Source organism: Ruditapes philippinarum, unplaced genomic scaffold, assembly GCF_026571515.1.
Source record: "Ruditapes philippinarum isolate M1 unplaced genomic scaffold, ASM2657151v2 ctg3176_1_1_1_1, whole genome shotgun sequence".
NCBI lineage: Eukaryota > Metazoa > Mollusca > Bivalvia > Venerida > Veneridae > Ruditapes > Ruditapes philippinarum.
In genome coordinates this window covers 60,537-193,667 of record NW_026859820.1, presented here as the reverse complement: position 1 = coordinate 193,667, position 133,131 = coordinate 60,537, and the positions used below count along the sequence as shown (strand labels likewise).

Sequence of the window (133,131 nt, the reverse complement as noted above, 5' to 3'; positions counted from 1 at the left end):
AAAGCTTGCTTAAGCTTCCACTTTTTCTGCTTCTAGCAAAACAATTGAAAATACGAAAATGAAGTATGACATAATATTAGGTCATCTTATTATAGATTTTATGATATCTTAATTTGGGTTTTTACATTTAAATAAACTGGCCTGTTTTTTCTGGTTAACTTATTTCAAAATATGAATCATCAAATCATTATACACAAAAGTTTAGGGTAAATTTAAAACCATACTAACTGGGTCGTAAGGTAAAAAAAAACCATATGATATCTAAATTTAGATTTAAACCAGTGTGTTTGAAATAGAATTTGATAGAACTTGTGTAAACAGATCATGTTTATTGATTTGAATTATATACATTTGATTTGATAATTATTTGTTGAAACAGATGAAATTTACGATTTATAGTATTTGAATAAATGTTCACATTTATTATTTTTCATCGGATATGTACGGCAAAGATGAAAGTTTTTTCAGGAAGCTGGTTATTTGTGTATGTAGGTCAGCGTGTGATATTAATTGTGAAATCAAAATGCACCATTCTGTCTGCCTGTATGTATGGTCGATTCATTTTTTACAAATATTACGTTTTAGTTATCAGTAAATTCAAGGCCAAAGCTAACACATCACTTACTACATATTCTATAATTTGATAGTTTCGAACCTTGAATAATTTTGACGTCAAAGGTGACAATTTGATGTAAGATTTTAATTGATATCATGAATTTCTTAGTATATGTTAGTGTTCATCTGTGCTGTTCTACAGAAATTAGAAACTAGCGACGGGAATGATCCTAGTTTTTGTAGAACAGCTACGGATGAATACTTACATATTTAGTGTCAAAGTTAATTTGGTCTCATTAATATTCATTTTATTACGTCACTACCAGGCCGTTTGATTAATTAATTACCTGAATGGTCGGTTTAAATTTGACCTTATAAATATGCATGATTTTCGTCACTTTACGCGCGAAGACGCATGTACCCCTTGTTATATGAAGGGCGGCATATGGTTGATGCGAGTTTCCGTTTGCCCGATATTGAAACCTTTATTTTCGGAAAACATTTTTGACGAGTTTGATAATTATTACCTGGTATCATTTATACACTTTGATTAGTTGGACAACTGATAGTCAGTAGCTAATATCTTATATGATGTATACATGTATACACTAAATAGCACGTGTTAGTACGAGGTAACGTAATATATTTTCAAAAAACATAATGTCTACGTTCACTTTCTGTCTACCGGAAAAAATGAATAGACACATGTAAGTCACATATTAATTAAGACCTTTTTCTACATTTGTAATAAAAATATTGATTGACATATTGTATTGGTTTTTACTTTTACATATGCAGTATCTTTTTCGCCAAGACGTGGATTTAAATCTGAACTGCATGTAGATCTATATCCTTAATCAATAAATCCAAAATTTATGTAGGTTGACCTTTGACGTCATTTTTACTTTATAATATTCAAAAGCGTCCCACGAAAGCGGCTGCGCATGTGCAAATTTATGCAAATGACTTTTTGTACAAACGCGGTTCTATGAACCACTATGGAAAATAGAAGGCGACTATGAACAGAATTTGATATAGTATCGACTTTTGTTCTTCTATGAAAATTAACACTCATTATTTTGAAGAAATACAGCGTTTCCATTGGATGACAAATAAAGTTGGACACTAACTCCTAATAAGGTGACAAGTATGAAAGTCTGGCCCTACACTTTGATAGTGTTTATCCGTGTTGTTCTACAGAAATTAGAAACTTCGACGGGAGCGATAACGACAGGAGAATGTTTCTAATTTCTGTAGAACAGCTACGGATAAATACTAACATACTAAGTGTCAAGCTTTATTTAGCCTCATTGTTATTCACATAATTACGTCACTACGCGGTTCTATGAAGTACTATGAAAAATAGAAGGCGACTATGACGGAATTCGATATAGTATCGACTTTTGTTTTTCTATGAAAATTACCACACACAATTTTTAAGAAATACAGCGTTTTCATTGGATGACAAATAAAGTTGGACACTAAACTCTTTTGGTTATATCGGACGGTCCAATAAGCGGGAGACTCTGTGATGGATATTTATTTGACTAAAGCGGCTCCATTTTCGTCATATGTCTTGTCTCATCTTGTCTTTGTCGGTCATTTTCAGGTCGATCTCTTTCGTTAATTTCCAATGCAAAAATTAGAATCAAGTAGTTCAAGTGTGTAACGATGTTACTGCTGATATAGATATTCGTAATTCAAAATGAAATAAATAATAATGCAATCTGATTTTGTAAAGAAAGGAAAAAAAACTCTTTGAAAGCAGCCACTATAAACTACATATTTTGATTGTTTTCACTGTTTTACAGTATATCATTTTCTTTTAATTTTGTTCATGGAATTGAGTTTCTGGCTTAACAACGCAATTCTGGTTTAACCTTTTACCTAATGCATACGCTAAACAACGCACTTGGGATCCCCAATCCCTTTTTGCCTCAAATAGTGAAGATATACCCTATTTAGGCCCAAAACACTTCTTTTCATTTGAAAAACGCTGTTAAAAAAGTTACCACTTTTTCGGCGGCCCCCTTTCAGAAAGATCAGAGGGTGCTAGGGGGCAATGCCCCATTTTGCTAAGCGGTTTGAAGGGGGTACCAGCCCCCCCCCCCCACTCTTTCATCGCCAAGAAGATTTTGGACTTGTGAGAGGCTAAATTTGGTCTCAGGTCGTTCAGAATGTATCCAAAGCTGAAAAGCCTCTGTCTCATGCAGCACTTTGAAATCAGTTTGGATGGGAAAGATCAACGCAAAATACTGATTTTTTGGGGCAATTTTGAGATGTTCCCTCGTTGACATGGTAACAGGAAAATTAAGATTGAGCATGCTGTAACAAAGGATATGGTCTTGACAATATTTGTGTTAAGTTCGATGAATATGGAATCATCTTTTATAGATTCACAGCATTTTGAACTTGTAACAGGGGGCTTTTCAATGAAAACAGCCATTTTTCACAAAATGCTCATGCAGTAATTGGTTAAGCAGTGTAAACAATTTTAGAAGGTTTCAAGAAAGATCGGATTTATCCTATCGAGTAACCTACGGTAAATGATTATTAACTTTATATGTTCGGCTACCAAACAGCAGTTTACATTTGTTGTGGTATATGTGAAAAATAAAGAATACAGTCGAAACATATCTTATTTTTAATAAAATCCAATGATGATACAGTGCAACTTTTTATGCATAGTAATGAAAAATGTTTAAGGGCCCCAAAAAAAATGCTCTCTTCAAAAAAAAAAATTTTTAAATTTAAAAAACCTTTTGTTTAAACTTTCTTATCTTATTTTATACTTGTTTTCATTTACATTTATTTTTACAACGTTATAAATAAAAAAATTTTAAAATAAATTTAATTTGTATTAAAAAAAAAATAAAAAAGGAAATTTAAATTTTTTGCCCCTAAAAAAGTGCACAAATGAATTTAGGGTTAAAAGATACAAGCTAAGACTTTTTCATGAAAAACATGACATTGCATGTGGAATTATGATCAAATTTGCACACTCAATCTCAGATTTTAAAACAATTCACTTGGATTATCTAACACAAATTATTCATTATATAACGTATACAGTTTCCTTCTATAATGAAAAACATATTTATTTCTATATATATTTATCTTTATCATGTCTGCTAGAGTGAATTATGAAGATAATGTTTTACATTGAAAATAAGAATTGTTCATTTTTCTTTTAGGACAATTTAGTATTTTAATGATCAATGAAGTGATACCACAGGTGACATGTCTGAAATCACTTCTTCTAAAATTGCATCATTGATCGTGACAACGCTCCTTTTCCTGCTAATCGCGTTACAAAGTACATCCATTGTTGCCCTTTCTCCTAATTTTCTCTGCCAAAGTCGGAGCATCCCAAGAACCTTCTGTAAGGTAGTACTGAAAATTTCCTTTTTATCCCGTCTAATTTCCACTTCTGTTTTATCCCTAGCTCAATCGCGAGAAGTTCATAGTTCCACCAATAGTTTCAGCGATCGATTTAAATTGGGTTCTCTTTTAACTTTTTCGCTGGAGCGTCGTTTTGGGGCCCTAAAAAAACAGAAATTTTAATATTTTAGCATAAAAAATACTTTTTAAATTCTTCTTTTTAAGAAGTATATTGTTTAAGAAAAAAAACAAACTGTCAAAAAACCCCCATTTTTTTGGGTTTTATTTTTGTCCCGTTTTCAAAAATTTTTGTTTTTGTGTACTTTTTTTCTTAAATAAAAGTAACAAAAATTTTTTGATGGTATTTAATTCCAATTTAAAATTTTTAAGCTAGTTCTCGATTGTTAAAATCATTTTTGGTTACAATATATCATTTAATTATTTTTAAAAAATAATTTGCCCCCAAAGATGTAAAAATGTTTTAAATTTTTTTTAAAAACCCATTTAATTATGTTTTAAAAACTGACCTTTCTATAACTTTTGTTTGACATTGGCCATGGGGAAATTCGAAATGGTTTTGTTTTTAAACCCTAAAGTAAAAAAACGAGAAAATTTAAAAAAAAAACAGTTTTTCATTTAAAAGATTTTTTTAAGTGTTTGTTTTAAGCTTAGCATATTAGAAAACGATAAATTTCTTAAAAATTGAAACGATAATTCAGAAAAAAGCTGGAAAAAAGTTGTTTTTTTTGTTGTTGTTGTTTTATTTAATTTTCCCTAAAATTCAGATTTTGAAAAATTTTGGGCTTTGTGTGTGAATCTTTAAAAAGTATGTTTAAAAAACCCAGTTTTTAGCGTCACAAATTTGTTTTTTCCAAGAATTTAAATTTTGAATAAAGGCTTTTGAAACCCAAATAAAATTTTTATGTTTTGCCCCCAAAATTTTTTTTACTTACAAATGTTAAATTTTGGGTTTAAATTTTTGTAGGCAATTTTTTTCCCGTTAAACCCTTACTGTATTCTCAATTCTTCACAAAATAATTATGGTTTCATTCTTCTGTATTGTTATTCCAATAAGCTGATTACAATGTAAATGTATATTTACCACTTCCCTAATAACATCATTTTTTTAAAAATATCATATGCAAGACTTTTTTTATAAACCTTTTGGGAAAAACCCTCCAAATTTCATTAGCTCCATTTTCAAAAACTATTTAATTTTTTAAAAAAGCTCCCAAATTTATGCCCAAACGGGAATTAAAAGGTTTTCCTTTTAAACATGATTTGTGTATTTTTTTAAAACTCTTTCTTGAAAAAAAAAAAAAGGGAATGTTTTAAATTTCATTAAAAAACCCCTCCCCTTTAAAAGGGAAAAAAATCTGAAAAAAGTTTTTTTCCTGAAAATACCATCTTTTTTTCCCCTTTTTGGGTGGTTTAAATTTAAAAGGGTTTTTTTAAAACCCAAAAAAAGGACAGGGTTTCTCCCATGGTCTTCATTTATATCACACATTATACTTTAAAAAAGAAAAAAATAAAAAAAAACTTATTAAAAATTAAATAATGGCATAAATCATTTAAATAAAAAATTTTCCCGATTTTTAAAATAAATTTAAAAATTAAAAACTCTCTTCCCCGGCTTTTAATTTTTTGATTAGTTTTGGAATTTAAAAAAAATTTTTTAAAAATTTTTTATAAAATTTAGGTTTATAAATAAAAAAAAGTTAAAATTTAAAGATAAACATTTCATATAATCCAAAATTTAAATAAACATGTAGTCGTTTATCCATTTAAAACTTTTAAACGATAAGAAAACCCAAAAATTAGTGCCAGATTTTGGTTGAAATTAAAGGAAAAATTTCCCGTAATTCATTATCAAGAGTATTGGAGAGATAGGAAAAATGTTTAATTCTAATTATAGAATTACTAAAGGTATTTATTGGCTAAATAATTATAAATGTGATAACAAATATGGTACCTGATATTCTAACAATCGAATACAATAAAATTCCACAGTAAAAGTATAAAATATTTAAGAAGATCAACTAAAAAACTTGCAAACTATGAAAAAATAGGGAAACTTTGAAAGTATTACCCTGTGTGAGTGAATGTAAAGGATATTTTGAATCATGAATATATTCTGAGCGCCAAAATGGTAAAATAAGGGTTTGAAATGGATGGGGTAGGGTTACACTTTTATACATATTTCAAATATATAATCGGTAGAAACAATTATTTTTTCTTAAACTAATTAATAGGATAACATGTTTTTATAAGGATGATATTATAAATGATTTAGAGGTTATTAAAGAGAGTCCATCTAATGTCCAAACTATAGTTTAGAAAAGTGCCCATAGTTTATAAACCGTACGGTAAATTTAGTTTACTTTTTGCATTCAGGTGCCTTTCTTTGTAAATTTTACAGCTCCTTATAGCGCTTATTAGCGTGGTTATACCTTAAAATAAGAAATCTGATATGATATATTGGTGAGATATATAAAACTTTTATACGTATTTGATATAAAAGACGTATCTGAAATGTTGCTACTATTATATCTATCCTGTCAAGCTTATTTAATTTACTTTTTAATAAATTAATGCTATTCTATTGAAAAACACGATGTTTCCTTGATAAACGAATAAGTGTCGTGATAATTGCAGGGTCAATAATGTGTTCTAGTTTCCATTATAAAGTGGGGCGAATTGATTTGGGAGCGAATGGTGATCAGCTGAATCAATATGGATCAAAAATAAGAATCAATCGCAATGTACAGCTAGTACGTCAATTAGGATAATATAATAATTTTAAAAATGTGAGCTGCGCTTTAACCAATATACAAACAAGTGTCAAAATATAAGAACTTTCGGTTTTGGTTTAAACAGAAATTATTTAATCTCGATTGTGAAGGAATCTATAAGCTTATAGACACGCTTTCGAATCCGTTCCTGGAACCAACCAGTACTGAGCAATGAGTGTAAAGTTTCTTGCACAAGGAAATAACGACTTGTCCCTGACTGGGTTTGAACCCATGGGGCTAGCGATCATTAGACTACTTGTCCGACGCTTTAACCACTTTCGGTTCCAATTACTAACAATAATTCAAAGTACTTAAATGGATGAATATGTTATAAAAATCTTCCTTACCAAGCAACGAATCAAATACGCAAAAAAAAATTTTCTTTAAGCTTCCACTCTTTCCGCTTCCAACAAAACAATTGAAAATACGAAAAGGAAGTATGACATAATATTAGGTCATCTTGTTATAGATTTTATGATATTTTTAACTTGGGTTTTTTACATTTTGATAAACTTACCTGTTTTTACTGGTTAACTTATTTTTAAATATGAATAATCAAATCATTAAACAAAACGTTTAGCGTAAATATAAGATAATACTGACTGGGTCGTAAGGTACAAAAAGATCATATCATATTGAAATTGTGATGATAGACACTGTGTAAACAGATCTTCAGCAGTTCAAATGTTTATTGATTTGAATTATACACATTTGATTTGTTGATACAGATGAAAGATACGATTTATCATATTGGGATAAATTTTCACATTAATTATTTTACATCGAATATGTACGGCAAAAATGATAGTTTTTTCAGGAAGCTGGTTATTTGTGTATGTAGGTCAGCGTGTGCTATTAATTGTGAAATCAAAATGCACCATTCTGTCTGCCTGTATGTATGGTCGTTTTATCCTTTTAAAAATGTTACGTTTTAGTTCTCAGTAAATTCAAGGCAAAGCTAACACATCACTTACTACATGTGTTATCAACTGTTCGAACCTTGAATAATTTTGACGTCCCTGGTGACAATTTGATGCAATATTTTAATTGATTTTATAAAATTTCTTACTCCTGATAAGTTGACAAGTATTAAAGTCTGGCCCTACACTTTACTCTTTTGGTTATATCAGACAGTCTAATAAGCGGGAGACTCCATGATGGATATCTATTTGACTAAAGCTGCTCCATTTTCGTCACATGAATGTCTTGTTTCATCTTGTCTTTGTCGGTCATTTTAAGGTCGCTCTACATTTTTCAAAGACATTAAAAACCCTTTATTATTGTCTTTGTGTTATCCTATCATAAGTATTTAATGAGACTTAAGTGTTTTTAGTTATTTGGAACTTTACAACCCTTAACAATTGTTATAATTTCGTTTGGAGGAGAATCCATATTTTTTTTATTAAGGCTGTCTCGTTTGTTCTGAATATGATGGCACTAAGACTGCAGGGTAAATGTCTAACGTGAAATTTTTTTCTACTGCTCTAAACCTACAAATACTGATTTACCTAATGTTTTGTTTTTAATTAGTTTTTTTTTAATATTTTAATTTAAATGTTTTAATTTACATATCAATAATTTTAAAAAAGACTGTTAGATGAGCTTCGACAATAAAACAAACAGCCCTTGCTTCGCAAAAAAAAAAAAAAATTGGAAATACATTGTACATACTGATCAGGCGGGGCCTTTACTCAACTTGTTTAATTAATTTCATCATTTTCATATGTAAAATGCCTTGTGGGCATTTACATAACAATCAATTACCTGCTGATTGCTTAATCTCAAAATTTGTCAAATAAATCGGCATGTGACAGTAGTTTTATACCAATATATACTAAATAATAAGGATAGAAAAAAGAAAGTGAGTTTGAGTTCTTTAAAGTTCCTCTTTCTCTATGTTTTTCTCTGTTAATGTTATTGAAAAACATGTGTGTAAGACTGTTTGGCCGATATTCTAAGTTTTAACCTAGATGTCTTTTCATGCCCATTCACTGCCCAATCACCTTTGATGCATCAAATATTGTCAAAATGCCCTATTTAGACCCCAAACACTTGTTTTTGTTCGCAAAATGGTGTAAACAAACTTTTTTGGCGCCATCCCATTTCAAAAAGATTCATCAAGGGGTTGCCAAAGGGGGATGGTTCCTTTCTGCTTGGGGTCTTGAAGGGGTCAGAAGATTCCTCATTTCCAAGTAAATGTTGGACTTGTGAGAGCCTAAAATGGATTCTGATCGACCTTAAGGTAACCTGTTACAAACGCTTAAGGTTACAGGTTACCTTAAGGAATTTATCTACTCTATCTTTATTCATTCAGAAGTTTAAGCACTTTAAAATCAGTTTTGATGGAAAAATCAACGCAAAATCGTGATTTTTGGCAAAGTTGAGAAGTCCTTTCGTTGTAACAGGAAATTTAAGTTTGAGTAAGCTGTTATAAAGGCTATTGTCCAGTCAACATGTCTGCCAAGTTTGAACGGTATTGAAGCCTTCTTTACAGTGTCATAGCAGTTTGAACTTGTAGCAGGAGGCTTTCCAATGAAATTTTTTTCATTTTTCACAAAATGCTTGCTCATGGGTAAGCGGAACATTATGCCAATTTAAAAACATATATGTTTATACAACAAATGCTGTAGAATGATTTAGAAAAGGTTGCGCAGTGGTGTCAACTTAAATGATATAGCGTAAAATCTAAACAAAAAAATGAAAATGTTTATTAAATTCAGTTTTTATCAAAAACAGTAAACAATTGTTTTGTGAAAAATAAAAACGTTCCTTTTTTTATTGGAAACAAAAAATATTTTGGTTGCTTTGTTTTATTCCCCCAACTGAGCGAGGAAAAAAACAATTCAAAAAGGACATAAAAAACGACATAATTGAAATATTACGGCTGGTTTATTGAGATAAAAAAATTGCTAGTACGACCAAATTCACAAAAAGGTCTGATTTAAAAAATAAAAAAATACCTAATTTTGTGTCAAGAACTTAAACTTATCATAAAATTTGCATGCTTACCCAAATATTTGATAAAGTTTGCTTACTTTGGGTGTCTTTTGGATGCAAATATTAAACGTGTAGAAAAAAGTATCTTTTGTTAAATTTCCAATTCAAAAATTAAAATCAAGTAGTTCAAGTGTGTAACGATGTACTTGCTGATAAAGATATTCGCGTTTTCTAAATAATATAAATAATAATGCAATTTTGATACATTTGTAAAGAAAGAATAAAAAGCAGCCACTATGAAGCTACATATTATGATTAAAATGTTCCTAAAACGTTATATCATTTTATTTTAATGTTGTACAATTTCTGTCTTAAATACGCAATTCTGTTTCAAACTATTTATGAGGGCCGCAAGAAAGATCGGATTCATCCTATCGAGTTACCTTCGGTAATTTATTTTTTATTTATTAATTAATTAATTTTATATTTTTTCAGCTACCAAACAGTAGTGTAGTTTACATTTATTGTGGTATGTGTGCAAAATAAAGAATACAATCGCAGCATGTCTTATTTCTGATAACGTGATCCAATAACACAAAAACATCTGTGGTCAAATGATTTGTTTAACGCTAGAAAGCAATTTAATAGACAAAATAAGAATCACTAAAGAAAGTCCAAGACTGCAATATTGAAAATGTTGCGGGCTCGGTTTGATTGAGCCTGTTCATATTTGGTGCTGTCAAGTGCAAACTACCGACCACGCCCCTAGCACCGGCTTAAGCAAAATTCAACATGGATATGGTGAAATTTTTAACACACATTTTTAGCAACATTTATTTTATAAAGCATCAAATTTAATAATAAACAAATAGAAACAATGACATTCTGAGGAAACAGAAAATGTACCGCAGTTTAATAATCAGGGAATGGTGATCATGATGATAAATTAACATATATCAAGATTATCTTATCAAAGATACAATAGACAAAACAGTATATCATTGAACTGATACGATAACATTTTTTGTTATAGTAACTACAATTTTCCAACATGTACATCTCTCGAGGATGCTTTTATCCCATATTTTCAGGATAAAGATTAGAAAAAAAAACGCTCTCTTTTTATAGCTTTATGCAGACAATACTACGACTATTTAAGTTGAACATGTTATTTTATACTTGTTAGAAATTGTTTCAAATAATCTCATTTTGTTGTGAAATGACATACAAGTTATGTTATATAAATGATATATAAAAGATAGCAAAAAAAAGATACGACTGTATAATTTTAAAATAAAGTAATAAAATATATCTTTTTATAAAATAAATCAACAAAATAAAAACAAATAAAAAACAAGCAAGCACAATTTTTATACAATCATGATTAATCGTATGAAATTACGAAATCCACTCTAACACATCATTTATCTTTTGTCGTTCAGTCCGCAGTAAGTAGTGTTCAGATAAGTGTAACAAATAAAGAAATTACCGAAATTCAAAAATTTTGATACTATATAAAGACGGGGTCAGAGCAATATGTTGTCGAAATTCGCCAGCAATGCGAAAACAAAGACATCTGATCATTATATTAAGTTATATAAATTAACGCACTTGTACAAAAAAGGCAATTAATAATGTCTCGTAATGGTCATGCAAAATGCTACTTAGCCCACTTTATATCGCAGATTTTTAACATTATCATAATTGATGTAGTTCTTGTAATTTGTTTTTTTTATAGTGGCATTTATGCGTCACTGCTTCAACCCCAATTTTCCCTAAAAAAAGTTTGGAAAACCTTTCAAGTGTCTTTTTTAAAAAACAACAGACGGTCTTGTGCGTTGGCGTCGAAGTTGTAGTCTAGATTTGGATTTTAAATTATAGTTGAAGTAAACTTGTGTTAATACTTTCTGTTCTATCACCGCTTCTTTTCTCTCCTTCGAAACGTCATTTTTGCTTTTCAATGAAAACTTTTTACGGAGAACACTAAATCGAGCAAACGACTCCACATTTTGCATCAACGATGTTATTGGATTTTTATCGGAAGATTTATTTACCTTACTTTTCTTTGAAACTTTTGGAATACTTTTAACTAAGTTCATTGAAAAATTTAAATACTTTTGTTTTTCTGCCCTTTCTATCATTTCCTGTTCTTTCTTTCTTTTTTCCATGAATTCAGCATACTCGTTGTCCTCATCATTTGAACACATAAAGAAATTTTCATCAGCTGACTTTGGACTAGTTACCGGTAACACGTCTACAGGTGTAGGAGGTTCTTCAGGTTTTTCAATAAATGCTTCTTTAATTTCTACAATTGGCTTCTCACTTTCATCATTCTGAATTTTATCGGGTACTTTATCTGTAATATCTTCTATTGTACATTCCGGACAAACATGAATATCTTTTACAGTTTTTTCTTCAGAAATTTCCTTTGGCTTTCCAATAATGTCTTCTTTTGTTATCTTATCAAGCTTTATGCTTGTTGCCGATTTTATTGATTTTTTCTTCTTAATTTTTCCTTTTAGTTTAATTTTCTTTCTGTATATCACATTTCTGTCTTTATAAACAGCTTTAGCATGTTTAACGTAGCTATTCTTATCGCTTTGGAGCGACTTAACTGTCAAGCCAATATTCTTCTGTGAAGACCTTGCACTGTTTGGTTCTTTCTTTCCATTTCGACTCTTAATGCTTTGCCTTGAATTTAGTTTCCTGGCGCTATTTTGTATTATACTAGACTGTCTACTCTTTGATGGGCGTTTTATGCTCTTTATTGAAAGGTTTGGTTTTTCTTTTTGAAGAGTGAATTCGATTTTATCTTCAAATGCTGTGCTACATCTAGATTGTCCTGTAAATGTGTCTTCTCGTGCGAGAGCTAATTGTAAATCAGGTGGTGCAGTGTCGACAATTGGTGCATTATCGCGATTATCATCAGGTTGCTGATCAGGTTGTTTATTACCTACATCTGACTGTTTTCTTGTAGGTGGTCGGATATCTCTTGGGGTGATTAAGGATTTTGAGGCAAAGTTTCTACGATATCTTGATTTTATTTTGACAGGGGGAAGAGGTACTGCAGGGCCGTCGACTTTCTTGATACCAATGCGCTTGTGTCGGCGTTTCCCTACAGTATGTGGTGAAAGTTTAATTGCAGGGTATTTCTACCAGAGAAGATGGCTATCGTGCTATAAGAAATAAGTAGCAACACTCGTCAAACTTTGTACGAAGTGTAATAATGCTAACAAAATGCCTACGGGCGTAAATTAACATACATGTATAACATATTCATTTATTTCATAATCAAAAGCAAGGGCTTGAATAGTAATTTGGAAAATAGAAAAACAATGCTTAAAAAATCAAAAAGCTTTAAATGTCTTCATGGTCGTAGGATATAAGAGCATTTTAGAAGCAACAACAAATTGTTCCTACTTAATAAGAATAAATGACAATTGACTGAGAAAATATGTATGCACTTTTAGCTCTGCATTAATAATTTATTTTCGCCGATATAGTCCAAGTGTTGCATTTCTTTATCGCTCTTTTTTCTATTACATTTTGTTGTTTCAATTTTTTTGCTTACTTAAAGTGGCTTGTTCAAATGGTTCGAGGACGTTCTGAATGGTTATGGTCTTATCTAAATGGACTGTGATGTTCAGTTGCTAATTTCAAAATTGAATAGATAATATGTTTGATAATGTATATTATATGCTTCTCCTTTTACTTCGACATTTTTGAAATGATAAATGGATTGCCTAAAACGAATGTCTATTAAACTGCTATTAGGTTACAGATTTTGTCTTAAACATCAGAACTGATTGGTTTCAGTCTTTGAGATTCACCGTAATTTATACTCGTTTACTTTATCATCCGAAAAATCATTGGAACATATGTGCAAAATACTGAATCTCCGTTGGCCTAGCTAATTCATAAAAGAAGGAACCTTGTTTATCACAAATGTTCAACTAAATTTTCAAAAAGAAAATTACATAGATAACGTTTGAATAATGATAATACATTAACATGGTAAGTAGATTGTATAATATTCTGTTATTCTTCACAAGTTTCTGTTACTCAATTAAACATTTATGGAAATGGCAAAGCGTCACTAATGGACAAACAGTTTTAACTTTTCTAAGAGTGTCCATAAATAAAAGAGATAATGCCTTTTTGTTTTGATATTTGTTTGTTTAAATGTTTCATATCAAAGTTTAAACTTTAGACATACAATCAGTATATATCAGAGACTTTGCAAAGGCGTTTTGTAGCAACATTGTAAGGGGGTAAAACACACAAGAGACGTTATTTGGTGTTGGTATAGGTTTATTTATCAAAAGACAAAGTTAGAACAGTGTTACGTAGAAAACAAATAAATCATCAAAACAATCAAATAATTAACATTCAAACATTGATATATCGCTATCACATAACAGTCATTCCATTCACTTACATTATAAGAAATATAAATAACGAACCATGTTTAAGTAATTAATTTTGTAGCTCTAGTATGTTTTTATTTTTATTCATTTGTTTGAGTTGGTCCACAATGGAAGGTCTATTAAACCATAAAAAAATTAAGTTGATATTATTTAGTACAAGCAAGAAAAGTTATGGAAGGTTTTTTGTAAGACACATGCTCCTACATATTGCAGATTATCAATTGTTTAAAAAAGATATGAGCCGTGTCATGACAAAACCAACATATTGCGTTTGCGACCAGCATGGATCCAGACCAGCCTACGCATCTGCGCAGTCTGACCAGGATCCATGCTGTTCGCTTACCAACTCTATTACAAGTAGAGAAACTGATAGCGAACAGCATGGATCCTGATCAGACTGTGCGGATGCGCAGACTGGTCTGGATCCATACTGGTCGCAAACCCATTATGTTGGTTTTGTCGTGACGCGGCTCAAATATTATTATTCATCATATAAATGTTCATACTCAATCATTTAAAGTGCCTTCAATTTTTTTTTACAGAAATATTTTATAAATATATGCAAATGATACGTCAATATCTGCAATACTTATTGAATATAATTATGCTAATTGTAGACCAATCTGTTATAAATATACGAGCGTTTTATCAAAGAAAGTTTATTCTTTCCGTAAATCAATAAAAAAGAAAGAAAAATGTGTACCTTTGGTAAAAGAGTGCATTATTATAACAACACACATAGACGTAACTGGTACAAACAGATAATGGATAAATGGTATTCAAATGCAACAAATACACAATAGACCTTAATTGAATTATTTCCGTTTGGCTTAATGTCTAATACAAAAACATACCCAATACAAAGGTTTTGTCGGATATGTAAAAAGGCATCTGTAATCAAAGTAATCCGACTTGTGCAAAAAAGATTTGCAATTTGTTAACACTAAAATATATTGGAGGAAAACGTTTAGAGCATTTCCATTTCTATTACTTTCTACTTTGCAATTATATGATATACTTAAAGACAAAAAAGATCAGGTCAACGAATAATAGAACAAAACTGTGAACATATAACATGTGCTTCATTAAAGTGAAAGACATACTAAAAACCTTTGCAATGTCTCCTTTTATACTGAAACATACATTTCTGCAAAAACTCAACACCCAGAATTATGGAATTGGAGGTAATTGTGGCTTTTTCAGCTGAGTATCTAAGGGAGACAATGCTTCCCTTGGTGTATTTCCGGTGGATATTGCGGGTAGTTTCCGGGGACTTCCCTGATCATCAACATCCGTTAGTTCACCTTCTGCTTTCGCATCATCACACGCGTTTGTCATTGTATACTCAGGTCCTAATACTTGAGATATCTTACCATGTGAGCCGCCATTTCTAGGCGACGTCATATCCGTTTTTACGACGCTTGGCGTCACAGTATCGAGTGCACGAGAATCTTTGCTGTCCATGGTTTTCTCTTTATCAATCACTTGCTTCTCCGGATCGATCTTTTTAAACTTCTTGGTATATATGTAGTAACCAATCGCGGCCCCGCCCGCCCCAAGTAGGATGATAAATAAGACTACCAGCCCAGCTATTAGACCAGCTTGAGAAACACTGGTATCCGAGGTAGGAACTGAAACATTAGCAATTGTGACTTAACAATTATTAGATCATAAGAGATACCCTATATAGCCCATATATCAGTAACAGAACATAAAGCACTGTTCGACACTTCTTTGTGCTAGCTGATAAAAGTACATTCGTTATTAATATTTGCTAGCATGGATTTTTCATACACATTTACTTGAAATATCAACATTGACGTATATGTACGTTCTTTGATTGTGAGTACACGAACTTTATCTATAAAGAGTTGAATCTAAAAAGAAATATGTCATTTCCATTGTTACTGACGTGGATTGAATTGTGTCATATTGAATGTCAATTAGAAAGTTCTTTTATAACTTCGACACATATTCTATGAGTCATATTTCTGTAACGTAATACGTTATATAAATACTTTATAAAATGAAACGGCATTATATTTCTTTCCTGGTATGAATTCAATTTACTTTTATAAAATAAAATATACTATGTTTCTAATATAGACAATTTCATTTAAAACAAAAACATGTTATTGTACATCATAGTATTCCTAAAATATATAATGGGCTTACTTACCACAGGTTACTGTAAATATATATAAAACAAAACACCCCATGAGAAAATGGTCTTTGTGTAAAGATTATAACATATCACAATACATAAAACCGTACAAAATGACAATATCACAGGAAGACTTTAACATATACAGATCACAGAAAATATCACCAAGAGTTTAATCTAAGCAGAAGAAATAAAGAATCAGGGTAATTTTAAAACAGCTTGCATATGTCATATGCGATAGTATGAATTTTTTTTGTGTTGTTTATTTGATTGGGATTTACGTTGCATCAACATTGTATGATCATATGGCGACTTTCCAGCTTAAATTGTGGTTTAGGGCCTAAGGTGCTATTCTGTGCTCATAATGTGTATAAGAGAAAATGTCTACTGGTAGTTACTGACAGTTGAACATGCACCTGCCTATTCCTATTGCTCCATTCCTTCTGAACTGTTCTTCATTTTATCACTTTGAATTAATTCAATACAATTTAAATAATTTTATGTAAGTGAAGTAAATGTAAAAATGAATTTTTACCATTGGCAGAGAGGACGTTTGAATGTCCAGAGCTTACGACATATGTAGATGTCTGGTTACTAAGACAGTCTCTTGGATACTGTGTGACGTACACAAGTCCGTCGCTGCTGTCCTTCTTCACTATCTGTAGATAAAGAAAACAAATGAATTTGAATTAAAGTTATTAACTATGACCCATATCAACATTAGTAAGGTCACATGTTGACTTCCCGACTTAACCATTAATGCAGGACATCACGTGCACCATTTTGCATGTCAAAATCAGTTCACAGTACTTAGAACCATTGACGTTTCGAACGGTAATTGGATAGCTGTTTCCTGTGTCTCTGGTGAGATTTTTACCAGAAGAGGTTAGGTTAAGTGGTTCAAGTTTTACGACTTTCAACTGTCGGAAGAGAAAGCCTAGCTTAATATAAAAATATAACTGTGTTTTATGAATAGTGACATTTTATGTACATAAAAAGCCTATCATAGAAAAATTGTATAATGTGCAACCAGAGCAACCAGATTTGAAAGCTTATCTGCAGATAACCGAACAGAGAATATAGCACGAACAGAAGGTAAGATTCAACGAAAGGAAGATTTCAACGGAAAAAGCAAACACTTTCCAAAAGGGTCCTTTCAAATACAAATTGTCAATTAGTTATAACATATATGGAATTGTAAGATTTATAATGTTCTGAATTTCGTATTTACCATGCATGAATACTGATAGGTGGCGCTGTTATCAACAGTCGAATCTTCATTATATATATACGTCACTGTGTCGTCATTATCTTCAACGTTGTACAGACAACGAACAACACCTCCCGCTGAAAGGTCATATAAAGTTCAAATAAAATTTGACGTTTGAAATCAAATGTGATGATATACATTAATTCACTGTTGACGTATCTGAACAAAAGAAATTATGTGTTTTAAGTGAAGTTGATTATCACTGGAAACGAAACCTGTGGTAACTAGAAAGTATGTCAATATAGTTTTTTGAATGGCATCATTACCTATGTAAAATTAAATCAATGCTTTAAAAAGAAATAAAACAAAATATTATCCTATCTGATACACAGTTTCTTTCAGATGTAATACAGATGCTTATATGGTCATGATTTCGAAGTTGAATAATCGTTAATTTTTCGTCGTGAAAATGTTCATCTTAAAGTATGAAATTGCACAAACGTTTCCCGTTCAAATATAAACAAAACCGATGCATTAACAGCACAAAAAGCACACAGACATAGATTAATTAAGTCTAAAAGCAACACGAAATCATAGATTTTTTTTATATTTATTTTTTTACCGGAGAAAAACTGCTTTTCTGAGCACATCGTATAATTAAACGTCATCTGTGACGTCACTGAGCATACGTCCCAATAACTCTCGGTGCAAGTTGTATGATTATAGTACCAATAAGTTCCTAGTATATCGTTCGGACATCTGACAGCCTCATTTACTGCTTCCCCTTTAAAATCAAAATGAAAACATTAAAGTGAATTGGTCTATATAAAATGAAAGGTCTGTTATACAATGAATAATTACGTTGAACATATCTAGCATTACATAATAACAACGAACCACGAAAGGATTATACATGGATGTTGTTGGCGCTTGTGTGCTACATAATAATCCGATATTACATATATTTATATAACAGATGATAAAATGTTCTAGAACAAAATATTCTATTCATCACATAGATATTTATGGTAAATCGCTTAAAACTTTATCAACGTTTTATTTTCGAGCAACATATTAAACGAATATCCAATTAATGCATTTCTATAATTTAATGATCTTTGAAATACTAATGGAAAATGTGTCCATTGTAGACTGCACTAATTTAAATATTCCTATTAAAGTGTTTAGTCACAAACACTTTGTGATCAGACACTGTCTTACGTCTTGATCCGCCCTGTGAACTGACAATCAAAAACATTATTTTTTTAATTGGGCATCTGTCTTTAGCAATAAAGTTTGTTTTCAAACCATTTCCAAAAGAATAAAAAATCATATCTACAGTGAGTCTCATTTAAGTAAAAATTCTGTTAAGATGTTAAAAAAAGTTTATTACATTTGTATTATCATCATCATCATCATTATTATTATTTGTTGTTGTTGTTATTATTATTATTATTATTATTATCTTATTATTATTATTATTATTATTATTATTATTGTTGTTGTTATTATTATTATTATTATTATTATTATTATTATTATTATTATTATTATTATTATTATTATTATTATTATTATTATTGACAGTTAACAGGGGCAGACTAAGCCGTGCAACAGGGTAAGACCCACAATATGTTTGTGTGTTAACAAATACATGCTTGACTATTTGTAAGACGCCGATAATGAAAAAGAAGTGAAAAACATTTATAAGAAAAAGTAAGCAACGTATTTGCAATGGTATATTGGAATACTACCAAACAGTGTGTAATTGAAACATTATAAATGCTAATAAAAGATTGCTTTATATATGTAGAAAAAGTATTGTTGAAAGATTTTACGGACTTACCGAATTTCACTAGAAGCTTTGTCTCTTGTGGAACGTTGACGGTTGACGTATCGTTGCAAACGTCATTTACTGACGAGATTACGTCAGATGACTGCAGAAACATTACACGTTCATAATTGGCATCGGCAAGCTGCGCTGCAGGACATAAAATATAATATAAATATCAACAGAAGCAGTAAGTTATTTGAAATTAAAGTTATATCATTAGAATAATAAGTTTAATATTACACGAAAGTTCCATATAAACCATATATGGTAGAATAAGGAGAGAAATAACAACTCCATTGGCAAAAGATTTATCTTATTTTCCTTAAACGGATCGTCTTTAATGATATTACCTTTACGAATATGAAAATTTGTAAGTCAAAGCAAAACATTGAATTCCTCGAAGAAGAAAACAGAAATAGTGTTTAGTAACGCCGATGAATGTCCCTATACAATATACTTGAAAAAAGGGACATTGCTTATAGTGGTAAAAGAAGGAAAATTCACTTTAACGTTACAGACCTGACCGTGAACATATGGTCTAAAGGTAAAGATATGTAAATGCCTATTTCTATTTCACGTATGTGTATGTTCTCCAAGGGTAAGAAACCCAATACAAACAACGAACGGTTTTTGTGTAGTATTTTCTTTCTGAACCTTTATACTATATCATTGTTTTATATGAGAAAACGCGTACAATCGGCTTATTCTAATAAGTAAACATCAATACTTCTTACGTAAAGTGAAACTCCATGAATTTCAATATATTCAAACACGTGTTTCAATTTATGAAAAGAATATTAAATTATGTCCTAGAAAACATTCCCATGTATTGATTACTCACTTGAATGAGTCGGCTGTATACTTAATCCCATAAAAACAATGATATATTTAAGAAAATGATATTTGTACAGTATTTTGTATTGTTTTTCTGCCCCGAGAAGATCTCAAAAAGTGACATTTTAGGCGTGATATTGATGGTTCATAAGACAAGTGTCACGTTTTTACTATCAGCATGCAAACCGACGTCATAATAACTGTTCGAAATTGTATACATGTATAAAAAAAAATAGGTCCATACCAAAAAAAAACAACAACTTATACGTGTCTGTAAAAAGATTTGAAGATATACTTACATGTTTGAATAAAGTACGTGTACTTGTTACTTGATTGTTTCGTCAAGGAGATACAAAACGCAGCGTTCACAACGTTGGACAGGCCAAGTAACGTAAAATCGGATGATCTGAAATCACAAATTGTAAGCGTTTTCTTCATTAGCTCTAGACAATGCTGTCGCCTGCATGGAATCATTTTCTCCAATGTTTGTAAGTTTAACATCTAGACATTGATATTACATTATAAGAATCACTATGTTGTTTGGTGATATTGTATTGAAAGAAATTCTACAGAAACTCAAGTTACTTAACTTAAAGGCTCATTAAATGATAAACATGATCAACAAGGAAAGGAGGCGTTCAATGAACGCAACCCTCACACGATCCAGCAACAAGAACTGGCGGCAAGGAGCTTTGGCGGACCTAAAATGCTATTAATGTTATTGTTAGCTGGTATAGTATGACGAAAACAAGTAACAGATACAATTTCAAAAACGTCATTCATTCTCCATATAGCTGAGACCTTATTTCCTCTGGGTTTTTTTTGCAATTTATTCAGTTAAGAAATACAAGGAATAAGTACTTTGAACGGAAGTTGAAATACCACTTTATCTACATATTTTGCCGTCGGCATGTTTTATTAAGCTCAAATTAACTTGAACGTGCATGTATAATATACAGTTGGAAAGAAAATTGATTTTTTAAACCAGCAGTCTATTTTCGCACGATTTGCACGTGCGTTGTTAACATAGCTGAGTTGCATTGTGATCTGAGAGAGGAGCAATTTTTTTATTGCAAAATGCGTGGCTTATTTGGAAAATGCGCGTCAGAACATATTAAAAAACGGATGTAGATTTAGTTGATATAGAAAATGTCTTTCCATAACATATAAATGCCAGGTTGGTGTTAATGTTAAAGGAAGGTAGAACTAATGTTAAGGACAATCCCGCCCTGGGCGGAAAATTCATGCTACCTCTGAAAAAACATAAGCACTGCCAAAGCCATAGTTGATGAAGATGCAAGATATACCGCGGAGGAAATAAGTGACATATCAGGCCTAAGTATATATGTATCATATGTGTTTTCCTCCATGTTCTCACTGCTTTAGTAAATCAATTTGATAATTCATCTGCGCACCAGTCAGCCTTGGTTCAAGCTTATTTAGATAAGCAGAGAATAAAATCCATAGATAAAAGTTTGCCTTCTCGATCGCAGGTTCGACACCCGTAGTGCTATCGGAAGCGCTCTTTACCAGTGCATAAGCAGTATATTCAAAGAATATTTCGAAAAAACTTTTTCGGAATGGATTTTGAGAATGGAAAAGTGTGTATAGGTCAATGGTGAATATTTTGAAGGACTCTTTTTATAATTAATATTTTGTAAATGTAAAATTGTATGCTATCTTATATTCGAAAAGTGTAACATCCCACACGCCCCCTAGCACCGGCTTATGCAGTATTAAATCTTCAACACTAAATTTGCCAGAATCAATGATCCCGGAGGACTAGGAAAAAACATAACAACACTGAAACAAAATCAAAAAAGAGTGATTTCAAACAATTGCTGATCGGATATAGATATTCTATTAGATATGAGCCACGTCAAGACAAAACCAACATAATGGGTTTGCGACCAGCATGGATCCAGACCAGCCGTTGCATCCGCGCAGTCTGATCAGGATCCATGCTGTTCGCAAACCAAGTCTATTACAAGTAGAGAAACTGATAGCAAACAGCATGGATCATGATCAGACTATGCGGATGCTCAGTCTGGTCTGGATCCATGCTGGTCGCAAACCCATTATGTTGGTTTTGTCGTGACTCGGCTCATTATATTTGTTATGTTTACTAATGTGCATTGTACTTGTATAATTATAGTGACTTGTATAATTATGGTGTTTTAAGTACATATAGATACAAAATACTGGTATGATATCAAATTTAAGAGCGACAAAATATATTATCGAGCATGGTAAAATCATTAGCAAATTAGATATTTACTTGAACTTCTAAAGTACGAAGACAGTTCGTTACAAAACACATTTTATGATTCAGAATAAAAATTAATAATAAAAATACTGCATGACAAAATAGTTAGCGACTTGTTTACTGGTGGTAGTAAACAAAATCAATCCGCACAAACTGTAAATTGTTTACCACCAATACCGGTATCAGTAATTTTAGAAATATTAGATCTGAATGTAAAGATTGTGGCTAGACCATGACAAAACAATTAAATATTTCAGTTGTTTGTCTCGAAACTGTAAATGAAAACTTCTCAGTTTTGTCGAGCTGTGAGAAAGTTGGAAAGTTAATGAACTTTTTTCTTCTTTTCTTCCAATTTCAATAACATTAATCATATCGAGTATACATGAATAATAAGCGAATTTTGTTGTTTATTGAAAAACGATATGTAGTCAGAAAATAATTTCAGCATAGCTGTTTTGATGGAAACAACAAGTGACTAATCGGGCCAGGAGGGGTGTTGTGTAAGATAGATCTACATTTAACCAAAAGAAAAGCTCCACAAAAAATGTACCGAAACAATATATGCGCAAAATTAAAACAAACATCGAGGATTTCAAGAATGTGAATTGTACAAACATAAATGTACCGTACATACATAAATTTATCATATATTTACTTGCGTTATTTATAGTGTATAGGTAGTACGTTGGTTTGTTATATTATTTATTAAGCCGATTTTAACACAATGTTTTGGCATATTCCTGCGATTGGATCACCTGACCGCCTAGGCTGGATAACTAACCAGTAATTACAAAATTATCCCCAACTAACCGATTTCTTCTCCCAAAACATTTCTTAATCAGCGTCGGCAGACTATTGAACGCTTTTGTGAGTCGTATTGGCGCTAGCGACATCACGACAAAGCGTTGTCTGACTTTGGTCTTGTCGTCCTGTCGTTAACGATGCACGTCAAGTTGTCGTGTGGCGTGTTATTGCAATGTAACATTGTCGCTCGGTTCAAATCGAAGGATTTATTTTAAATCCAGGCGACAGGGCAACAATGCGCCGCAGGACAACGCGCCGTTTGGCCTGCTTCGCTAGAGACAGGACGACAAGACGACACAGCGACAACGCGCCGTTTGGCGCTTTGTCGTGTTGTCGCTAGCGACAAAACGAAAAGACGATAACGATATAGGTTTTGTTGTCGCTATCGACAACGCAACGCGTAGTGTACCAAATCAGTCACTATATGATGGACAGATGCTGTGTGTTGAAAATGCCTCAGCCAACTTACCTTAAAACATATTTGTCGTCTGCAAACAAATGACATTCTAGCGTCAGATCTGTGTAACTGTCTACGTCATATCCTGTCATATGTGTTTCATTGAAGGTCAAATTGCCTTGACCTGGGTTTTCCCATATCCCAGTAAGGTCGGTTGGAAACGTACATGTTGCAGATGCTAAACGAGAAGAGAAGTCCAAACATAGATTAAAAGACATTAAATATACATGTATAAGAGTAATATAAGCATGCCTTGGTTTTCTTTTACACATTCAAAAGGCTTTGTGCAACAAGAAACGAGACATATTGATTCACCGCTTAGTGGAATGGTGATTGCCAACAAATGATTAGCATAAGATTTTACCTACTTTATATATGGAAGGTGACGCAGTTTGCCGACTTCATACGAACCATTTTTATTTTCCGCATAAATTAACAACCATAATAAGCGTCAAAACGACTTGGAGCAGCTGTATCATTTACTTGCATCAAATTTATAAAAGTTTTCATTCTTTCATACTTAAGTTTTGATGATCGTTCAAAATATTTTAAGGCATGTCAATAGCAATTAAGTATGGTTAGTGTTTATAAGTAAGCAATTACAAATGTAAATTGGTCAAGACCCATTTAATATGGTAAATAGTTACTTATGAACACTTGCCAATTTAGTGTTAAAAATTATTTCTTATAAATAAGAAATTATTTATTATAAATAGTTGATTTAAATGTGTTACGATTCATTCGAAATACTGCAATCCTACTGGACAGAAAAATAATTTCAAACAATAAAAATGAAAGAAGTGAGATAAAAGAAACATACAAGATGAAGAAAAAAAAGATCTAAGAAACACTTTAATAACCTGATGAAAATAATGTTGATAAAAAGACGATACAAATTAAATATTGCATTTTATTATCCTTTTATTTAAAGTGAACACTCCATCAGTTATTTTCATATAAACACAAACTGCTTTAATAGAATTGTCTACAAATTGTTTTAATTATTTCATTTTGATTTATCAGCTACACAGTTTAATTTCCACCACCATAGTTTGGTCTTTGGTTTCTCTTAGTTTCATCTAATCTTGCTAATACTCATGTATATAGGTTTTGTACAGATTAAGGGGTTAATCCTTTACCAAGAGTAGTTCGTTGGAACGGATTAAAACAAAATATTACAATATCTTTTATAGTCTGACAGTAAAATACGTCAAAACTTAAGTGCAGAGATTTTTAATCCATAACGTTAAAAATATAAATTATTCTTACATTGAGCTTATAGGCAGTTATTTAAATCAAAGTCTCTAGCTAAGTTATGTTTAAAAGTTACAAGATTTATACTCTCAGATGACTTGTACAGCCATAACAACACATAAGCATAATATGAAATTGTGTACCTTATCGTAGCGTACCTAGAGGCATTGATTTAAATAACTCCGTTGGTCATTTTTATTTGATAGATAGTAATACTTTAATAATCAATATTATAAATTAAAATCACTGGAAATTAGAAAAAAAATCCTATTGCATGACGCCGTACTTTGTGATTGATTGATTGATTGATTGATTGATTGATTGATTCACCACATGATATTTCATCTGAAATCAATATTGATTTTTATTGAAGTTATTAATAAACCCTCCTTGTCATTTCCAGTGTCCAAAATGTCCGTATATTAATAATATCATATTCCATCTGACCTCGTTTTAATTTTGAGAATCCAAACGTCCATATCCTTATTGAAGTTGAAGTAACCAAGTTTTTGAAAAATGTCAAAAAATGTTGGTGTAATGGGAACTCTATAATGGCGAGTACACAACTGTCAAAGCTATATTGGACGAGGCGCTGATCGAGTCTCAGTTACTTTTTGCAGCCGTGTACGAGTCAAAAAGAATCTGTATTGTTCTCAGTAATGTATGATGACCATCATCTTTTAACATTTTGAAAGAACTTTGTTACTTTATCATAGTAACGACATGATATGGATTTTAGGACTCTCACTGATTTAAAAGGCTATTTGGAGTATGGTATGATTTGATATGCATTTGATATATATATTTTTGGACGATGCAATATGATATGGGGTATAATATGGATAAAATATGGACTCTGGGTAAATTGATAAATTGGTCACATGGTGCAAACGCTGTAAATACATTGGTTATATATTCTTATGTGTGAAATAAAGATGTCTTATACATTTTTGAATATTATACTGTTTCTATTTGACTCGTACAAGGCTACTACTGGGTCAAATGTTTTAAATAAATCATTTAAGCTCAAACTCAGATTCCAGGTACTTGATTGGTCATAATCAACTACAGAGTGTACACTGGCCAATGAAAATCCTGAGATTTGCCAAAAGTTTTATAACCTCAAGCCCATGTCTAGGCTAAAGCCTCGACCATGTATGATAGCCCTGAACTTGTGGAGCTGTACTAAGAAATGTATATAAACCTAATGAAACAAGACCCAAGTCTTTTGTAGATGAGACCCTACCACAAATATGGGTCCGACACCAAATACTGTCTTGCAAACATTGGCGGCTCTTCCCTGAAAGGTTTCGTACATATAAAGCGAATACTCCAAGGTAATTTGCTCTGGTTATATGCAGTGTTCGTTAGCAAAAAACAAACAAACGTGCTTCTACAATTTCACGTTACCTTTTGACTGAATGTATTTCAATATGTCGCCTCTTGCAGAGGAAATAAGTTTTCAATTAAGGCCAATGTTGAATTATTCCTCATAATTGAGCGGTTAATTGTTTGCATTTTAGTGAATGGAACGATGTACAATGCAAAACAAAGAAACAGTGATGTATTAATTTTATAACACACGTATTTGTCAATGTTCATGTAAATGATTCTGTATTGTGTCAACCGAAATCAGCCGGAAGATGCCGAAAATATGCAAAAAGAAATGACTGACTAATTGGGTGGATCCGCTAATCTCCGGTATGCATCATCTTGTTAAACCAAAGTAGAAAGCTGGTTTTAATTGTTACCATCCCGGGGTTAACGTCGTCATTTTTCTAAATTAATCAGCTAGATGTGGTTTTAAACTTTATTTGTTATGGCATAACCACACCGCAATATTATAATTATTAAAGACCAGTGGATTAACGGTATTTAAACTCTTGACTGATCAAACCTTATACTAAACCGGTGAAATAATCGGTTTCCTCTTGTTTAATTGTACAATAAAAGTTTAAAATTTAGATGATTTGTGATTGAAACATTACTTTGACGGAAATTATATTTAGCCATTTAAACACATTATTTAGAATAAATAACATATGTTTTTGATGTCATGGGTGTCGAGTAGGAAGATACAAAATACAACTGGAAAGAATTCATTAAATCAAATCCAAAATATATTTTGGCAATTACAATGTACCTAACGTTGTTGCCTCCCCTGGACTATATATGATCATTTATGGCTAATTGCTAATTTCATTATCATTTGTATGGAAAGCCGTGTCTAAGTATTCATGTTTATGTAATGACATCTTTATCATGCGTAGTTGCTATATTTCATTACATTTTGGCAATATATTCTGCAGATCTTAATTAATTAATTGTCAGTTTAAAAGTGAAGTTCATTTGTAAAATAAAGTATACGTAATATTGAATAACTTAATAAAATATTTATTTTTTCAAATATTCTTTTCTATTCCCAAATATGTAATGTATAGCATTGTATCAAAAACAAAAGAAAAGTTTCTATGTAGAACGTAGAAGAATAATGAACATGTATATAAATATAAAATATAGATTTCTAATATAATTATATGAATTTAAAGATATACTATGCTCATCTTTGTGTAAGATATTTTTATCTTAGAAATGTTTTGAAATCAATGAAATTCTTACTGAATATGTTTAATTTGAATTAAATAATGAAGAAACTATGTATGGGAAGCAGTATTCCTTATTACATGTCAATTAAAGTTGGTATTTTCTTTAAAAAAAATGCCAGTTTTTTTAATGACACTATATATTCATATTGTGACCACCTGTAGTATGTAAAGTTCAAAACATAACATATCTACTTTAAATTAAGTCGAAACCTGTTTATTTTATACATACAAAGAGACTTTGTATAGCAATTATCAATATTTTTAAAAATCAAATTTGAGCATAGTATGTCTTTAAAAGCATATAAAAAGTGAACGATATTTATTATCTGCATGTCTTATATATTAGATCCATACTTCTTCTTTTCTAAAATCGAAGATATGTTAAACTTTATAAATCTGTAAAATGCTTATGTGCTTGAATTGTAAATTATTTGAAACTTGTATTTTCACGAAAGTGCAAATAAAATACTCTTAACGTTGCATAGCATCCCATTATATAATTTTAATCCTTAAATACATTCAGTTTAAGTGAAAAGAGACATTTTTTCATTGGCGCACATTATAAGTAGCCCTAACTCTTTCGCGCACTTTTACTATGTAAATTTATATAGCGCAAAATATATACACGGCTGTGCAACACCATTTTAACGGAGTCGCAAAAGCGGCACGGGTATGTGATAAACCAAAATAGATCTATGTACTATACCTATATACAACAACAACAAGAAGAAAAATATAACGCTGTATTTCATAAAGACATACATTTTATATATACGTTATCTAATGATAAACTACGTTATTATAAATTCTAAGACGCTGTATATTTCCCCCTTTCAAAACGATAGGACATTCGATTACATAATTACACGATATATGACGAAACAAATGACGTCAATAAACCAATTGACGTCAGGGAAATTACTTCTACGCTTGAACGTAAGTGTATTAATTCTCTATTTATCGATCTAATTAAAATCAGCCCCTAAATAACCCTACGCATTAGGATCTGACGGACACCAAAAGGATGTCACCTTCTCGTGACCTTTCAAATGCCAATCATCAGTGAGCTTTCACAGCGGTTTCTAATTTTAACCGCTGTTCACTAAATATCAGTTCAGATTAACGTGTACGAGTCATTCAAAGAAATATCCACTCCCTTTAAGAAGTTGTTCGTGTGATATTACTAGGCAACCTCCATGAAACTCAAGTGAGTAAGGATATTCAAGACACTGCATGTACATATTATACAACAAACTTTACATAATATTAACTTAATGTTCTTAGTTTAGAAAACAGCAATGGCTTGGCATGCATAATAATTACTCAAAAGTGTAACCACTGTCGATTGGTTTTTTAGTCTCTGTGTCCACCAATGAAAAACAAAAACGAAAGTGATAGGTATTTAATTTTTCCGGTAACAGTGGAACGTAATATATACTGTAGGTTGCGACGATGAAGTCCATGTAAGAATGAAATTAATGCCTATAAACAAATTAATTTTTGAAATATAGAAAATGAAATATTCACTATTTGTCGGTTCTCTTAACGTAAAGTTCCATCCCCACATTGTCGTAGATTTGTGTGCTATATCTGTTAATTCCTTTAGCTAAGTCATCAGTTAGTCTACGTTTTCTTCTCATCTTTTCACTACATTGAAAATGCCATACAATATATGTAATTAATATGATTCCTAACAGAGCACCGGCAGATATTGCACCAACGATCGCGTTCCTCCGCTGCTGTTCATAAAACTCGTGCATCGGAGGCCCGTCTATGTTTATTGTGTGTTTATTTGCCACAACACTCGAGTCGTTCAATATCTGAACACACCAATACACTCCAAAGTCTATGTCATCAATTCGGTTTACATGTAATACAGATGTTTCATTTATAATTGACGAATAGACATTTGTCTGTTTATCCGAATGTTGACCTGTCCGAACAATATCACCATTTGGTAACAACCATATACTTTTTGCAGCAAACTTGTTTTCTTCCTTATTGTCAGAGACATTCCGAAACGAACTTTCATGACAGCTGATTGAAACGTCAGAGAAGTATTTCTGGCTAATGTCCATACTGTATACGTCACAGCAAAAATATAGTGATGCTATCAAATATGTCTGTACGGTCTGAAAGAGATGTGTATTACAAAGTAAAATTTAATGTGTTTAAATGTGCTTTAAGTATTAATGAGTATAAAGGGATATTCATGTTCTTTTATAAATACATGTTTATTTTCATCGAGTGGTATGAAAATAAATATTACATGGGTGGCACTAGCCACGGGTGAAATAGAATATGTTCATACCACAAGATGAAAATAAATCCTGTTTTAATAGAAAAAAACTTGAACTTTCTGTTTATTATATACTTTTTCTTTTTTAATCGTATGCTATGGAAGAATCCTTTTTTAAATTTTCTATTTTGTCTGAATTTGGGAAAAAGTAGTCCGCAAGACACCAGTGACAAAATGGAAAATATGTTTCACTGCAGTAAAAAGTAATTTTTTACAGTGAAAATACGTAAAAATAAAAATACGTATTTTATTTCATCAATCTTTCTCAATATTTCAATTATAAGTATATAAAAATATCTTTTGTATTAAGTCATACAAGTTTAAATTATCGTAGATATAATATATTTTGCATAATTCATCTGACATCACAATAAAAGTACACAATGATTGTCTTCTACTGATATACCTGAAAATAGCGAAACATTACTAATGAAATAATGTATAAAGGTTGGTGACATGGTCGTTAAGTATTAGGACTATTTATCTAAGGATCTATTGCCGCACTGGTTTAAACCCCGTCAATGGCCTTCAGCTGTTGCCTTGTTGAGTAAGAAACTACACTTATTGCTAATTACTGTTTGATTCCAGGAACGGATTCAAAAGTGTTTCTTTAAGCGTGTAGCTTCCTTCACAAGTTATATACAAAAATGTAATTCATCTCCATGTTTAAAAACGTGCAAAAAATGCAATTTTGAAGGGCACCTAGGATAAGAAAATACATACATGTCTTTATGTAAATTATGTAATGAAAACAAAAATCAGACATACCTCCATAACATCCTTTTTCGTTGAACAAGTGAAATTTGTAAAAAAACAAAAATGAACAAATACGCGTTGAATTTAACGGAGCGAATCACTAAATTTATTGTTTTGCTTGGGTCGTGTTTTTGAATAAATTATTCCATGACAAGTGAATATTACATTGTGCTGATTATACTTTATATCGTCAAGGATTTCAAAATATTTAACACTATTCGACGTCTATGATAAAACGCCTGTCACATTATACCGCGTTTTAATGTCTTGTTTTGTTTTATTTATTGTTTCATAACATTTGCAAGGCCTCTTTAGCTATTAATTAAGAAAAGTTTTGTTTTTTAGTTATTGTTGCATTGTTTTAATTAACAGGTCAAAATCAACAATAATCGCGCTATTTATTTATAACGAGAACGGTGAATGAATCATTTTAACGGTGTTTAAAGATTCCAAACTAGTGAAATCAGAAAAATGAAATTTTCTTCGTAAATAAATAAATACTGCTCCATTATTCAATTGTATACTTTGTTTTAATTATAATTTTGATAACTAGTATAATGACGATGATTGTGATGCTTGTGATGATGATGATTACGATGAATATGAAGCGATGATGATGGTGCTTATGATGATGATGATGATGACCAAGATGAGACGAGATAATGATTTTATCATTATTATTATTATTATTATTATTATTATTATTATTATTATTATTATTATTATTATTATTATTTTATCTTATTTTCAATATATCATTCAAACGCGTTACATTTACGGTGTTATGTAATTGACTGATAATACACTTTAAAAAAAATGCTTATATAGTACACAGATTCTAAAAGGAGTTTTAAAATGTGAAACAATACATGCATAAGAATAAATAAAATCGAACGTTTTGGTTTCAATAACTCATGTAATTATCATGTAAACTGCTTTTATAATCTTTGTTTTATGATTTATACTAGGGTAAAAAAGGTACATAGATATTTCATTCCTATAATAAATCATTGACATACAATATTTTTGTATAACTAGGAATTTCGGGGAAAAAAACGAAGAAAAAAATGGCATAAGTGTCGAAGAGGGAACATAATTTGTTACATTGATCGATTTATTTGTTTACAAACCCTCGTGTAGGTTGTTAAAATTGTAAAAACTTTGTTCTAACTTAAGAAAACAAGAGAGTAAATTTACATGCACTCTGGGTACAAGTAACTTGTTTAAACAAATCCGTATTTGCGAAAGGTAACATTTTTATAGAGGTATTATATTAATATAAACTGTGATGACTTTGTTCTTAAGCGATTGAGAATTTCTCATATTTGTGATAAAACCTTTGTACGAAAACATAAAAATTTAATGAGATTTTAAGAATCTTTATTCGGCCATTTATTTGTCAGGTAAGCCATTTTTGTTTTCATTTTAAAATCAGGTAATATGACTCCGGGAGAACCTTCGTATATTATATAAAGATAAACATCGAACGATTTACAATGCATTGTATTTAAAGAAAAAAGGCTGTTTGAATTTATAACATCTTACATGCATTTTTGGCTAAATAGACAAAGTTTGAGCGATGTAAGATTGTCTTATGATACTATTTGGGAAAACACCAATTCAGATTAATCAAATTTAAGTATAAAATTTACGATTTGACGCCGCATTTATTAAAAAAAAACATTTTATTTACTTACACTGTCCAGTCTTTTCGTAACTATCATATGTAAATGATACGGTATATACCGTACATTCTTAAAAAGAAAAAAAAAACTCTATTGAAATAATCGGAATCATACATTTTCTTGAAAGGCATTAATATGTGTCAGACTTAGATAAAAAAAAAACAGAGGCTAGTCTGTGGATTTCTGGCGAGCCTTCCTGTCTTGCGAGACCGAATAAAAAAGAAAATACGAAAACGCATCTATAATACGCTTAAAATTAACCTTTAGAGCTTCATTACGATATAACGTTTTATTCTATTTTGATTCCTTCCTCATATTTCTTGTAGTTGACTGAAATATATTTTCATTTCAGTGACATGCCTCCATTGCAAAATTTAGTTGCCCTGATTTTATCATCCATCGTGCTGCGTTTCGTATCGTCTGTTGAAGTTGAATTCAAGGCGGAATACTTCTCCAATTTTACGCTCACTTGTGACGACAAACTTTTAGCACTTCCGTATACAACCTTTAAAAAATATTGGATTTTACCAAATGGATCGGTAATTCAATGGTGGCATGAATCCGGCAATAACAGCAGATACTTTGTCGGGGAGTCTCCGGATTTCAATCTTACAATTACTAACGTAGACGAAGAAGATTTTGGATGGTACTATTGTGTGATTCTTTGGGACAACTACATCTACTTAGTCCATACGCTAAAAATTGGACTGAATGTTAATGGAGCATTATATAAAGACTTGTTGGACCAGTACCGGAAGAGTGCCATAATAGGTCTAATTGCTGGGGGAGTAACAGCAGCATTGCTAAGTCTCTTCTGCCTCTTATACTGGTGTAGATATAGCGAAGTTAATACAAAAAATGATGTCAAAAAGGAAAAGGCAAAAGTAAAAACCAAGTCTAACAAAAACGATGATAGTTCAAGTGATTCAAATAGTAAAGCTAATACGGATTCTACAAAAGAAAATGAAGCAATATATGAGTTAGATAAAGCTGTCAAAGGTTATGATGACGATGGCGCAACTGTGGTCGGTGACGGTGAAATAGCTGTTAGTATAAGGAAAGAAGAGGATGACAGTGAAGATGGAGGAAGACCGATACAAATATTTGAACCAGTTTCCGGGACAACTGAAATATCGCAACCGGAAGTACCGAGGTGCTCTGATGACGATGGAGATTGTAATAATGTCATTGTCCCGCCTCCTCCGCCGCCACCACCTCTTTTACATTCCCTCAATGATTCATTCGACGAACAAGACGACCTAAAGGCCGAGAACGCTGCGCAGAGACTCGTGTTTATAAATCACGCGTATGATGCGGGAAATGATCAATGTCACAAAAGTCCTTCCTTTGATCCAGACCAGAAATATGTGTTCGAGGACGACACCAGATATCCCGGAAAAGGACATTACGATGCTGTGAAATTTTAGTATAAAAACAAGAATCAGACCTTTTATTATCCCTGTAATTTATTTCCCTGAAAGTTTATTTCATCACTACACAGTCCTTTACAAAAGACTCGTCTATTTTCCTCTTTTGATCAATTATGTTTTGAAACTGTTCGTCAAATTTATTTTTACATATTGATTTATAATCATGTACTTGAAATTCAACATTCATTGCTGCTTTTATATGTTGATTAAAATATATGCATTATATATCATTTAGTCATTTCTTATTGTTCAATTGATCCGATTTCATTTTTATTCATATAATTTATTAATTAAAGTCTTGCATAAAAAAGTACATGCAGGTATACATTTATAGAGAAGAAAACATGCATTAACTGATGATATCACACGGGCACGGGTCTTTATTATACGTTTTTATTATGCAAGAATAGCGCTGATGAATCTTCGGGCTCATCACATTTCAGCATAATTATATCTTAAATATATAAAATATAAAATATATATGCATTAACTTTCTACTGTCACATTTTCGCTTTAAGTCGCATTTCAAAAAGACTCAATTGAGGTTTAAGGACATGACGGAACTAGAAATATTTTCCCGAGATTTGTATACAATTTGATGTAGGTCCGTGCCAATAACTTGTGTGTAAATTTTCAGATAATTTCCTCATCCCGTTTTTCAAGAATCAAAATTTCTGTTGTTCAAAAAACCTTTCAGCTCCCTTCACTCAAGAGTCACAAAAATCGATTTTCAATTTAATTCTTAATTCTGACCAAATTTCTGTCTAACCCTCTGCAGATTTCTTGGAAGTCAAGATGATATTTATATGTCAAAACCTATAATTATTATTATCAATATAATTAAAGAATGTGTAATCCTTAAATAACGTTTTAGTACTTTTGATTCAAGTTTATACTTTAAAGTATACGTAAAAGACCAGTTATTAAACGAGAGAACGACCAGTTTACATGTACTTTAAAATGTACTTTGCGTAAGGTTCGTCATTTACCGTACGTGTTTTGACACATTGTCATTCAAGTTAAATAAAATAAACAAACAAGAAGAAGATTCGAATTCACAAAGGGTACAAATTTCGTATCAGAACCAAAAATTCTTTTGAAATTAGTTATTCTGATTTTTGTTGCGAACATAAAAGAATTTCACATATTTACTGTATATTTTTCAAGTGTTTATTATCAAATATGTATATAAAGCTATTGTTTAAATATTTTTAAGCAAACAGTTTAGAGTGAAAGTCTTGTATCTTTCCATTAAATACACAAGAGTGTAAATAGGTGGGACATTTACATTGTAACCACAGATCTACCATATGAAGTCATACTTTACTGATACAATAGTCGGACAGTCGAGATATTTCGGATAGAATTATGGAAAACGAGGTAAACTAGCTATTTGACTTTTTCTTTATTAATATTGTGTTTAGTATTATAGCAATAAAGAATTTTCCTTTTAAATTTAAAGATTTTTTTACTTATTGTTTTCTTTATTGAATCATTACAATCGGTTTTTAGTCGGAAAAAATATCACACAGCCTTATTTCTCAAATTAATAAGTTGGAACGGCCAGATATAAGCATAAAAATTTTAAAACCTTAAATGGTATATGTACACTCTCAGGTTCTGTTTTAAGGTGCTCTGCTCACTAAATATTTCTTTTTTTTTACCGGAAATTGATATAATTAGTACAATTTTCTTAACATATACATGAAATTGTTAATTTGCGAAGAAGGCACGGTTACAGCATTACGATTTTTGCGTTCATAGTGTACGTATTAAGAATAGCTTGCAATATGAATATGTAAATAGTTCTATGCGAATTTAAATAAACATAAAATGGAAGAGGCATCTAGTAACCGGTTTACAGAAAGCTGTTTTCATTGCCTGCACAAAAATTATGTTTCATTCTTTTATTTTTTTATTTTTTTTGCTTTTATATCAAAAACTTTCTTTTAAGACGAATTTTCATAATTTTTTCTCTCTCTTTGTCTCGATGTTTACAGACATATGTTATGGGGGTTACATTCCTTGATAATGCGTAGATATTATATTGCTTTTTCAGCTGGTCTTGAGGACCTTCATCTTTAGCCGGACTATTTACGTTCTCTTGACAGTTGTGTCCGTATTTTCATACGAGGCTGCAGGTGCACGGGAAAGTTACGAAGCAGAATACTTCACAAACGCCTCACTACCGTGTAATTTTACACTTCATAACCTGACCTACCCTGGCATAACTATTCCCTTCAAGAAATACTGGATTCTTCCGAATACTTCCGTTTTAGCTGACAACTTTCCCGGAAGTGAGCGATATCATATCGAGGCACCAGATCCGTACATATTTAACCTACGTATTGACAGTATCGATGACCCAGATTTTGGTGTATATCACTGTGTATTGTTATGGGAGAATATCTTTTACACCACAAGTGTGATCCGGGTGGCTTTAAACGAGGATGGGCCGTTATATAAAAGACAACTTGAAACGTTTCAAAGAAACCTTTTGATTGGCTGCATCAGCGCAGGCGCGGCTGTGATTATTGTAATAATTGTATGTGTTGCTTGCAGATGTCGTAAAAAGAAGTCCAAAAATGAAGACACGCTGTCAAATCTTGATTATTACACCCACAACATGAAATCTCGTCACGCGGAGCATGAGTATGCAATAAGCAACCGTAGCGTTCATCACTCAGAACCGCGACAGCCGAACGCGGAGGAAATGTATGCAAAAGTGAACAAAACCGGAAGTCCGACTCATGGAGAAAGTGTTACTATTAGCTCTGCACATCTATAAATTTCCGGTCAGTTCTTGCTACAGAGAAAAATATATAGATTTAAGATATTTTAAAAATCATAAACAGTGTAGTTTGTAATCTGTACATAGCAAACGATAAGAATAGCAGTTTGAATAACGGAAATAACTGTTTTTGTGTTACAAAAAAGTAAAGGTGTCCGTTTTCTTATAAGGCCTTATGAACTTTATAACTAAAACTAAATATGATAATTTAGCCATTTGCAGATTTATATTCTAATGATTTTTTAAAGAAATACAATTATAGGAGTTTTAAAAAATCATTTATAAATCAGGATAATAAATCCATTAAAAGTAAAACTCCCCGTTATTCTTTGGCATCCACGCACGCAGTGACCTTCCATCCGTGCAGTGACCTCCCCTTCATTATTCGGCATCGCTGCAGTTATCTCCCTTATGTTTAGCATCCACGTCGTTATTTTTCCTGTACTGATCAAGGGAACACCGTAGCTGGTATAATTGATGCCAAACTATAATGTTTTTACCTTTATTCAGAATGTTAATTATAAAAGGGAATTTTAGAGGAGATATTTAAGGTTTTATATCTTTGTCAGTTAGAATGTTTATAAAGATGACCACTACGCATCTCTATTTTAGTAGTTGTCCATTATAAGCTGCAGAAAACGTTGTTATAGTTTGATTTGGTAACGTTACAAGATTTTTAATTATTTTAATAATTATGCTAAAGTGATAATCGACACTGTTTAAAACAATCATAAGACATGACGGAAATATACGAACTATTTCGTAGTTTCTACTGCTTTTATATATATCGAAGAGAGACAACTCGTGATGCTTCAACAGACCTTCAGATTGTTTCCCTTCTTCTGCTCATCGTCGCTTATTTTGTTTACAGTCAAGGTACAATTTCAAAATGGCCGCTACCTTGAGAGGCTGAAATAAGGTCTCCGTTGGGCACCAGCCAGTAGCGCTTGTAGATTTGACCAGAATTTTTCTAACTTTTTATTTTTTGCGAGAGAAAGCAACTGAAATACGGTGTCTTATTTTCTATTTCTTAAATAGCCAAACGAACAAACTCGTTCTACAAGGACATGGTACAAGTATATTTGAAATTTACATTTAGTCTTATTATAGAATAGAAAACATGCAATGTTTTATGCTTAGTAAATAAAGAATCACTGTTGGATTCAAGATCATCTTAGTAATAAAAACCACATACTAAGTAAATAATTATATTGTTCTCTTTTTATTTGTTTCCAAGAAAGTTTTAAATATAACTTAGGTTTGTTTATGCCAAGAAGAACCTGTCACTATTTTTTACGCACAATAATGCCGGTAATTTAAACGCTTAAATAGTTTGTTCTAATATAATTCCACTGCTATAAAACAATTATGAAAATACGAGTACATTTTGTAAGTAAATATTCTGTATACACTGTTTTCTGTTTTCTATCATAGAATATCATTGAACTTTGAAATGCACAATTAGAACCATTGGCTTCTTGTGATGCTAACGTAATGTTTCAGACACAACAGTTAAAACGCTTGAACACTGGAGCTGCTACATTTTCTTTTCATCATAAAATTTCCCAACAATTTTTGCTCCCCCCTTGCTTTTCCTTTAATTTTTACGTTTTCTAAACCCAAAGTTAAAAGCTCTGAATCATATCCTCAAATCCTTTAAACAGCTCGTCTACGGCCCTTGTTCCTTTTTACTTTTTTCCTTGATACCCCAATTGCCAAAAAATATAAAAAGCTTCCGGGGCCCCTACTAGAAAAGGGAAAACCCGCCGCGATTTACCAATCTAGCATTGTGCCTGTACTTCTTTAACAGATCTCAAAAAAGGACCATGGTTTTACACCCTGCATAATTTGTCCCGATTTTTCCAGAACCACTAAGATACGAAAAAGTCCAAAGTCACATCGCTTATTTTTTTTTACATCAAGGTAAAAAATTTTGGGTTTCAATTTTAAAAAAGGCCGCTACCTGAGAGGGGGGAAAAAAGGTCCTTTTTGGGGACCCCCAGTAGCGCTTGTTGATTTGACCAGAATTTGTAAAGTTATATTTAGTGTCATCGCATTCCAGTGTCACAGTTGAGTAATACTCTAAATGGAAATCCTCAGCAATAGTGCCGAGTAAAACAATCAGGAAACAGGCAAACGTTAGCCACTTCATCTGAAATATAACAAAAACAAAATGTTAAAATGTGTACTTTTCGATCACAGACTTTTAAAGACCGTTTTATTAAACCTAACTCAAACTTGGTTATCCGAATTAGATCTGTCCGAAAATCGAACTGATTTCAATGAAAGAATCATACTCTTAAAATTCAGTCACATTCAGCCACTTTTGAGGGCAATTTATAAAATTTACTTAACTGAAAATAAGGTTCAGGGACACAGTTTGATAAATTTAGAAACTCAGACTCGGGCTATCTACGTAAACGTGGCTTACATTCCCATAAATGAGGGGGTGAGGAAACTTGTAAGAAGGCTTACGCCATTGTACATAACATTTTTCAAAATTTTATAAATTATTTAAGTCCGTTCTAAGACTAACTAGTTTATGATATGGTTAAAACATGGCAGACACCCTTAACTCAATTTAAAGGGACCCAACTGCGTTCTTGCTGGGACATACGATAAGTTATCGTATATCCCAGGTTCTTGTTACTTGATGGGACTAGACTTTATTTTCAAGGCTAATATTCTATTTGATGTTTATCTAAACCAACAACGTATATGTGCAAAATTGTAGATCTTCTAATTGTAAAAATGATGCAAATTGAAAAGCGTTAAATTGGACAAAAATACGATTTTCAATATATTTTTGAGATGCATTTTCTCTGTCATCTTTTGGGTATCTGTTTGTTTTAAGCGCCCCTAATGATCTATAGATGTGCATGTGATATTCAAGTTTCATGTTTTTGAGATTTTAGACCTCAGTGGAGTGCCTTTAAAAGAGTGGTACCCAAATTAGCTACATGTTGAAATTCAAGGTAGGCATGTGTGCCATTTTTAGATTTTTGCTGAAATGCACAAAATAGTCTAAGTGTCCTTTTCAAACGAACACATCGGTAGAATTATCGACCTTTCGGATACATGCGATCAACGTCCCGGACTGGATTCGATCTTCGAAATAGTACGGGGAATATTATTCAAGATACGCCTAAAATCGGTCGCGAAGGCATTTAAATATTAAGAATTAATAGTGAAATGTGGCACTCAAGTACACCACTTTAAAAAATGCTATTGACATATCAATATTAAATTTACTTACCTTCTCAGCTTTAAATCATCAACTTGGACACTTCCTATAACCTCTGCATTTTCAGAGCCTTTGGTATTTATCCAAATTTCGAAATTAAATCTGTACCCCTTACATGTACTCCTTTTTTTAATTGAATGGTGTATTTGAATTATATCAGCTTCCCTTATCTAATAACTTTGATTTCATTTATAAACATGTTTGTATTTATTAATACTACCGTAAATATACAAATAAATTCACAAATTTATTTCAAACGATTTTCGCTCATTCGTTCGTTTGTTTCAAATCAAGATACTTTTATCATAAATGTGCATTCTGTATCTATGATAACATGAACATAATTAGTAACTGACTATTTCTATACTATAAACATATGAACACTTGCTTTACAATTTAAAAACATTTTAAAGTTTATCGTGACAAACGCAAAAAGAAATGCCCAGTTATAAATTGACCTAGTATTAAGGATATGGTTTATTTGGTCCTAAAATTGATTCTTTTATCGGAACAGTCTTATATTTTCTATTCTTATTCATCAGTTTAAGTTTTGCTTCTTTACAAATCAGAAATTTGACATAATGTTTAAGTACCATATAATTTTAGCCCAATATGATCAATGTTAGTTTAAAACAAGATATGTTTGTAAAACATGTATGCCCCCCATCAGCAGCCAATTAGTCATGTGATAAGGTTATTATGCATGATGTCTGACCCAGTGATCAAACAATTAATAAGGGTTATAAAGTATCTACTGGTCATGACCTTGACCTTTGACCCCTTGACCCAAAACTCAATAGGGGTCATCTGCTGGTCACGACCAATCATCATACAAAGTTTGAAGTTCCTAGGCCTAGGCGTTTTTAGTAAATTGATCAGAAACCTTTTTAACCTACAAGGTCAATGTGACCTTGACCTTTGACCCCAAAATCAATAGGGGTCATCTGCTGGTCATGACCAATCAGCATGCCAAGTTTGAAGTTCTTAGGCCTAAGGGTTCTCTTATTATTGATCGGAAACCGTTTTAACATACAAGGTCAATGTGACCTTGACCTTTGACCCCAAAATCAAAAGGGGTCATCTGCTGGTCATGACCAATCACCATGCCAAGTTTGAAGTTTCTAGGCCGAAGCGTTCTTTAGTTATTGATCAGAAACCGTTTTTACTTACAAGGTCATTGTGACCTTGACCTTTGACCCCTTGATCCCAAAATCAATAGGAGTAATCTGCTGGTCATGACAAATCACCATACCAAGTTTGAAGTTCCTAGGCCTAAGCGTTCTTGAGTTATTGATCAGAAACCGTTTTTACCTACAAGGTCAATGTGACCTTGACCTTTGACCCCTTGACCCCAAAATCAATAGGGGTCATCTACTGATCATGACCAATCACAATACCAAGTTTAATGTTCCTAAGCCTTAAGGTTCTTTAGGTATTGATCGGAAACCGTTTTTACCTACAATGTCAATGTGACCTTGACCTTTGACCCCTTGACCCCAAAATCAATAGGGGTCATCTACTGATCATGACCAATCACCATACCAAGTTTAAAGTTGCTAGGCCTTAAGGTTCTTTAGTTATTGATCGGAAACCGTTTTTGCTTTTAAGGTCAATGTGACCTTGACCTTTGACCCCTTGACCCCCAAAATCAATAGGGGTCATCTACTGGTCATGACTAATCACCATACCAAGTTTGAAGTTCCTAGGCCTTAAGGTTCTTTAGTTATTGATCGGAAAACTGTTTTTGCTTTCAAGGTCAATGTGACCTTGACCTTTGACCCCTTGACTCCAAAATCAATAGGGGCATCTACTGATCATGACCAATCACCATACCAAGTTTGAAGTTCCTAGGCCTTAAGGTTCTTTAGTTATTGATCGGAAAACCGTTTTTGCTTTCAAGGTCAATGTGACCTTGACCTTTGACCCCTTGACCCCAAAATCAATAGGGGTCATCTACTGGTCATGACCAATCACCATACCAAGTTTGAAGTTCCTAGGCCTTAAGGTTCTTTAGTTATTGATCGGAAACCGTTTTTGCTTTCAAGGTCAATGTGACCTTGACCTTTGACCCCTTGACCCCAAAATCAATAGGGGTCATCTACTGGTCATGACCAATCACCATACCAAGTTTGAAGTTCCTAGGCCTAAGGGTTCTTTAGTTATCACTCGGAAACCATTTGGTCTACGGACCGACGGACCGACGGACCGACAGACCGACGGACCGACAAGTGCAAAGCAATATACCCCCTTTTTTTCAAAATGGGGGCATAAAAAGCAATTAAAATAAAATCAAGATCGTTTGACATTGGTCCTGGTCCTTTTGTTGTGAATAGGGGAATAGGGGGGGGGGGGGCTAGTCTTGTCTCCTGACATGTAGACTTACGATTAAAACTGCTATAATATGCCATAAAAATGGCCTTTCAGGTGGTACGAGCTTTCAAAGATATTAAATTATTGTTTAAAGTGAATTGGTCTACAGTTTGCCCATTTTCCATAAAGTTATTGATAAAAACAATATTCATATAAAATGCTCATTGAAAACAAAATTCTGATAGTTTCTAAGTGTTTTACAACATTTATAAATATTGAATATTGAATAATAATATTTTCCTTTAGAACAAATTATTATCGACTATATTTGGATATGTCATACCGGATCATGTATCTTACACGTACATACACCATCTTCCTGTTTTGTTGTCCCCTTGATATTTTACACAATAAACATAATTAATCATGGTATAACAGACCTTCCTTTATAGACCAGTTCACTTTAAAGCGAACTAGCTATTACTGAACATTCCAAATGAGAGCAGTTTAAATAGTATAATACGGTATTTCAACAGTTAAGATAAAGATAACATAAAGTGATCATGTGTAAACATTATTTTGAAGGTATTTAAATAATTTATCATTCAAATGTATGCATTGTCGTGAATATAACTTCAAATGCGGATTGATAAAGTAGTCAGGTTTTACCGACATTTACAACTGTAATTAAAAATATTCCACCGCGTTTCTCGTACAAGCATGCATAGATCTGCCGCTTGTTTTATAGGGAGTATGGGAACACATTTTATAAGGGCACGGTTTTGGAAATGATTAAAATCAGAAGAAGAAAGAAGAAATATCCAAGAGGTTAACAAAGGGAGAAAGGGTGGGACGCCATACGGTCGAACAACTGGACCTGTGAACCGGTCATACCCAACCCTTTCAAAGACGCGACTTCAATTGATAAAAACGGTGTTTTCATCATCGGATACCCACGAATGATTAACATGTAACATAACATGTTATCAGATAAATGTTAATGGATTGGCCGTGGGTATCCGACGATGTTTTTTATGTTGTTGTTGTTGTTGCTTTATAATCAATTTTAAGAGAGTGTATAAAGTAATAAGGTTGTCGGGCACATTAGATTGATAAAAAATTGAAAGTTATGTACAAATATAATTTAAATCATGTACACTGAATATGTACACTGTACATGTAAATTGTGTACAAACATGTAAAGTTCGTGTTTTATTATCATAACAGAGTCATCATGGGTTTTTATTATGTTTATCTAGAAAAGATTTACTATCATAAATATCTTAGTATAAACGAAGCCTTCACATTGTATACTATTCTTTACTTTAAAGGTGCTTATCAAATATTTACAATATAAATAATCGGCCGAAACGCTTTCATCAGACCTCATTTAAATACAATAAAGGTTATCCAAAATATAAAACAAGAAGAATAAATAAGAAACTTCTATGTATTTATCTTTGAAATCCAGTTAAAATAGGATTTAATAACATGTTATGTGAATTTTAAATGGTTATTATATATGTCATAGATGGTCATTGACGTTTTTCCAATATCAAACCTTCCAGTCAAAGGTGTAAAAATTAAGCATAAAATATAATCTGAAGGCCTAGATGACGGTCCCTTTCGTGGAATACATGAACAGTTTTATTGATGATTTGAGCCGCGTCACGACAAAATCAACATAATTGGTTTGCGACCAGCATGGATCCAGACCAGCCTGCGCATCCGCACAGTCTGATCAGGATCCATGATGTTCGCTATCAGTTTCTCTACTTGTTATAGAGTTTTTAAGCGAACAGCATGGATCCTGATCAGACTGCGCGGATGCGCAGGCTGGTCTGGATCCATGCTGGTCGCAAATCCATTATGTTGGTTTTGTCATGGCGCGGCTCATTTCAATTCAAAGGTTGTTAAATATGAAATCTGTAACGGCATTTCAACACGGTATGTATCCAGTCCTCCAGAGTTCGATGATACTGCCAGGTCATGGTGATAATAACAGACTGGAAGACTAGTAAATTGTTTCTACTTTGACCTGTCACTAAATGTGCCAATTTTCAATCCCATCTATGTGATAAAAATGCTATGGTTTTTTAAAAAAAGCATCTGGGTCATGGTGAAAATCACCAAAGATTTCGACCCATCGCTTTTCACCGTTCGTGAAAAAAAATCTAATCTTTATTGTTTAAATCATATTTTAAATCAAACTTTTACTTGAGATACCAAAGCGAGATAAGTAGCTACATTGACATAGCCTAGCTTAGACGAGCTAGCTGACAAGTTTATCTTCCTTGAAGTATCCATTTATGGATGCATGGATACATACCGTGTTCAAAAGTAAAGAACATTCATTTATTATTATCTTTCTTTATCTCGATTGCGTGGTTTTTTATCTTTACGATTTATTTATTTATTTAATATTTAATTATTTTTATTTTTATTTTTGATATCTCTCCGACAGGTTCCCACTCGCGCCTGAAATAATCTGGTAAAGTTGAAAAGGTACGGTATTCAGTTTAAACAAGCCCTAATTAAAATGTGTCGTTTTTTTCTATCTCTCGTGATAATTGTTAGTTTTCCTCTTAATAAATACCTAATATGGTACTGCATGTAGAAGTATTATATAAAATAATGTTATGTGTTAATTTAAGGGGAAAAACCACTGTTTTTATGTATACTCATGCGTGTGTTGCTTGATATGTAATTTAAGCTAATAATTTAAAAGATAATTATGCTCTGTTCTGTTCCAGAGTTTATGAATTTTATAAAACAACCATTATACAAAGAGAAACTACAAAGACCTCTTCAAAACTCATGCCGAGTAGTACGGAGTTCACTGTTTTTGTAATGACAAAATTATTTTTATGAAGCGCTTGAAATTTAACCTTCACGTTCTTTACACACTTAGCAAATATTTTGGTATCTATAAAGAACTTCCTTCTTGCTAATGTTTACGTACATATCTTGATAACATTACAGTGTTGTTGTCATGTTCTGTGTTTTACGGGTGAACCTATGATAACGGTGAAGAATATGTTTTACCCTTATACCACTGTTACTCTCATTTAACAGAAAGGACTTGTAAGTTAAGGTAAGAACGTTAAATTTTCTTTTGGTCTTGGTGCTCTTATTGTTAATTATATTATAAAATGGCTCAAATAGGTTATGCAACCACAGCGTCTGATTGACAAGGTAGTAAGGAATATATCTTAACTTTTTTCAATAGTCTTGTAGTTGATTGGTTGAATACTTAGGTTCAAATATATAAAAGAGTTTTGTCAAGATCGATTGTACAAAGGTATAAGTTGGCAATAATTTATTCCAAAAATCGAAAACAATTTCCCCCTTTCTAGTATCACAGCTATGGTTATTTCAATTTCATTAACGTTTCGCTAATCAAGATTTTTGTTTTCTTTATAGATATTCTGTGACGTCACATGACGTTGTAAAAACGATCGTTCGTTGAGAATACGGCAAAGCATTGCCTGCACACATCTGTACGCTTTAAAAGGCAGAGGAAAATTTAGTTCGTCTGATAGCGGACATAACCAAAAACAAAAATGGTTTTGTTTCAAATTTCATTCCTGTTGTTCCTTGCATTACCCGAGTTGCCACTGTCACTCGTGCGTGGCGAAAATGATGCATGGAACCAGAACGTTGAATATTTTGAGAAAGTAGATTTAGACTGTGCTAAATTCTATAAACATAGTGCCGTCATTCATTCTGTAAAAGCTTGGATAATGCCGTCTAGTGACGTTTGGTTGACTGGATCGGATACAGATGTTAAAGATGGCCAAATCGCTGTCAGAAACAATGGATTCCTTTTGTCCATTGCCAGGCTTGACGATGAAGACTTCGGGGTATATTATTGCATTGTAGATACAGGGGTAAACGGAACGCAGGTTGTAAAAATAGGGATCAATGTAGATGGACCTTATTATGGACCGGAACTGACGAAAGAGTTAAAACATGACGCAATGGTTGGTGGAATTGCTGCAGGCTGTGCACTTGTCCTGTTCATTATACTGTGGTTACTCTGCGCATATTGTACGGAAACACCGCCCCCACCCAGTATCGTATTCATCAAAGATAATCAAAACATTCCAGAAAAGGAGACTAAAACAGAAAATATGCAAATGACGAAGATTGGAGACAGCGTCTATTACAACGCAGATGAAGTGACGTCACAGCAAGAACCAATCGTAAAGGAAGAGCCCAAATCCGAGACGCTATCGTCTACAAATTCTGGATATTATCATTCAATCGATAGTATCGATCGGAAGACAAATCAACAAAATATCGACCCAGCTGATGTTTACATGTAATTACAAATAAAATGTACTATAAAACTGTCTTGTAGATCTATTTGTTTGTTCTGCGAACATTGGCACATCAATCATTTCAAATTTTTACTCAAAGCGTTGTGTCGATCTACTAGTAGCATGAACGCAAACTTAAATTTTATCAATATGATGGAGATAAGCATTATAATTTCCTAGTATTATTTCCTACAGGAAAGAACTGTTTTGTGTAAGATTATGGTCTTTGCTGTAATACGTCCATGCACAACTTTTACATCAATCCATGAATGAAAATGAACCAATGGTTTTCCTTGTTACAAACACGGTGTTTACATAGTCGGGTAACTGGCGGTGCTCGCTATTCCACATTGGTTGTTTTTGTTACGTACCATCTTTATATAGCCTTGATCACCCCATGATGTTCCCCAACTGAAAAAAATGAAGGACTTTCATTGAATATTCTATTAAGTTCAGATACTAATCATTTCCTGAAAAGGTGTTTTATGTAAGTTGAGTTTTGTCCGAACATAGTTACATACCTCATCATTAGAAATGAGGTTAACGATGCAAAGCGTAAATAATATAGAAAGAAATAGGCCAACATCAATATTTGACTTCTTTAACGTCACTTTCTTGTTTTGTTGTTTAATAGAATATGTTCCTTTTCTAGAAATTTTAGCTTTAGAAATCTGCCCGGTTTTTTAGTTTTGCTAAACAGCGAAAAAAAAATTTAAATTCTTGTTTCCTTGAATCGGATATTCTTCAACAATTAAGAAATTAAGAAACACATGTACATGTATATAATGTTTACGTCATACCTATTTTTACAGTTATAAAATTCCTTTCCATTTTCAACACCATAACCAACAACAACAAGACTGTGATCCACTATAGTAGACGAACAATGCTGGTCGTCATATACACCGGATTTGTACATCTGAAATCCTAAAATTAAAAAAAACCACATCAAATGAGCCGCGCCATGACAAAACCAACATAATGGGTTTGCGACCAGCATGGATCCAGACCAGCCTGCGCATCCGCGCAGTCTGATCAGGATCCATGCTGTTCGCTGTCAGTTTCTCTACTTGTTATAGTGTTTGTAAACGAACAGCATGGATCCCTGATGAGACTGCGCGGATGCGCAGGCTGGTCTTGATCCATGCTGGTCGCAAACGTATTATGTTGGTTTTGTCATGGCGCGGCTCAAATAAAGGTTATTAAGTTAGAGGAAAAGACAAAAGTCGCTCTACCTCTTCATTCACACTGATAATTGAATAACACTCGACAAGAGCAGGCATGTGAGCAAAACCACTGACGTTCTGTAAGCTATCTGGATAGCCTCCTGGAATGAAAGAGGTATTCGAACACACGGCGGTTAAGGGTACGTGATTTGGAGTGTCAGTCATCTCAACATATCGACCGTCATATGACGACTTCTATGTTTGCTACGCTATAAAGCACATGCAATGCTTAATGTAGTACACGAATATATGACACAAACATAACTTTTTCTAAAGTATTAGACCCGATCGTATAAGCATGTAGCATTAAACATTTAAATTGCCTTATATGTTTTGAATTATATATAAAACATAGACGAAATCTCTTCAAAATGCACAAAAACGTTAAAACTGAAAATGTTGCACGTTCGGATTGAATGAGCCTGTGCATTGACGTTAGTGTTAATTGCAAGCTACCGCCCATGCACGCCCCCTGGCACCGGCTTCTAAAAATAAATAATATCCATAGAAGGGCACATTTGGCATTTACATGTATCATGGAACGCTCAATGTGACACGTTTCTGCCATTCTATGAAAATCGGGGTTTGGTCCACAAGTAAAGAATGCGTGTATCCTAAACGAGAAAAGACTACTGAAACCGCCCAAATAGAAAAAAAGGAAATTATTATGGTCGCAAACCTATATGACTCGCATCAACAGCTCCGGAAATAGGTCCAATGAATGCCACGGCTTCTTGCAAAGATTTTTCATTGCCTTTAGGTAGGTCGACGTAGCCAGTACAAGTCGCTCCACTGTCGGACTTCCGGTACCGGCACGTGTAAGTCTATCAACAGATAAAGATAATATATAAATAAATAATTATAATCTAGATGCAGTAGCGTAAACGACTTATATTTCATCCTTTAATTTAGTACAGCCATTTTATCATTAAGAATATATTCATAATACTGGTTTAGTAAAAAAAAAACTTACGATTTATGATCACAATATAATTCAAAATAATAAAATAAAATATAACAAAAAGACTGATGATTAATATTATTTAGAGATCACATATTAACAGATACCAGAGCTCTCATTTTAAAGCACGGACCCTGGGAGGGTTTCATGCTATGTTTTATCTGTTATATTATAAGCTTTTCCAAATGAGTGTCAAGAGAAGCCCCTGCAGTGCCCCTCAATGCAATATTTTAGTAACAAGCGGACGCCTGTGTAGTGTAACCGTCATTCTGGAAGCCAGTTCCTCACGTGTAAGAATAAATAGTTCCCGGCAGAATTCGTTCCTTCAGTAGCCATGGAGGTACCACATACTTTTTTATTTAAACTTACCCCTGGGTTGGTAAGGTTATATGGATAAGACTGTTCTGTGTCAATTCCGCCATTTTGCTTCACGTATTTAAATGCGTAATCCATAAAACCGCCTTCACATCCTTGATTTCCTGGAAAAAAAACCATATGAAAGAAAATTAATCTAACGCATCCCTAGTTGAGTTAACTTGGAGAAGATTTCCGTATCAAAGCCGCAATTTTCTTTTTGTTTTGTTTTGTTTTGGGTTTTACGTCACATCGACACAGTATAGGCCATATCGCGACGACAGCTTTACTGGTGGAGGAAGACCTCAGGTGCCCTTCCGTGCATTATTTCAGGTACGAACAGGCACCTGAGTAGAACCACCGACGTTCCGTTAGCTACCTGGATAGCTTCGTCACATGAAAAATCTAAAGTCCCTGTCGGGATTCGAAGCCACAGCGGTGAGAGGCAAGTGGTTTGAAGTGAACGACATTAACCACTCGCCCACGGACTGGCGGAAAGTTTTAATGAAAGATACATCATGCAGCCTGATCATAAAATGTATTTACTTCTGAGGTTTGATAAAAGTTGTTACAGCTAATACAATTCAAAGGAATTGTATGGAAGTCATATGTCTGGCAAATTTGGCGGATTTTTTTTTTAAATCCTTATGAGTTTCTATAATCTCCATGAGGCGGCTTTAGTAAGTACCGGTCTGTATCTTTCTTTGACTTACCCAGTTTTTGACTACAATCCATAAGGTTTTGTTCTGATAGATCCACAAGAACGCCGGTTTTCTTTTTATGTTGTCCTTCAAGGGCGCCAGTAGCGGTGTACGCCCAACAACTTCCACACTGACCCTAGTAGAAATAGGTAACGTGAATAAACGAAATATAAATGAAGAGTATTACCGTTAAATACATATGCATTTCATATATTTAAAAATACATACCGGGGTATACATTTCATATATTAAAGTCATACTGATCCTCAGAAATAAATAGAATTTTCATCCCGTTGAAAGGGAAAATATGTTATTTAAAATGTTGTAATTATGAATCTAATACAGGTGAAATACATTTGTACTTAACACCTGGACAAATAATGCTGAATTTAGAATAATTTTTCAAAAAGATAGCAAAAATAAAACAACAGAATGTGATACTTTTTTTTCTTTCATACAATATACTAGATCTCTATTATATTACCAATCGATAAAACGTTAAAGATGCAAAAGATGGCCCATCTTTATGAAGAATTAGTAACTCTTTTACAAACTGTAACCGGACACTAAATATAAATACGTTTGATATTTAATGGGCCTTTAAGATAACGGATGTATATAAATATTAAGTCAGATTTATATTTTATGGCATCAAGTGCTGGTCTTATCATTATAAATAGAGAAACATGGGTTGAAATGTCGGGATAGGAAAGGTTTAATCCCGGTGAGCCGGAGAAAGGTGTGTCTTTGGCGAGAAAATTTAGCGAAGCCAAGAATCCAACTTTCCGCAGCGAAACGAATAATCAAATCCCGGACATTAAAACCATTATTTCATTCAACCCAAATGTATTGTGAATTTATTCCTGCTTTTAATCATGTTTTTAGAATAATTAATTGGTTTCATTCTTACTTTTCCCCGATGAAATAGCATCTATATGCTGGAAAACATTTGACGTCATCATATGACTTAATGACTGGATATAGATAAGTTTCTCCGGCAAGGTTTTATCCAGCTGATGATATAACCAGTAGCAGCTTTTGAAATATACAGTCACTTCAGATGAGCTGGACAATGTCATTTTCAAGAGCATAATCCCTATTAGACTAGATATAAAAAAATAACCTAGAAGCTCAAGTGTCAAAAATCCCAAATTACAAACAAATCTTTACCTGGTTACCAACTTCCGTTACGTATCCTTCCGCCTTCCAGTCAACAGATTTAGGTAACGGTTTTGAAAATACTGGAAATTCACTTGCTCCTGTGGTACCTGTGTTCGGTTTATATGTAAGCATCAATTTCCGGTACTCATCGTTAGTCTGAAATCAATTTTACAATGATTGTGATTGAAAATTTCTACGCCCGGGTTTAAAGAACTACTTTTTTTGTTGCACGCTTATATGGTTTTTATGCATTGACTAAGAAATGTACTTTACTTAAAAATGATACACTACGAAATTAGGAATTAGTAATGCTTTTCAATCATCGGAATAAATAGTTGTTAAAATTCTGCACAGATTTTCAAAGAATTATTTTTAGTTACACGCACAGAGTTGATATTCACAAAAGTGTTGGAACGATCTTGAAGGTTTTAACTATATAAAGATAAATACCATGTCGGTAAACTGGTTCAGCCCCATTGTGTACGAGTGAAGACCTAGCGAGAACTCTTTATTGTGATTATTAATCAAGTCAACATTGTTTTGCCAAATCTGGAATCTGTTGAAAAGAACAAATGTTTAAACAACGCTTTATTTTTATCTTTCTGGAATGGTTCAGTATAAATGGGCTACCGTAGGAAAACCTAGTAGCCTTTTAATATTCTGTTTATATACATTGTAATTGTACTATTTGATTCCAGTCTAACTGTAATAGGTCTTGAATATGTTTCCCATTGGTAAAATGTCTCTTGAAATTCTTGTATTGAATGGTTGTATGCAGGCTTAATGTGAATAATTGTATAATTATACATGTACATGTATGTACAAAAATGTATGTACACGAATGAGACAAAAATAAAGTATGATTTATATATATCATATATAAAGTAGCCTGATTACATCGACCCCGGAAGGAAGCAGACAAAGAAAATCGTGAGCTTTCTTTCTTTTCTTTCTTTCTTTCTATTCTTTCTTTCTTTCTTTCCTTCTTTTTTTTCTCTTAATTTACATTTGCATAATGAGAACTTAATTCAAACAGATGATACCTTTTCTCATACTCCTTCCGATGATATTCTTTATTGTAGCTTTTCGTGTAATTATTGTAGCTGTCACTGGAAAAAAAGGAATATAAAAACATTCTAGTAAAATGAAGAATACTTGATTATAATTTAATTTAGGCAGATTTAACTTAACGTCACTTAAATTATTATTTGAACTTTTGTTCCATGTAAAGATCACTTAAATTTTGCGAACAGAGATTGTGAAATAATGGCTCTGATATATATTTAAAAAAATACTTACAAACTGTTTTCACAAAGTCAGACAGAATGATTATTAGTAACTTTATTACATGACAGGAGTCTTTTTCCTGCAAATATTTACTAGGTCCGAAATTCGAAAACATGTAAATATATCGGTCGAGATATAACTAAAATTACTTTTTATTGAATTTTTTTTTTAATTATGCAGAGGAAAAGTACTGCTGCGCTTTCAAGATCCTAAATTATTTTTTATGGTTTTATATCATAAATATGATGCTCAATACCAATATTTATCAATATTGTAAGTTCCAAAAAGCATTGTTTTGTAAAGATATTACCGAATTTTCATTTCATGTTAATAAAGGGAGGTAATTGAAAATTTATTTTCTATAAAGTCTAAGTCAAATGTTTCAATAACAACTGAATGCATATAGTTTAATGATTACATATACATTGTAATGTGAGGTATATGAAGTTGGCTTGCACATTGTACATCGTAGTTCAGCTTGTAATTCGCCAATTACAAGCTTGTAGTTTGGTATTCAGCTTGTAGTTCGGCTTGTATATTGTACATAGTAATTCAATTTTTAGTTCGCCGATTACAAGCTTGAATTCAGCTTGAAGATCGACTTGTACATTGTACATCGTAATTTAACTTGTAGTTTGCCAATTACAAGCTTGAATACTGGTATTCAGCTTGTAATTCACAATAACAGCACCAGCATTCATAATATTTGAATTACAAGCTAGAAGTTAGGTATTCAGCATGTAGTTCGGCCAAGATACACCAGCATACATAATATTTGAATAACAAGCTTAGAGTTGGGTATACAACTTGTAGTATTTCGGACCAAATACACCAGCATACACAATATTTGAATTACAGGCTAGTAGTTGGGTATTCAGCTTTTAGTTCAGCCAAGATACACCAGCATACCGGTACGTAATATTTGAATTACAAGCTTGTAGTTGGGTATTCAGCTTGTAGTTCGGACCAAAAACACTTGCAAACATAATATTTGAATTTAAAAGTTTGTAATTTGGTATTCAGCTTGAAGTTCGGACCAAATACACAATTATACATAATATTTGAATTACAAGCTAGTAGTTGGGTATTCAGCTTGTAGTTCAGCCAAGATATACCAGCCTACCGGTACCTTATATTTAAATTACAAGCTAGTAGTTGGGTATTCAGCTTGTAGTTCAACCAAGATACACCAGCATACGTAATATTTGAATTACAAACTTGAAGTTGGGTATCCAGCTGGTAGTTCGGACCAAATGCACCAACTTACATAATATTTGAATTACAAGCTTGTAGTTTTGTATTCAGCTTGTAGTTCGGACCAAATGCACCAGCATGCATAAATATTTGAATAACAGTTGGGTATTCAGCTTGTTGTTTGGACCAAATGCACCAACAAACATAATATTTGAATTACAAGCGGACCAAATACACCAACATACGTTATATTTGAATTACAAGATTTGAATCTTATCTGTTGCAAACACAATTATCCTTTTAAGGTAGTTTCATTATGTCATATTTTTAAAAAAAAGATATGGGGTCCATTTGATGTTTTGCTTTAAAAAATTGTCATGTAATAAAAAAGTATGTGTTAGGGAAATGCAAAACACATGTTAGATTCGTGAGAGTTCGGTTTGTATCGTAAGTTTCCGTATATAAAATATCATATAAACGTCAACAAGACATTGAATGTCATGCCTCCTAGTTCTGTTTTTTTTTCTTTTTGGCTTGCAGCCACGGCTGCAAGCCTTTGTTTTGGAAAAGTTGTTCCGGTTAGGTGGTTTCCTGCTTACATTTGTTAGTGCTTGATTGAACGGGAAACCAGCTGCAATCGTGCCAATCGCAATTTTTCGGCCCTTTCCGTCACTCTTCGGATTAATGCTAATAGCCGAGGTAGTTCCGATTGAAATCGTGACAATTCGGGCGATTCCGTCATACTGCGGAATCAGACGAAGTAATATTACGGAAATCTAAGCTATTTTAGTTACTTCGGTAATCCCAGTTTGTTTATATAAATAGGATTTCTATTTTTCCTTGATTCCGTTTCAATTCTTTTTCAAGACGCAAAAGTTTGTTTCTTTTATAATTGTTTTTTTGTCTTTATTAGTTTTATACAATAGAAAATGGTTACTGTAGTAGTATTCCGTCTCCAAAGGGCGGTCCTGCTTACCAAAAGATCGTGACCGAATCACGCAGAATATTAGTGCATGATCGAGTTATATATTTAGATCTACTGAGAGAGTTTAAACGTCTTGGTGGGGTAATCTAAAAATAGCCCATGCATATAACACGTGCTGATCTGTGTTGTCGGTATATCTGTGATCATATATATTTAAGGTGTAACATAGTTGATACATGCTTATTAATTGGTACCACGTAACGAAGTCTTTTAGCGCATTTACTTGTCTCTAAAGCTGCTATATAAATGAAATTAGCAACTGCCAAAACGAATGACTCTCTCTGAGAAAAAAAGTGGAAATGAAATGTGCACAGTTGTTTCAGTATGATAAATTGATCTCCACGTGAGAGCCAATGATAGTATTTTTACGATTGATTATTTTCTTTATTAGTTCTATACAGTAGAGAATAGATTTCGATTCGTTTTTGACAAAAAATATTCGTTTATACAGTGGACTTCTGGTCCCTATTTGGTCTAAATTTGCACGCATAACACTGGTGCTCAAACAAATGGGCACAGGTGCTCGTCAAGTCTTGGGCTTACCCTACCTATCCCTTCAAAAGTGAAACTTTTTTTTTTCGAGAAAAAAAAACTGAATAAACCCTTTATGATATACAAATACCTTAATTAAAAAAAAATGTGATAATAAATTGAAACAAAAAAAAACGATTTTAAAGGGAAGGGATGATGGCACAACTGAGCAAGCCTTTCCTTTTAAAAGGAAACTTTATTTTTTTTGTTGTTGTTGTTGTTGTTGTTTTGTTTTCTTTCGTTGTTTGGGTTTTTAAGGAAAGTTGTTATCTTTTTGTTTGCAAAACAATGTTTGATACTGAAAATTTCGAATTTTGACGATTTTATATAGATAAAAAGCGTACTTTTAAGAAAATTTCACTTATATTGTATGTTTCAAATATGATAAGTAGGAGTTTCGCGAATCTTATAGGTTTCAGATAAAAGTTAATATTCATTTTCACCCATCCTTAACATTGAAATAGGTCAACGTATGTGTTAATGTTACAAATTATATGTAATGTAATAAATGCTTTAAACAAATGTACAAATATTCTGGCACGTATGTTAAATTAGCAGGTTATACTGCGTAGGTTCGTCGATTGGAAGGTCAATATTATTTTAGAGTTATTTCATGTATTCTGGCACGTATGTTCAATTAGCATGTTATACGTACTGCGTTGATCGGAATGTCAACCATGTCTTTCAAAGAATTTCAAGCGGTTACATTATGATATTTTTCAAATCATAAAGAATTACTTTGCTAATTTTTCAGTAAAATAGTTTAATCGCAGAAATCATACAAATCTATGAAACTCTTACTGAATAAGTCTGATTTGGATTAAAAATTTTTACAAACTATCTATTGGAAGCTGCATTCCCTTTGATAGGTCAAATACTGTTGGTCCTTTTAAAAGTTCTGCGTTTTTAATGGCACTATACATTATTATTTATATTGTGGCCTCCTCTAGTGTGTAGAATTTAAAACATAACATATTTACCTTGTGTGAATTTGAAACATGTTGATTCCATATTAACAAATAGACAGTGTAACAATTTTCAAATATCAAATTTGTGCATAATATATCTTTAACAGTAAATAACAGAAAATGATACGTACGAGAACATAAAAAACTAAAGCTTTACATTCATTTGAAACTTAGTTATCAGTTCCCTCAAAAAGAAATTTTACAATTGGAATTGACGGTCTACGAACAGGTGGACGAACGTACAGACTGACAACAAAGAACGCCGCTTGTCATTTATAAAGCCACAGGATTTTTTTTTATCTCTAAACGAAAACAATTCTTACTTAAATATGTTGAAAGATGTTTGAAAAGGGAAATACGCAATACAAGTGTACAAGTAATTATGTTTTGATATCAAATGTTGATATTTTAAAATGCAATCAAATTTTGTTCGCAAAACTTATGGTCGCACAAATATATATATGTACATAAACGCGTTACCGAATGATATACGCGTTCAAGGTAAATTGCAAAATTGTACAATCCCTTGGTTTTATTATTTTATAATGGTAAAAATAGATAAATATGAGTTGTCGATCGAACAAAAAGTATAAAACTTATAAAATATATTAGGAAAATGTATACTGTTTGCTTATAATGGTTCATTGCCTATATATCTAACAAGGTAATGATTCTCCCGCCGAACAACATGTAATAAGTCTTGTTACATAAATTTCCGTTATATAAACGCGTTCTTGTGCGAATACATGTAAAATGTTTGTTTACGTTTCGGAAAATGGCTTTTTTTATCTATAAATTATATGTACATTATATTAAGGCTGCTGGCAAAACTTTAATGTAAAAATCTACCCCGACCAATCAGATTCTTAATTCGAACCCGTAATCAAATATTTGAAATGTTCCTCGTATACGATTGTGTCTGTCGAAATAGCGACAGCCTTTGTTTATTTAACATAGAATCTAAAAAAACTAAAAATAGGCCGGCAAGATATTAGTATAATACATATAGAACGGCATTTATTTTTAATCGCCAGGCCATTCGTGCATGCATATTTGTTCTAAATATATATGATAACATTTTACATTTACCTATCAGCTAATATTGTTTCTGATAAGGCATGTTGAACCATGACCCCGAACAAACAGACCATTAACATCTGAAAAAGGATAGACATAAACAAATAAAATATAACGTTTGAAAGGATAGATGATTTTTCAACCTGGCAATCGTTGGTCCTGGTGACACTCTGTGATTGCATGTTATCCATGCGTCAATAACTTCGTGTCAGCACACTTGCAGTTTTTTGTTGTTGTTTTTTATTTGACCTGAACTTGCACAGAATCTGAACATTCAGTAGATTACGTTTCCCTTCTTGAACCGGCATGATTCCATAATGTCTTGCAAGTGATAAACTTACCGGCAGGTAAACTGGCAAAACAATTAATCTCGCCCATTAAAAAATGAGTCTATTTTTTCAAATTTATTTATTTCAAATTAATTCAAACAACTTTTTTATGACAAAAAAAACAAAACAAATCAACAATGTGTTATACTTCCACGGATAGCGATATTCATACCTATATGTAAAGAACGGTTTGATTGTATGGCTAAAAATAGCTTTCTCGGGAAATCCGAATCAAAAAGAGGGCAAAACTAATATGTGGCAATCAGATCTACATGGAAGAAATAACGTAAGTATATCTAAACTTTAGTTAGATTGTGCAAGTGAGACCCTCTGGAAGGGTCAAATACGGTAAATTTCAAATTCTTTGCACAACAGGAGCTTCTTAAGTTAATTTTTTATGGAAAATGTGCCCATTGAAGACCAGTCCATTTTAAATCTGAATCTCTTATAAAAAGAAAAGTATCAGCCATTTGTAATTTGAAATACAATGTATACCAATAAAAAGACAAATTCTCCAAAGTGAGTAAACATAATTATACTAAGGTGATTCAAGTTCAAATAACACTTTATTCTTTCAGCATAAGAGGTTGGGAAATTAAAATAAATGTGATTACCTTTACACATGGAACGGTCATTTTGTCCTTCTTATTTTATTAAAACACACGAAAGTTAAATAACAAAACTTTTATGCCGGTTTATGTTCTTTGATCAACAAGAAATAAATGAATAATTCAGCACCATTGATGTAACCAATGTTTATAATGTCATAAGATAATGTGATAATCTCTCATATGAGTAAACAGAACACTGTTATCTTCTCAATGTGATAACTGTTATCTTGGACACATACTAATAGATAAAATAGATAATTGTCCACGAGGTTGTATGATTGCATTGTATCGCATGCATTTCTTTTTCCGCATTATGAATGAACCGATGACAGCGTGATTTTAAGTTCAACAACAACAACAACAGAACTCTGTAACCCCAATCCTGCTTAAACCGAAAGTAAATAGCCATTTCAACCAGTATAGAGCTAGGCCAGTCAGCACATATGTGCTAACTAACCAGACTCTATACTGTAGGCTGACAAACTTTAAATTTTCATCTTGATTTTTTTCCCACAATTTATAATTGACAAACAGGAAAAGTCTATTTCAGAAATTCAGCAAGTTCTTGGTTAATAAAGTTGTTTGGAATGAGTCGTATTTCAAAACTACATTTGAGCCGCGTCATGACAAAACCAACATAATGGGTTTGCGACCAGCATAGATCCAGACCAGCCTGCGCACCCGCGCAGTCTGATCAGGATCCATGCTGTTCGCTAACAGTTTCTCTACTTGATATAGGGTTTGTAAGCGAACAGCATGGATCCTGATCAGACTGCGCGGATGCGCAGGCTGGTCTGGATCCATGCTGGTCGCAAACCCATTATGTTGGCTTTGTCATGACACGGCTCATTTATATACATGTAATAACATAATAGCATAATAAAATCCAGTAGTTGAGTTGATGTTAGGATACATTTTTATACACTGTTTTTAATATTTTGACCAAGGAATGGCCCAAGATATGATCTTGATGCGTTGCTAAGGGGCCCCTTAACTGTCACAATTTACTAGTATATTAGGTTTGTTCCCCTCTTTTTTAGTTGTATATATTTTGTTTTATGTTTCTTAACGAGTTATTTTTCGTTTAAACGAATTAATATTTCGTTTTAACAAAAATAAATTAAATACAAAATATATTAAAGTGAAATAAAGGAGAACAAAATTTTATGTAAATGATGTCAGAAAGAGGGTCCCAGGACAACGCATCAATACAAAATGTGTATAGAATGTCAATATATACATGTCCAAATAAGTTCACAAAATTAAGACGAAAGCAAGAAAATATGGCGGAATGATATGAATAAAAACAGGACGAAGTGTTTTTTTTGTAATAATCATTTATTCATAGTTTGATTTTGTTACAATATAAAATCAAAGCACAGAAGGCGCTGAATTTGTTTGGGTCTCAGAATGTCTGAAAGGTGAAGGTTGTGAGATTATAAACCAATTTGTTTTTGTATAGTGCCGCCAATGCTTTCCAGCGTTTTAATTGTAGTAAATTGGCTATAAGACTAATTGAAACAATGATATTCAATTCACTGTTTATTTGACTGAAACAATTTGAAAAATTGAGTTGTCTTAACTGGGATTTGAACTCAAGACCTCTCGCTTGGTAAGCGAGCGCGCAAACCCCTCGGCCAAGACGAAGTTAACGGCCTGATGAAAATCATATCATTCTAAATCAGGGTTTGTAACGACGCTAACTGTTGTTTAACACAGATGTAAATAATCATGGAGCTTACTATAAGCATGTATATCTATAAAGAATAAAACAATATAAGAAATCTTCGACCATTCGGGAACTATTTTGCTTGAAATTTAATGCGCCTGTCATTTGACCATCTTTACGCAGTGATCTCCCCTGAATTTTTTGGCGTTAGTGTACATATAAAGGGAAGTAACCGCTTCAAAAAAGCGGACTACTTTCGGCATTTGCAATTAACAGCATCAGAGTCTGAAATTTCGCTACCATTATTTGTTTGGTCTGACGACCCAAACAAATAAAAACAATCTACTGATTTTGTTACAATATATAAAAACACTCTACTAATTAACTATTTATCTGAAAAAATTAATCTGTACGTGGAGATTTTTACGTTTTCTATCTAATGTTTATATACATGTTTTTTACAAAACGCATTTTGTTTCATTTTTATTCAAGAATTGTCCCGTAAAAAGCGTGATGCACCTAGCATGCAAGTTTTGTAAATATTTTGAAATGGGCCTGATTAATAGATGCCTTCACGTGCTCAAACATTGGCATGTCTGCCTTCACATTCTTCATACCCTCGTTACAAACGAAATATAAGTTGGCGGAGTTGTACGAAAGGTGGTCAATTGCTGTGCCGTGGTACATTTTCAAGTTCACACCTATAACAAAAACAGAAAAAGAAATTATTTTGCATCAGAAACGAATAAATAAACGTGCAAATAATGAATTTTTATACGTTCAGATAAACGTTAAAGAGCATGTTAGATGCTTATTATCTGTAGTATTGAATGTGAAATTATTGGTCATAAAAGAAAAAAAAATAGCAAAGTTGTATTTAGACTTCCATAAAAACAGCTAAATCATTATTGACCTGTACTTAACGCCAAAAAGCAAAAGGAGAAAAAGATGTTTCAAGTAATAGGTCAATAAGTTACTTTTTTAAATTATAAATGGACTTTAAAAAATAAGATTTTGATAAAACAGCACTTAAATAAGGGGTCATCTAAGAGAATGCGTCAATGCAATTATCAACAAGCGTTGTTAATATTATATGTAAATGTAATTTACAGAAATGTATGCAAGATTTTCGAGTTAGGTCAATTACCTTCAACCTCCTCGGACACCAGTCATTCAACTTATTTACAGAAAATATGCTGGTGTAAGTATTATATTGAACTTATTGAACTGTTTGTGTAAACTACGTAAATATGATTTACACCCTCGGACAAAAGACTAATTTACAGAACATTCTATCTCCCGTAAAATTTATCGTTATTTTTTCACAAAGAATTTAAACATAATGCCTCTGTTATTCTTAGAATAACACACATAAGTGTATGATATGATTCTTTTACCAATAGATTTGCAGTATTTCAAATGCATCATACCACACTTACTTATTAATCGGCTAAATTAATCGGTTTATTAAATCAACAGTTTGACTAAATTATTTTCAAACACCGTGCTTTATCAAATTAATTTTTAGTACATGCTTACTTTTAAACACTAGCCAATATTAAATCTTTAAAACAAAGTCTAAAAAAGTTCCAGAACAAAATAGCAGTCACTTTCGTCGGCTTTCTAAGTATACGTTAAAGTTTATTAGTATGTACATGTGTATTTATAAAATTTAATTGATCAGGCTTTGATTATGCGCCACCACTCGCTTTCACGAATATTTACAAACATCGTTTATTTATAATTGAGCCGCGTCACGACAAAACCAACATAATGCGTTTGCGACCAGCATGGATCCAATTTGATAACATATATTATACGTTTCATTGGAATATTTTAAATTTAGAATAAAGGCGTTCTTTTGGATTTCTTTTTTTTTCGTCTAATTTTGTAAAGGACTTATTATTAAGAAGTTTCAGGGGAAGTAACTCGACACGTGTCATTAATGAAGAAAACCATGGTTGCTTGCCTTGCCTGCACTTTGAGTTTCATTATTTGTTGCAAGTATTTTTAGCAATATAGCTTTAAACTAAACATACCATCCTGATACGGGTTTGGGTCGAAAATTGCTACATTGACATCGCCCCAAGACTGACATTTTCCATCGGGCGTTACCTGAAAAAACGCAAAATTGATATAGGTTTTTATTAAGTTGATCAAATAAAATCTTCTCAATATTTTTAAATGGACCTGTTAAAGAGTTAAAGATATAGCTGTCATGTTTAAGATACATCACAGACAGAGAAGATATTACATATAAAGAGTCTAAAAGTTAAGAAAAGGTCATCCGTGGCGTTGTTTAAGAATACATGTAAACAAGATCTCAACCCACAATTAAAATAAAAATGAATAAATAAAAGACTGTTTATATTTTATCTATGTCGATATATTTTAATAAACGACTGTAACTGTTTCGATTTTATCCTGTTTCTTTAACTTACCGTGTAAATGGCGCCAACGTCGGTACATCCGGTGGGAGGGTTTCGAATGTTCCGGCATACCTGCAGGTAGAAGGTTACATTCACCTGTGTATCAGCCACGAGGGAATCTAGACTGTATCCATTAACGCTCCATATTACATTGCTAAATGCATAGAACCCTGCCCTGAATAGAAATGTGTACGTACTAGTTTACTTCCGCTCTACTAAACAGGACACTCATAAATAAATGAATGAATGAATGAATGAATGAATGAATGAATGAATGAATGAATGAATGAATGAATGAATAAATAAATAAATAAATCAAGATCTCTACTGCGAGATGCCTTCATTTATATCGTTTCTTTTGCAATTTTCCATGTCCAATCAACGTTTATCTCAGAATTCTTGACAAAAGACATTGTTCAAAGTATTCTGATATTTCCTAGTACGCTTTAATTGCTGCGTACATGTATACGCATTTACACTTTGCACATTGTAAGTACTTAGTGCACAGCTTATAAACAATTCATTAGTATTTTTCTGATAAAAAAGAAATATAAGTACATGTAGCTCAATACTCACGGGTTCACGAGAGAAGAAAAGTCGTACGATTTTCCAGTTTTAGCGTCAGTAAACGTGCATGACATAACATCCGCGTGCGCGTTAGCTACAAACACGAACGCTATTGCAGCGAGCGTCCACAGTTTCATCATTTTTGCACAGAGTTTCTAGGACTGAACAAATTGAAAAGGTGCTTTATTAAGTGAGAACGTCAGGTGTTTATAGATACGGACATCTGTATCATGTGATGAGTTTGATAAAACAATGGCTTAATATTAAGTAAAAATACTGATGACTGAACATTAACTGTCATACAGGTCACATTACAATGTTTACTTAAATTATATGAGCCGTGTCACGACAAAACCAACATAATGGGTTTGCGACCAGCATGGATCCAGACCAGCCTGCGCATCCGCGCAGTCTGATCAGGATCCATGCTGTTCGCTTACAAACCCTATAACAAGTAGAGAAACTGATAGCGAACAGCATGGATCCTGATCGGACTGCGCGGATGCGCAGGCTGGTCTGGATCCATGCTGGTCGTAAACCCATTATGTTGGTTTTGTCGTGACGCGGCTCATATCTATTTGACTTTAATTGATATAGAATATATCACACCGACTAGTGAAAATATTTCAAGTTTCACGAAAAAAAAAAAATAAGTAAGCAAGACCTTTGTTTTATTTTATTATCAACTTGTGATTTTTATTTTTAATTTAGTTGTTTACAACTAATTATTTATCTTTTGTCTTATTTCGTAGCAATAAGTGTTTACCGATAATGATGGCCACTTGAGATAAGATATAACAGATAGTGGTGGTTCCCCGAGATAAGTGATAAATAATATAGGCGACTCCCTGAGAAGAGTTTTTACCAATAGAGGCTACCAATAGAAATGAATGTTTACAATTATCTTTTTTTGACACCTTGAGATGATTGTTCATCGATATCGGTGACAACTAGAGATGAGCGTTTTTTTTCTCCATAAGATAAGTGTTTACCGATATTGGTGACTACTACAGATGCAATTTTACAGATACCGATTTCTCCATGAGATGAGTGTTTACTGATATCGGTATCTCCTAGAGATAAGTGTTTAACGATATTGGTGTATCCTAGAGATAAGTGTTTACCGATATTGGTGTGTCCTAGAGATGAATATTTACCGATATTGGTGACTCCTAGTGATGAGTGTTTAACGATATTGGTGTCTCCTAGTGATGAGTGTTTAACGATATTGGTGTATCCTAGAGATAAGTGTTTACCGATATTGGTGTGTCCTAAGGATGCATGTTTTCTCCTTGAGATGAGTGTTTACCGATATCGGTATCTCCTAGAGATGAGTGTTTACCGATATTGGTGTATCCTAGAGATAAGTGTTTACCGATATTGGTGTGTTCTAGAGATGCATGTTTACCGATATTGTTTTCTACTTGAGATGAGTGTTTACCGATATTGGTGACTCCTAGAGATAAGTGTTTACCGATATTGGTTTGTCCTAGAGATGAATATTTACCGATATTGGTGACTCCTAGTGATGAGTGTTTAACGATATTGGTGTCTCCTAGTGATGAGTGTTTAACGATATTGGTGTATCCTAGAGATAAGTGTTTACCGATATTGGTGTGTCCTAAGGATGCATGTTTTCTCCTTGAGATGAGTGTTTACCGATATCGGTATCTCCTAGAGATGAGTGTTTACCGATATTGGTGTATCCTAGAGATAAGTGTTTACCGATATTGGTGTGTTCTAGAGATGCATGTTTACCGATATTGTTTTCTACTTGAGATGAGTGTTTACCGATATTGGTGACTCCTAGAGATAAGTGTTTACCGATGTTGGTGTCTTCCAGGCACAAAGATTTAAGGATAAGGACCAAGATCATGATCAAATTTTAAAAAAATCATATATTCTCCATTGTTTAGTTCAGAGATTAAATATTTAATATTAACTTGATAAAACTGGACTTGAATAACATGTTTATGAAATTTTAGAATAAATTTATTGCTATTTTGCAAGATCACGGCATTTTACAGTTGATGCAAATATTGATCTTGATCCTAAAATTGATCCTTAATTTGATCCGGTTATTTTTGTATTTGTTTTGTTATTCGTTGATTTTATCCTAGAATAAGTTGTTTTCTTTGTAAATCAGCATTTTTGTACATTTTGAATATGTACCATTTAATTCTAGCAAAAGACGATAAATTTTAGTAACATAAAACAATAAAAATAAAATCTGGATCAAGTGATCCTGATCTTTTCTTTGTGAACACGGGGCCCGAATTGGGTATTTACCGATATTGGTGACTTCAAGAGATGTGTGTTTACCAATATTCTGACTCCTAGATTGGAGTGTTTACCGATATTGCTGACTTCTTGAGATGCAATTTTACCGATATTTATTTCTCATTGAGATGAGTGTTTGCCGATATTGGTGATTCCTAGAAGTGAGTGCTTATCGATATTGGTGTCGCCTATCGATGAGTGTTTACCGATATTGGTGTCGCCTAGCTATAAGTGTTTAACGATATTGTTGTCTCCTAGAGATGCATGTTTAACGAGTTTGGTTTCTCCTTGAGATGAGTGTTTATCGATATTGGCGACTCATAGAGATGAGTGTTTACCGATATTATTGACTCTTAAAGATGAGTGTTTAACGATTTTGGTGTCTCCTAGAGATGCATGCTTATCAATATTAACTTCTCCATGAGATGAGTGTTTACCGACATTGGTGACTCATAGAGATGCAATTTTACCGATATCGATTTATCCGTGAGATGAGTGTTTATCGATATCGATATCTCCTAGAGATAAGTGTTTAACGATATTGGTGTATCCTAGAGATGAGTGTTTACCGATATTGGTGTGTCCTAGAGATGCATGTTTACCGATATTGTATTATGCTTGAGATGAGTATTTACCGATATTGGTGACTCCTAGAGATGCGATTATACCGATATCGATTTCTCCATGAGATGAGTGTTAACCGATATCGGCATCTCCTTAAGATAAGTGTTCACCGATATTGGTGTGTCCTAGAGATAAGTGTTAACCGATATTGGTATCTCCAAGAGATGAGTGTTTACCGATATTGGTGTATTCAAGAGATGAGTGTTTACCGTTATTGGTACCTGCTTGGGATGCAATTTTACCGATATGATTTCTCATTGAGATGAGTGTTTGCCGATATTGGTGACTCCTACAGATGACTGTTTTCCGATATTGGTGTCGCCTAGCTATAATTGTTCAACGATATTGGTTAGTTCTAGAGATGCATATTTACCAATATTGTTTTCTCCTTGATATGAGAGTTTACCAATATTGTTTTCTCCTTGAGATGAGTGTTTACCGATATTGGTGATTCCTAGAGATAAGTGTTTACCGATGTTGGTGTCGCCTGGCGATAAATCTTAAACACTATTGGTGTGTCCTAGAGATGCATGTTTACCTATATTGTTTTCCTATTTGAGATGAGTGTTAACCGATATTGGTGACTCCTAGAGATGAGTGTTTACCGATATTGGTGACTTCAAGAGATGTGTGTTTACCGATATTGGTGACTTCTTGAGCTCAAATTTTACCGATATTTTTTTCTCATTGAGATTAGTGTTTGCCGATATTGGTGATTCCTAGAGATGAGTGTTTACCGATATTGGTGTCGCCTAGCGATGAGTGTTTACCGATATTGGTGTCGCCTCGCGATAAGTGTTTAACGATATTCTTGTCTCCTAGAGATGCATGTTAAACGATTTTGATTTCTCCTTGAGTTGAGTGTTTACCGATATTGGCGACTTTTAGAGTTGAGTGTTTACCGATATTATTGACTCTTAGAGATGAGTGTTTAACGATTTTGGTGTCTCCTAGAGATGCATGTTGATCAATATTTATTTTTCCATGAGATGAGTGTTTACTGACATTGGTGACTCATAGAGATGCTATTTTACCGATATCGATTTATCCATGAGATGAGTGTTTATCTATATCGATATCTCCTAGAGATAAGTGTTTAGCGATATTGGTGTATCCTAGAGATAAGTGTTTAACGATATTGGTGTATCCTAGAGATGCATGTTTACCGATATTGTATTATGCTTGAGATGAGTATTTACCGATATTGGTGACTCCTAGAGATGCGATTATACCGATATCGATTTCTCCATGAGATGTGTGTTAACCGATATCGGTATCTCCTTGAGATAAGTGTTTACCAATATTGGTGTGTTCTAGAGATAAGTGTTAACCGATATTGGTGTCTCCTAGAAATGAGTGTTTACCGATATTGGTGTCTTCAAGAGATGAGTGTTTACCGTTATTGGTGACTGCTTGAGATGAGTGTTTAACGATTTTGATTTCTCCTATAGATGAGTGTTTACCGATTTTGATTTCTCCTATAGATGAGTGTTTACCGATATTTGTGACTCCTAGAGTTGAGTGTTTACCGATATTTGTGACTGTTAGAGATGAGTGTTTAACGTTTTTGGTGTCTCCTAGAGGTTCATGTTTATCGATATTAATTTCTCCACGAGAAGAGTGTTTACTTAAGTGACTTTGATACATCAAAAGTACAGCGATGTAACCGTTACATACAACATATTATTAATATTACAAGTCTTACGCATTTTTACTTTTAAAACGGTACATTTTGCTCAACACTGGTTGAACGTCGTCGGCTGGCTGTGCTATATAATCGGAATGATATATTCAAGTATTTTACAGTAGATGTATTTTAATTCCCCTTTAAACTTACATATGGTAACATTCACAGTGAAAAACATGATTATTAGTTTTTTAAATGAAATTTATACCGATGTTAAAAACTTGCATACTAATTTTTTTAAATTCTATTTAGTATACTCTCCTCTTGCGTATTCACATAATCCCGTATGACAATATACGTAAACTACTTGTGTACTGTCTATTAAAATCATTTGAATCACTTTCTTTTAATAATAAATTGCATTTGTTATTGGCAATGTGTGCAAATAAACCCGAGTAAATAATACAGTTCAATGAAATAAACTACATTGAAAAATCTGTTCAGGTTTATTTATGTAGCAAACAAGACACTTCGGGTAGATATATTAATGTTACATAGGAATGAATGCATTGTTCGGACCAAATTATGAAACCTCCAAATTTCACAAAAATCCTTGGGTAACTATTCAACGGTTAACATTTAACAATGCGCGGTGTTTTTATCTCATCAATATAAAGAAAGGGATACGGCTAAGTACTTCGGATAGGGACAGTAAGAAAATTACAACAATTTATCAAAAGTTTGAAATAATTTAGAAAGAATTATCTCGCCGTTCGGATAGTGTACCTATCGTATATTGTTTAAATTATTGGCTAATTTAAAATGCGAAAAAGGACAGTTTTACGATAATTATCTATAATTACATTATTTTTTTCGTGAGCGGTACAAAAAAATCGAAGTAGTAATCCGCGTTTCTGCTTTAAATGGCTAATGCCTTATAAGTTAAATACGCTATTGTTTTACCTAAAAATGGGGAAAACTATTTTAAAATGAATAACTTTTTCTATCACATGCACAGTTTCGCCAAAATAGTTTAAAATACACCGGTACATTCCTTCAACACTCGTATATTGTATCGTTTCACTACTGAACAAAACAAAATCTTACAAAAATGAAAGTTTACAAAAAAATGAAGTTTCCCTTCGAAGTTACCAAGGGTAAGGCAGAAGATTTATACCGACTTCGATTCATGAGGAAAAGTGAACTAGAGCCGTTAGTGCAACATAATTTAAGACACAACGTCGGCCAAATGGGACGCCAATTAGACCTCTGGTTTAAAGAGCAATTATTCACGATCGGATCTTTAAATAAAGAACAAGAGAAATTATACCAATCACGTAAAAAACTTAAGACTGAAATACGGCGATCTAAAAAGAGAGAATATGCGAGACATCAAGAAGAGATACGAGTGAAATTGAAGGATATTAAGACAAGAATGTTGATGATGAAAGTAGTACAAAAGTTTAAAGAGAACGTAGCTATTGCCAGATCGTACAGGAGCGGTGAAAACAACCTGAAAGGGAACGTAGATGTTCTCCGTGTGTCGGGAAATAAACAACTTATTCATGGCTCTGAGGAGAAAGAAAAATCGAACCAGGAAATCGAGAAAGTCGATAAAGACAATAAATTAAATGATTCCGAGGAAAACATTTTGGATGAAACTAATGGATTACATTCTACAAGAGAGGATAAATATTTAAGAAACGGTAGAACAAAGTCAACCGAAGATTCGCCTAGAACGGGTAATGTAAAACATAAAGACAAAGATAACACCGAAGATCTTGATGAAGACGTGACGGATACTGACAGTGATGGGAACGTGGATAGTGACGATGCGTTTGAATCTCCAGACATCGCTGATGCCGGTTTGCGACTTTCGTCATCACACGGACCTAAAATGGAAACTATTCCTGAAGAAACAGAAGAAGTTGAGGTAGAGATTGATGATCTAAGAAGTAAGTCCATCTTTTATATAAATAAATTATAACCGAAAATTATACAATTAATAAACATAGCAGATTTCTTTTACAAGAAAAAGTCAAACTCCTTAGGTGATTTAAGAAGTACGGTGGATTTTCCTCTAGAATTAGTCAAAGAATACGCCTTAATACGTTTGTCTCTAAAGTAGGAATAATAGATTTGTTGTAGAATTTTCTACATATGTATTAGTATTGGTAAAAAAAAATAAAAAAAAGGAAAGAAACTAAGGCTATTTTTTCTTACTGAATGAAGTCACATCACTTTGAAAACTGTATGTTTTTAAAACTATTTAAAAGTGTTAACCTGAATATGCAAATGAATCATATCAAATCTTTCATTATTGTCAATCATACTTTAGTTCTTTCTTTTTATCTAAATAAATAGATTTGTTAGCCTGGTTGACTTATGTTTTACACATCAGTCTGTTTGTTTTGTTTTTATCATTTTCCCTTGACTTTTGCGTTCAAACCTAGCGTTAGATTTTAAAACTCAGTGGGAAAACATCCGTCCTATTTATTATTCAAAACATTTGTTATTAAACAGTATTTCCTTTGTTAAAAAAGAAGTGATTTGACACAGAATTTCCAAATTATGACCAAAAATGCTATAGCATGTTCTCGACTCGCTATCTATGTAAATCATTTCAGTTTTTTTTTAATGTGAGTTTTAAATTTTTTCTGACGGGTGAAGAAATCAGGATCAGTGGATAAGATACTTTTTACCGTGAACTTGTAACTTAAAGTACTGTCAAAAAACATCCAAATGATTATATATCCGACATTAATTCCTTAATAATTGTATGCCATACTTAAGTAAAAATAAAGTAGATAAATGAGGCATTTATATACGAGGGTTGTCCAAAAAATTCGTGCACTGCAGTTTTTGTCGTGAGAGTTATTGATAGAAAACATGAATTATATATCACTTAAAGGGGAGATATATCTCAAATAAGAAAACAAAAGAAAAAAAACGTGTAACCGGCATGTCGTGAAAACGAATCGTCATACAGTTACCTTGGTAACGTAATACCGGCGCACGACAAAAAATTTGGTTACTTAAGTTCATTATTTTAATGCATCACGGTATTCTTTAAACACTACATATTAACGTTAAAATTCAGGGAAAAGTGTGTGTACGTATTCCTAACGTCACTAGAAAATATGACGTCATTTGCCATATTGAAACAGTCGTAAACAAACATTTGTGTGTGGTCGTCAATTCTGTAATTACGTGGAAATGTCAGTCACTAAATGTCTGGAAATACGTTCATTAAATATTGGTAAAACACCAACAGATACCTACAAAGAACTTAAAAGGGCAAGCGGGACAAGTTCAGTGTCACGAAGGCTGGTTTTTTAAATGGCACAAACGCTTTGTAGAAGAAAGAGAGAGAGAGAGAGTGAAGGAGAGAGAGAGAGAGAGAGAGAGAGAGAGGGGGGGGGAGAGGGAGACAGACAGACAGACAGACAGACAGAGAGACAGAGAGTCGGTAGACAATGAAAACCGGTCAGCGTAATGCCGCCGCATATGACGAGGGTTGTCCAATATATTCCTGCACTGGTGGAATATTTTACATGTACGTTGCATAAACACAATAAAAAAACTATACAATACTTTGCATAAATCATTCCTCTATTGACAGTAAAACAAATTGTAACATAAAAATCAAATACCACTTTACAATAATACAATTACATTAATAAACTAACCCAATTTTTCGTCGCGCGCTGGTATATCGTTACTTAGGTAACTTAATGACCATTCTTTTACACGACACGCCGCTTACTCGGCTTTTTCTTATGTTTTCTTATTTGAGACAGATTTCTCCTTCAAGTGATTTATAATTCATGTTGTTTTTATTAATAACTCTCACGACAATAACTGCAGTGCACGAATGTTTTGGACAACCCTCGTATTTGAGCAAGGTGGGTGATATTTAGATACTATTGTGGTAATGAAATGAACAACTTTGATAATGAATTGTTTTAAGTAATTTTTAGAACAACTTTTGCGTCGATATTCAAGCTTATTCTGTTAACAAATATTTCAAAAGTCCCTCATTACATTTTTTTTTTCATGAATTAGACGCGCATCCATATAAAAAATTTATATTTTCTTTTAAGAAAAATGTGCCGAATACGTAATTTTTTTTGAGCTATGGTTGATATGTAATATGTGGACTAAAAATGAAACTGTTGCTGTAGTCACAGAGAGGAAAATCGGGATCGTTGGTAACTGTTACGAGAAAATTGTCAAAGCATCGTTACCGCCTTAAACAGTTACCCTCGAGCCAGATATTCCGCTCTGTACTGGCAGCCAAGGTGAGATTCTTGCTGCCTATACCGCCCTGTTAGTCTCAGAACAGTAGCACTGCCTCACACAGTATGAGACAATCGTTTAAAGACTTTCCAATATATCATCATACAGACATACCAATAGTTTATCCAATTTTCGTCCAGAATTTCTCATTCCTTTCATTTTGTCAGTTATAACAATGTCAAATGCATTTCTGTATATGTAATTAAAGGGAGATAATTGAGATTATGTACGATAACATTTTGAACATAGATTTTCTAAAATGAACACACTTCCATTTTCTACACAATTATAAAAATTTCCCGTCCTTTCTGTCAAATGTGAATAAATTCAATATACCCCATGAAAAAATTATATTCGATAGAAAAATCTTTTCAGGGGCATACTGGGGATAAAGCACGAAGGGGGGTCTGGGGTCTTTCCTTTACCCGAAAAACTAAAAACGCTATATGACATTAACAGTGTCGGCATGACTCAAAAACCCTGCAAAAATATTCAACATGTTTTATTAGATCAAAAGAAATGTTTTAAAAGTCATAACATTAGGTTAGAAATCGAGCCATTGTAACATAAAGCTATTAATACGTGCATGTCAAACTATTGTATACATTCACTTAACAATCAAAACAGCGGACTTATCCCTGTATTTCTGGTAATAAAAAGTTAATATTTGCAGTATTACAACAGCTAAACGATTTACAAAACGCTTCAATTTCATCCAAGATATTCAAGTTTAACAATGATCATGTAAAAGGCCATTGTGATTGAGTATTTAAACAGTTAAAATAATGTTTTCCTACTTAGACAAAAATCTTAAGCAAACTGTATAAAATTCGAATCATATTGAGAGTAATGTTTGGATCAATGTTGACTTATGTTCAATTCAAGTATGCACAGATCGGATAAATGGTAAAATTAGGCATTCATGTCATTTATTTTACAAAATATAAATTTTCCTTTAATTGATAATTTTATGAACACATGCAATACTCTGTATTTTGTAAGAGGTAAGAAGATCTAAAGGTTTTAACGTGGATGCATTATTATTATTTATCTAAGCGTTCATAGTTTAATATCGGATACAGTTTACAGATTGAAGAATCCACTCAAGTTTCCAAAATAATCTTGTAGTGTTTACACGCAATCTTAAAGCTGGTTTAATCACAACAAATCCACTTCATAGATTAATTATTATCGAATAAAAAAGGGATAAATATTGAAGTGCATAAATAAGATAAATGTTAAAAGTTGAGTCGCTCTATTGCATTAAATTCACCGCTGCAGTAATACAATTAAAGGATATGTTTCTTTTACAGGTTTTCCAAAACTTACAAAGAAACGCTTGAGTTTATTGAATAGAAGTCATTCGAGAAGAAACGTATTTGACGTAAGCGACAGTGTTCCACTTTTACCGGAAGTGATCGAAAATAACGCACAGACGCATGCGAATGTTGCAGGGCGCCACCTGCCGGACATGGCCGATAAAGAGACTCAAACATCAGTAAGTTTGATTGCTTGTCGGTTGTTTTTAATTTTTGTTATTCTTTTCTTAAAATAAAACTGGATCACTCGACTTCTTCAAAATTAAATCTGAATTTTTAGGTGTTGCGTTTTATGAAAAAGGACCCTAAAATTTGAAAAAAAAGCAATTTTCCACATAATTCAGTTCATAAAGTCCTAGGGGTTTATAGTTATAACAAACAAACTTTTGCAAGCTGATATATCATAGCGGTCTCACACTGGTTGAACCAGCGGTAGTTATGAACGTGTAACTAGAAAAGACGCCTCGCCCCTCCACCCCCCCATCTTCCGGAGGGATCAACTTCTTTGTTTTATTTTTATATCGCAGAGTGTTAAGGTTATCATGATTATTTGTTTGTTTTTTTCCTCATAAATATTATCAGCTTAGGAGCAATATATAAATTGTATGGATATCTGTGGATATCTGTGGCTATTTGCAAGTTAAGATAACCAATGATTGTAACCATAACTTACTAAACAGTTTTAATAAAAAAATACAAATAATAGATAATGCTTTACATATTGTAAACCAATTTCATCCAAGACTCACTATATATTATATTCAAAACGATATCTACGCTCCCTTCAAGTCAAGTTTAGTTTTACTCCCTTCTTGATATTGTTGGAAATCAAAAGAAGAAAGAAAACATTTAAAAACGTCAGTTTTAAATTTCGCATAGTATATTTTGACATATTTCAAATTCTGCATTAAAAGTACATAGTCTTGGGCAAAATACAGTGCGTGTACTTACATGTAAAACAAAATATGTTTGTTATAAATTATAAGTGTTATCAAAGAACATAATCTAAAAGCATTTTTATTAAAAACTCTTAGTCTTAAATAAACATTTGTTATCTATATATTGTTTTAAGAGATTTGTTATTTTTTCCACTCAAATTTTTTGTTTACGTTTCGGCTTTGGCTAGACTAAGTATCAAAACGTAAATTATTGCTAAAACTCTATTCATTCAATTTATCATAATTCACCTTCAATGGCAGTTCATAAACTAAACGAACATGCAGTGTGTAGTGTTATATCAATATTTCATAATTTTAATAAGCCAATGTAAAAAAAACAATAAGAAAGAAAGAAAGAAAGAAACAAAGAAAGAAAGAAAGAAACAAAGAAAGTAAGGAAGGATGGATGGAAGAAAGAAAGAAAGAAAGAAAGAATGAATGAAAAAGGACGGATGAACGAACGAACGAACGAACGAATGAACGAACGAACGAACGAACGAACGAACGAACGAATGAATGAATGAATGAATGAATGTAGCGTCAGTCTTCTGCATCGTCCAAGAACATTAGTGGACATTCACTTGAATCAAAAACATACGCAAAATTATTTTTAAAAGCATGTTTTGCAAATTTATACTTGTGTACTCGGCACAGATAAACTTGGTTATCTCTCAATTGAGAGAATATCATGAAATGTTTGAGTTTATTAAACTAAATGAAATGTTTTGTAAGACTGAAATGTTATTATCTAATTGACTATGTTTGATTGTCTAACATGTGGGTTGCGCAAAATCTAACTTCGCCTTCCATCAGTACCTTAAGTACTTTGATTAACCACTGCATGTTTTACATCTATAAATAGAAACCATATAGCACAATAGCGCAATCGCACTATCGTATTGTTGACTGTCATATAAGCACGATAGCCCTAACGGTACTCCGTACAATATAGCATATCGTATATTTTACATTACTTTGAGATATTAGTTAATTACAGTGTCTAATTGCATATGTTTTATTGTTTTGTTTTGTATTGTTCGGATCGCAAAACATCTTTAGATAAAATGTCACAATATCTGTGCTGGTATTTTACCAAAGCAAACTATTCCTATGCATATTAATTATTTAAAACCTATGAATAAAATACTACTTTTTATAATTTCATATTTAAATACATGAACAATAACTTGTAGCCTAGTAACTAACAATAACAGGCATAAACTTTACAACAAAAAGTATGACAATACTTTTGTGTATGACAAAACTTTTGTGCACTAAAAAAATGGGAATGTTTATAACGCATTGATAGTTTTTTTTAAATATATATATTTGAAAGAAAAATCTGGTTTAATTTGTAGTCACGATTCAGTATTTACACGGTTTGTTAAGATCACGTTTTTATTTTTATCCGTTTATATTTCAGGATAAATCCAAATCAGACAGAGAAAAACGCAAAAAGCCCTCACATCTCCGAAGGTCTGCAAATGCATCCGATGGACATGTCAAAAGAACCATTGTCGTAAAATTGCCTCGGTCAAAAATCCCTACGCCAAGAGCGAGGGAATCAGCAAACTCCAGAAATGGACAATACTGTTCGGATGAATCCGACGAAGAAAATAGTACTGACTTTGCATATGGTTTTGAATCAGATTTAATAACAACGGAAACTGATAACAGTGACGACAGCGATGCGGAAAATGTGTCGTCCGTAAGCCAGTCCATACCTGGAGATGTTTCTTTTAGTTTATATAAAACAACACTGCCTCGAAAAGGTGACAGTAAGTCCGCATCAAAAAGTCTTCCTTCAGTAAACATTGAAGCGAATTTTCCTAACGTTACAGCGTTTAGTATTCAAAATCCATTTTCAGTTAGGTACAAAGAACGAAGTTTTGTTCTTAAAACAAGTGATCACGAAAGGACAACCGGAAGTGCAAAATTCCATAGAAAGTCTCGTGAGATGTGTTCTGAAGAAAATAGTAGTCCAAGGATAGGAATACAAGAAAAGATAAAAGAATTAAGAAAGAAGCGAAGTGAAGAAATAAGAAAACTGTTAATGCAGGAAAACCGTGTTATCAAACAGGAAAACCCGAACATGGCTATTTTTGGCAAAAGGCCAGAAGGTATCCAAGGGCAGCATTTTCCGTCGCCCCCAACTTCACCGGAACCAGCTCAAAGCCGACAAGGTTTTAGTCCGAGACGTTCGGCTACTCTTTCGCATCAAAAGAAACTTTTGTTTACTCAAACGCGTGCTAAAGCAGAAGAACAAGAAAGAATACATGAGGCTGTTGCGAGTGAACCTGTTCAAAAATATGAACGAACGCGCAGCGGTAAAATCCGGCCATTCGGAACACCCCGGATTATTAGTCATGAAATACCATCCCTGAGGGATCAGTATTACAGGGATAAGCTATTAAAAGCGGAAAGAGACAGTATGTTGAAACAAAACATGAAAATGAAGAGGTTCATTGATACTTTTGAAAAAGGTTAGTGTTTTCTTTTCTTTCATTTTATTTTCAAAATTTTAAAATTGTTAACGCTTTATGAATAAGATTTTAAAGTTCATAATCTGCATAATGTAATAAGGATGTTTTTTTCTATTAGATTCAGAAAAATATATCATGAAAATTAATGTCACTCACGTCAAGTAAAGACCAAAACTCTTTCTCGAAAAGTTACAAACTATTCATGAGAGATTGTATTTATTTACAGACTGTGCATTTCAAAATATTGATTACATACTGTACATGGGAAACATGACATGTCAAAATATCGCTTACAAACTGAAACTATCAAAATAGCTGTTACAAACTGCGCATGCCAAAATATCGCTTACTTACGATACGTGGCAAAATATCAACTACATACAGTACATATTAAAACATCGGTTACATATTGTACATATAAAGATATCGGTTACATATTGTACATATAAAGATATCGGTTACATACTGTACATATAAAGATATCGGTTACATATTGTACATATAAAGATATCGGTTACATACTGTACATATAAAGATATCGGTTAAATACTGTACATGTACATATAAAGGTATCGGTTACATATAGTACATGTCAAAATATTGGTTACATACTGTACATATAACGATGTCAATTAAATACTGTACATATAAAGGTATCGGTTACATACTGTACATATAAAGATATCAGTTACATACTGTACATATAAAGATATCGGTTACATAGTGTACCTATAAAGATGTCAGTTACATACTGTACATATAAAGATATCGGTTACATAGTGTACCTATAAAGATATCGGTTCTCACTATACATATAAAGATATCGGTTACATATAGTACATATCAAAATATTGGTTACATACAGTACATATAAAGATATCGGTTACTCACTGTACATATAAAGTAATCGGTTTCATACTGTACATATAAAGATATCGGTTTCATACTGTACATTCAAATATATTAGTTACATACTGTACATATGAAGATATCGGTTACATACTGTATATATAAAGATATCAGGTACACACTGTTTTTATCAAAATATCGGTAACATATTGTTTATATTAAGATATCGGTTCATACTTTACATTCGAAGATTTTGGATATCGGTTACGTGATGTATATATAAAGATATTGGTTACAAACTATACATATTAAGATATCGGTAACATACTGTACATATAAAAATATCAGTTGCAAGCTATGCGTCTTATAACTTGTGTATAAAGATTTCGGCAACATACTGTACGTATCCAAATACCGTACATTTATTGTGCTTTTGGGGGTTGGGGTGTGAAATAAAAGTTCCATACACACCTGTCAAGCTATTTTTGTTGAAATAACTATTAGGTAATGCACGCTTAAAACACCATTTGCTTCTATGTTTAAGAAAATATTAGTCATATTTTGTACATATCAGAATTTATATTATTTTCATGTCAAAATATCGGTTTTGATATATACAGTATCGATTTTAGGGGAAACGTATTTGTGTCAATCTTTTAATTGCAGGATCAAACCTTGTTTTATATTGTTGTTAAACTGATTAAGATCTTAACCATCTTGTCGAGGAAGATAGTGTCTTTTACGTTCCATAAATTTTCATTTTATAATTCTGTTTTTCTTAAGACGCCTTTATCGAAGAGCAATTTGCTAGATTAGATCGCGGACAAGTATTTTATCTTATTATTTTTTTTTATCAAACTATTTTGTAGATTATTGAAACATATTTGTAGTTATGAGGGTATCTGGATTTTTGGAGGAATGTTTATGGGAAAGTAAAGGCAGAGTAGGAACTTTTTTCTGACCTTTAAGAAGTTGTTTTCCTTCTTTGGTGAATGTGTACCTAAGCTTAAAACTGACACAGCTGTGTTTAAAGGATTTATCTGTAAAATACCTGGCTTTGTTCTTCTATACTTATTCTGTTAATAAATTTCTACTTTCAATTGCTTTTACTACTGTTTATATCCTTTGAAGTGTCTTATCATCCCGTGGTATCAAATAACCTGCGTATTTTTTTCACCCCGTGACATTAGGAGCCCAAGAGATGACCATGAATATAAAATTCATTCATTTTCAAAAGATATATTTGTCATTATAGGGGGAGATTATATCCCTACGAGAGACCGGTGGGGGCATTTTAACTTGATGAATTCCCGATTTCATGTTCGTAAATTCACAATTTTAACTTTGTGAAGTCATGAACTCCTGATTTCATATTTGTAAATTCACAATTTCAACATCGCAAATCTAAGATTTCAAAATCACGAGTTAACGATTTCAACTTATCGAATTCACGAAGATAACATCAGGAATTCATCAAGTTAAAATGTCCCCGTCGGTCTTTCGTATGTCCCGGTATAACATTGCTCACTTATAAGGAAGATATTATGTAAGCAGCCGGGGAGCTTAGTCGGTTAATGCTGCGAAACGGCATTCAAGGGGTTCCGGATACAATATTTGCCAAGGTTATGCCTTAATGTACCCCTGTAGAATTAATCTACATACGTTTTGTTTTTCTTCACGATGACTTATTGTCTTATCATATTGAATCAGGATATAAAGTATTTTTCAATATTTACAAATGTCAGAACTATTCACTAGTTAAGTGGAGAAAATATGAAAGCGACCGGTAGAGGTTCCCGGGTTCGAGTGCCGGTCAGGCTGCACATTTTTCGCACTACCTGGACACAAATATGTGAACATCACGAAACATGCACTGCATAGTTATTTAAGTGATTTCAAGAAGAACTTTAATTTTCTCTCGGAATAAGTTAATCACTCTAACAATCTAAGCTTTCTACTTCCATTTAATTACGTTTCATAATTAACAGAATTAAACACAGGGACGGTGAGATTTCATCAGGTGTACGGATTTATCAAGAAAAGAAATTTTCTAATCCTTTATTTATATTATGCCGGTGATGGTTAAGAATTTATGAAACACTTTTCTTAAAACAAAACATTTACACACACTGTTTTGTTCAAAGTTTTCCGAACAATTTCTTTAAAAGGAACAAATATGCTATATGATAAAAATAATAAAAGTTAAAAATAGTAACTTGCATAATAAACTAGGGAACCGACATGTAATTATTCAGTTAACATTTTTATAGTGACACAAGATTTACGTTGTATGATTGTTGTATTAATTGACTCATTTAAAATCATATAACTTTATCTATACACATTTAACCTATGTGAGAATTTTGATAAATATGAGCATTGACTTCTTTAATATTCTGGGGATGATTGTGCCAAATTCCAAACCTTTTCCCAGTAGCCCCGGGCCCTGGAGCCAAAACCCCCCCCGGTACAAACGTCAACAAAACTGGGAAAAAACCGGGTTTAAATGTTTAAAACATTTATATTGTTTATCTGTTTCAAACAGTTCTCTTTTCCAAACCCAAAATTTAAAAACCCAAAAAATTTTTAATAAAAAGGGGTGAAAAGGGTTCGTTTACGGTTTTAAATTGAAAATATAGAGGAGGGGTTTTATTTTTACGTCTTATTCCCAATATCAAAAGAATGTTCTTATTTTACGGATTACTGCAATATAAGAGGATGGTCTTATTTAACGCGTTATTGCAATATCAGAAAATGGCCTTATTTTACGGCTTATTGCAATATTAGAGAATGGTCTTTTTTTAAGGCTTATTGATAAATTAGACACTGGTTTTACCTTCGTTTTTAGGGGCAATATAAAGGGGAAATGGTCTTTTAAAAACGCCCTAATTGCATTTTTAAAAGGAAAGGGTCTTATTTACAGCTTATTCAATATAATAGAACGGGGGTTTACTTAGGGCATTATTGAAAATTTTTAAGAAGATGGTTTTTAAAAAAGCCTTTTGAAATTTATCAAAGGGGGGGCCTTAATTTTACGATTTAAAATTGCAAAATTAGCAGGATGGTCTTATATTAGATGCTAATTGCAATATTAGAGAATGGTCTATATTTTAGCATTTTATAATAATGTTAGAGAAGATGGTTTTATCTATTGCCTTATTGCAATATTAGAGAATAGGTCTTATTTAAAACGAATTATTGCAATATTTAGAGAATGGTCTTATCTAACGGATTTTTTGCAATATTTAGAGGATGTTTTTTTAAGCCTTATTGCAATATAAGAGAATTTGTCTTATCTTACGGATTTTATTGGGCACTATTAGAGGATGGTCTTTATTTTACGGCTTAATTGCAATACTTAGAGGCTGGTTTTTTTTTTACGGCCTTTTTGCAATATCAGAGGATGACCTTATGTTACTGCTTATTGGCAATATTAGAGGATGGTCTTAATTTTACGGCTTATTGCCAATATCAGAAAAAGGTCTTATTCTTACGGCTTATTGCAATGTTAGAGGATATTCTTTTTTACGCCTTATTGCAATATCAGAGGATGGCCTTATCTTACTGTGTATCGCAATTTTAGAGGATGGTCTTATATAACACCTTATTGCAATATAAGAGGACAGTCTTATGTAACTGCTTTTTGCAATATTAGAGGATGGTCTTATCCAACTTTTTATTGCAATATCAGAAGACGGTCTTATGTTACTGATTATTGCAATATTAGAGGACAGTCTTATGTAACTGCTTTTTGCAATATTAGAGGATGGTCTTATCAAACTTCTTATTGCAATATCAGAAGATGGCCTTATGTTACTGATTATTGCAATATTAGAGGATGGTTTTATTTTACGGCTTATGGCAATATAAGAGGATGGTTTGATTTTATCAAAATTAAATGTTATATAGCCTTATTCGTGCGGTGCAAATCTGCCATGTTAGCTGAGTAGCTTGTTTGTTTGACCGATCTCGGATTTGCGAGTGAAAGACCTGGAAAAAGTTAGATGACGACATTATTCCTAAAACTTTTAATTCTTAAAGCATTCGTTCTAAAACCATTCGTACCCTAACCTATTTCAAATGCAAATTAATCATTCGGAAAAGTTTGCACTTTTATCTTTAAACCATGCAAAACTGATCAGTTTTGTTGTTGGATGGGAGGCAACTTATGGTTTTTCAAATTGAAAATCATTTCAGAGTTTTATCCCCTGATATGACTTGTGATTCACATAACTTCTGCACTCTCAATAATCTACTAACACAGTTAGGGATAGTTTTGCATATTCTGGACTATTTTGGGGTAATTTCGTGGATTTTCAGTGCTGTTTGCAATTACTTTTTGTTCACTTTACAATATTTGACCTATTAATATATTTTTGAAAAATTATGAAAAATAGCATGAATCTAGAGGCATACCTCTTTTAACTATTTCTTTATTAGTTAAAACAATTTAAAGAACAAAACAAAAAAATACAATGTCATTTATAAATACATGTCTGCGTCATTGTTTTTCTTTCAGCAATTTCCTATTTAAAGTTTATCAACCGGAGCAGAACGTGGAATTCGAAAGGAAAGTAGTTCCCGGCGTTTCAACGACTTCATTGCGTCTTTTGAAAAACTGTAGATACTTACGCGAGTATCGACCAATGGAAGACTTAGAGAGGGATGATGTCATTATATCTGAAAAGAAAACGAGCTGGGACACTGCAAAAACAAGACCGGACTATAGCAATGCGTATTTAGCAAACGTGCGGGTTAAATCTAAACCGTATAGATATTGATCATAACTCATAATTTCACCCCTTTTTCGCGCTTTTAAAAAGTAATCGATTGGAAAAAATCGTCTTTTTTGGGTGTTTAAAATTTACGATATTGATAAATTTTATTTAATTAAAATAAACTTTTCAACTTTAGTTTTCCATCTTTTAAAAAAATAATTTCCTATTTTAGTAAATTGTTTAAACCATCAATGAAAAAACAATGCAATTATTTTTCATTTTAATAAAAAAGTTTTTCTTGCCTTTACCCCTAACCCTTTTTTTTAATTTTAAAAACAAAGTTACAATTCCATTTTTTTTCACGAATGTTTTCAAAAAAATTAATAAGGGGAATTTTCCTTTTTCTGAAAAAAAATAAAAAGAAATAAACTAGGGAAAGGTTTTAACGAACAAAATTTAAAAAGTTTTTGTTTTAATAAATATTTAAAAAAATTTTTAAAAATTTAAAAATTTTTTTAATTTAATTATTGTTTAAAAAATAAATTAATTTTTTTTAGAATTTAAAAAGAATTTTAAAAAGATTAATGCAGTAAAGTCCTTTTTTTTAAAAAAAATGCAGACAAATATACAAAATTTTTAAGAAATTATACATTAAAAAATTGAAAATACTGGTTCTCTTCCAAACCCCAAAAGAAAACCTAAAATTTTTTTTAACGCTAATTTTGGGTAAAAATCAATTGGTTTTTGAAATTTTAAAACCAAAAAAAGAAAAAAACAAAATTTTTAAAAACTTTTATTAAAAAAGTTAAAAAGAAAATTTGTTTTTATAAATTGGTTTTTACTACAATCTAAACAAAAATTAAGGGGGAAAATTTAAAAACAGTTTAATTTTTTTCAAGGGGGGTAAAAAAATTTTAAAAAAAGACGTAAAATTTAAACAGACAAATTATACTGGGGGAATAAAAAATTTGAAAAATAACCATAGATCACAAAAGGAAAAAAACCGTATTTTTAGGGGTTTTTTATTTTTAATCCTAATTTTACCCAAATAAGATTATGCTTTTTAAAATTTAAAAAAATTTAATTTTTTTAAACCAGAATTACATTTTAAAATTTTAAGAGTAATTTGAAATTTTATTTTTAATCGCCAGTCAATTCTTAAATTTGGTGCCAATATAATATTCAATAAACCCCAAATTTGGGCCCAATTCCCAAGAATTTTTACATACCTTTTGAAAATTTTTCCGAAATAAATAAATTCTAAGTTTTGTTTAATTTTTAAAAAAAACTTAATTTTTTCCTCAATCTATATAAACCAGGGACCCCCGGGGCGGGGGAAAATAGGGACAAGAAATTATAAAAAAACCCTCTGGGGATCACAGGGGGATTCTATATGGAACAATCAAATTTTGACATTTTTTCTTCGGGAAAAATTTTAAAAAGACATTTTTCTAAACTATTCATGTAAAGATAAATTGTTTACTGAATTCCAGGGAAAGGGTTTTCGGGTATATTTTTTCTTTTAAAAAATGACACTGTTTACAGAGGATTCTTGTTTATTATATAATATATCTATATTCAAAAAGAATTTGGATTTTTTTTTTTAAAAACCAAAACGGAATTTTTATAAAGTAAATTTCTTCAAACCCGGCTTTCCTTTTTGCTAAAAACCTTTTAAAGGGGTTAAAAGGGAAACCCAAAAATTCAAAATTTTAATTTTAAATTTTTTATTGCAATAGAAATATTATCAAAGAAAAATTACTGAATTCCAGTTTTTAAAATTTAGAGAAAAAAAAATAAGATTCAAAAAATCACAATTTTTTAAACAGAAATCGTAAAACCCTTCTTTTTTTATAGATTAACTTTTATTCTTTTAACGGTCCCAAATTTTTGCCTTTCTTGTAAAGGGGATATTACGACAATAGGGATATTACACCAGTGTTTAAAAACCAAAATCCGGCCAAAAATTAAAGTTTCCTTCAGCAGTCCGATTTAGAGCTATGCCGGGACCACACAAAAAAGGGCAAACTGACGACCACCCAGGGAATTTTTTAAACGTGTTTTCCTGAAAATATTTCCAGTGATTAAAGTATATTTTCCCACATTATTCTTTTGAAAGCTTTTTTTTTGTAAACAGCGTAGGGAAACCCAGTGGATTATGCTCATTTCTCAACCAACTCAATTCAAGAAAAATAGCTTTTTTTTTCCTGATTTTTTTTCACTGTCGTACTCCGGCTTTCCGAGAGGGAATGCTTTGTTTAACGCCACCCGCTGTCTAGAATTCTTATCACATAGTGACACAATGACTGAGATAACTGCGCTTACAACCACGCCCGAAAGTAGTCCCGTCAACAGACTGTAGTCTTGGGCAGTGTTTTTAAAGAAATCGGATAATCCACCTTCGTAAGTAGAACCGTAACCTAGCATACCGGACACAGAGCATATAAGACCAATTATACCGCCTGAAATTAAATGATGTTTACTTACTTTTTATGCAAGAAAAACCGAGACATGGCACAGTATGCATTGACAAAAATATCTTAAAACGAAAGTTTACATATGCTTGAAATATAAAAAAACCTAACATATTGGATATAATTCAAGATGTGCCATTGAAACGTAACAAAATTCAAGACTACACACTTGATAAAAATATTCATTTAAAGACCAAAGTCGCCAGGATTATAAATCTTTGAATTTCCTTAGCAGGAATAGCAAATATGAACGGTGGAAGAAATATCAACAAAGACAAAAAACTGTTATACCTTCTCACAATCGTTTTCTTGTTTTTTTTTATGAAATTTTGCCTTACCTGATATCAGCCCTTTTAGATGTAAACCCCCGCCCATCCGATAGGAAGTAAAAGGGGTAAAAAAAAGGGACGATAAAAAACCTGGGGGCCAAAAGGGGCCATTTTGGGGTTTTTCATCCCCGAATAAAAATCAAATCCGAAGGAAAATCCATGTTTACCAAATCATCACCGGGATTGTTGAATAGCGGGTCCCAAGGACGTCAAAACAATATTGTAACCAGTTACCAAAAACAATTACAGCCCATCAAAATTACAGCGAAATAAAAATATGAGTGAAAAGAAAATCAAATATTATAGAATTTTCTCTCAAGATGAATTAAGCCTTATATGAAATATATCGGAGATATCTCACATTTCTACATATTTAAAAAATGCAAAGATGAACAAATTAAGCTTTAACTCCCTTTTAATTTCCTTTTTTATCCTAAAATAAGAAAACAAAAGAAAAAATTACGTATGTGAAGTAGGGGAAAAAAGGGAAAGAGGGAAAGGAAGCAGTGGGCCACCGGAAAAAAAAAAAATAAAAAAAAAAAAAAAACAAAAAAAAACCAAGAAGTACTTAAAGGTAAAATTTTAAAATGAAATTTAAACTTACTTCTCTGCCGGGGCAAAGGAAATCCAGGTTTGGGCGTTCCCGCTAACTATTTTAATTCGCCCCAAATTTCTAAATCACCACGATGGCCAATGGGAAAGGGTCTCTCGGTACATCATCCATCGCAATAGGTATCTTTGATTTACCACAAAGAACACAGTCTGTTGGCTGAGCACCAGGCCTTTAAAAACAGTGTGAATTTCGCTATCTTTTTTATAAAGTCCGAAAAATGTAATTTCATTCAACTACATGTAATTGTCAGTTTATCATTGTTTTAATTACACATCAACAATTGTAATAAAATAAAGAAAAAATGAAAGAAATATCACGCAATAATGTGCTTGGAGAAAGTAAGGCCCCTCTAAATTATTAAATTTATATTATTGTACGAATATATAATTCGGGTCAGTTATCAGGTAAATTTTGGAAAATCTCCTTATTTCACGTGTATTGGCTTAAGAAGTAGAATATACAGTTAGATCAATGATCAAAATATATACAAGTATTGTATGATTATTCAGAAACACGCATGCAATAAAGTGCAGCAGACGAACGTACCTGAATGGATCTATGTGTGTTTTAATGATATCGTAGACTAAAACAGACGACACTGACATTACTTCACCAGAACCAGTCGACATTAACGTCATAGTCATTAAAGTGAGCAGAACAAAGCACCCTTCCTTGCCTAGCAACGATTGTACGACAAAAGGTGTAATATAACCTAAAATTAAAATTTGAAATGTAATAATCAATTAAAGGGAGTGACCTTTACAGCTTTCCTCCTAAATATTGCGATTTTGCTTGGAATCAATAAATGAATGTTCTTTACAAATTGTTCAACAAAAAGGCAAAAACAAAAAACGCTTTCATTTATCATTTTGAATTGTCAATCAAAATATAGAATTGTACATACACATACATGTACCTTAGACTTTTTAAATGAGAAGAAGATGTCTAAGTCTAACATTAAACGGGGCGTCCTTGGCCGAGAAGATAAGGTCGTTGGCTTCAAACCACATGCTCCTTCCCTCTGTGGTTTCGAATGCCTGTTCGTGCCACAAATAATGTAAGGAAGGGCACATGAGGTCTCTGAGGTAAAACTGCAAAGTCTCCATATGACATATGCTGTGTTGTTGCAAGGCAACTCCACCCCCCCCACCCCGCAAAAAAAAGTAATAATAATAATAATATAAAATAAAAAATAGATAGATTTACGTGTATTATGAGAGCTAATGCTAGTAAAATGCCTAAAGTGATGGGTTTTTGTTGTTATTTTATTGTTGTATTTATCTCCAACTTCTGTACAAGCCTCGCCCTTTTCTAGCCCATATCAGCCTCCCCTGATAACAATGATATCAAACGACAGTAGCATGTTATTCTCTATTAAGGAAACGATTTAATAGACCGAAAGCTGATGTTTACCTTCGTCAATTTCTTCATCAGTCAGAAGGTTTGTTCCATTCTTGAAACTCATGGTCTTATACGTCATCGATGACACGAATGAAATTGACGTCGGAATGGCGTACCATAGAAACGCTGCTATCAGGAACCCTAACATTCCTTCACGAGGTTTCGCTGCAATACGGCTCTGCCAGTTGGCTTGGTCACAGAAAACAATTGCGATGGTCATGAATAATGTCACGATGCCGTAAATTATTCCGGATTCGCTTCGAAAAGTAAGGAAGGAATTCTCGTAATTCCCATCAGGCCCTTTTAAGCATGACATTGCAGTATGAAGAGCTTTATGTGATGTCACTTCTTCTACCTCCGGTTCAACCAAGTATGTGAATTTCAGGATGAAAAGTGACGTTGTAATAAAGATCAATGCGGTGTTGAAATAGGAAATGTAAAAAGTAGTTCCAAGACCTCCAATCATGCAGTATGAACCGAATAGCACGGCCAGAATCATTAGAGTAAACTCGTTCGAAGAATCCTTGCTGAGTACTTCAATGGCAGCTTTACCTAAAATTTTAATAGAAGCTGCAATATTAGCATAACTGTGTAAAACATCAATTAAAGGTCCATTTAGCGCCCATATTTATTTTTTGTACTTTTTGGTATCGTGATATAGTTTTCAAAAAGTTACTCATTGGCCTTAAAGTTTATAACTTTTGTTTCTTTTTCTCTTTGGCAATTGGTATAATTATAGTGATTCAGTAAATAACTTGGAAGTCAAAAAATACTTTGTTAAATTTTCCTACCTTTAACCACCCATAACGCGCAGTTCAGTAAGGTTCAGCCTTACTTTCTTAGTTTTGTTTCTTAATTTAACATGCTGTAAATCCATTATTAAAAATATTTAAACTCATATTTGACCTTTCTAAAGAACTAGAACAATTGGTTTCTTAGGCAAAATGTGTTTCTAATGCTTTGAAAGAGGCACCAAGAAGTTTATTCTTTTGCCTTTTTCAGGTATCTTAAATATGTTCTGCGACGTTATGCGTCTTTTGAGCAAAGAACAGTGTCGAGTTCTTTTAATAATGGCTTTACTTCGTTTGAACAGTCTTTTTTTTAAATATGCATTTCATATATGGATAATACTCTTATAAAACATAATTTGTTATAATTCAGAAAATTGTTTCAGGTAAATAAAAATGGTGTACACTTTTAACTAAAATAACGACCATTTCATAAACAAAATAAAGCATAAATGTAAAATTAAGCAAGACAAAAGGCTTCTAAAGAACTAACCTGCCAGAATAAGATTAGCAACGATTACCATATTTGTAAAGAGAGCAACAACACAAAACAAAATATGTGTGTTTTTACCAAAACGGGCGTATGCGATCTGAAATAAAAATTAGAAAAGATACACGTTATTTTTGTTAACAATAGATTATGAAATACGAAAAGTCGTTGATGTCACACTTACCAATAAAGTTGTACTCGCCGTTCATTGACACAGTTGCCATTATAGTTGCATCTGCCGTTCAATGACACACTGCCTCTAAAGATGGCACTTGTCGTTAAATGAAACTCTTAACAATAAAGTTGCACTCGACGTTCATTAACACATTTACCGCTAAATTTGGCACTATAGTCTGTCCCATCAAATTTGAACATTCCATTTTTTATTTAATATAATAGTAAAATCATTTAAATTAATGTCATCTTAACCCTGACGTCAATATCTCTAGGCATGTTTTTCATTTTTTTCATAAAGTCAGTAATATGGTCAAAATGTTAAAATTATATTTTTCCCCGTTGACTTACGTTGTAACCTGACGTGACGTCCATTTCAAAATGGCGGCGCCCATATAGACGTCATTTAGGGTTCGTCTCACAATTACGGTGAAATTTACTCATTAATTATAAAAATTTGATTATATTTATTTACTTACTGATCAATAGCTAAATGTTATCATTAAAATGAAAAATGAGAACAAAGTTGGTGTCAAAAAGGCAATTTTACTAGCAAACTATTATTAAAATAATCAAAATCATTTAAAGCTAAAATATCGCTAACCGCTTTATAAATTCTTACACACAAAGATTAAATTAATAACCATGATAAACTGTCGTATTTTTTAAGATAAAAAAGAACAATAAAGTGATTTGATTTGATTAGATAGCTTTCCAATAAAGTGCGTATCTTACCGCAGCATGTCGTAGGGAGCGGGAACACTAGCTAGAATATGATAAACAATATCAACAAGGAAAGGCGGCGTTCAATGAACGTAACCCCCACATGACCCAGCTAGAAGACTATAAAAAATGGTTCTTTGCTTATTAATGTTTAATTTACACAATACTTTAGTTGTCTGAACTCTGTCCATTAGTATGTATCACTTCTATTCAAAAATAATTTAAATTGACCAGGTTCGATGGGATTACAAGAATATGTTACCCTTCTTATTTCGGTGGGCGATGTCCGTGCGCTAAAATTTTTCCGTAGGTTTCAACTTTCACAAAAAATCGCCAACAAAATACTACTCTATCATGCAAATCTGACAAGAAATATATAGAAAGGAAAACTGATTCACTATACGTTCAGAATTGGTTTGCTTGTTACCACAGTGTCTACTTTAACTAACTCCCTGGCTAATGAGAGAACACAGACTCGCGTTCGAGGAAAATGTTAAATTATAAGAATATATATAATATCATATGCTTTCTAGTTTGAGCAATCAAACGTAGGCCTATACACTTTAAGTTTGTAAATACAAATTTAACTTCCCGTCTCACAATTCACAATTCAACAAAATGTAAGTGATTTCACTGATTTGATATTATTAAGAATAAGTTTGAATAAATTGAATTGTAGTGTTCAATAAGCGACAATAAGTGTGTTTTTTTAGACTCAAAGTGTTACATATAATAATTATGTTAATGAGAAGGGGAGATCGAGTCAAAGAGAAACATCGAGTGACTTTCTCAATAATTTTAGCCTTCCTAAAATTTAAAAATATTCAGTGAAAATACAATAGATCTAGCATATTTTTCGCGGGAGAAAAATACGGCATATTGTATATTTTGTAGCTAAAATAGTAGGATTTACAGAAGTCATGAAAAACGAGATTATATGTAGGGAAATTATTTCTGAGAAATATGTAAAATAGTTTAAAACATAAAATCAAAACGAATGTAATATGTAATTAATGGAGGAAGTATTGTACTGTCGTAGATTCATGTCATTAAGTGTGTTTAAAATTATCTAGATGATCTAAATGTTATCAAAAGTTTTATTATTCATATATGAATTGAATGTGTATTTTTACAGTTTAGTTGCAAAATCTGGGTATACAAAAATTATTTTAAATTCCATCAAGACAAATTCATCTCAACGCTTAAAATTATCTGTTTGAGGTTACATAATGCCTAGCCGCTCTCTGTCAATGCCGCAACTGGAATCGCGAGGCATTTTTGTTACGTCATATATTTCGTAAATTGTTGTTGACGTAATTTAAAGTTTCGTCTGGAATCCATTTTCAAGAGTTATAAGCATTGTGATGTTGACAACTAAAATTGATGGGCCGTTCTTGAATTATGGATTTGGAACATAATGAATTATGATGTGTTTCATTTACATATTTCATTTGCTAACCCAGATAACTCCACAAATTGAACAATGTTTTAATAATGAGACGGATTAACAGTTTAAAAAATCTGGATCATCATAGGTGAGTGTAGGAGTCATGTCATTTCTAGGATTTTCGAAGTAGAAAAAATCGGATCTACGGAACTGGATAGATACTGGCAATGAAGGAATCTTCAGAAGGGACGTTTATAAATATCTATTCCGAAATTGATAGGAATTCTATTCAGCTTAAAAGTAAGTGTAATTTCTAGATATTTTATCCATTTGACTAGGTGTTCTTGTTGCTTTTTTTTTCATTTTTTAAAGTTTTTCATCATGCATTGCAACTAAACTGTTACATCTTGTAGATCCAGCTTTGTAAAATAATCATGAAACGACCCTGAGAACCTCATGTATATTTTAGAAACATGACACGTGCTTTCTCCCGTTCATCTTAAAATGAAGAGTACTTCGGCAATGGCTACGGAAAATAAACAACAGAGATTTTCCATAGAGAAATCAAAATTTGCTTTCACAAGAAAAGTAGACATTTTAGAGTAAAATCCTGAAAAATCTCGAGGGTGACTTTTTTTTAGTTTACAAAAATAGTTAAATTTTTATTCAACCTCGTTTTGTTTATTCACACCGGGCAAAAGTTCATTTCCATTTTTAATGGGACAGACTATAGTCGTTCAATGACACACTTGCTGCAAAAGTTGGCACTTGTCGTTAGCAATGTTACTCTTACCAATTCAGTTGCACTTGCCGTTCTTTGACACATGTGTCGCTAAAGATGGCACTTATCGTTAAATGTCACACTTACCAATAAAGTTGCACTTGCCGTTCATTGACATATTTGTCGCTTTAGTTGGCACTTGTCGTTCAATGACACATTTGCCGCTAAAGTCGGCACTTGTTGTTAAATTTTACACTTACCAATAAAGTTACATTTGCATTTCATTGACACACTTGCCGTATAAGTTGGCATTTGTCGTTAGCAGCAGTGTCATCTAACAAATTATGTTGCACTTGCCGTTCATTGACACATTGCCACTAAAGTTGGCACTTGTCGTTCATTGACACATTTGCCTCTAAAATTGGCACTTGTCGTTGAATGTCTCACTTACCAATAAAGTTACACTTGCCGTTCATTGACACACTTGCCGCTAAAATTGGCACTCGTCGTTAAAAGTAACGCTTACTTATAAAGTTGCACTTGCCGTTTAATGGCACACTTGCCGCTAAAGTCGGAACTTGCCATTAAATGTCGCACTTACCGCAAAAACGTCCACTTATAAATGACATACCGTCTTTGGTTAACGTTTGCACTTGGTCGCTTTTACTTGTCGTCAAATGTCACACAGTAAATTTTTCGCTTTTCGCTAAGTGTCACACTTAAAGTTTTCACTTGTCTCTAAATGTCACACTTACTACTGAACTATGAACTTGTCGATCATCATAACACTAACCATTAAAAGGTCACAACATTGCAGTTGTGTGAACTCGTCTCTTTGTCATGACAGCACATATATTTTAACCTGATGAAATGACAATAACTACTTTCATTGACACTACATGTTTATGATAACAAACTCTAAGTTATTTTCATAGATGCCTGTACTATTATCAAAACATATAATCTAATTTTTATAGTTGATATTTTTTGTTCACTCATTTATACATAAGTCATTGAAAGGCTTGTAATTGCATGTGATCTTCCTTATTAGGTTAACAATATAGTGCACGAATATAAACACGTTAATTATCTTATAAAATGGGGCCGTTACACCATGACATTCTAATAAGCAGTCTAGTAGGTTCTAGTAGCAGTCACCAATGGTTGTTTGGATACCACGAATCGGCGGAATACGCCGGTCCGGAAAAAAAGTTTTAAACATGCACACATGTTCTTACCAAGACCAGCATTCTACAACGTTTAATTTTAAACGCTAAAGAATGTTCAAAAACGTTCGTTAAGCATTTTACTTACGTTCGCCGAGCAATGCATGCGTTCAGCTCTTGTTAGTTAGTTGTTTTTTTTGTTTCCTTGTTTCATTTTCCCCTTTTCCCAACAGTATTTCAGTCATGTAGGCGAGTAGTTTCCTAACCATCGTTCCTGGGGAGTTACACCAGTACATGACTACCTTCCTCCGCGCTAAACTACCAAAGCATCTCCCGGGGATCAAACCACGCCAGAGAGGTAACTGGATTAGAAGTCATTGACGCTAAACCCTCGACCACGGAGGCGGTTCTTACTCTAGCGTTTGTTGGTTGTAACTCGTCGCTTGCTTTGCAGTGAATAACTCACTGGCGACCTTACAACGACTGCTGAACGGTCACCTTACGCACGCAGCGTGTGACAGACGTGAAATGAACGCCTTTTTGGCGTCCATTGAACGTCATTCGAAAGTTTAGCGAGTGTCCGTGCATCCAATGCTTTGTAAGCAAGTTCCGTTTGATTTTTGGCTACCATAGATAGCACCTACTCTGGGAGATCCAGAAAGACTTGGTGGCTATATTTTTTTTTGTAATAGCCCAACTTGATGTAGATATACTGAACTTAGATATAGCTGACACATTGAAGGAACATCGCCCGCAGAACAAAGACAGTGATAAAGGCAACAGTGCTGGATTGAATAAAGAATATCAAGATTCCAAGAATTCGATCTGTACGACCAACCCATGTTTTTCTCAGATGTACTCGTACCATGGTATTCTTCTTCATCCAAATACATTGGTATTAGAAAAAAGGCTTTGCGTTTCTCGTCTCGGCGGCATTAAAACTCACAAGAACAACTGAATTCACTATGGAATTTTAGCGTTTTGTACCCGCTCGACCGTAAAAATAACGCGCTAGCAATGCGCTATTCGGTCGTTAATCACACGTTACTGTGACGTTAGTGACACGCTTGTCTAACGTTGACAAATCGTTCTTTGCGCGCCAGTAGCACGTTAGCACAGTCTAATGGTTTTTAGGGGTATCTATCTTAGTCGCTGTTATTCGCTTCCCGTATGTTAGACAGACGCAAATCATGCTTTATTTACACGTTCATTACGGGAAACGGACAAAAGCCCTCCCAGACAAAGCCCTCCCGTGAAAATGACAGGGCGGACAAAAGCCCTCCCGTGAAAATAACAGGGCGGACAAAAGCCCTCCAATGAAAATGACTTGGCGAACAAAAGCCCTCCCGTGAAATTTACAAGGCGGACAAAAGCCCTCCCGTGAAATTAACAAGGCGGAATACCTGTGTTTTTTCAATGCACTCAACATATTAAAATTGTTACATTATATTTCTTGTTGTTTTCAATTTGCCTTAGTATGTGTATGAGCTAGAACCACTTTTTATTCTGAATATACCTTCCTGAAATATCTAATGAGGTAACTTTTTACACGAATGTCGTTAAAAACAAAGTCACTTTTAAAAGGGCTTTTGTCCGCCTTGTCACTTTTTGACGGGAGGGCTTTTGTCCTGCAGGGGTTTTGTCCTACACTAATTCATAACACATAACACGCCGGGTGCGTCATCCTCATTCCAGAATGCTCGAAAACCGAACGAATGAAATTTTTGGGAAATGTTGGCCAGAGCGTCATGGCGTCACGACCTATTGGTTATCTGTAGGATCGACGAATAGTAGTTCAGCGGATCCATTTAACTCTTACCTTCCTGCCGTTGAATGAACTTACCTATATATGACCAACTTATGGTTTGAACTCTTTGTGGCTATTCAGTCAGTATTAATTTTGAAATTTTCCCAAAATGTGATGAATGGCTTATACAAGATTAAAATATGCACAAGTCAATTTAAGTGTGGTCTGATATTTATTTATACAATACGATTCCACTTCAAGTCAATTGAACATAGGGATTGTTTTGTGTGCAAAGAAATGGGATGTCGTCAGTATATTACCATTGCTAAAACACGTTATTTGAAAAGACGCCGACAAAATACACGTCAATTAAAGTGTGTGCAAAATCAAACGTCGTTATGCTTGTTTGTTTTGTTTTTGTTTGTTTCTTTTATTCTTCGTTTATTTAACAACGGTGTATTGGCGTCTTTTCGCTTAACGCATCGGAAATATATAATTTATTATATATACGGAAGGATATCATACTTGCGGAAATGTTTTGGCGCCTGGAGCACGGGTTTTTAGCTGTATACAGAGCACGGCAAAAACAAGCACTGACAGTACAATTGCTAACGTGTAATACAACGACCCTGATATGCCAACCTGAAATTATATATAAGCAATTGGAAAATTGAAATACCAATTAAAATAATAATAATAATAATATGACGGGATTTTGGTCGCTATTATTCTATATTAATGCATTGCAAAAATTAAATCTTAAACCCGTTTATTGATGTGAAACAAAAAGAGAGGGTGCAACAAAGAAAACATTTAATGGAAAACAAGATTAAAGTAATTTTAAACTTATGAGTGAAGCGCTAGTTAGAATGACAAATTCCGCATGCTCACCAAGAAAATGAAGTTAATTGCTTTTAAATATGTCTATAAATAGTGAAATAATGTCATTTGTGCATATTAAAGTGTATTTATTTGCACATTATGTTATGAAAATATGGAAACCAGAAAACTTTCAAACCTAGCAATGTATGTAGCCCAAAAGTAAAGTTATGAACCTACAACCCGCATTTCCTAAAATAACAACGGAACAGTTATCAAATTCATTCTCTCAAGTAACAAAAATATTCTGAAATAAGTAAGTATACGAGAACTGTCAAAATAAAGGCGACAGCGATTTGGGTTTTTTATGAAAGCAACCGAAATAAGTCGTTATCTGCCTATTGTATCATAGTTTGGAGACCTTTCTGTTGAAAATGTGTCAGGGTTAAATCGTATACATATACATGCACAGTGCGTTAACTGGAGTGCGGGTATTAGTTACCCGCACTCAAGAGCATGCCCATTGATTGGCTCATTTTTGCTGGGGTTTACATATTTTGACGGAAGAGAAAGGGAAAGCGACAGAAATATCATATTCAGATGTTCGTTCATTGGTTCATTTTTGCCGGGGTTTCATATTGTGACAACAAGGAACGTGCTTTTATGTTTGACTATGAAACAAAAGAGAAAGAACACCAAAACACTCGGAAATCTGATTAATACTCGGGGGCCACGCCCCCTCGTACAAATCAGATACCCTCGTGTTTCGGTGCTCTTTCTATTGCAAGAACACCAAAACGCTCGGCAACCTAATTTAAACTCGGGGGGCTACGCCCCCTCGTCCAAATCAGATAGACTCGTGTTTCGGTGCTCTTTCTATTACTTGTACATGACATAAATTGATATCTGCAGATTTTACCTGAAATAAGTCGATATCTGCAAACTCGTTTTCTTTCTTTCACATGAGTAAAGTGGTCAAGCTGACATTTTGTATCATAGTTCGGGGACCTTTCTGTTGAAAATGTGTAAGATTTAAATCGTTTACATATACATGCACCGTGCGTTAACTGGAGTGCAGGTATTAGTTACCCGCACTCCAGAGCATGCCCATTGATTGGCTCATTTTTTGCTGGGGTTTACTTATTGTAACGGTAGTGAAAGGGAATGCAACAGAGCTATCATATTCAGATGCTCGTTTGTTGGTTACCTTTTCCCGGGGTTTCATATTGTGACAACAGGGAACGTGTTTTTATGTTTGACTATGATACAAACATCGAATCACGAGGCTATCTGATTTGTATGAGGGGGCGTAGCTCTTTCTATTATATGAAGATGCAAACCGTCAATCTAAATGTGTGAGTTTTGCATTAAGCTTCGTTCTTTTTTATAACAAAGACTGGTGATGACATTTAGACTTTACGAACTCACACTTTCATCTTCACCAATATATTATTACGATTTTAACTTCACGGATTCATGGTTTTACCTAAATGCACTCACAATTTTAAACTTAATGAATGCTTATGAGTTTACATTTTATACTTAACCCATTCCCAATTTCACAAACAAGAATTAGTTTTGCTGAATAATTTAAATCGTAAATTAATAGTGTGAACTACAGTAGTTTAGTTGAATTTGTGAAATAAGAATTCATGAAGTTGAAATTGTGAATTAATAAATTCGAAATCGTAAACATCAAGAATTCATGGTAAAGAAATGTAAATGTTATTATGATGTTGAAATTGTGAAGTTGAATTGAAAAACTTACGTTTTTTAAAATGTCCTTATCTGTCTTTCATTATTTTAGGTTTTCGGCTTGGATTCTCAGATTTTTTTTGTTTCAATTATATTATAATAACAATTCTACCTTTTTGAACGGCATGATAATAAAACATAACGTATTAAAAATTAACCTTGCTTGCCATTGTGGGACTTTGTAGAAAATCCGCAGGCCATAAAAGCTGTGACGTCACGGTCACCGCAGTGAGGCTCAAGCTCACACGCCCACCGGCGTCAAAAATAACATCAAGACTGTGAAAATCTTTGAACACATAACGTCTGTAAATAATACAATAGAATAAACATTTAAACAATAACTTACAAAAACAAAGACCAGTAATAAATAAATAAATAAAATTAATAAATATAAAAATAAATAAAGATTGAAAATAGAATTGACAAATTTAACTTTAAACCGTGACCTTCGAAAAATCGAAAATCTGAAAATCTGTGTATTTAAAAAAAATAAGCTAAATTCGAATACAAAGTTCTTTATTAATTGTCATAAATATAATACTTTCTTTTCATTTATTTAAACAAATAAGTTTCTTTGATTCTATGAGTAACCTGCACTTGTAAGTCACGTACCGGATGCTGTTGTACGCAATTCCTATAAGAGCAGAGAAGCCTGCAAACCCAAGTAACATCAGCAGTGCGAGTTCATACTTTTCTATCACAGGGTTAAATCTGAAATACAGAACGAGAAAATGGAAGCTTATTTCACATCGGAGCAGACGAACAATAGACGATATTAGTAGCAGACGACAACAACATGAAATATTGTTAATTCTGATAGTTAAAAATAATCCTACAATAATTGAAGAGAAAAAAGGTCTTCTATAATACATAATAGCGGTTTGGTAACTCAGCGTGAAATTGCAATTGAAGTCAAACCACATTTGTAATGAGTTCTTTTGGAATACATGGTACATATTGACATGGATGATCCAAAAATAAAATACGAAAAAAAAATCAATATACGTTTTAGCTTGTTCTGAAGTTACTGAAGTATTTCATTCATCAGTGAGTCAGAAACAAACTAGGGGCAATTTAAAAATGCTCTTATAGCGTTCGTTATAGTTTCAGTAGCTGTTTTTGAGGTACTATACACTGTATTGGCACATCTGTCAATGACTGCATATATATCTTGTATTAGCTTTAGTTTAAACTAGTATTCATTATTATATCAATTTAAAATTAGATGCATATGATTTTCGTTTCTAAATCAAATCACACTTTGTGACTATAACATGGCGTGTTATTTTCCAATCTGGCTGGATCTCCAATTGCACAGGTTGTTTAACTGTACAAACTAATTTTGGAGGAAAGATGGGACAAAACTAAAATTCTGCATACATGACTGAAGAACCATACAGTATAACATGCAAGGTTTAAGTCCAAGAGTTATCACTCTATCTTCCAGAGATTTCACATAAGTTTTCCTTTATCCTGGTCTAGCCTCAGTTACGTTACAAAATGCGTTCTTGTTGTATCTGACCCACAATACTTGGGTCTCAGATATCCATTACTTCTGTGTCACTTCCGTTATCTGCGGATAGAAGGTCTGATATCACCGGTGCTAGTGCCCCGACGCCGTTACTGGAATCTCGGCTCGCCATTGCTTGCCTCTTGAAGGTTCAATATTGTGGCTTTTTATCACCGTAACTCGAACCTCCTTTATGTTTCTGAATTTCATCATAAGTACCTTTGACTTCGGTTACCCGTTACGCCTAGTACGTTGTTCCACATGTCTCTGGGCTGTAGCCGGCAATCATAACCCCTTTAACTCGAGTACTTGACCTGAGTACCTGAGTATATAATCTTCTAGAACCCTCAATACTTGTGTTTTGACTCCTTTTCTCGCTTCGAAGTCGTCTAATATCATTGTTTCTTAACTATATTCCTCGCTGTTTTCAAACTTGCACGATGTGCGCCTCGGATCATCATTTTAGCGGATAGTACTCCTGTAACTCACGTCTCAGACCTCCGGTTTTAACCTCTCACAAGTCTACTACCTTTTATCAGGTAAAATTCAAATTGCATCCCGATCTCTGACATTCAATTCCGTTTATTGCATGTCGGACATTCGTCATCTTATACAGTTCACAACAATGAAGCTTCTTAGGCAACAAATATTCTTTTTTAATAAATCCATAAAGAGCTAGTAACACACCTTGAGGTCGAATTAGTAGCTGGTAATTCAGTTTTACACTCCATTTTTTAATTCTGTTGCCAATTTTGACGCCTGATATTTAAAATGCACTGATCTATCAATCTATGCGGAAGTTTACTCTTCAAATGAACAGAATTGTCTCACATTTATCTGCAGAAGCAATCGGACATAACCAGTGAAATAAAAGATATGTGTGTCATATAAAAGCATGACGTTTCATAAATTAACAGGATTATTCATTGTCAATTTAGTCTGGTTGACTAGTTCATTGGTAGTTTTTATGCCAATTCTAACGCATGTTTTGGTCATATCTCGACGAATGTTCCAACCAACCAGCTTTCTTGAATTACATACAAGAAATAACCAATGTCTTTGGAAGTGAACGACAACAAATGAGCCGCGTCATGACAAAACCAACATAATGGGTTTGCGACCAGCATGGGTCCAGACCAGCCCGCGCCTCCGCACAGTCTGATCAGGATCCATGCTGTTCGCTCACAACCCCTATTACAAGTAGAGAAACTGATAGCGAATAGCATGGACCCTGATCAGACTGCGCTGAGGCTGGTCTGGATCCATGCTGGTCGCAAACCCACTAAGTTGGTTTTGTCATGACGCGGCTCAAATGCTTTTTTTAATCAGAGAAAATAAGACTCGGTGTTCGAGATCAATTGTCACGTGCAAATATCATCTCGCCCGAGGATCGAATCGGTCATCCCTAGATTCAAATTAAAGGGCTGTATGATCATGTGAGATGTGTTTAAGGTAACATTGGGTTACCGTTTTCTTTGTTGTTGTTGCTGCTGCTTTTGTTATTTTTGTTTTTGTTAGTTTTTTGTTATATCTTTCAATGTTTGAATAATAAACATATACTAGGTAAAAGAATTTCCATTGACGCATAGAAAGAGTTTAGTTAAAATTACGGGACATTAAATGGATTCAATAAAGTTTATGTTCAATTTCAAAATGAAAGTGATACTAGTAATACTATTAAGCGATTATGAAAAAGTTTCTCAATTAACCATATTATCAGTATTTTAAGGCCGATATGTTTATGAAATCATCATTACAGACGAATTAAATATGCAAACACATATATAATGTCTTCAATTGAGGTAACATAATTATACAGTGATTTAGTCCGTATATATAATATGTATCTATTATCAAGTTTATATTTTGTCTTCAAATTTAGGTATTTAAATTTCCCGTGATTTGCCCTTTTATAATATGTTTTTTATAAAAAGTTTTTTGGGGGGGAGATTTTAAACTATTAAAGTTCATTTCTGGTAAAAACATTGTTTCATATTTGCTTATATTTTTTCTGCCCCATAAGGTTTAAACCCGGGCCGCTTAGCTCCCAAAAAAAAAGAGCGTTTGGCCCGTTAAAACCCGGGGAGCCCGGACGGAAACAAATTACCTTTCCCATGTAATTGAAACATGAAATCCTTTTTTTACCGTTCCCTTCCCTTTTAATTGTTTGATATGTACCCGAAGGGTTCCCCAAAACCTTTTTGGAAATTTAAGGAACCGTTATAGATCTTTATAAAGTGTTACAGCTTTAAACCCAAAAATAAAGCCTTTTAATTTTATAGAATAAAGACCCTTTATTTACTTTCTTTAATTTTAAAAATTTTTAAAAAATATTTAATGTATTGCATATTTTTTCTTTTAAAATAAGTTTAATTTGCCCAAAAATAAATAAAGGAATGGGAAATGTATTATTAAAATCTTGATACTAGATTTCTTTTAAAAAAAATACAAGATTTTTAAATTTTCATTATTGAAAGAAATATTATAAAAAAGATGGGGCAAAAACCAATATGTAAAAAAAAGAATGGAATCCCAAAATTCAGATGTTTAAATTTAAAAAAAAGTCATAAGATACTTTTTACCTTTTTTGGGGTTTAATTAGATTAATAAAAGTATTTTTTAGGCCTAAATGAATTTTGTTAAAGGGAAAAGATATATTGTAACAAAAATTTATTTAAAATTTTTAACTTTTAATTTCCCGAAAATTTAATTTTAAAGCCCGTATAAAAAGGAATAGAAAATTTAAGGATTATATTTTGATTAAAAATTAATGGGGAATTTTAAAATGACGATATTTTTTGTTTTTAATTTAAATGTTTAATTCCCGTGTTAAATATAAAAATATAGTTGATTTGTGACCCAATTAAAATGACCTTGGTGGTGTGTTATTGGGGAATTTTTTTAAATTTTTATAGTTAATAGGATATTTTTTATGGGGGGAACAAAAAAATTTATTGTATTTATTTTACTAGAGAGAAAATTGGGTACTAAAAATTTATATATAGTAAACTATAATGTTAATAACCCGACAAATATAATAAAGGGGTTAATCCCTTTAAATTTTTTAAAAAAAATTGGGGGTTAAAAAAATTTAAAATTAAAAACTACCCCTTTTTAAAATTTCACGTTTGGGCATGTTTAAACCCTCTGTTTGGTTTGGATGAGATAAAATTGGGGGACGCCGGTAGGTTTTAAGAATTAAATGAAGGGACATTTGGTATACTGGTATATGCATATTTTTAGAAATTTAAAGAAAGGGAAAAGGGTTTGTAAAAAAATTAAGGTTTTAAACCCGTTTATTCAGATAGTTATTGGACATTATTTAAAACTTCATGGTTTAATTAAAAAATTAAAATTTTATAATTTCATGTTTGTTTGTTTAATTTTTCATGTTTTTAAAAAATGAGTAAAAATAGTGCGTTTTGAAGGAGTAAAAAGTGCGCCCTTGGCAGTTTGATAGGATCCCTCCCGTGCTTAAAAATTTCAAGTGGAGAAAACCTTTATAGGGAACAGCATGGATTGATAGGGTGGGGATGGAAAGGTGGTTGGGATCCCTGCTGTCGAAAAAACTATGTTTGGGTTTGCATGAAGGGTAAATATGTCGCATAGCCCCAGGGTATAAATAAGAGTCAGTGCAAATATAACTGAACTTCATACACTCAATTTTAATGTTCAAATCATGCTTTTGTATTACGAATTTATATATTTGTATAAAATGATATATGTATAAACTTCATTAAAAATTCATTTGAAAATTTACGCTTAATTACCTTTATACGTAAAAAAAAAGAAGCGTTCCTAGGCCATGTAGGCGAAGTCATTACTTTTGATGGAAAGAAATCTCGTTTCATTTTAAAGCAGCACGCCTCCATATTAATGATATTTTGAGGGAAATTGAAAAAGACAATAAATATTCACAGACATTACCTATCACGTCTCAAAATATGTTTTAAGACCCATTACGATAATATAACTGTGTAGAAACTGATAATCACAAGAGCCATCGCCAGGCGGTGGCAACGCTCGACATTTTTTTTTCTAAAGGCAAAAAGAAAAAAAAAAAGCGGTTAAACAAATCTTAACAAAGAAAGTTAAAGAACGGCAGCGACAACGTTTACATGACTGTAGCACTGCACTACCTCTATTCTTTTCTCTTTTTTTCAAACAAGAAAAGTCGAGCTAAAATGTTGTTTTTTTTTCATAAACTGTTTAAAACGTTAAGTTTAAAAAACATTGTAAATATTAAAGGCCAATTATGCCAAATAAATGATTGTATTGTCATTTATCAAAAGCTTTAAATTGTTAATATCCTGTTATAATTTTCGTAAAAATTTACTCATTGACTTATTACCTACAATATCTTTTACATCTGTTGCTGTTTGGCAATTAGTACAGAATATAGTGATTTAGTATTGTACATGGAAGTCAAAATACTACTTCACGGTGTCAAGGGTATACGCATCATTTTTCCGCGTACCGTCGAAAATTTATCATCCTGCGCGCAGCACCGTATCATTTTAGACAAAACAAACACGTAAACATAACATGCATGATGGAAAATGGCCTGAAAGTCACATTTTTGAAGTAAGTGTATTCATAAAAGTGTGTCTACGGAATATTATGATTATTGAAGCTTATGTCTTTAGCTAGTTTTTATCAAAGACTTTTACGATTTCTTTGTTTTAATGAAAACAGCTAGAGCTGGCTTGGGGAAAATGAGCATTTGAAAAACTTCTAAAAGAGATAATTATGTTGTCACTCAAAGTATTTATTTAATATAACTGATAGCGTCAAAGATATATATACACAGACTCTTGCATACAAATTTAAGCTGTTTAATTTCTTAAAAAAGTCATAAAAGTGTGACAACTGACCGAGTTCTTGGTACCGTTTCATGGGTCCGCACCGAAAATTGTGGCACCGTATACATTAGCGCTAGACTTGCACCGCATCATGATGATTAACCTTATGGTGAAAATTCTTATTTGTATTTATTTATTGTTGCCCATCCGGGCGAGGCCTGTAGATGTATATTTATTATTTTTGAACCAGTAAAAGCAAACCTGGTTCTTTTGTGTGCCCGGCGTAAACACGTGCGTTTATTATAGTGGCAAATTGTTAATGGCATATATTTTTTTAAAGTCATTTTGTAATTTTCTTTGTTTTTTTTTTAGGTTAAGCGATTCTTTTTTACCAAGTTAAAATACATGAAATTAATATCGCTTATCATATAAATAAATATCTCAGAATTTCTAAAAACCACATTTACTTACTATGTTACCATTAAGCCAACAAGATAGACCTTCAGGGGAGGACCCTAGATAATGTTGGTATAACTTTTGGTCCAACCCTTTTGTATGTACATTATATTTTAATATGCTTAAGATAATGATGTTAGATTGTGTAAATTAATCATGTACAAAATATGCAATAAAATATTATGAAACTAAAACACGTGGGACCACGGTCATATTCGAAAGAATTTGAGTCGATACTTTATTATTAAGATCGGTTCGATTAACACAACCAGAGTGCAAATTGCTTGCATTTTTGTACATGTAAAGAAGCAAGTTTTTAGTGAAAATGTTATGTATATTTACCACAAATATAGATATTTAATTGTCACCATTTCATACATACTCTTTGAGATAGTCCTTACGGTGAGAGTTTCTAAAAAACAAGATTTTCAAGCTTTCTACTCAATCCGTGCAATTTAATATTTGTCAGTTATCATGTAAATGAAATGTTCGTAAATAAAATATTGTTTAAATAAAAGAATTTTAGTAAATACATTGGAAGAGTAAGGAATCGAACCCGTGACTTTTAGACTGAAACGTCGGACTTGGAATTCTGGCATCGCTTGTCAAGGCGTGAGCTCGAACCCTCAAGCATGCCGACAAAGATGTGTAATGGATACAGTACGAGTTTTCCTTCAAAAGTGTCTTCTTACAGACATAAGAAGACAATTTGAAGAAAATACGAGTAACTGTATCTGAATTATACGACATTAAATTGTAAAGAACCGATAAATTAATAACACATTTAATTATAGATAGAAAATACATTTGATTACAAATAGATCTATGGAAAATATTTGCAAGGCCTTTAAGCTTTGGGTAGTGACTGGTGTAGGTAAATTGTATTCACACGGAACTTTCGTGCACTTAGTAAATCGGACATAATTCACTTTCATTCATGTTAAACAATGTTAAAATGTTATATGGATTACGTTTTGGACCCTAAATTTAGTAAGTTTTCTTATTCACATGATTACCTTAACGCTAACGCAATGCTCGCCGTTTAGTGCAGCTGTTTTTTATGTGTGTGGGGCGGTGGGTACAGTACATTGTAAATGTCACTTTAAAGGGACTCCACTGAGGTTTGACTGATTTTTTTTCCATGTAAATGTACCATTTGGTGTAGGTTTAGACCTCTTATCTTTGTGCAAAATTTCAGATCATTCGCGCACTTCATTTTTCCAGAATAATTATTCACTTTGTAAATAAATGACAAAAAATGAAAAGCGTTTAAACGCTTTTCACTCAAATCGGACTAAGAAAAGCAATTTAATACAATTTTCAATTATTTCATATTTCTTAACTATATTTCTTAACTATATTTGCATATATTTCTGTCTAAAGTGCCCCAGCTCATTTATGTAAGAAATTCAAATGTTATGATTTTAGGCTTTTAAACCTCAGTGAAGTCCTCTTAATGTTTTTTTTTTATAGAATGTCAGACGATATAAAAAAACCAACTAAGTGGTGTACCATCTTCCAACGAACAACTGTTAGTTTCGTCAATGCTAAAATCAACAGTTACTTTGTTCCTGGAAATGGCCATCCAATTTCACGATAAACTGGACTTTCTCATGAGATGCGCACTACTTTCCATCGGTTTCTATAGTGTCCTGTTTGAGACAGTTAAAATATCGCCTGTTAAGATTGACTTAATCTTCTTGATTTAGCTCAACTATTCGAAAAAATAGGGAGAGCTATTGTAATTGTGAATTTTGACAGAACTATCGCCCTTATTGAAAAATCTTAAGGCTTTTGTTTTACTATCAAGCAGCGCACTGGGTCTTCTTAATAGATAAGAAGCGAGATTTAACATTCTCTTTCGTGGACTTTCTCTACAGTCACTGGTACTGTAAATAAGTTACAGTTCTCGAATAAAACATGCGAAAATTAAGTTTAATCGGGAAGATTTTTATATTTCGATTCGCAAGAGGATTTAAGTAACGGTTATTTAAAAGTGTCTTCTTACTATAATGGCTGATTTGGAATTCTTTTGTGCGTTAACACCCTAGCGCTAACACGACAAAGCGCCAAACGGCGCATTGTTGGGCTTTCGTCTTGTCGTCATGTCGCTAACGATGTACGCCAAACGGTGCGTTGTCGTGCGGCGTGTTGTCGCAATGTCACATTGTCGCTCGGTTCAAATCGAAGGATTTGCTTATAAGCCAAGCGACAGGGCGACATCACGCCACATGTCCACGCGCCGTTTGGCGTGCTTCACTAGAGACAGGACGACAAGACGAGAGCGCGACAATGCGCTGTTTGGCGCTATGTAGTGTTGTCGTTAGCGACACGACGAAAAGGCGATAACGATACCGACAACGCAACGCGCAATGTACCAAATCAGCCACCATATCTTACAGACGTAAGAAGACACTTTTTGAATAGCTCTGCTGAGGGTATGGTTTTATAATAAATAATTCAGGAGCACATAGTTGCCACCTTTCTTAAATTCAGTAACATGCGTAAGTTACGTTGCCCAGTCAATTAGTAAGGTAACTAAAATTCAAATGTAAAAAATAAATACTATTTTAGGCTTGCCTGTGTGTTGTATTAACAAATTTGAGAGTAAAAGTTCAATTACTGATATCAGCAAATATTATGCAATTCCCGAGTCCAAAGAAAAGTTGAACTCCACAACAGACATAAAATGCAACTGCTACGAAAGCATAGAATTTTTATAAGAAATTATCTCTAAAAAAAAACAATAGAGGTCTAGATTGCTTTCAGGCCGAGGTAATCAACTGCCCCGCTTACCCTAACCGATAACCAAACATTTACCTTTTCTTGTCAATCCTACAATAAAAAGGAACAATACCCCCCTCCAAAAAAAAAAAAAAAAAAAAAAAACAACAGTTAAACATATTTTTATGTACATGTATGCAGTATTACCGCGCAAAAAGAAGCGGTGCCATGATTCTGCACGATGCGGTACCATGTTTATCAAAGTTTTCTTGATTTTACAACATTATTTTGCATTATTTGTATAAAATTGGTATGTTATCAGCTCGTATCAATGCTTTTTGTGATCATTTGACATATGATACTTCTTCCGACAACTTTACTTTCGGAAAAGGATGAAAAATGTTCGCATCAAGAACACAAATGTTTTACATGTATAAAAGTGTTTTCATTAGTTTTAGGTTATGATAGACAAATAGTGTTGCAAAATATTTTGCACACATAGATGAATCATTCAAAACTTCCGTGGTGTATACAAACTCTCTCAATAAAATCAATTTTAGTAAGAAATTTTCGCATTTTTGAAGTTACCTCTTGAACTTTTCAGAAGATTACGTAAGAATGATACGGTGCTGCGCGCAGGATGATAGATTATCGGCGGTACGCGGAAAAATGATGCGTATACCCTTGACACCGTGTACTTTGCTTACTTTTTGCTCTTTCAAAAATGGTTTCACATTCAGCGCTACTTTAATTACGTAATAAGCATCTAACATGCTTTAAAATCATTACTTTAACCTTGGACTTTAGTTGTAATTAAAATCCGTGTTTTAACAAGCTCTATACATTTCAAGCTTGCCCTTTCAAAAGAAGGAACAATTTATTTATTTCTGAGGCTGATTGTGCCTGTAACGCATTTCTTTGCGCCTTTAACGCAATACTTTAACTTTAATAACATCATATTTATTATCATATATGTACTTTGTAAATTAATCTACAACCTTGCCGGTTTTAAGTCTTGAATGTGCCAAAACGTATATCTGGTAAGATATTCTATAAAAATTTATACACATTAAAATTATGTCGTTGTCATTATATTATAGCCATCTATTTAATGTTTTGTAGCATAAAATGCCTTAACATTACAGAATTAACATATTTTTCCGCTGCTACTTTAGTAGGTTTGGTGAGAATTTCACGCATGCCAAAAAAGCTTTTAATAAAAAAAAACTGACAAATTTCTTTCAATCTGGGTCTTTCTGTATCTTTTAATCAAAACATAAAACCCTACTTTTACAACCAAACTACAGCAAATATATTACATGTATTATGAGTTATAAAAATTTCTGACAGGTCATATGGCCCTATTTAAACGGTTGTTCGTAAATATAATCCGAACCGCTAGAATTAGATTATAAATCTAATACCAATCGAAATCGTCCTGCGCAATTTTATTGCAATGTTTGACAAAACCTCTTCTATGCGGTCCTGCTATATCCAATATGATTTTAGCCTGGAAGCAAAGTCAACCTCGCACATACACATATGTCAGGACGTGAAACAGAGCCGCCCTACAGCTATGGGCAGAAAGGGCTCAGCATGAGTCGACCCGTATATCCCATATCTGCCACTAGTGAAATTAGTACCAAAAGACAGTATCATTTAGATATCTATTTGCATGGTGTCAAAATGAATATGTTTAACGCGGTAAGTTTTCTTTAAAAGAAATTAATATGTAAAGTAAGATGTGAGAACGCTAGATGTGAGATAAAAGCCTTCTTCAATGTTGTAAAACATGTTTAAATTTGTAAAATTATTAACATTTTAACAAACATGCTAATAAAATATGACACATGTTTATTAGACAGATCGTTGATTAGTAAATGGATGGTAGGTAACCATTTTTCTAGGACAATTCGTAACACATTTTTATTTATACTGTATATAACTTTTGTAATGACTTGCTACTATACGAAAGCTTTCTGTGCATTTTTATTGCTATTTTTACTGACTTTCTTCTTAAATCATGCTCTGCACCTAAATTGAAGGCAGCAAATTCGACTGCGAGGATTTTTTGTCTGTTTACTTCTATGCTGTATTTGGTCATAACTTGACCTTGGAGTCACTAAACCGACTTTTTGGATTACTAACCATTCAGAACTAATTTCTTCGCAAGTGACCGTATACTTATCCGTTATGAGTTTTGAATCAGCGGGTAGAGACGAATGTCTATTAGACTGAATGTCCGAGATTACATACCATGTAGAAACTTCGCCCCGCTTGTGTGTCGAACACATGATTAATTGATTACTTATCCGAAGCTCCCCTTATTCAGTTAAAAGACCGCGAAGAAATGTCATGTTATTTATCTACATATTTGGTAACATATTAGTTATGATATAAAGGTAAAGTTATAACTATTAAACTATACGCTACGGGCCTGAACATTCGTTTACATTTCCTTTTTTGTCACATTTCTTTTTTTTAACCGTCGATAAATTAGAATATCACATGACTCCACTGCACTCATTCAAAATTGCTGTGTAATATATACCATTACATTTGTTTTTTGGTATCTTATAAGAAGTCTTAATGACTATAGAGTGAATAAGTTTTTCATTTTTAAAGAGGTAATATAAATTAAGATAGCTTTTCAGGCAAAGAGTTATCAAGACGAGGGTTGGTAAAGAGCAATTTATGTCCTCGTATGTAAAAGTTACGTATTTGTTTGTCAACCGTGGCTGAGCTGTGCCATGTCGTATTATAGCTCCGGTTCTATGACCTATATAAGCGGTTGTTAGTATATATCAAGTTACCCGAGCCATTTGGCGATATTTCTTGAATATACATTAATATGTCCGCAATGACTTGTTTTTTTTAATTTATGGTCATTTTGCGACGCCATCTTGAGACTAAGCGTTAGCTTGAGAATTACTTAATTCAAATAAAGAAATATTACAGATTATTTAGGGATTATTGTAAGGTGTTACCTATTGTAACTGTTTTATGCATCAACAAAAACGCTGCCATTTTGAAATGGCCGCCATTATCAGCAGAGGTGAGTTTTTCATACTTTTAAAAAAATACTTAATACGAAAATTTAAATAAATTTTCCTGCCGTAAATTGACGTGTGTTCTATCTAAATATGCACTTTTTATCTGATCTTTCATGCACTTATAACCTTGATCAATATTCATGCATGACAAACATGCGCTCGGTGTTTTTGAAAAACAAGCAAACGGCATTTCCGAAATAAAGTGGAAGACCGATTTAAAAGGCTAATTTTGAGTACTGTTTATGTTTTTGTCTTGTAATTCAAGTCCGAGGTTATTATTGATAATGGCCGGGATGTTCCGATTAATATTCTCATACTTTAATCTGAACACAAACATAGAAAGCAGAGCTTTGTTGGCTTAATAAAAGTAGAACTATCTCTTTTGTAAATAAGGTGAATGGCTGTGTGGTTAATGCTGTTACTAATGTAAAGGGGTAAATAAAAAGAAATTAATGTAACAATAGCATTTTGATTTCTGATTATTTTTCAGCTTATCTTTGTGCTTTTGAATTTCTAGTGAAATAACATTTGTACATTTCTTCAATTTTTCATCATTTAAAAACATAATTGTTTTCAGTCAGTATATATTAATTTACAAAGTCACTCTTCTTCCCTCCCTTAGCATAATAAAATATATAAGTATCTCTTAGTTTTTCTTGTGACAAGAACATAATTACTTTGCAAGTATCAAAATAGATCTTAACGAAAAAATTGATAAAATACAATTGTAATCATAAATTTATGGATTTAAATATGTCTGTCTTAAGTGTAACAAATAGGTTTCGCCTCTAATTTAAATATTATTTGTGATTGTTTCAATTTTTTTATTCGTTAGAACATATTTGCATTCCGGCGTATTTTGCCCTGTCTATGTGTTGCTTATTAATTTTGTTGTACTTTGCAGTTGCAGAAAAGCTATTATTGCCATCTTTTTTGCTCCTTCTGTGTTTTTTTTCCCATTTCTAACAATTAAACCGGTTCAATATTTTGTATAGAAGTCAAAATGCCGATTTGTTTTTGTTTTGCTACCTTTCACAGTTAATTGAGCCACGAGCGAATTCAGCCATAAACATTTAACATGCCTAAAACAATTACAAAACATTACTAAACACGTTCTTGCACTAACTAATGAAGAAGAAATATTCATTTCGGAGGCATAATGTGTTTAGGAATAAGTAATAAGATTTAAAACTTTTCATTTACATATTTTAATAAGATTTATTACATGTTTATGATATATCTTGTACCTTGTTTTAAGACATCAACGTTCAGTACTTTGGGGTCAAATGTACTTTGGGGTGTTCTTGTGGCCTTGATCTTATTTATGCGATAACTCAACTTACACTTGAGAAAATTTGTTTTAACTTATATTAAAATCCATTCATGTATATAGCATTTATTCTCATAAATGAGTGTTTAAAAAATATATTTGACCTTTGCCCCTGAAATAAGACCTTGACCTTTACCATAGACATCTATGCGACAATCAGCCTCACTATGGAGAACATTTGTCCAAAGTTAAATTAAAATTCCGCCACCCATGTAGAAGTTACGCTCTCGACACTGATTTCAAACCGACCCACCAAGTGTGACCTTGATTTTTGAGCGGTGGAACTGGGCTTTGCGTGTGGCACACCATCCCATCATGTGATCATTTGTATTAAACTTTATTTGTTTTATGATCCTTCATCCTTCAAAGAATTAGCAAGATATAGACCAGACAAATATAGACGGACGCACGAACTGACGGACACACATCAACCAAGCCGCAAAAAGTGATTTTTTAAAATCAAACAAATCATCTGACAACTTACCAATATACAGCGCCATCAAACAGATTTTGACATTTTTATTTGACCTTTGCCTTGACCTTCATTTTTAGCAAGACAACTAAACCCATAAACTTAGCATGGAGATATTTGTCCTAAGTTATACTTTAATTCAACCATCTATATAAAGATTATGTTCGAAAATTAATGTTTCATTTTGCAATTTAAATTTTGAGCTCTTAATGTGACCTTGATCTTAGCCACAGACACCTGAATATTTCACACGACACTCCGCTTTACTATGGAGAACGTTTGTCCTGAGTTATATTAGAATCTCTCGATGTATGTTGGCGTTACGCTCCAGACACGGGACTCCCAAGTGAGACATTGACTTTTGAGCAGTTGACCTTGGTTTGTGTACAACACACCATTTAATCATGGTTAAATTTTGTACTAAATTAGTTTGCAATTCTTCAAAGAGTGAGCAAGATATAGACCGGACAAATCCGGCCGGACGCACGAACGGACGCTAAGACATCAAACTATACGCCAGAAGTGACGACTAATTTTTTTTCTCTTTTGTATCATAGTCAAACATACAAATACGTTCCCTGTTGTTACAAAATGAAACCCCGCAAAAGAAGTAACCAATGAACGAGCATCTGTATATGATTTGTGTCACGTTCCCCTTTCTGTGTCGCCATAATAGGTTAACCCCCCCCCCCCCCCCCCCAAAAAAAATAAGCCAATCAATGTGCATGCCCTAGAGTGCGGATAACTTATACCTGCCACTCAAGTAAACGCACTGTGAATGCATATAGATACGATTAAAATCTGACAAGGGCCGAAAACTATGATACATGTTAAGATAACACTTAATTTAAGTTTTACCCATGAACTAGCGTTATGTGCCGATAAATCGTACAACTATTTCATTCTTTTTAATCCAGATCCTTATACGGAAGGATCAGGTGTCGACCCATTCAAAATCTAGACATTTCTAATTTCTAGTCATTTTAAAGGGATGTAACATGTCAACGTTAATTAATCAAAGTTCTTTCTTGTATGTTTATGTTGTTTTATGTTGTTTTATGCTGTTGGAAAGAATTTCGAGGAGTGCCATCATGCCACCAATTGTCATCCACTGAGAAAAAATGAAACATTTTTTATGGATTCCAAGATGAATGCCAAATTATCAGAAGTCATCTTACTGATTAAGATTATAAGTGCATATTTAGATGAAATTCACGTATACATGTATTTATTATTATTTTGAAACACGTGTACGTTAATTTTACGAAATTCATATCTTTTCTGATGTGGCGGTCATTTTAAAATGGGACATTAAACAGATACATGTTTTTTGAGTCTAACACCATTCACAAAATAACTTGCAATACTAGTATTTCATTGATTCAGAACATAAATTGTCACCTGCTCCAAATCAACGTTCACATTAATGTCACTCGTAACAGTTATTTTTTGTCTCAAGATGGCGTCCAAAATGGCCACAAATTCGAAATATGAAAGTAAGTCATTTCTGGCATATTAAAGTGTATTTAAGAAAAGTTTACATTTACAACTAGCAAGAGTCACTTTCATGAAATAACATGACTGGTACCTGATAAATGTAAAAATCATTTAGATTTCAAAACGACATATATTTAACAAGATGACAACCAAACATTAATAATTCTAAGTCATTAACTGATAGAGTGATCATGGTCATGAAGCAGATATAAATTGTTTTTACAAAACTTTTTTTTCTTCAAGAATTTTAATAATTTTCGGCATTGTATATGCAGTAATGTCATTGGTCCAGATATATAAAAATATTGAAAATTAAAAATAATTATTGTAAAATATGCTTGAAATGAAGTTACAGCTGTAGCCACGCATCCTGAATAATTATAAATATTAACTCAAACGTACTTAAACGAAAATTGAACTGTTTGAAAATAAGAAGCAATGAGACAAAATTAAGTAAATGGCTGACAGAGCAGAATTTTATTTGTAACATCTGTTTTTGAAAAAAATATAAACATGTATTTATTTATTAAAGCACGCCCATATATAAAACATAATATACAAACAAAAGATACATAAATAACCATTCTAAATAGAATTACAGGACACGATTTACTTCTTACTTTAATACATTCACAATTAAACAAGTACGTCTAGTTTGTTAAACAGTCATACATATAAGATATTTTAAGTGGTAAATTTATAAAACATGTGCAACCTAAGCAACAAATATTTTTTATATTACTGACACATCAACATTTAATCAACACTTAGAAAACTTAGTAAAATTGCTCAGTGATGTTACTAATGTATCGAAGTATCGATCGCAATCTTTACGGGACTCCACTGAGGTTTTATGACGTGATTTGACAAGAAATAATATTTCAAGATTAATATTACACGTTCATAGTAAATAAAATGACGTGATTCAGAAAACCTTGCAATCTGATACTGATAAGATAAATAAATGGTGAAAACTAAACAACATGGCAATAAAACCAAAACAGACCATTTGTATGGTAATTGGATCAGAAAAAAGATTAAGATTCAAACCTTCTTTAGATATTAATATACAAGGTACATGCCTAGGTCAAACGAAATCACAGCAATTATTAGATATTTACTTAGATGAAAACTTAAAATGGAATGTCATTTTCTTGATGTACAAGACGTTTGATTATTTTAATTTGTTCTATCTAAGGATTGCAATTTGCAATTTTTGCAATTTACAATTCATTATAAATATGTTTTATATTCACAATAAACTGCCTCTTGCTGTAAATTAACATTTACATTTAATTTTACTCTTATCAGTTCATTTTTTAGTCTCAGAACGGCATCCAAAATGGCTATAAATTAAAGATAAGTCGTTGTGGACATATTAAAGCATTTCTAAGAAAAGTTTAAATCTACTTATAGCATAAATTACTTTCATAAAATAACATGACTGGTACCTGACAAACGCACATTATCATTAGAATTTAAGAGGTGGGAACAAAAATTTACTGTATTGCATTCACTGATAGAGTTATCATGTAATAATAATCATGTAAACGTTATAAATTGTTTTACAAACTATTTTATTTCTAAACTGTTAATAAACTTTCTACATTGTTTATGTTTTTATTTGCGATATCATTTGGTCTAAAAATTTAGAAATATCAAAATTTGTGAAAAAGGCAGCTAGTTTTGTAGCCGTCATGCAACTTTAATATGATAAATTTTATTTCTAACCTGTTACAAGTCATTAAAACAGAAAATGAAATTAAACTGAAATGGTATTAACTACCTTTTAATTACATCTACATCATATCTAAGATTTGGGTTAATTATGGCACCAAAAGCTATAAAGTAGTTGGATGACAAAACATGATTTTTTTCGATACATGTTTTATTTCACAATTTAAGTACTATTATAGTTATTTGTTATATGGTCACAATTGTTCAACTATTTCAACTGGTAAAATTAATAAAACATTTACCAATTTAGAATCAATTAATAGTTTAAATGGCTCTTTGTAAAACTGCACAGTGATGTATATAAGTACTGACCGTCATTTTAAACTCCACCTCAAATATTTCAATGTCACAACTCCAATATAAGCCAGTGCAGAACTCAATTGATACCTTCAGAACACTGGATCCCAAAGTGCGTTGATATGTAGGAAATTAACGCACTTTGTGGTCAATTTCACGATTTTGACCACAAAGTACGTTTGATCCCAAAGTGCGCTGTGAAGTGTTCCGCAATTTGGGGTCGGATCTCAAAGTGCGTTTGACCCCAAAGTGCGGGATTACAGGCCCTGAATACATGTCATCAAACTGGTTGATCACTACGTATATTTTGTTAATTTGTGCATTACATATAAACCAGTATGATGGCATGATGAAATACTAACACGCTACACTTACACTGCATTGTCATTCACCCAAAATGGAAACATGGTAATGGCATCACGGCTTAAATAACATGTACATGTTTCAACTTCAGTAAGCACGGTACGCTTGTCAACAAGCATGCTGAATATGCCAACACGCTTATTGACTATACTAGTAAGCACAATACGAATGTGAATGAGTAAATTGTAACAGCCATCAACAGCCATCAGACACTGTGTAATTTTTACCTAAATGGAATTCCATAGTAAAGACTAAGAGTTATTAGAAATACTACAACGGAAAGGAAAATATCTCAAGAGCACTTACATTTAAAATGGCAGAATTTGTATGATTTAGACTCTTCACGAGAGATAGTAAAAAAAGCAATTACATGTGACAGGCCCCCAAGCACCGGTATGATAATATTCAATCTTTATCGTGAAACGTATTGGAAAACATGATCAGAATGGACAAGATGAATATTACAACCGTATTTTAGTTTGATTGAGTCTGTTAAGGAAGTGACAACTGCAACATCGAACACGCCCTCTAGCACCGGTATGATGAAATATTAAATATTTAATATATAATGTATTGGAAAACATGATCAGAATGGGCAAGAAAAATATATAGCAACCTTATTTAAGTTTGATCGAGTCTGTTAAGAAAGTGACAACTGCAACATCGAACACGCCCCCCCTAGCACCGGTATGATGAAATATTAAATATTTAATATTTAATGTATTGGAAAACATGATCAGAATGGACAAGAAAAAATATAACAACTCTACTTTCTGCCATACCTTGTTGACTCCGTTCCTGGTGATAAATCCACTGGACATGTTGTTCCTGCAGACATTCTTACTCCGGTGATTAATTAGAAACATAAACAATATTTTGATTTTTTAAAATTATTTCTAAATTCCTATATAGATATCACTTATGCGTTAGAACGTAATTTCTTATTTATTTAACTTTTTAATTGATAAAGCGTGAAACATATGCAAATATCGTGAAATTGAAAAATATATCCACATTTGCATAAATCAAATATTTGAATATCGTAAAACTTGTTAAACCCGCGTAATGAAACTATTTCTGGGTTAAATAAACCTTAGTTAAATACACGCGTCCGTGAGCTACGGTTTTTGCAATTCTGCCATATACACGATTTAAGGTGAGCTATTGATAAATCATGCACAATAGTAATCGCTTATTACAGTCTTTTATTTATTTACTCTTACAGTCTTTACTATGATTTTTCTCATTTTTTTATAAATTCTTATCAATAACACAATAGCCAATGAATTTCTTATATTTCAACGAATTACACTTCTGTTTCTTAAAGATCCTGTAACACAATTTTTGCAATGGTTTTATTTCAAAAATACAATGCTCAAATTAAGCTTTGTCAGTATTGTAAGTTCCAATAAGCATTTCCGAATTTAACATATCATGGAAATAAATAGAGGTAATTAGAAATTGCTTTTTTTTTATAAATTTGAAGTTATTTTTTACAATAAGAAATGAATGCATATGATTCGTTGATTAAATATAATGTACAATTATATTTGCAGTACACATTTTACATATTCTTAGATGTTTGAAAATTGTTTTATTTGCATAATTATACACATATATAATTTTTTGCAAGTGTGGTACACACACACACACAGTAACAATATCAATCACAAAACATACAGAATCTTTAAAAATTGTCATCTATCTGTAACTAATCCTTTAAATTTAATTCATTTATTTCTCCCTCTCAAATGCTTTGTATTTGCATCGGTCACTGATGCAGAATAAGCAATCCCTAATATTAAAAAAGTCTTAAAACTTGTATGTAAAATGCAAATTGATGAATAACTTATATATGATTCTTGAATAAAGTGTATTCATGCATATTCCTTTCATTTAAAGACAAATTATCTCCAAAAATGCATTTTAATTTCATTTTTCATTTTTTATTTGTTTAGATTTTGCTTACTTTATCACTGACATTTTTACATTTAGCGATGCGTTTTCAGGTAATAGGCATTTAAAATGCCCTAAAACAATTATTTAAACGTCATTAAACTCTTGTCTGCCCTGAAGAAGAAAATCATTCGTTTCTAAGGCATAATGTGCCTTTAAGATAAACACTTTCTTTAGAGAAGACCCCTGCTTACGTTGTGTGCTATGGGTAAATGCGTAAGCCCAATTTTTTCACATTTTATCAAAAATAGTATTATTGGGAAAATAATATGTTTAAATACTCGTGATTATGACTTTCGAATAAAAACTGTAATCAATGATTCAAATCGTTACTTTCTTTGTAAGGTGGTACTCAAAAGTTTTGTTATGATTTGGCTGATATCTTAAAAAGATATTCAAACTTCTCTGTTGATGCTATAAAAACGATTTCAATGCAAGGGATCATTGCTTACACACAATCCTTTACTTTATATTGTTCTCCTCTTCACGTAATTGCGACCGACTTAAATGTCAAAATGACAAGGTGGGACTGCTTTCCATTTCATTTGCATAAATTCTCAATTTTGACCTCAACTATTTAAAATTTCAACATATTAAATTCACGATTTCACGATTTCAACTTCACGAATTCAAGTTGTCTTTTTTTTTTTAAATCTTAAATAAACATCTTAATAAATCAAAATCAACATCATTAAAATCAGTTTTCGCCAAATTTAAGCGTCAGTGATTTCTGTGGCGACATATGGGATCATTTCTCCGTCGTCTGTCTGTCTGTCCGTCACAAAACTTGAAAGGAGTACACCTCAAAAACTACTGTGCAAATCATCCAAATTTTACAGCATTGGTCAGTACAAAGTCGATGATTTTTGTCAGAGTTATGACCCTTGACTTTATTTTTTAAAAGTTTTTCCGGATTACTTCTCTCAATCAATCCTGTCAAGTTTCATTGAAATAGCATTAAGTGTTTATGAACACTTTTAAGGGGGCAGGGGGCATATTCGTATGATGGCCCCGGTCAAATTTTTTAATAACTCAGACATGGTGTTTTGAAGGTACTGATAACTTCTGATATTTCTCTGTCATTGTAATTCTTTCTTGTTTGTGTGTAGGAAATGAGATATATTTTTGGGTTTTTACCCGAAACTAAGCATTTTGGTAGCTTTGTATGTATTTCTGACTCTCCGAATGGAGGTGAAAAATCAAGCTTTGACAGTTGGCGCCAAAAAGTAAGAAATTTCAGATAAATTTTGTGAAAAATCTAAACGTATGACAGACACTTTATTTGTCATTTCTGAAAATGCTATAGCTTGCACTGCGTGTTACTGATATTTTTAAAGGAATCGGGCGGATTCTGGAGTATGCTGCACCTTCATGAAGATTGCCCATATTGGTATATTTTAGGTGTGATTTTGGCTGGGTGGGGGTAAATAAAAATTGCTGTCATTCATTTTTTGAAGGAGCAATGCATGCAAACTATTATTTTCTTCAATGTATGTCATATATCATTGAATAATGCTGTGCAACTGGTTATCTGCCTGTGAAACAGATTTTGAAATATTTGGAATTGTGTTTCTGGTCACACTGAAATACAACATTTTTCATTTTTAGGTCCTCTGCCCCCTTAATGCTATTTCAATGAAACTTGACGGGATTTATCAGTAGCTCAAGTACTTGCGCATATTACATGGGTTTTTCGGTTGAATGATTTTTGGACTGAGTTATGGCCCTTCAATAAAAAAGATTTTTTTTGTGTGTGTTGCCAGTTATACAGAAGATTGCAAGAAACTACCGGTGCAATTTCATCAAAACTTTACAGGAATTATCATTACCAAGTCTTGATGCGCTGCGCAAATCATTGACAATTTTGGGTTCAATTGCTTTTGCCAAAGCTATAGCCCTTTAATGTTGTTTTTTGTTGTTGTTGTTTTTTTTTTTGTATTTTGTTTTTTGTTTTTAAAAGATTGTTTGGTAGTAGATCAGTAGCCTAAAAAAGACCGGTAGGGCCATTTCAACTTCACTAATTTCCAATTTAATCTTCATAAAATTCGCAATTCTCATTTCGTGAATTTCTGTTTTTAACATATGGAATACACGAATTCACGATTTCAGCTTCATGAATTCCCAATTTAAACTTCATGAACTCACGATTTCAACTTCATTAATTAACGATTTTAACTTCACAAATTCAACTTCATGAATTCACGATACACCTTCACGAATTTACGATTTTAGCTTCATGAATTCGCGATTTAAACATCATGAATTCAACTTCGTGCATATCATCGGCATTTTAGGGTTCAATGATTTTTGCCAACGTTATGACACTTTAATGTTTTATTGTTTTTGTTTTATTTGGACTACTCCTCTTATTACACTTATGTAAATTTCAATGAAACTTATCAAGATTAATAGGTAGCTCAAGTACGTGTGCATTTCACAAAGTTTTTTTGGTTGAATGAATTTTGGCTGAGTTATGGCCCTTGAAAAAAGACGCATTTTGCCATGTTGTCTTCTGCTACACAGTAGCTGCAACATGCAATTGGCTAACATGAGGCTGCACACGTGATCATCGATCGCTCTTGTTATAAGATTAGAACTACAATCATTTTTATTTGTTTGGGTCGTCAGACCAAACAAATAATGGTAGCGAAATTTCAGAGTCTGATGCTGTTAATTGCAAATGCCGAAAGTAGGCCGCTTTTTTGAAGCGCTTACTTCCTTTTATATGTACACTAACGCCGAAAAAATTCAGGGGAGATCACTGCGTAAAGACAAGGCGCATTAATTTTCAAGCAAAATAATTCCAGAATGGTCGAAGATTTCTAATATTGTTTTATCCTTTATAGCTCCATGATTATTAACATCTGTGTTAAACAACAGTTAGCGTCGAAATAATAAGGGTTACAAACCCTAATTTAGAATAATATGGTTTTCTTCAGGCCTTTTACATATAACTTCACCGTGGCCGAGGGGTCTGGAGTTCAAATCCAGGAAGGCAACTCTTTTTTTTTCAAATTGTTTAAATCAAATAAACATTGAATTGAATATCAGTGTTGCAATTAGTCTTAAAGCCAATTAACTACAATTAAAACGCTGGAAAGCACTGGTGGCACTATACAAAAACAAATTGGTTTATAATCTCACAACATTCACCTTTCTGACATTCTGAGACCCAAACAAATTCAGCGCCATCTGTGCTTTGATTATGTATTGGAAACTGTCAATCACCATTCACACTTGAACTATCCCTTTAATGTTTAGCAACTATCCCTTTAATGTTGAGTATTACGACCATCTGAACAATGAACGTATGAATTTAAAGAAGAATAAAGTATGTACGGATGAACTTGAAATTGTTACATTAAGCTATAATTAATGTGAAGCAAATATTCAAGTCAGGAAATGCCCTTGTTTGTAATTTGAGGTTAATGTCAACACAAAAATGAGGTACTGCCGCTGGTCAGTGATTATGCCATGTTAGGAAATATGTAAATGGTAACAATTTATATATTTCTGTCCTCATCTTTATATAATCGCATTAAAGTGCGTATCTTATCTCAGCTTTCAACACAGTGTATTTATTATTACCATTATTATCATTGTAATAATTATTATCATTATTGTTATTTTAATTATCATTATCATCATCATCATCATCATTATTATTATTATTATTATTATTTTTTGTGCAAAAGATTTCGATGATAAAAAAAAACAAATAAAAAATAAAACAATATCATTATAAAACGATAATGGTTGTTTTTAATATACCTGATAATGAACTACAGAGATATTTGTATAAAAATGACTCTGGCGCGAAATTCCTCGTATTACTAAGAAGAATGTAACGTATTTTTTGTATTGTTACATTGAGCATGACACTTTTTGTATATAAAACACATGCCAATATTCAAGTCAGGCAATGCTCTTGTTTGTTATTTGAGGTATTAAATGTAAAAACAAACATAGAAAAGAATATTACCATGTACTGTAATAAAAAGATTTGGTGGACGAAAATCAAAAGACCCACTTAAGGCCGTGTGTAAAAGCATATAAGACATGGGATATAAATAGTAATATATTTTGCAGTTTAAAATTTTCTTTTCAGGTTCACACAACCCTATAATGAAATCACTTGATATTTTCATTCATAAACAGATTGCTAAATTGTATCAACAGTTATACAGCTCAGCAATCCTTATTTATTAGTACGTATTGACAAAATTAAATGGGTCGCGCGGCTGAGCCGCGTCTGACCAATTTAATTTTGTAAATACATACTAATTAACTTTAACCTACACATAAAACTTTTCAGTGATATAATGACATTATTAGTATTAGTATTGATAAGTAAGCATTTACAAAATCAATTTGGTCAATACCAACCTATTTAGTGTTTGAAGTTATTTTTTAAAACAGTTGATTTACTAGACTATTTAATAATAAGTAAATGTGTAACGATTTATTTCAAATACTGCAATCTTATTGGCAAAAACAATTTCAACCACTTAAAAAAGAATTAGCCATTAAAACACACTTACCTATTAGAATCTGTTGCCGACGGCAAATCAAGTGTACAATTTTGCATATGCTCTGTCTCTGTTGTCATATTCCTATATATCTCTTACAAAAACGCCAATTGTAAAATTGATAAATTCAAAGTGTAAAAAATATAAGTTTACATGCAAAACTAAGAATTTTAGTTGTCTATTTGTTCGTTATAAAATAACCAAATGAGCCGCGTCACGACAAAAACCAACATAATGGGTTTGCGACCAGCATGGATCCAGACCAGCCTGCGCTTACGCGCAGTCTCATCAGGATCCATGCTGTTCGCTAACAGACCCTAAGTAGAGAAACTGATAGCAAACTGCATGGATCCTGATCAGACTGCTCGGAGGCGCAGGCTGGTCTGGATCCATGCTGATCACAAACGCACAATGTTGGTTTTGTCGTGACGCGGCACAAATGGAGTTAGTCTTGTCGAATCTAAGATGTTAATGTTTCTTCATTCTAAATGAGACCGCATATTTAAACCATATTTTAACTATATGTATAAGGGCAATAATAAAATGACCCTGAGGTTCCAGAAACACGTCAGTCACCCTTGAATGACCTGATCTTCTATTTGGACAATCAAAAGTCAAAAAGGTCTGAATTCCGTTTTGGCAAGTTAAATTACAATTAAATATTTAACAACAAAAATATCGTTTTGAACATTTTAAGTAATTTCCTAAGCTAAACTGCTACTAGCAATGTAATATAACCTAAAATTAGTTTATATTGGCCTAATATACAATCCTTTAACATTGAATCGCATAGCATATTTTAATTACGGTATACATAATTATACCGGTATATCATTAAGTTGAATATGTTTAAATAAACTAATTACTACTATAATTTTACCTTCGCTAGTAAGATTTCAAGAAATCTACAAATTGTCATACTGTCATGCAAGCTAAAGCTCACGTACGCAGCTATATGCATTGCACAATAATATAAATTGACGCACGACGCGAGAAAACCGGTCTTAATGACACTACAATAAATGTGCACTACAGCGATTTAAATGACGTCACTCTTATTGCGTATACACATGTAAACACGGAAATGCTTTTTATCGTGTGTTATTGTTTTCTAAGTGTATTATCGTTAGAATTCAGAGGAAAGTTTATATGATGGAGGAGTAAGAAGTAAGTGTCTATAATGTATAATGTATAATTTATGAAAAACAACAGCAAAAATATATCATGCATGTTTATTTATCAGAGCATCGAATTGATAAATATTTACTGACGTTTACAGTATCTGTATATATGCTATACGTCATCATGGAATAAAAACGTTTTTTAGAATTAATATTGTGTTTTATTGATTAATTACCACGCTAAATTATTGATGAGAGTATAGCTCAGTGGATTATGCTGTGGCCTCACACTCAAACAAATCGAGTTCGTATCCTGACTAATGCCAATTTTTTTATCCGTTTTCTATTCATTTTTTGTCATTCATAGGATCTGAAATCCCTGTGCTCGGATTATTTTTAGGAGAACACTTATCAAGTACCAAACAGATATTTCGAGAGATACTGACTATGATTATTCAGAAGTGGAAAAATGTGACACTAGCAACGACGGCACTGCGGGACCACGTACTTCTCGCACAAAAGGTTGTTTTTTTCAGTTTGTAGCAAAATATTTACAATGATATAAGGGACAAGAGGTTTAATATATACTCAAAAGTTTAAACTACCATCTTACACAATCAGATATACATCAGTACTAGGGATATACTACTAAAATATTACAACCACTACTTGTCAACTCATATAGTATCAATACAAATACCAGTACTGCTGCACCAGTATGTTTGGTTTGGAAGCAAATAAATACCAGCGCTTTAACATTTTAGGGATTTTACTATCATTTTACCAAGTCTGTACACGTTACATTTTAGGACAAAATAAAAACCGTTACACTGGTTACGTTGGTTATTTTTTTATGTTGGGCGATAAGACAGGACAGAATGAAAGATCGAGTACCATATGCAAGTACCAGGTACTGATTCAAGAAATCTTCATTACTTAGATTTTACTTACTTCTAGTTACTCAGCAATCTGAACTGATTTTGACACTCTTATCTGTTTCCCCAAATACAAAATATGAACACTGTAGTATTGTTAAAAAGCACTTCAAATCGCAGCAGGTAATTAATGCTTTTCAATATTACAAAATAATTTAAATTTTCTTTTAAAGACATGTGCGGTGCTAAGTTGATGCGGGATTCGCACATCTAAAGGCATGATTTAGAAACACTTCAACAGCTGGCCGATGTTACAGAGAAGTCATCTACAACAAACAGCCGTTATGTTACCCAAAGCGGTCATGGCGGCAATGGAAACCCGTTCTTGAGGGATTTTTCAAACCAATTATTGGTAAAAGGTAACCTATGTTTATCTCATTTAAATGTAAATGTTGTAACTCAGAACTCCAGACTCAGAAAATATCTTAAACAGGAAAATTTAAGGGTTAATTGTTTCTTTAATCGTTTACAAGTAGCTTTATTTTCTTCTTTGATTAACTTTATATTTTGAAGAAAATGTAGATACTGTATAAATGTTCCTTAAAGAGTTATCTGTTAAAATACTTTATTATTTAAATACTTTCTTTATTTATTATTTTAAAATTAAAAAAAAAAGCAAAAAAACAACAACAAAAAACAACAACATAAGGAAATGGTTCTGTAATCACATATTAATAGAAATTGTTGTTAAATAGAATGTCTCCACATGTATATTCTTCGTGATCAGCATAAATTATTCCGGAACAAAATATTATGCAGACGGAATATATATATCCAGCTAATACACTTAAATGCGAGATAAATTCTGTAACATTTGTTTCTGGTTGAATTAGGTTTATATGTACGGATGGTCTGATTTTACATTTACAGTTTATGAAAATTAGTCATGTGACCAAGTTTACTGTCATGCTCTAAAAACTGTCCAAGCTCTTCCATTCTTTTAACTCTCTGAGTTGTAAATGTGCTCAGAATAATGTTTTTTTTATTTATTTATTAAAGCATATTAGGAAATAAGTTTGCTGCATTTTTCATGACGGACATTTATCATTTTTCTATAGATAGAAAATTCCTGCACTTCCGGTTCCAGTCGAACACACCGGGTGTGGTTATGGCCAAAAGTAACACCTGAAGGCGAGGAATATTAGATTCAAGTCTTGAAAGAACACGGATTCCGGTTCAGTTCATGTGTCCGTCCAAGCGTTATTACGCCCGTAGGAATGTCAGCAGTGTCGCGAAGTGTGCGTGCGTTCGTCAGTCAAGACAGTTAATCATATTATCAGTGCACTGTTACAACAGCTTAGTGCAGATTTAAATATCAAGAACTGTTGTTGTTTGTTGTTAAAACACGGCCATTGTTTCTGTTATAAAGAAAAATAGAACTTATTATTTAACTGTCTATGTTTTTTTATAAGTATTAAACGTTAAACGTAGACTTATATACTGTTGTTGATTTATTACTTTGGGTATATACCTAAAAAATTGTATGATTTCAATCTAAGCCACCCGTGCATACTAAAACCCACCAACACACCTGTGTCTTCTGACCGTGGTCTGCAATATTTGTTTTTCAAGCAGTATATAGTCTGAAAATTTCCCGTAAAGATGATGAATAATTTTGTCCAAATTAAAGGTATATAGTGTGGTAATGGTTGAAAAAAACAACAATTATTTGCGCCATGTATGACTCGGTTATGAATGTTGTTATAACGTTGCTAAGCAACGCTAAAACTCTCAATAAGCGGGAAGTCTATAGTTTACATAACTTCATTACTAACCTTTTTACAGCTTAAACATACTAATGGAGTGAAGTTAAGATTCAAATATAATTGCCGTTTTAAATTTTCCAATTAACAACGTTAAACGTCAATTTAATTTTTCGACGTCATTTATTTACAAAGTGATCAAATATATGACGTTCTTTAAATAAGTATACCTCAATAACTAACCCTTTGATTTTAAAACAGTTTGCACCGTCATATTCAGAAAGAAATTCTCTACAATAATAAGTGAAAAACCAAATTTCGAAAAAAATGTCATTAAGACTAAAAATAGGCCAAGGTACACCCTTGACAGGCGCGTTCCTAGGCTTTCAAGCATGTAGACACGTGCGCAAAATTCATTGGAAAATTTGAAGTGCTATAAACCCAATAAAAAGGAAACGTTACTTTTAAGCTACAGTCTCACTTAATTACATCCCGACAGAGTCCCGGAAGACGTCCGGGATGATCCGGGAACGACCGGGGTATGACTGGGAACAACCGGAGTACATCCGTTACTCTCCCGGCAACGTCCGGGATGAGCATTCGACCCCGAATGGAATAAAATATTTAATATCACCGAGGTGGTCCGGGATGATCCGGGAAGTATAGCTTTGCCGGCTTCATCCTTAGCTCTGCCGGGAACGATCGGGGAAGCACCGTAGCTCTGCCAGCACAAACCGGGGATGATTCGGGGCATGATATAGCCGGTAGAGCTACGGTAGAGCCGCGGTGAATGCTGACAGAGCCCCGGTGAATGCCGTCAGAGCCCCGGAAGATGAGGATGGAGCTACGGTTGATCCCGGTAGAGCCTCGGCAAAGTCCGGCTCATTTCAAAAGAATCACGACAATTTGCGATGATTTCACTTGTTTGTATTAAAACCCTTCCCATTTCCCTTTATCCAGTCTTGCATAAGGATTTTTCAGAAAATCATCATTAATTACTTTTCTGGAACAATAGATATAAAATTAAATATTAAATAAAATTATGTATCAATGTAATCATTTTCGCGCGTTTTCAATCCACCGGGGTTCTACCAGGACTCTGCCTGGATCATTCTGGGCTCTGCCGGGGCTCTGCCTGGATCGACCGGGGCTCTGCCTGGGTCAACCGGGGCTCTTCCAGCGTCATCCGGGAACGACCGGCGAAGCACCGGCATGAACCGTAGCGTCCCTGGGCTCTGTCTGGATGGTCCGGAGCGCATCCTGGGTGGTTAGTTTGGAATTACCGTAGTGCTGCCGGGGTAAGTGTGACCGCAACAATAGTTGAGCCCGGATCATCCCAGTAACATACCGGGGTGGTCCTGGGCTCTGCCGGCAGTGAGACCGCAGCTTTACCGTAATGGGCATACAGTGGTCTCAATAATCAGACAAATTTGAGCGTCTTGTGCACTGATAAGCTCACATAAAATTATGTAGAAAGTCTGGAAATTAACACCATTTTCGACTTCAGATTTTAAAAGTGTATCTTTTTATGGGAGGGAGCACCCCTCCTTCACCCACCCCAACACAGCATTGGTTTGGAAAGTTAACAAGGTCAATTTAAAACGTTGAAGAATGACATATAGACGCTTAAAGTGAACACAAACTTTCAATTCGCCGTTTTTTATCGAAACTAGTATTACACTGAAAATGTACGGTATTTATTCATTATATACAATTTTGAACTAACTTTGGGTACAAGATACCCTCCAAAATGCATCTAGGGCATTCTGAGTGCAATATTTTTCTTGATTCCGTTTTCTTACTTCAAGAGAGAAAATATGATAATATATATATATGTTTACTGATTTATCGGATCGTCTTTAAAGAGACCGCGATAATCATAATTTGCCATTAAGGAAAGTGAGCGATTGTTAAATCAAAGCAAAATTATAAAACTCATGTATTCAACTTAGTCCAACTAATTAGACTTGTCAAAGAGACACCGAGATAATTTTGGACGGGCGCTGTCTTTTTCCAAGTCCAACCACGAACTGCATTTTTATGCACGGACGCTTCCCAATTAGAAGTTGTTGGGAGCGAAAACTAGAAAAGTTTCAAAGAAACGGTCTACATTACCTGAAAGAGAATCGTTTTTTATGCAAGGTTCCAAATTATCATACTTCAAAGTCGAACAGAAGTCTAAATATTCCACTTTAATTTTTTAATCGTTGACAATTATTGAAAGCGGCCATATTGGAAAGCGGTGTCATGGTAAAATTGTAAATTCCATGGTGTAACACAGGTATCGGCGGCAATCGATTGTATTTGCCAAGCTTTATTATAGAATTTGTTTATGTTATTTATATGAATTATTGCAGGAATAACTCTTTTATTCACACACACATATTTCAGCATTAAAAAGAGAATGTGAAAAGGAAATTCTGATAACCTTACTTAGAAATTAAATAGTTTATGATGTCCGATGTCAGATCATACTGCATTTAAGTCCGTTTAAATTGTCAAATTAGATATTATTAAGTTGGATTTTTTAACATCTGTGATCATTAGGTGAAATTTCTGAACTACCTTTTTATTTTATAGCCCTGCCATGATTTCCCACATACGAAAATACAATGTAATTGTAGGTACATCTTAATGAATTATAATTATACTATACATGATGAAGCAAAGAAGAATTTCAATTTATATTACACTCCATATCAATTTCTAGTTGTTTTATCTTTAAAAGAAATTGAGGACGGTTGTGTAGGGGAAGAAGTTCAAAACAACCAAAATAACCTTAAAATTCTGAAGAAAAAAATCTTAAAATTTCAAACTATAAAATGGAATTTCAGACAGTCCTCAGTAAAATACAATTGTTGCACAGATATGACGGGGTTTATGATAAAAACGCAGCAAGCGGAAAATTAATGACCGTTATTTAGACGTTGAATAGCATAACAATGTAAGAACAGATGGGAGAAATGTTAGAACGACTGTCGCAAAAGGACACCAAAACCTCTGATAAATTTAAATTCCATGTTATCTAGTTCCCGCTTTTCATTGAACGGCACCTCGAATGTGTCACATTGAAAGTTCCATGATTACCGCCGTATTATGTACACATCTGTGGATGTTGATTAAAAATTTCAACATTATTATGTTTAAGTGATCAATTCTGTTTAAACCGGCGAAAGGGAGCACTTGCACCTACCAGAGCCGTCTTTGGCACTCATTTGTATTTATGTTTCGATTTTGCAGTTTCAGGCGTTTTTGGTGGGGTTTTTTTGGAGGGTGGATACATGCATGTGGATAAGTTTTTTCTGTTTAATTTACATTTCTTTGCTTGCTTGCCGAATCTTGTATTGATAATCATTATATGTTACGGTTCGGTATACATGTATACAATATGATAAACAAGATGAACAAGGAAAGGCGACCCAGGAAAAAGAACCATTGGCAAGTATCCCAGGAGGATCCTTAATTAAAACGGGACAGGGCGCAATTAAGGGAGAGCACGGTCAGGCTTATCACTAAAATGTAACTGAGAAGGAAATCAAAGAAAATAAATAAATGAATGATTAATAGGACCACTAAGTTAACGGGCACAGGGGAAGGGGATAGGAAATTCGGGGAAGGGGGAGGGGGCGAAATAAAGAAATAAAACTAGGGGCAAAGGGAAGATACTTACCAAAGACGAGAAAACAACAAGGGACACAAACAAAAGTGTCACCAAAATAGTATGAAACAACAAGACATACACTTTATACATTTATAAGTCTCTTAATCTGTTCATTTGAAAATTCTGATCTTCTCAATGACTTTTTTTTAATATCCTCTACTTAAAATTTATTTCAATTAAAACATGTGACCCTTCCTTTATAGTTACACAGCATATGGCTGGATCAAATAAAGTTCCTTTTTAGTAAATTAATAAAGTATGTCAAGAAGACATATAACTTTATCAATAGGTTTAATATGGTATTAAATACCGGCAATCGGTGAAAAGAGCTCTTGAAATATTATTTGTACAAATACTGAATAATTTGAAGTGTATTTCAAATAGTTTCCTTCAATATTTCTTTTACGTTCTTAATTGTCATATAAATATGCATGTATAAATGAAGTCAGTATTTTATCCGAGAGTGACATTTGGCAGTCATTAGCAGTAAACAAGAAGGCAAACCACCAATTGATAAATGTTGAGTACATGTATTAAAATATTTAAAAAATATTAAACAACAGTACTTGTACGGAGCCTATTTGCGACCATTGCATTTTAGGTTAAATACAATGATACTTTTCAATAGTATTTAATAATGCACACATTTATTAAAAAATAATGAATAGATTTATTCCCCCCGATATTTTGTTTAATTTAATCTTCATGCGTAACCCACACTTACCTGCTAGACACACTGGTGGCTACTACCAGCTTTCACGGAATCGATTTTTTACGATGACGTCATAACATGTCCGCCGAAGATAGAGTAGACAGTACAAATTTGAAATAAATCGCATGTATGCGTTAAGACAGGTACAATCTAATATTTTTTCTAGGAGAAGTTAGTACTAAAATTTATATTCTATTGATCTTTAGAGGTAATTGAAGTTACTTTCAGGTTTAAGCATTAAAAATCAGTCCAAACTATCGATAGTGTTACCGGTAGATTTTCCGTGCGTAAAAATGACAGTTAAAATTAGGCGTAACGGTTTGACAGTAAGAAAAAAAAGTCTGTAAAATGGGTCAAACCGTTCACGCCAAATTAATTAGGCTAGTATTCAACTCAATGTCTAGTAATTGTCTTTTTGTATCCCTCACAGCCGTGAGTTCGTATCCCGTCAAGGACCTGTGATTCTTTAACGTGAAGAAACTACGGAAGGTTGGTTTTGATATCAATCAAGTGCCCGCTTGTACCGGAAAGGTAATGCATGACAGGGTAGCTGATGTCTTCCGTATGATCCAGTGCTGGTGTGACGTAACGATACCGGTTGCTAAGTCAACAAGGCAGTCGATTTCATTTTTTTAGGATTTATGAATTCTCGGAACCTTTTACGAGAACTGATATGAGATTACGGTTTCTGAATAACAATTTTTTTGGGAATGTGACGTCAAAACATTGTTATCAAAAGATGAAAAAAAAACACAAAAAAACAATTGAATTTCCGAAGAACGCAATCGAAAATGATGCAGGTCGTTTTGATTGATACATTTCGAAAACACAAACAAATCGCTGGATAATAATTACTATTTTATTCTTCAATATAAATAAAAAACACATGGTATCTTTATAATATAATAAAATTCTATAAAGTATTCGTTTTATACTATAAGCACAGAGGTATAACTCAATGAATGTTCACGATAGCCAAATCATTAAAAAAAAATATGAGGCGACAACTCTAACTAGGTATAGAAAGCTTTTTAAGAGAGTTGATACCCTTGTCTATATATTAGTATGAAGTGTAGTGGAAATGTACTTTTAATTGATTTCTGACTTTGGATCAATGTTTTCGGCTATCAAATACAAATGTTTTGTGAACATTCAGTTAGCCAACCCCTGTGACTATAAGTAAGTAAAAGTTCATTCAAAGCAATGTACTGGCAAAAAATAGGAATCATTATTTCTAAATCTGAATTTGTATAATCATTAAAAAAATGATTATCCAGGTATTTTATGAACTTGGAAAGGAAAACTAATAATCAGATAATATTCAAAACGGATGCAAACATGTCTGAGAAAATAGACTATGGCATATACGCAGCATTAAAAATGGTAATAAATTTGTTCGCGTGCGCACATTTTAGTCAACAAAAACTATCATTATCAAATATTTTTAAAATCTTCCAATTAGTGTCATTTGTTTTGTAGTGCTTAATCATCAGATAAGGGATATTATAATGCAATGTATTTGCTAATGATACATTTTCCAGTTTTTAAATAATTATTAGTAATTATCTGTATAGAATTCTAAACGATGGATTTGAAATATAGATGTGAAATATCCTGTAGAGTAAAACGCAACCTTAAGGCTTTTGACAATTTCTCAAGATGCCCAAAATCAAATTTAACGACGCCTTTTTCTATAACCATGTCTATCATCATCAGAACTTGAATCATTTCGTCTACGAGTATATCTATCATACGAACGACTTCTTTGTCTTCGCCTACGATGGTTTCTATTTGAATGGTCACTATGACTATGATGAGAAGAAGAATCCTCTTCAACAATTTCTGGTGTTACAAGTCTTCCAATAAACAAGGGAATATTCAGATCGTCATGCCAAATTATAAACATAAATGGATGATCTGCTTTAAAGGAAGCCATTTCATCAAGGCTTCTCGATACCTCGACAGCGGCTGTTGCGGCCCCAGCTTCTGTACCTTCCTCGTTAACGTCGATGAATGTCTTATGGTACACTTCAGAAACATATAAATCTTTGCCCGTTCCGGACAAATCAGCCAGTTCTTCGTCAAATATATCAACCATTCCCAATTTTGACAACAGAGGTTTTAATTGTGTTGTCGTTTCCATTTTAAACTTCGGCAATGAAACTTCTACATCCTTCGTACTGAGCTTACTTATGAGTTCCTTCAATGTTTTCAAATCCATTTCAGACTCAAGCTTTGGTAACCCATCAGTTTCATTAGGTAAAACTACTAGCATAGCAATATGTGTATTTTCATATTTAAGCTTTAGAACTTTGCAGTTGAGACTTCGACTTCTGTAGAAATCAATGTCCTCCATTTTCTTTGCTCTCATCATTTTGACTTTTACTTTATCACTATTCAATGTGATGAAAGTTTTAATTTCAGTACATCTTGGTTCGAATGGGATTTCCCAATTAGCTTTGAAATAGATAGCGTTCACTATAACCAAGGATGTGAGTGGCGTTAAAGAGCCTTCGGGTAAGATTTCCTTTATTTTGTTATTTGTTTCTTTCTCAACCCATTCATTTATTGTAACCCTTGACTTTTCCGGAGCAGTTGTAAAATCCATTGATTTAATTTCTGATTGAAAATATTTTCTAACAGTTGAAATAAATGAATCAAAGATTATCTTATCGCAATGCGGAAATAAACTATTTGCAGTTTGAACTGTATTATTACTTGCTGTTTTTAGTTTCTCGACTAATTTGTGTACATCTTCAAGAACATGATGCTTGTCAGTTCCCTCGAGTTTCAATGCTTTAGCCATTTGGTCTTCGCTTCTATTTCTTGCTCCTATGTATACCATTAACATCACAATCGAGATGCATGTAGGTGATAGGAACATATTTGCGGATGGATTATCACTTGCCCCCTGTTGATACATTGCTAAATTGAACTCGCTAATGCAGTCTGATATGTGTCTTCGTTTAGATTTCATGATGATTAACCTGAAATGATATAATTGTAGAATCTGATGAAAGAACTCTACGGGCTATTACAGTTTACTGAAAACATACCTATGAAATATGTTCAACCAAATATTAACACATTGAACAAATAATTATAACTTTTATAAACCATAATGTAAAGCTACATGTCAAATATGTAAGCTCTGATGATTGTTGTTCACATAATAAGACAAAATTCTCCCCTCCTTTGTAAGTCTACATAAATCAAATGACCTCAGGGAAGGGCAAATATTGGCCCAAGTTCATTCATAAATATCGGTTTTTTGCAAAGATCAACAAAAATGCTAAATGTCAAATATACATGTGCTCTAAGCATTGCGGTTTCAAACAATAAAACTTCAAATGTGTTTCCCTATATCTGAGATAGCCCCAACCTACATTCTGTACATTGTTTCATCAGAAACAAACATAATTCGGAGAATATGTATAGTATGGAAACACGTCTAGTGATGAAAATTATAATAGTGATGATAATAATGATAATATAGGTTTTTAAGAGTATTTTATAACTGATCACTTATTAAACATTAAACATTTTATCTATTCGTTCATGTTATATCTTATAACCAAGTTATAATTTTTGTCATGTATCACTCCTTCTTATAACTGTTACAGCCTTAAAAATGGGAAATTACTGCGCTTATAAGTTAAAATAGTACTGTAAAGTTATCTTGCTTCAAAACTATGTTACGTATACGAGTATGTAACTATATGTATACTGTATATGTTTATACACATATACTATATGTATGTAACATAGAATAACATGGACGCTGACTGTTGGGCAGAGATGTAACCCGACAAATTGTGCGCCTTGGCTTTTCATTATTAAGACGCTGGTCGACCTTCCACATTTACTAGTAAGTAATATCAGTCGGTCTTGTAGGCGGTCGAAATATTGAGACTAGGGAGAGATAGAAGAAAAAATGTTCGCTATATTTCCCTGTTATTCTGCACTCGGCCCCGAGGATTGGGAGCCTGTGTAAAAATATACACGTGCGTTACTAAGTGATCGTTAATGCTTCTACAGTTTAACTAACTTATATTTGTGTTACTTCAACAAAGGTCCATCCGCTAAGCTCAATAGGGAGATCATTGGATTTATAACCCAGGGTTACTGGTTCGATACTCTC

The 133,131-nt window shown here is 32.8% G+C and overlaps 11 protein-coding genes across 12 annotated transcripts in view; 4 read left to right on the top strand and 7 right to left on the bottom strand.

Moving 5' to 3' along the window:
• Positions 1-11,476: 11,476 nt before the first annotated feature.
• Positions 11,477-16,024, bottom strand: LOC132758006 (uncharacterized). The gene is made up of 2 exons (XM_060749524.1): positions 15,466-16,024; positions 11,477-12,780 (listed from the first exon to the last, which is right to left on the bottom strand). The coding sequence occupies exons 1-2, from the start codon at positions 15,554-15,556 to the stop codon at positions 11,477-11,479; spliced, it is 1,395 nt and encodes a 464-aa protein (XP_060605507.1). The 5' UTR covers positions 15,557-16,024.
• Positions 15,685-24,717, bottom strand: LOC132758005 (uncharacterized). Its single transcript, XM_060749523.1, has 10 exons — positions 24,522-24,717; positions 23,674-23,839; positions 20,434-20,540; positions 19,313-19,447; positions 18,089-18,250; positions 17,488-17,603; positions 16,792-16,915; positions 16,272-16,280; positions 15,895-15,953; positions 15,685-15,723 (listed from the first exon to the last, which is right to left on the bottom strand). Exons 1-10 carry the CDS (start codon positions 24,568-24,570, stop codon positions 15,685-15,687), a joined length of 966 nt encoding a protein of 321 aa, XP_060605506.1. The 5' UTR covers positions 24,571-24,717.
• A 3,632-nt stretch (positions 24,718-28,349) lies between these two features.
• On the bottom strand, positions 28,350-30,704 carry LOC132758012 (uncharacterized). The gene is made up of 2 exons (XM_060749531.1): positions 30,589-30,704; positions 28,350-29,653 (listed from the first exon to the last, which is right to left on the bottom strand). Exons 1-2 carry the CDS (start codon positions 30,592-30,594, stop codon positions 29,048-29,050), a joined length of 612 nt encoding a protein of 203 aa, XP_060605514.1. The 5' UTR covers positions 30,595-30,704; the 3' UTR covers positions 28,350-29,047.
• Positions 30,705-31,670: 966 nt separating this feature from the next.
• On the top strand, positions 31,671-33,817 carry LOC132758011 (uncharacterized). 2 transcript variants are annotated; one of them, XM_060749530.1, is made up of 2 exons: positions 31,671-31,824; positions 32,614-33,817. In XM_060749530.1, the coding sequence occupies exon 2, from the start codon at positions 32,618-32,620 to the stop codon at positions 33,686-33,688; it is 1,071 nt and encodes a 356-aa protein (XP_060605513.1). In that variant the 5' UTR covers positions 31,671-31,824; positions 32,614-32,617; the 3' UTR covers positions 33,689-33,817. The 2 variants fall into 2 exon arrangements, with proteins under 2 accessions (XP_060605513.1, XP_060605511.1); XM_060749528.1 differs by lacking the exon at positions 31,671-31,824 and adding an exon at positions 31,835-31,979 and having other exon boundaries at positions 32,614-33,816.
• A 1,159-nt stretch (positions 33,818-34,976) lies between these two features.
• Positions 34,977-36,773, top strand: LOC132758010 (uncharacterized). Its single transcript, XM_060749527.1, has 2 exons — positions 34,977-35,071; positions 35,751-36,773. The coding sequence occupies exons 1-2, from the start codon at positions 35,060-35,062 to the stop codon at positions 36,477-36,479; spliced, it is 741 nt and encodes a 246-aa protein (XP_060605510.1). The 5' UTR covers positions 34,977-35,059; the 3' UTR covers positions 36,480-36,773.
• Positions 36,774-44,936: 8,163 nt separating this feature from the next.
• On the top strand, positions 44,937-46,392 carry LOC132758003 (uncharacterized). The gene is made up of 2 exons (XM_060749521.1): positions 44,937-45,130; positions 45,460-46,392. Exon 2 carries the CDS (start codon positions 45,600-45,602, stop codon positions 46,362-46,364), a length of 765 nt encoding a protein of 254 aa, XP_060605504.1. The 5' UTR covers positions 44,937-45,130; positions 45,460-45,599; the 3' UTR covers positions 46,365-46,392.
• Positions 46,389-57,901, bottom strand: LOC132758002 (procathepsin L-like). The gene is made up of 10 exons (XM_060749520.1): positions 57,747-57,901; positions 56,816-56,883; positions 51,805-51,870; positions 51,212-51,317; positions 50,771-50,917; positions 49,613-49,736; positions 48,915-49,024; positions 48,264-48,408; positions 47,159-47,285; positions 46,389-46,769 (listed from the first exon to the last, which is right to left on the bottom strand). The coding sequence occupies exons 1-10, from the start codon at positions 57,765-57,767 to the stop codon at positions 46,670-46,672; spliced, it is 1,014 nt and encodes a 337-aa protein (XP_060605503.1). The 5' UTR covers positions 57,768-57,901; the 3' UTR covers positions 46,389-46,669.
• Positions 57,902-59,062: 1,161 nt separating this feature from the next.
• Positions 59,063-62,640, bottom strand: LOC132758009 (uncharacterized). Its single transcript, XM_060749526.1, has 4 exons — positions 62,418-62,640; positions 61,854-62,016; positions 61,452-61,527; positions 59,063-60,113 (listed from the first exon to the last, which is right to left on the bottom strand). The coding sequence occupies exons 1-4, from the start codon at positions 62,546-62,548 to the stop codon at positions 59,932-59,934; spliced, it is 552 nt and encodes a 183-aa protein (XP_060605509.1). The 5' UTR covers positions 62,549-62,640; the 3' UTR covers positions 59,063-59,931.
• Positions 62,641-67,591: 4,951 nt separating this feature from the next.
• On the top strand, positions 67,592-78,001 carry LOC132758001 (uncharacterized). Its single transcript, XM_060749519.1, has 4 exons — positions 67,592-68,894; positions 72,552-72,736; positions 74,919-75,978; positions 77,611-78,001. The coding sequence occupies exons 1-4, from the start codon at positions 68,051-68,053 to the stop codon at positions 77,694-77,696; spliced, it is 2,175 nt and encodes a 724-aa protein (XP_060605502.1). The 5' UTR covers positions 67,592-68,050; the 3' UTR covers positions 77,697-78,001.
• Positions 78,002-85,021: 7,020 nt separating this feature from the next.
• Positions 85,022-115,272, bottom strand: LOC132758004 (uncharacterized). The gene is made up of 8 exons (XM_060749522.1): positions 115,156-115,272; positions 96,745-96,843; positions 96,291-96,435; positions 94,084-94,200; positions 87,644-87,740; positions 86,375-86,914; positions 85,508-85,673; positions 85,022-85,130 (listed from the first exon to the last, which is right to left on the bottom strand). The coding sequence occupies exons 1-8, from the start codon at positions 115,209-115,211 to the stop codon at positions 85,022-85,024; spliced, it is 1,329 nt and encodes a 442-aa protein (XP_060605505.1). The 5' UTR covers positions 115,212-115,272.
• A 15,016-nt stretch (positions 115,273-130,288) lies between these two features.
• The window catches only part of LOC132758007 (leukocyte elastase inhibitor-like), a 3,253-nt gene continuing 410 nt past the window's right edge, over positions 130,289-133,131 (bottom strand). The window contains exon 2 of the mRNA XM_060749525.1: positions 130,289-131,977. Coding sequence (XP_060605508.1) covers positions 130,666-131,967 — 1,302 coding nt within the window. The 5' untranslated portion in view covers positions 131,968-131,977 and the 3' untranslated portion in view covers positions 130,289-130,665. The remainder of the gene's footprint in view (positions 131,978-133,131) is intronic.

What these genes read in the sequence shown, in the direction of transcription:
- LOC132758009 (XM_060749526.1), bottom strand. Translation starts at nt 62,548, where the DNA reads ATGATGAAACTGTGGACGCTCGCTGCAATAGCGTTCGTGTTTGTAGCT. An exon ending in ACGTTGGCGCCATTTACACG is followed by an intron (nt 61,528 to 61,853) that starts GTAAGTTAAAGA and finishes GCGTTTTTTCAG; the next exon opens with GTAACGCCCGATGGAAAATG. An exon ending in CCCAAACCCGTATCAGGATG is followed by an intron (nt 60,114 to 61,451) that starts GTATGTTTAGTT and finishes TTTTTGTTATAG; the next exon opens with GTGTGAACTTGAAAATGTAC.
- LOC132758004 (XM_060749522.1), bottom strand. Translation starts at nt 115,211, where the DNA reads ATGTCTGCAGGAACAACATGTCCAGTGGATTTATCACCAGGAACGGAG. An exon ending in TGCTAATCTTATTCTGGCAG is followed by an intron (nt 86,915 to 87,643) that starts GTTAGTTCTTTA and finishes TTAAAATTTTAG; the next exon opens with GTAAAGCTGCCATTGAAGTA. An exon ending in ACACACATAGATCCATTCAG is followed by an intron (nt 85,131 to 85,507) that starts GTACGTTCGTCT and finishes CTGTTTTTAAAG; the next exon opens with GCCTGGTGCTCAGCCAACAG.
- LOC132758003 (XM_060749521.1), top strand. Translation starts at nt 45,600, where the DNA reads ATGGTTTTGTTTCAAATTTCATTCCTGTTGTTCCTTGCATTACCCGAG.
- LOC132758002 (XM_060749520.1), bottom strand. Translation starts at nt 57,767, where the DNA reads ATGACCGTTCCATGTGTAAAG. An exon ending in TGTTGATGCGAGTCATATAG is followed by an intron (nt 47,286 to 48,263) that starts GTTTGCGACCAT and finishes TTTTAATTTTAG; the next exon opens with GATTTCAGATGTACAAATCC. An exon ending in TTTTATAACTGTAAAAATAG is followed by an intron (nt 46,770 to 47,158) that starts GTATGACGTAAA and finishes CATTTTTTTCAG; the next exon opens with TTGGGGAACATCATGGGGTG.
- LOC132758006 (XM_060749524.1), bottom strand. Translation starts at nt 15,556, where the DNA reads ATGGACAGCAAAGATTCTCGTGCACTCGATACTGTGACGCCAAGCGTC. An exon ending in TAGAAATGGCGGCTCACATG is followed by an intron (nt 12,781 to 15,465) that starts GTAAGATATCTC and finishes CACATACTGTAG; the next exon opens with GGAAACGCCGACACAAGCGC.
- LOC132758011 (XM_060749530.1), top strand. Translation starts at nt 32,618, where the DNA reads ATGCCTCCATTGCAAAATTTAGTTGCCCTGATTTTATCATCCATCGTG.
- LOC132758001 (XM_060749519.1), top strand. Translation starts at nt 68,051, where the DNA reads ATGAAAGTTTACAAAAAAATGAAGTTTCCCTTCGAAGTTACCAAGGGT. An exon ending in AGAGATTGATGATCTAAGAA is followed by an intron (nt 68,895 to 72,551) that starts GTAAGTCCATCT and finishes TTTCTTTTACAG; the next exon opens with GTTTTCCAAAACTTACAAAG. An exon ending in ATAAAGAGACTCAAACATCA is followed by an intron (nt 72,737 to 74,918) that starts GTAAGTTTGATT and finishes TTTATATTTCAG; the next exon opens with GATAAATCCAAATCAGACAG.
- LOC132758005 (XM_060749523.1), bottom strand. Translation starts at nt 24,570, where the DNA reads ATGCAATATTTAATTTGTATCGTCTTTTTATCAACATTATTTTCATCA. An exon ending in ATCAACATTATTTTCATCAG is followed by an intron (nt 23,840 to 24,521) that starts GTTATTAAAGTG and finishes CTTCTCGTTTAG; the next exon opens with CATCTGCAACATGTACGTTT. An exon ending in AGAAAAGCAGTTTTTCTCCG is followed by an intron (nt 17,604 to 18,088) that starts GTAAAAAAATAA and finishes ATGACCTTTCAG; the next exon opens with CGGGAGGTGTTGTTCGTTGT.